Source organism: Protomyctophum parallelum, assembly GCF_964188405.1.
Source record: "Protomyctophum parallelum genome assembly, chromosome: 18".
Lineage (NCBI taxonomy): Eukaryota > Metazoa > Chordata > Actinopteri > Myctophiformes > Myctophidae > Protomyctophum > Protomyctophum parallelum.
The window spans coordinates 26081368-26225546 of NC_139716.1; the positions used below are offsets into that span (position 1 = coordinate 26081368).

At 43.3% G+C, this 144179-nt stretch overlaps 4 protein-coding genes across 4 annotated transcripts; 2 read left to right on the forward strand and 2 right to left on the reverse strand.

Annotated features, from left to right (window-relative positions):
• Positions 1-723: 723 nt before the first annotated feature.
• sf3b2 (splicing factor 3b, subunit 2) lies at positions 724-23515 on the reverse strand. Its single transcript, XM_083788634.1, has 22 exons — positions 23329-23515; positions 22750-22796; positions 21548-21598; positions 20234-20467; positions 15976-16038; positions 15195-15360; positions 14194-14303; positions 13898-14006; positions 13149-13255; positions 12180-12401; positions 11564-11680; positions 10560-10646; positions 9909-10136; positions 9364-9513; positions 8915-9004; positions 7613-7720; positions 6752-6859; positions 6217-6359; positions 4749-4850; positions 4141-4240; positions 2135-2326; positions 724-1149 (listed from the first exon to the last, which is right to left on the reverse strand). Exons 1-22 carry the CDS (start codon positions 23459-23461, stop codon positions 1078-1080), a joined length of 2739 nt encoding a protein of 912 aa, XP_083644760.1. The 5' UTR covers positions 23462-23515; the 3' UTR covers positions 724-1077.
• Positions 23516-24295: 780 nt separating this feature from the next.
• capn1 (calpain 1) lies at positions 24296-64491 on the forward strand. Its single transcript, XM_083788981.1, has 21 exons — positions 24296-24540; positions 31918-32725; positions 37986-38055; positions 41380-41498; positions 50099-50232; positions 52549-52717; positions 53255-53338; positions 53458-53543; positions 54780-54854; positions 55459-55619; positions 56745-56944; positions 57850-58061; positions 59192-59231; positions 59545-59610; positions 59950-60007; positions 60290-60354; positions 61808-61876; positions 62098-62176; positions 63433-63549; positions 63990-64048; positions 64399-64491. Exons 2-21 carry the CDS (start codon positions 32471-32473, stop codon positions 64423-64425), a joined length of 2145 nt encoding a protein of 714 aa, XP_083645107.1. The 5' UTR covers positions 24296-24540; positions 31918-32470; the 3' UTR covers positions 64426-64491.
• A 2951-nt stretch (positions 64492-67442) lies between these two features.
• Positions 67443-72219, reverse strand: pnp5a (purine nucleoside phosphorylase 5a). Its single transcript, XM_083788543.1, has 6 exons — positions 71981-72219; positions 70691-70860; positions 70227-70330; positions 69296-69471; positions 68891-69081; positions 67443-68728 (listed from the first exon to the last, which is right to left on the reverse strand). The coding sequence occupies exons 1-6, from the start codon at positions 72004-72006 to the stop codon at positions 68511-68513; spliced, it is 885 nt and encodes a 294-aa protein (XP_083644669.1). The 5' UTR covers positions 72007-72219; the 3' UTR covers positions 67443-68510.
• Positions 72220-109897: 37678 nt separating this feature from the next.
• kcnj10a (potassium inwardly rectifying channel subfamily J member 10a) lies at positions 109898-136679 on the forward strand. Its single transcript, XM_083788980.1, is given in 7 exon segments — positions 109898-110539; positions 123551-123934; positions 125514-125725; positions 126591-126722; positions 129057-129234; positions 133949-134085; positions 134087-136679. Coding segments are annotated over 6 exon segments (1311 nt in total). The 5' UTR covers positions 109898-110539; positions 123551-123552; the 3' UTR covers positions 134357-136679.
• The last annotated feature ends 7500 nt before the right edge of the window (positions 136680-144179 follow it).

The following is a 144179-nucleotide window of genomic DNA, read 5'->3' on the forward strand; positions in this document are numbered from 1 at the left end:
CAGTCAATAAGGTTTGAACCAAAATAAATTGCAATAGTAATCGCTCAAGGTTTTTTTCTTTTCTTAGGGTCATCAAAAGAACATAAAAATGTTTCAATTAAATAATTAGTGGTTCATGGTAAATTCAGGGGTTGAAAGTTGGGGTACCATTTATCCTCCTATATAAAAGGTAACATGTTCAAATAGTCATTGTGCTTAGCATGTGACATGTCAAACTAGGGTTTTTATGATTCTAAACCCATTCCAAGGATTAGTTTTGCACGAAAAAAAACACTCCTTGGGCTAAATTAGGCCATACCCACTTGCCCAAATGATATGACCTCATCACATTTGTGATGAGGTCTTACAATGGATGCAGAATCATGAAATCCCACATTCCTGCATGTCATGCTGTGTGAACCAGTGATCCAGTATGCATGTGGTTGTTTCAGCTATTTAGGTCAATATGTTTCTCAGCCAGTCAGGTGACAGTCATGAACCAGTGTCCTACAGTATGTGCCCCTCTGGTGGCCGTATCATGATCTACAGCAGTGGTGGGCAACTTAGTGGAGAGGGCCACTATATTTCCACACTCACTCCAGAGGGCCATATTGCATATTACTGTCGTAGCAAAAATAGAATGTAGAATTTAAATGAAAAGGGTTGAAAACCACAGAATTATGGTCATTACATTGTAATGTAATGACCAGGCAAACAGGCATAGGGAAGAGAACAATGCTCAACTGATGTCACATCATTTATTTACAAACAAACAAAAAGATTTATCAGAAAATCACGACTACAACGTGGAAACCAAATATTTTAGATGTAGAAAAAACAACATAATGGAGGAAACATATTCCACATAACGGGGTTCACCTATATTAGGCATATCACATATCGCATATTCTTAGGGTTTAAAATGACTAAGACAGAGCTTTATTGTCACTGGTCTAACCACCAGAATCCAGATGGCTGGTGGTGTCATATTCTGCTGTGTTCTGTGTTAAAATGTGGATACTGGCGTCCACCGGTTTGTTTTCGTGTGCAACTTCCTCTTTTGCAACACTTCCCTCGTGTGTCTCTCTGGGCGCCGATCTAGAACTTAAACTCCTTGTATTTCTTGGCACCTCCTCTCGTGTCCTGAGGCTGGGCCTTCCTCTTCTTTTGCTGTGTTGTGTGGAGGAGGAGGAGGAGGAGGAGTGAGGAGAGGCAAAGGAGGACGGCGAAGATGAGGAGGAAAGAAAAGAGAGAGAGTGACTGAGCAAATTACGCTATTTACAATCGAGTCCAACTTCATTTATAGAGCACAATTAACCACTTGAACCCCACTATACCGATCAGTGAAAAAAAGATAGTGGACCAACATTTTTCCTCATAGTTTTAGCAGCCGAAATTCCCTCCTGTTACGTTAAGACGGCGAACAGGGACCAGTCCCAACAGAACGCACGAAAACAGCAAAGAAGAACCGCCATCCAGCCACGTGACCCGGAAGTGGTAATCGGCTATTTTTTGGAGTCAGGGTCGTGTCGTGGCCGCAATCTAGCGATAGAACCTCTAATGTGTGGTACGGGAGGTCGAATTAATGTTGCATTAGGCTCCTAACATGGTCTTTTACCTCATTCAGAGCCCTAAAGCCCTAATGCGGCTGCTTCTACCATGGAAGAAAGCGGTGGCTAGAAGAAGCTAAAATCCGGTAAAGATATTATTATTAAATTAATTTTGGGTTAATACTGTTGTATGAAATCTCGTGGTTGGCACAGATTCGGTTAACACTGTGCAGTGCCAATGACCACAGCAGGGCAGCTCCTGTTATTGTGTTTTAACGGTGCAGCCAGAGGGCATATCTCCCCGCTCGACTGATAAGAGGCTGTGTTAGTGTGTTGCCACCCAGTCTGACCTTCCGGCTCAAGCGCTGCTGCTGCTGTTGTTCTTACTGTTATTGCACGACCATATTTTACGGTCTCACAGTCATTAGAGTTACCACTTTTCTACTACAGCAGTGGTTTTCAACCAGTGGTCTGGGGACCACCTGTCCTTGAGGGATTTCTAGGTGGTCCCCAGCTAAATGATGAACAGTCGGTAACCAAATGAACCCTTATAGATCTTTAACTCTTGAGAGCGTAAAATGAAGCCAAATGGATGGAAGTGTTACCTTCTGCTTGGCAGCGTGCTCGGCCACCATGTCACTGAAGTCCTCCTTCTCCACCTGGGCCTGCTGCTCTCGGACGTGTTCCTCGTACTTCTGCGTCATGGCCATGGGGTCCAGCTCCAGCTCCTCTGGGGCCAGGGCCACCTCCACGCCCTGGGACTCCTGACCTGCTCCCGCCTTGCGGCCTGCCATGGCCTGTGTGACGGACACATGGGGAAATGGGAACAAGGTTTAGGTACGGAGACAGCGAGAACCCCATCCCCAAATGAATACCAAAAACAAAACATCAAAACTAATACACGCTGAAATGTTACAAGTGAACACTATGACATTGTTGAATCACAGACTATATTGCTAAAAATAGGAGTTGAATGATGCCACTGGCTGTTGCTAATACAGTTTTCACTTGCAGAAGTGGCAAGATGAGGATTAAGGGAAAGAAAGAAAAAGCTACTAAATACTTGATGGTTCCTTATTGATTAAAACTAGTTACTTTCAAGATGTGAGGTGTAATGACCTACAAAAAGGTTTAGGTTGGGGAGGTTCTACTCATCACGTTTCCCTATAGAGAACAAACAACGTGTGAACCAATACACCATCTTTTATGCTCATTTAGCATCCAGAGAGCCAGCCGAGTCCTTTTCAGCAGCACAGCCTCTGCACTACAGCCACAATGGTCTAAAAATATACCCTACACAAGCACTGCTGGTGCTTTAAAGGTGTCGTGCAACGGAAATGGTGGACATTTTATTTAGAAGTTTCAAACGGTTTCAAGTTGAAACACCGGTCTGAAGTTTCTGAACCAATCAGTGTCACATCCCTTCAGGCGATGGGACGGTAGCTAGGGACAGTAGCTATGCTACACCAGTACTGTGTAATGAAGTACAAAATATGATAAATGCTCATCACAAGCCAACTAAACTCAAACGGCCATATAGAAATACATTAAAATATTTGTACACAGCTGCTATAACATGACATTTCAATTCATAATATACAACAAAGACGAGCATTCAGTTTGGTTCAATATGCCCAAACTGTAAACAATTTTATGTGAGAAAATACTACGTAGATTATTTGTCAACTAAAACCGTGGTTTGAATTCCACGTATGATTAACTACTAGCGACTCATGTATTGAATTGTTTGAGGAATGCCATCTATTACATAACTGTGCTTGAGTTGATAAATGATACGGTGTAGGTGTGTAGAATTGCACTGAACCATGCACACATTAGCTCTAGTATGTGAATAATGAACATAAATAAGCAGATCTACAAGCTTGCGATGTTGACGCCTTGTGGGCTTGTAGTTCTGCTATTTTATAAATCTGTGATCACACTCACTTCCCAACACACACCTATAAATAAATGGCAAAAAGTGTGTGTGTGTGTGTGTGGGGGGGGGGGGGGGGAGCACACTTGGGGAAAACATTTAAAAGCCTTTATTGAGTTGGTCAGTCACCCTGGTGAAGGCTGTGTGCCGCAATGCGTAGGTAGGTGCATTATTTTTATTCTTCCCATGCGGTAGACAATTCAATAAAAGCCTTTAGAGTTTTCCACATGAGTAACTTGGTTTTTCCCCCCCATTTAACTTTGTCACCCTTAAACCAAAGAGCACCTCGTTTTGGGATTTTTACTCTTTGTCAAAAAGAGGTGCTACTTTCCCTGTTTTCTCTACAAACAATCATAACACATTCTCCTCTCCATCATAGATATTAAAAAAAGTAAAGAGATGCCTCATTGGCAGCTGCAGTTTGTTGGAGCCATGTGTGTCGACGGGAGGGCGGAATTTACACAACAATTTACACCCTCCCGGAGCCGGAAGAGGCGTCTGCCTTAACCCATTTTGGGCCAGAACCACCTATAACATTATGTTATAATTTCTACAAGCTCATAGGTCTGCTATTTTTGAAAAATGGTAAAAATGTGGCGCAAATATATATTCTTTCAAAGTGAATGTTTTTAACTGGGGTCTAAATGGGTTAAATATGTCTATGGTCTCCCTTACCCCTGACATCTCGTAGATGTGTGTGGAGGCCATCATGGCTGAGCCTACGTTGCCAGTCCTTCTCTCAGGGAGCACAGTGAACAGCTGGGGTGTTTCATTCCTGTAGAACACAAACGCAACTGTCAAACAACTACCACATACTTCCTGCATATTTTAAAAAGGTCAAATGTAATCACTGGGAGTTGGTTTTCATTTAAACTAACTAATCTCCATAGCACATACACAAGCACTGGATACTCAAATATATAAAATGTACTTGTCCATACACAAGCACAAGCATAAAATGTACTTACTAGCTGGCTACTTTTGTCCTAATGTCTTCTTTGTTTTTGTATGCTTATAAGACACATTTGGTGAGCTGCCAACATTTCCAAGTCCAGTTCATGTTGGCTGTGGTGGGTTCAGTTTCTAATCTAATCTTGGCATGTACTCTACAAGCGTTTTAAGCTGCTATGCAACCATGATTTGAAGTTCTGTGTTTCTGACATCCGTTCCCCTACCTACATCCACCAATGTCCATGTCAAACATTGACATGGACATTGCTCTAACCGCTACGCCGGTGGGTTCCTTTTGTACCATGTGTCAATAATATGAACAGACCACTCACCCATCCATGGCTTCCTCAATCTTCTTTTTCCTCAGCTCAATCAGCTCTGGAGTCTCCATGCCGGCAGGGACGGACGAGAAGCCCCCTGGGGTGATCAGACCACTGGAACACGAACACGCGCACACACACACACACACACACGATAAGATGCCATGAAGTAAGACAGGTGGAGACAAGCACACATCCAAATAAAGAGAAGAGATTCATGTTTCCATGAAAGTATTTGTTGTAGTTGCTGAACACAAAATGTGGCACCTGGAGCCAACTACTGTGGCTTTAAACAGACAACATCAAACGGCTCTATAAACCTCTATTAAAGTCTCTCTTGTAGCAAAAGAATAAGAATAACTAAGTAATTAATTAGAGATTTTTTAAATATTAGCCTATGCCAAAAATACGGATGCCATGTTGAAAATGGTTAATCTCTTAATACTACAAAACTACCAAAAACAAAAGCCATTTGTCCTTAATAAGGAAATTACACATTTGCATGAACAATAAGGGAGTCTGATGGTTGCAGGGGATAGATAATCTTCTACACAAACATGTACAGTAGATATTGGATACACATGGGAAAAACATTATGTATGCACACGCAGACAAACAGACACCGAAAGACCAAATAAGACGCACCTAGAAACGCACATAGAAACTTAAGTTACACAACAATAACCCATCAAAGACCCACCTTTTCCAGTCTAAATGCTAATGAGGATAAATGTGCACCAATCTGAAGCGTTTGAACCTCCAATTACATGGTAAGTTATGTTAATGCGTGGCCACGGCACAGCTCGCGTCTCCGAACTCGTGATTTCAACCGAGCGCCAATTTGCCTTTTTAGCTCGTTAAATATTTGTCCACGTTTAAATAGACAAAATGAATGCTGAATATTTTACCCCGGCAGCTCACTTAACAGACTTGTGACACTTTCCAGCTGCCGTTTGGTATTGAACAGAGAATAGAGAGGTTTGGTGTATGGACCGATTTCCCCTGAAGCCATTTCTATCCACATGTAAGGTTTCCACATTGCACTGGGTAACCATCCGCTGAGGATGTTATTTAATCATCAAATGTGGACCGAGCGCTCCCTCCAGGAAGCTGACAGAATACAACCACAGCCTTTTGCTGTTGGCTGCCCAGCAGCTATATTGGACATCAAGTAGCTTTCTCAATCCCACCTCGTATTTCTCATTCACACACTTTCTCTGTTCCAATATACGGTCAATAGATTCAGGCTGGTCATGGCCCCTGCTTGGTGAGCCTTCACAAATGGGGGAGAGAGATGGGGGGGGGAAGACACGCGGCAAAGGCCATCGGGATTGGAAGTCGAACCCGCGGCACGCCGTCAGGCTGGTTCAGCACTGGCCAGCCTAGGTGCCCGGATGGTTGAGCTAACTGTCAGGGCCACAATTTATCCTCTAAACAACTACAATAACTGTAATGTACTTGTGCTCCCACATCAAAGTACCTGTCGGCCGGCGTGAAGAAACCAGTTTCGTCTGGCTTCTCTTCGTCGCTCTCCTCGTCCTCCTCTTCCTCCGAAGACTCCTCGTCCGAAGGCTCCAGTTCTCCCCAGGGCGTGTGGTCCACCTCCTCCTCCTCCGCTTTGGCCTTGAGGACAACGCATCACATAAATAAGGATTTCTCCAGACCATTCTGATGCATTTACCACTAATTCTTCTTTAACCTTTATTTATTCAGGGAAGTCAGTTGAGAGCAAGCTCTCTTTTCCAATAACGCCCCGATATGGATATTCAAAAAATAGCAGATGTACAAGCTCACAGTGCGGCACCGAAGTATTCGAAATAAAAAAATTAATTGTAATGATTTTTGGAAAAAACATTAAACACAAATCTTGTTTTCTGGGGGTCTCTAGCACAAAATATATTTTCAAATGAGGGTCTGCGACCAAAAACGTATCAATTTGGGGGTCCTTGGCACAAAATGGTTTGAGAAGCAGAGTGTCTAAAGACTAAATGTCTTGAATGGTTTAAAGTGGTTACCTGGAAGTCTCCAGCGTTGGTTCCGAACACGTCTCCGTACAGAGGCTTTCCCATCTCGTCTACAGGTGGCTTCCCCCAGCCTCCAGCATGGTAGCCAAACGTACAGCTCTGAACCCAGAGGACAGAGAGGCACAAGAGGGAGGGGAGAGAAAAGATGGGAACATTGTCATCATCACAGATACAAATATACTGAGTGGGATTTCCCAAAAGGCAGGATCCACTAAATGTCACTTATCGGCCTGTGCTATTCAACTAGGGCCTGAGTGAACTACGGTCGCATTCACACCAGAATGCTTTACTGCGATTAAAACAAATCCTGCTGCTGTGTATTGTCGGAAAGTTGGCAGGTGTGAAGGCTCAATCGAAGTCTGATGCGGATCATAGAACCGCATTCTACTTCGCCAAAAAACTGGGGTTTCGCTTTGCTTCCAAGCACACCTGACTTCGATTCACTGCAGGTGTGAATGCAATCGCACCAAATAAGGGAAATTAAACGTGAGGAACAAACACAGTTAGAGACGGAGAGACATTTTTTACGCAGCGCAAAGATGTCACGTTACCGTGGATAGACGTGGTCAAATGAGGATAAACGTTGGATAATTAATTTTGCACTGCTTTCTGCGCTCAGTGCGCTGTGCCTCCACGTGCCCAAAAAAACAGTGAGTGCGTACACACACACACACACACACACACATACCACTGTGTAGTTTATGAATTGAACACATTGATAAAGTTCCCTGCTGTGTTTACAATTGCTGCGGATGACAGCGCAGTGTGAAGGCAAACGCAGCAAATTAAATATTATGCAAAATAACTCTCCCCTCACTTGTGAAAATGTCCAATAGCAGTCATAGACCTTACCTCTGGGATTGGGGAGTTGAGTCCAGGGATCTTGAGGTTAGGGTAGGAGGGAGGGGGGCCATATCTCTGCATAGCAATGAGCCAGGGAGGGGGCACCTTGTGGGAGTTCTGGAGAAGGAAAAGTTGACAAAATATAATTTATTAACACAATCCCTCCCGTTAAGCATAAGGTCTTGACATCGAGAAATGTGTTCAGGGCATAAAATGGACCTCTTCTCAACTTGACAAAATTGTCAGTATATTTAGTCATCATAGCTTACTTTTTCTTTTGTTTTGATTTAGTTTTAATCAGTGAAAAAAGGTAGTCGAACACTGTAGTCGACAAAATCAACACCGCCAGTTTGGAATAAAACAAAATCAAGCTCTGAAGAAATGAGGGAGTACGAGAGACAAAATCCCAGCCATACTGCGTAATCGCTGAAATTGCCTTGAATATAATGCAGCTAATATTTTAGACCTTTGCCTGATCTGCAGGTCACAGCCAATATAATTATGCAGGCGTTAAGAGAAGTACCGTATAGAATCCCATCTTTATAGTTTCGCTGCTCTCTGGGGTAGTAGCCACCGCTTTACTGGAGCAGGTAATGTATGCAAATGATATGCTCAACAACTATGGTGTGTACCCGACTCATATTTGTTTTATAAGGTTCACAGTGACATTGTCTACATTGCTACGCATACACACACCGTCTTCGCCTCCTCCCACTCACAGCAGGACAGTGAGCCGCACAGTGTGTAGGGTAATGATTTGTTCATCTCTTTATGTGCACATAAATCATTCCTTCTGCAAAAGCAGCCTGCAGTATAACTGCAGCATGACTATGTCTATGTGACTGTCTACGTGGGTGGCAGTGACCTCTGAACCCCTAATTGCTCCCGATGTGCAGGTTGGACTTGCCTTGCATGGTTTCCTACTTTCCTCTGTCATCGGTGAATGTGTGTGTGTGTGTGTGTGTGTGTGTGTGTGTGAAAATGGGTGAATGTAATGCACAATCTCTGTAAAGCACTGTGGATACAAGCACTATATAAATGCACCATTTACCACTTATGTGTATGATGGCTATAAAAACACATTTCAACCTGCTGACAATGACAGACAAGCATGAATTGCATTACAATATAAAGGTAATTACATTCATACACAGGCTTCCAGACATTTCTGGATTTTAGACAGTTATTTGCTGAATCATAAGTAATGTTCCTGGGGTTATAATGGTGGGAGTCGTGGGACCAGGGATCTTGAAAACACATTTCTCGATAATGTCAAGCCGTGTGTGTGTGTGTGTGTGTGTGGTTACTTACAGGTCCAACGGGCATGCCCAGAGCGATACGCAGCTCGTCAGAAAGATCGCCTGGCTTCTTTTCTTTGAGACGGGTCTCAAATTCTTTACCCTACGAACAGAGAGAGAGAGAGGATATTTTAAAGTTAAATAAGACCTCAAGACTGAAAATGTAACGTTTTTTAGGCCGATCAGTTGAAGAAATCATGACATTTCTGAGACCATTCATGTTTCTGGAAGATGCTTCTAAACTTCTATTGCTAGTTTAATCACTTCAAATACCCTGTCATCTTAAAATAACTAATGACCGAAAATAGCCAATCTACAAGCTCAGATTGGCTATTTTCGGAAGACTTCTATGGAATCCACGACTGAAAACAGTCGTTGCAACTGAGAGAATTGTAATCCATGTACAATAGAACCATTGTGAGTGCCACACACCGAAAACAAAGACAAAGCCATGTCGCGTACCTCGTAGTACAGATCTCCATGGATGGAGAGTTTGGGTTTCATCTGCCATTTGAAGAAGGCGTCGTGGAGTTTCTGGTAGTCGATGTCGATCTTCCCCATCTTGGGACGAACCTTCTCCCTCATTTTGGTCTTCATGGTCTTGGCGTCCTCCTGTGGAAGGAAGGGGAACGAACATGCTGTGTAGAAGTCCAGAAACACACTCTTTTTTTTTTTTTTTTTTTAAGATATTTTTTTGCGGCTTACGCCTTTATTGATTTTTTTTTTAAGGGATAGAAAGTAGGCTGACAGGAAACGGGAGAGAGATGGGGGGATGACATGCGGTAAGGGCCGTATCGGGTCCGGGAGTCGAACCCGCGGCACACCGCGACTGGATCACCAGTCCGGTGCCCAGACCGTTACGCTACGGCCTGGGCCCAGAAACACACTCTTTATTGGCTTTATTAATAACTTCCAATGGGATTCAACCCTCCCCCAACGTGGACAGTGCCAGGTGGCTCCACACTCTCCCCATTCATCGATCTTGGTCAACCGACCAACCAACCCACCTTCTCCTGCAAGGCTTCCCTCATCTCCTGGATGCCGGTTCTCTTGATGAACTCGGGCAGCTCAAAGGGAGGCTTCTCTATGCCCCTCTTGCCCTGCAGGTACTTCCTCTTGAAGCACCAGTGGCGCGGCACGGGCACCGTGTTCCTGGTGGCCTTCAGGTGGACCAGCAGTTTGGGCTCCTGGGCTGTGACGTCGTGCATCTCCACCACGTCTGGGCGAGCCACCAACTGGAACATGGAATGGAGGGAGGGGCAGGTGACATCCAGATCAAATCAAAAGTTGGATTGATTGTATTGCTGCACAATTCATCAAAAAAAGATCCAGATCTAGATTCAGACACCTATGCAATCTCATTTTGTGAAGAATCGTGCAGCACTAGTTGCCTGTCCAATTCATTTTAGTTAGTCATTTGAGCAGGAATCGTGCAACACTAGCTTATTGTATAAAATCTTAACGTTATATTATACTAAGACGAGGCATCCCATCTGTGCTTTATGACACACTGCTGCAGTGTAATACTTTTTATTTTAGTGTATTACATTTGATAAAAAGGGCCAATATGTTACCCGGTCCACTGCATGAAAGACCTAAGCATGAAAATAAGCAAAAATAAGCATAAGAAATAAGCATTTAGCAAGCAAAATAAGCACCTGTTTGAGCTCAGCCACAGTCAGTCTGTTCATCCGCCTCATTTTCTTCTTGGACATTTTGGGCAGGTCTGGTCTGTGCATGTTATCCTGTCCACACACACACACACAACAGTGTTACTTGAGCAGAACAATTTCAACCGATTCACGGGCATTCATCTAAATATTAAATACGGTTCAAAGACATTGCAAAGTGTGGTTGTTGTTGTTACCACATTGTAAACTCTTCGTTTATGTTCACAATATGGAAGGTCATGTAATGTCATCTAAACATAACAAAATGCATCAATACTAGGGTTGGGACGCTTTAGGATTTTAACGATTCCACTTTCCAGTTCCTTAATATAAGGTCCGATTCCTAAACGGTCAACTTAAATTATTCCTAATGGACAGTTACAGGTCTGTAACTCGGAGTGTGCAAACATTCAAGAGTTATATCAGTCCTTGAAATTAAAATGTTTGAGAACGACCGGTATTGTAATTGTAAAGCAGATGTGACATTCACATACCAGCTTTGACAGTGTGATAAACCTGTTCCCCAAACGGTTCCTAACTGTAGTATTGCTGTACAAAATTACAGTACCTTTCATTTTTTTCTTACTCTTTACCTGTAACTGTGAAACCTTAACTGCTATGCCGCCTCTGGGCGACTGATTTAAGATAATAAAGATACCCGACCTATCCAAATGTAATATAACCGATTCAGGTTCCTTATTGTTGGATCCAGTTCCACAACCCTAATCAATAGATAGATCATTATTGTCATTGTAACATGTAACATGAAATTAAAAGTGCCAACCAATGCCAATACGTATATGCACACGCACACACACACACACACACACACACACACACACACACACACACACACACACACACACACACACACACACACACACACACACACACACACACACACACACACACACACACACACACACACACACACACACACACACACACACACACACACACACACACACACAGCCCTGCTCTCTCCAACATACGTCATCACTGTCATCATCGTCGCTGTCCTTCTTCTCTTCCAGGAAGCTTTTCTTCTTCAGGACTTCCGGAACCTTCTCTGGTTCCTTCTCTTTCTCCTTCTTCACATCGTCAGTTAGCTAGGGAGAGTTAAGAGAAGAAAGATCAGAAATTATGGTGGTGGTGGAGAGGTCAAATGAAACCAAATGGACCGCTCTGAAGTTAAATTATTGTAAAACATCTGCATTACTTTATTTACAAGTAGTCTACACATTTAGATAGAATGTAGTAGAATTATTGTTTGATGGTTTGCCTGTCTGTAGCCTACACTTCCTTATATTAACCTGACTCCACCAGATGGGGCAGTAGAGAGTACACTCTACTGCCCCATCTGGTGAACGTCATATTGCTGTTCATATATTCAGAATGGGTCCTAATGGTATCAACATCAATACAGCATGGAATTGTGGACAGCACAATATTGTTTCATTTTGGGTCTGGGAGGCTAAATGTCTCAAATGAATAAATAATGGACCTTGATGGTCCATTGAGGGTTGAAAACCACTGCCTCAATGGATCTAAAAGGACTCCAGGGTTAGGTTAACGCCCGTGCAGAGAAGAACTCCAACGGTGTCTTACCTTGAACGCCTCGAAGATCCTCTTGAAGAAGATGAAGTTGGGGTCGTAGATCTCGGGCTCCTCCGTCACGTACTCGATCTCCACCTCCTTGTCTTTGTCCTTCTCTGGCTCTTCATCCTTATCTTTGTCCTTTTCGCTCTCCTTCTGCTCCGCCTGCTCCCTCTTCTCCAGGGCGCGCTGCTTCTTGTTCTTTTTCTTTCGGTTCCTACGCTTGCGGTTTTTCTACAAAGGTGAGGACACAACAAAACAAAGCTCCTGTGAGGATTGTGAATTAATGGTCTGACAAAAAAAAGACCATTAATGGTAGGGGAAATTAGTCTTGGGCTTTCACCCCTGCTGCAGCCACACACAAAACATTAATGACAAACAAAATAACACAACATTACACAAGTGCACACAGTGTGAATAATCTAACCTCTTACACTGAGTCACTGCTGAATGATATTTTGGAGTCAAATGCCATACCATACCAGGGGGTTCTCAACCTTTTGGGCTGGGGGGGGGACCCTAAAAATTACTTTGGCCATGTCTCGCGACGAAAGGTTGTCGGGATTCGAACCCGTGACACGCCGTCAGGCTGCATATGCAGCCTAGATGCCCAGAACTGTACTGTGATTGTAATGAGATTTATTTTAAATAAAGTATAGTGCAATATAAATCTAATGTATTATTATAATTATTATTTAAACAAATAAAACAGTATGAGCACTGAAACATTGTCCTACTACAAGGACACCTCAAGTGTACAAGGATAGATTTTATTTTTGAGTGGTGCAACCACTCCAAGGAACAGCAATGTCCGTGTTCACCTATATGTCCGCCCGTTCACCTATGTGTTCACATGTGACGTTAATGAGTACCAGTAGGGGCGCTGTTTGCCAGAAACAGAGAGAGGGATAGAGCTGCACTGTTGCCTGCTAATGAGAGAGAGAGAGGTGGGGGGGGGTGTGATTTTTTCTTAAAACCTACATCTTTTTTGGACATCTGTCCATCGTCATCATCGGTTTCAAATGAGACTTGGAGAGCCGCTGATCCGCCCGCCTCCACAGACATGTCACCATCCTCCCCGTCCTCTTCTGATGGGAAAGCACAGCAAAGCAATATGACTTTATATGGAGCTACAGCTGCCATTGTGGCATTTTAGTAGATTTTTAGTTGACCATTAATTGTTAATAAATGTGAACACAAATCAAAATGACTATTTCTCTTTTTGTGCTATGGCCAAAGCAGGCCATGCATTGACAGAGTATTGTATAAAAGGAAGAGTGGTCAGTGGCAGCTCTATCTAGACAGTTTAACGTAACCCATTAAGGCCTGAGACTTTGTAGTCCCAAGGACCACCAGAAGAGAAGATTTGTGTTATTATCACATTTATTCACTTTAAACATTTAAAAAAAATAGCAGATGTACAAGCTTGTAGAGCGGCACTAAGTGACGCAATGTGAGCATGTAGATCTGCTATTTTTGAGAGCCACTGATTTATGAAAAACATATGTTGCTGTGTACGGGTTAAAAGGAGAATGGTTGACAGCAGTGTTAATTTCTTCAGCATATTTTGATTTAGTCTCAGTCTTTTGAATAACACACATTTAGTCTTTAGTCCCATTTAGTCTTCTGAAATTCTTTTTTGTTAGTCTAGTCTTAGTCGACGAAATATCAAAAACCTTAGTCGACTTAGTCTTTAGTTGACAAAATTAACACTGGTTGACAGAGCTCACCTGTAGGGTCGGTCAGCTGTTCCTGTCGGATCTCCTTCAGCTGCAGAATCTTTTCCAGAGCCTGAGGGATCTTTGGCCCAGAGACACTGGCCTCCTCTCCCTGCCACGACTGGGACCAACAGTACCACAAACCAAGCAAGCACAGGAAAGACAACACAACTAAATACAAAATTATACAGATTACAGAACTGTAAAAAGATGAAATGAAATAACTTCAGCTTGAAATCAATACAAGACAAATGCAGTGTGACGTCAACTCATGCCATTAGTGGTAAGTGTGGACGGACAAAGCATACCTCTCTCCCGTCCTCTCCTGGAGGCGGGGGCACCCTTGGTCTCTGATTGGGCATCATATTCACACCAGGGGGCATGGGACCCCGTGGATCCATCCCCCGCGGATCCATCCCTGCACACAGACGGTTCATACATATTATAATGGTTGGTGCATTCTGCACCACAACACAAAACACTCAGCTTTGATCTACAAAAGCATCTATCAACACATTTTTCAGCTTCAATTTGACAGTTACTTCCAATTTCACTTAATTGCTAATCGCATTTCTAACAGTGGATCCCTGCTTCACTAGAAGTTGATTAGATGCGATGTCACAGATTGTTTTTCTCTCTCTCTGCATTCTTCCACTGCGCTTAGTGTGTGTGTGCGCCTCTGCCTATTTTCACACCCTTCATAAAGTACTTTGTGCTCTTCAACGAGATGATCAACTTTGCAGCGGAAATCATGTTGGTCTGGAAGGACACAGCCCTGCTCAAAGGGTGAATGACCATGACTATGTGAAAGACAGCTGTGAAAAACTGATCAAATTTACCCCGGTCCAAAAGCTTTTTATACGGACGCAATATTTGGCGGCATTGTGCAAACGTGATTGACAAAACATGACTTCTACCCGAATAACCGAATTCTACAGAATACCCGAATTCTACAGGATAAATATAACAATTTAAGAGCGAGTGATTTTGCCTATGATTTCTTATGGATACCACCACAAACCCAAAATCGTTTCATCGGTTTAAAAACAAAGCGCTTACAATGGTCCATTCATTCATACATACATACATTGGGAGGTGAGGCGGCGAACAGTCAACGCCAGCGTCCTCACTTCCCACATTCACACACCAATGGTGGCGAGTCGGCGACCACTAGAGGTAAGGTGGGGTTCAGGCCAGGGTCTTGCCCAAGGACACTTCGACATGTGGACAGGAGGAGCCGGGATTCGAACCGCTGACCCACAGATCATTGGACGACCTGCTCTACCTCCTGTAGTAATAGACAGTGTACCTCTCATGGCGCCTGGAGGCATGTTGGGCATCATGAGGGGCCTGGAGCCCATGTCGCCCGGTCGGGGCCCAGGCCCGGGGCCCGGTCGGGGGCCAGGCCCGGGGCCCTGCTGCTGCTGCATCTTGGCCATCTCCTGCTGCCTCTCCTGTTCCAACAGCACCGCTGCCTGGTGGAGGGAGAGGGAAGCACAGGCATGAGAAAAGAGGACGGCAAATAGGAGATGGTCCCGACGATTGTTTTTAGCGACACAGTTGAAGAATGCTGTGTGCAGCGTTTATGCTGTGTTGTACATAGATGCTATAGCAGTGGTTTACAACCAGTGGTCCCCAGCAAAATGATGGAGAGTTGCTAACCAAATTGACCCTTATAGATAATTTTACGCTCTTCAAAGGGAAAATGTTGTTAAACATCTGCATTACTTAATTTACAAGAAGTCTGCACAATTAGAGAATTTAGAAGAATTGTTATTTTGATCAAAGTTTGCCTGTTATCTCTTCTATGGTACCAACATCAATACAGCATGGAATTGTGGACAAAATCTTATCCAATGACAACAAAATATTTTGGGTCCGAGAGGCTAAATGTCCTCAAATGGTGGTCCATGGCTCAAATGCCAAAGAAATAATGGACCTTGATAGGAAACTTTTTTTGAAAACCACTGTGCTATATTGATTTTAGGGGGGGGGAAGTGTAAAGACATTTATTGTAAATGAACCTCCATAATCTGCCATCTGTCAATTTTATTATCAAAACATTCATAAAAGAATCCTCATGTTCGCACCCTTTTCTGTTGCTCCAGAAGCTCCTGTTCTTTCCTGTGTTCATCAATGACACGGGAATCCCCCTGTAACATGTACAACCACACACACATTAATACTAATAACTCTCCATAAACAGAACATTACAAATGTACTACCTGGTTAGTATGACTTTAATCCCTGCTAGCTTTATTGTGATTTTCATTCTGTAGCTCCCTTCAATGGCTTCAGTTTGGCACCAAGTGAGTGATCGAGGTTCAATATGATAGTGCCGTGTGACCAAAATAGGCTATCTACAGACCCACAGTGTCGTACCGCCATGACGATGTATAAAATAAGCAATGTTTTCAGCTCTATGGGTCCGTTCGGAAATGCGCACCGGGAATGTGCTCCGTTTTTTTGTGCACTGGGCTGTGACCGTCATAGAGCGCACCGAGTGGGGCTTATTTACGAACGACCAGTTCGTATTCGTAAACGTAACATTGAAATGTAATTCATAACATTAGCCTGTCTGCTGTTGGTCTACTACACGTTGATGCGTGTGTAATAATAATGCTCAAAGGACCAATTTCACCGTTTGGGAGCGCTCGTCCGTGACGCATGCACACTGGACAACCCCAACTTCTGAGTAGGGCACTCAGCACACCCATGGCGCACCGAATAAACATACGACAAGAGGGCACACCAGTGTAGCCTGGGTTCCAGCCTGATTCGCTGCATTCCATGAATTTGTTTGGTCACTCATTACTAGGGATGGGTATCGTTAGGATTTTTTCGAGTCCGGTACCGATTCCGGTTCTGCTTATCGATTCCGGTTCTTAACGGTTCCCTATTTCGGTTCCAAAATGATATAAAAGAGGTCAAATGTTTAACAAAAAAGCTCAATGTCAATTTAAGACATGTAATGAATAAATAGTGTGACATCCTCTTCCTCCTCATTCAGTTGAGCCATTTGTGGATAATATAGTAAAAAAATTAATGGTATAAACTTAAGGTCAATTGTTTTTCACAAAGCTTTTATTACAAAGACTTTGCTTTAAGACAGATGAATAGAGTATAGACCAACATCCTTTCCTTTAACAGTTGAGCCATTTGTGGATACTACAGTTACCTCTTACTACTACTGACAATGACAACAAATATGTCTGAGAGACTACACAACATAAACATCACTGCAACACATCACTGCAACACAAAGTCAGAAATCTAGAAAGAAATATCATGTGGTGCACAGTCTGCATGGCATGTCAGAGCAGAGTGTATACTGTATACTAAAGACATGTATAATGAATAGTATAACATCTTCTCCTTTATTGAGCCATTTGTGGATAATATAGTGATTCTTTTAAATGTGTCTATATAATATCGATTCTGTATTTACCCAGGGCAATAGTGTTACTAACGGTTTTGGAACGGTTTTGGACACAGGCTGCTACTTCTCTTATTACCAATAACAAATAAAAGCATGTCTGAGATCTGAGAGCAACACACACGATTGACTGTGTAAATTAGCATTGCTAATGAAGGGGAAGGGGCAGCGTGTCAATGGGGGATCATTGAAAACAAAGGCGGCTTGGTTTGCTACTAACAGAAATGTGCATGCACACGGGCTGCCCAAAGTAGGCTATCTTTTGTTGTTTTTTCGCCACCTCTCGAAGTTAGACTGGGTATCTGACCCTACGCCGTGATCACACACACACACACACACACACACACACACACGGGTGCGCACTCGAAGTGAGTGCACCGACGCTTTCTCTCCTTGTCTCATGTTGATTCAATGCTGCGCAGCCAGCGTGCTGCGCACGTATGCAGTGAAGACTCAGACAAGGCGCAAGATTCCTGTCCCCTCTTAAAAGTTTCCTCCCATAAACTTTACTTGAAAATTACGTTTAAGAAACTTTAATAATGATGTCGCCAGGCACAGCGCGTCTCTCTGTCTCGTAACATTGAAATGTAATTCATAACATTAGCCTGTCTGCTGTTGGTCTACTACACGTTGATGCGTGTGTAATAATAATGCTCAAAGGACCAATTTCACCGTTTGGGAGCGCTCGTCCGTGACGCATGCACACTGGACAACCCCAACTTCTGAGTAGGGCACTCAGCACACCCATGGCGCACCGAATAAACATACGACAAGAGGGCACACCAGTGTAGCCTGGGTTCCAGCCTGATTCGCTGCATTCCATGAATTTGTTTGGTCACTCATTACTAGGGATGGGTATCGTTAGGATTTTTTCGAGTCCGGTACCGATTCCGGTTCTGCTTATCGATTCCGGTTCTTAACGGTTCCCTATTTCGGTTCCAAAATGATATAAAAGAGGTCAAATGTTTAACAAAAAAGCTCAATGTCAATTTAAGACATGTAATGAATAAATAGTGTGACATCCTCTTCCTCCTCATTCAGTTGAGCCATTTGTGGATAATATAGTAAAAAAATTAATGGTATAAACTTAAGGTCAATTGTTTTTCACAAAGCTTTTATTACAAAGACTTTGCTTTAAGACAGATGAATAGAGTATAGACCAACATCCTTTCCTTTAACAGTTGAGCCATTTGTGGATACTACAGTTACCTCTTACTACTACTGACAATGACAACAAATATGTCTGAGAGACTACACAACATAAACATCACTGCAACACATCACTGCAACACAAAGTCAGAAATCTAGAAAGAAATATCATGTGGTGCACAGTCTGCATGGCATGTCAGAGCAGAGTGTATACTGTATACTAAAGACATGTATAATGAATAGTATAACATCTTCTCCTTTATTGAGCCATTTGTGGATAATATAGTGATTCTTTTAAATGTGTCTATATAATATCGATTCTGTATTTACCCAGGGCAATAGTGTTACTAACGGTTTTGGAACGGTTTTGGACACAGGCTGCTACTTCTCTTATTACCAATAACAAATAAAAGCATGTCTGAGATCTGAGAGCAACACACACGATTGACTGTGTAAATTAGCATTGCTAATGAAGGGGAAGGGGCAGCGTGTCAATGGGGGATCATTGAAAACAAAGGCGGCTTGGTTTGCTACTAACAGAAATGTGCATGCACACGGGCTGCCCAAAGTAGGCTATCTTTTGTTGTTTTTTCGCCACCTCTCGAAGTTAGACTGGGTATCTGACCCTACGCCGTGATCACACACACACACACACACACACACACACACACACACACGGGTGCGCACTCGAAGTGAGTGCACCGACGCTTTCTCTCCTTGTCTCATGTTGATTCAATGCTGCGCAGCCAGCGTGCTGCGCACGTATGCAGTGAAGACTCAGACAAGGCGCAAGATTCCTGTCCCCTCTTAAAAGTTTCCTCCCATAAACTTTACTTGAAAATTACGTTTAAGAAACTTTAATAATGATGTCGCCAGGCACAGCGCGTCTCTCTGTCTCTAGACTCCTCGACAACTAACTCCATGCAGAGAGATGGCTCCGCCTCTGCAAGCCACAAGCCCACAACTCGTCGCTGATGCAACGCGGTGTAGGTTTGTAGATCAGCTCTGTTCCCTGCGCATCTATTAAGGGAAGAAAATAAATAAATAGCGTGTGACCGCGTGTCTGTGGGAACCGATAGAGAACCGAAATTGAATTATTGTAATGGGTACCCGGTACCCAGGCACGTTCGGTTCGGTACATACTTGGTACCGAGATTCGGGACCCACCCCTACTCATTACTCAGTCTGGAAAGGGTCCCATCTCCAAGGTTGGTGGGACATGTAAAAGGGTGAAATGGACCAGTGGCCTCCGATTGGTCTGTGGTGCGGGTTGGGGAAGGAAAAAAAAACACCCGTTTGACATCATATCAATGCGCACCGCGCAGCTACTGCTGTTGCCCTGCAACGTCCCTTATCATTCAATAAACTCCCCCACACAGCAGTCAGTTTTTCTGTACTACTGAATCAGACAGTGGACTACTGAATCAAATTAATGTTTACTTTTTACCGTAGGTTTAGACTCGAACTGGCGGTATTTTTTTCAACAGTGAGAAGCATGGATAGAGTAACGCTGGCTGATGATGTATAAGCAACAACATGGCTACATAACATAACAGGTGACATTATGAAATGCGAGTCTGCTCTCTGCTGGCCAGACCGAATAGCAGTCTGACAAAACAAATTCACTGAATGCAACGAATTAGGCTGGAACCCAGGCTAACACCAGTGCACTCAGTGCAGATTTCCGAACGCACCCAATGTCTTTTGCCCAACACATCTAACAACAATTCAATATCCAATGATGAAAACGTCAGTTGGGTCACCTGCTGCTTGGCTCGCTCCTCCTGCTGCATCATCATGGCCGCTCTCTGCTGAGCCATCTTCAGCTGGTCGTCCTGCGACATGCCGGGGGGCATGCCTGGGGGGCCGTCCATGCCCATGTGCATGCCCGGTGGAGGAGGGGGGCCCCCGGACATCATGCTCATGGCCTGGAGCATGCCCATACCAGGGGGCATGGGTGGCATTGGCATGGGAGGCATGGGGGGCCTGCCTCCCATCTGGTATAATAGAGGAAAGGAAAGTGTGAAGGTATAATAATACAGGGCATGTGACCGGTTGGTGTCAGTCATGTGGCATCAATGGAAAATGAATTATGCATATAACTATGGTTCTATATGAATACCGGATGATTGATTGAATTCTTTATTAGTCAGAAATGTAAACAGTACAGAGTACAGTCAAACACTTAGTCTAAAAGTAAGAATATCACCATTCAGGTCAGGAGGTATGAAGGAATAGATGAAGAAGAAGAAGAAATGCGTTCTGGTAAATCAAGTTTTATCAAGGGTAACTGGACTAAGCATCAGATACTTGTTTACAGCCAGGCCCACATGGAGCATTTCATGGTAGTGGTTCAATGCCTTGTCCAAGGGCACTTCAACGGTGGTAATTTTAACGTGTCGGACCGCTGATTCGAACTGGCGACCTTCCGATATCTAGCCCGCTCCGCAATTTACTCGGCCACCGCTGCCAATGATGCCAAGATGAAGTCTGTGGTATAATTTTGTGGTATATTTTTCAGGGGTTTAAGCCCAAACCACACCAATGGGTCGCCATGCAACTCCTTGCAACCAAACGGTTGCGATAGATGCATGGCGAACCATTGGTGTGGTTTGGGCCATTGAATTGAACCAGTTGAATCACTTGGGTGCAACAGGACATATCACATTGCTGGGACGAACACTAAAGCCAGGTGCAAGTTCCGACCAGTCATTGGTCCGACAACGCCAACCCACCTCAAACCCTAACCATAGCCGCAAGCACGGAGCAGCGCATGTTCACCAACCTTAACGCATGTTCGTCAACCTTAATCTGGTCGTTTTCCGCATGTCGGACCAATGACTGGTCGGAAAAGCGTACGGACCCCACTAAAACTGTCTCGTCCCGTCTTGACCCTTTGGTGTGGTTTGGGCTTTAGTCTCAGCGCTGACCAATTTCGCTGATCAAAGAATGTGCAGACAAAGAATTGGGTCTGGAGGAGATCGCTGAGCTGTTTGTAACTTTTTTGTTTCCATTTCATTTCTGACTAATAAAGTATAGCATTCAATCAATCACAGATGATATTTGCTGTGTCGTACCTGAGGGCCCATGGGTTTGTCATCTCTGGGTTTGTTGAGGAGGTTTCCAGTCTGCAGAGAGGAACCATACAGTATATACAGATTAGGGCTTTCAAACGATTAAACATTTTAATCAGATTAATCACAGCTTAAAAAAGAAAAGAAGTATTAATCATGAATAATCCTCATTCGAAAAAATATGCCATGTTTTTTCTGTATATGATAGAAAGCGGATATATACATTTAACGTATGTATGCAGCTTGTGTTTTTTCCCCCATCCAGATAGGGTTAGATAGGGCTTCTCTTTTCCATCTTTTGGATCTATCAGCCATCAGATACCAGAGCGATGACTAGCATTTTTTTTTTAAACAGACGCCTCATTGGACGCTGCAGTTCGTCGGAGCCATCTCTGTCGACGGGAGGGCGGAACAATTTACACTCTGGGGGCGGAAGTGCGCCAGGGCCGGCACGCTACATGACCCTACCACTCAAGTGACTACTGGCCAATCACAGTGCATCTTTCCAGGACTTGTCAGACGCGAACAGAGCCGCGGAAGCTTGGCTCATGCTTCGCAAGGAGTCCCGGGAAAATGTCGTCCCCTCTCGAGAACACACAACCCAGAACCGGAAGAGGCGTCTACCTTTATATGTATATAAGCATCTATGATGACTACTGCAGAGTGGATGGGATTATGGGATATATGGGGCGGGGTCACTAACATGCATTAATTGCATTTAAAATGTTAACCTAATTAATTCACAAATTAACTAACTGTTAACTTATTTTGACAGCCATAATACGACCCGATTTTTTACATCTCGCTGATATAAACCGCGTTGTGGCAACAGTGTTTGTTTACATAAGGTTTTTATTTGATTAACCACTTTAACAATTATTTTATACTTTGGCCAGTGGTTTTCAACCACTCTCATTTAGCTTGGGACCACCTGGAACGCTCCCAAGGACCCCGGACCACTGGTTGAAAACCTTGGCCATTCAAAGATCATCGTTTGCCCGTTATCTCTCCTAAATGAATGGTATCACACCACATCAATACAGCCAATTGTGGGGTCTCCGAGAGGCTAAATCTCATCAAACGCCAAATAAATAATGGGCCTTGACATGAAAAAGGCTGCAAACCACTACGTTAAAGGTTGCAGAATTAAGCATTTTGTCAGGCAACTGTGAAGTCATTTAACATTAAAAGTTGGGAACATTTACCTGGATCATATATCCTTTCAGTCTGTCAATGAGCTCTTCTCTGGGACCTGGAGAGGAGAAAAGCATCACTTGAGAACACACACGGACATAATATAGAAATATTTTGCAGCGTGCATCCATGGCTGCTGCAACAGGACATTTCTGTATTTCTGCATTTGTATACGTCTCTAAATGTTCTGATTGACAATGGTTGACCCTGTTGCTAAAGTAACAGTTTTTGTATTGAACTGTGCTTTAGTTTGAAATGTCCCCATGCTGCATACTGTGAAATAAAAATGTCAGACTACAATCAGACATGTAGTTAAGTAGTAATAGGCTAAGATACCCAGGCCAGTGGGGACTGGGGAGACAAACGTTTTATTTTTCTTTAAAGCATAAACCTTTCCCTGTTTTACAATACAGTACGAAAACAGTGTGGATAATAAACAATAGTAATGGTTGGTAAAGATAATAACTAATAACACGACTTTAATGTCAACAGAGCAGGCCCAAACCCCGACCTCCACGGGAAGTGTTGACTTAGCATTAGCTTGAATGCTAATCATCCAGTCCCTCAGAAGAAGGTGCAGAATAAGTTACCCATGTTGGGCGCTCCCAGCTCCGCCAGTTTGCCCTGCAGCTCCGGGTGGCTCCATGTGTTCAACGCGGCGATAGCTGTCCCCAAATCGGACGGGAGAGAGTCGGTGGTCCCCGGCGGTCCGTCTGTCGCCATGTTGTTGCTATTGCTTTCAATGAACAAGAAGAGACACTCACTCAATACGTTGGACACGCGCGATTCAACGGGAGATTTCGGCGACGCGACGAGAACACAGAACGCCCGCAAAGCACGATGGGGAAACCGCAAGGACAACAGGGACATGTAGTGCGAACGAATTATTTTTGTATGCGTTTTTGTTTTCGTTTTTTTAATCAGTTTTAAGGTCTCTAAGGTTTTAGTGTGTATTCAAGACAGGTCACTAAACAAACAAATTAGTAGATGGATCTCACATCACATCCACCCAAAATACTAGGCTTATGTATGAAATAAATTGACATTTTCTCTATAGTTTCTCTATAATTTGTTGTCGAATTTGTAGTTCGTTTTGTAAACTCAAATTGCATTCATAGTTAAAACTGTAAAGTTATTTCTGTATTAAATCGTAGTAGAAACATTCCAACATTCGGCCACATTGTGCCGCTGTTTACTCAAAGATTGCTCGATAATGCCCGTTAGTTTGATCCCCCAGCAGTTGAACAATACACCAATAAACAATAACATACTATTATGGTTAAAGAGAAACAAACCTATTTAATTATGTAAAAAAAAATATATATAGTAATAAATGAAGTAGCACAGAAAGTACTGGATTTCCTTTTACTAGAGAGAAGAAGGGAGAAGAGGGAAGAGCGCGGTTCTGATTGGACAGAAGCACATCATTTGCGCTACCGAAAATAGCCGATCTGCAAGCTCACAACCATAGAGTATTAAAAGGAGGCTTGTGAGATTGCAGATCGGCTATTTTCGGTAGCGCGGCACCGTCGCACGGCGGAGCATAAACGTATAGGCAAATAGTGGCGCAGCCCAGCAGAGCAGAGCAGCAGGGCGTTTCTAAAATGATATGTTTGCTGTCTGACTGTGTGAAAGAGTATGTGAACAGAAACAGAACAGGGAAGGGAGTGGATTGTAAAAAAAGAAAAAAGAAAGAAAAAAACTACTAACAGCATGGATCCAGGGCACCGGAAAAGTCCTGCAGCAAACTGAATGTACAATAATTACAACAACTTTATAAAGGCAGCAAACAACATATCAAGGTAGGCTCGATCATGTTATTTGACACTGTTGTTGGTAACTTTCTTTTTGTAAACATGCAGTGGAATTGGATTGGATTAATCAATGGAAAATTTAGTTTATTTATTTTTATAGCATATGTTTTGTTATAGTCTACTTTATAGTTTACTGTAACGCTCGCTACTCTACAGTATGTACAGTAGGCGTTACGGGGGTAGTATTGTTTCATAGCTTATAGAAGAACATGCTTGTAGCCTACAAGTAAATGGTTTCCTTTTGGTCGTTTTGGATCTCGATTGAAGTGTTTACACACTGCAGTACCAGGCTGTGTGCGGAAACAATAACTATCCATTCCGTGGTGAAATAAAGTGGAGAGTGACGACCAGCTGTTCTCGCTGATCAAACTTGCAGAGGAAACTGGACCACCAGACAGATGGATCGACGCACGTTGTTATTAACCTATGCATTTCATTTCACCTCAAATTATCATGCCCCGTTTGTTTCTGTCCGATTGCACCCGTCCGTCATGCATGTCATCCCCCGTAACCTATATCTCTAGAAAGCAGCGCTTTCTTGACATAGATGTTCAGCGTGATTAATGTGCAGTGCGTGCGATACTGTGTATTCATTCACCCATTGCATTTCTGCCCTAGAGCAGAGGCTGCTACTTTAAATATGTGACGACAGTTATTAGTATTCTTCAAGTCTTTTAAACTCCACCCTATAGTGCTCTTTTGAATGCTTTAACTATTATATAAGCCTTATTTATAATTCGCTCTGCACATATATTTAAAATACAGGAAGAAGACCTCCCTTCTTCCCTTCCCTCTGGTATGCCCCATAGGAATACAAGAAGACTCACCCCGTTTCTGTTTTCCTCCCAGAATTTTCCCCAGTGAGGGGTGGGAGAGGCTGGACAACAGACGGCTGGATTTTGAATTTCTCTAACTATAAACTTTCATGACAGCAGACAGCCTAAGTACAAATATAATTTATGAAAAGCTACTGCAGTGAAGTCTGTTCACAGAAATTGTAACTTGTTGTAGGATATGTGGGGATTATCTGACGAGGTACCATTTGAGGGGGCAAAACCTTACATATACTAAATAATACTAAATTGCTTATAGGGTCAATATAAGTAATATAATATAGCCTTTCCACAGGAGTAACCTTTTATATTTTTCCAAAAAGAATACAAACAGCCAATATCATATTACAAAGTTATCCCCCTCACTGGGGAAAATTCCGGGAGGAAAAGCGGGCACGCACCGGGGTGAGTCTTCTTGTTACCCCCCATGGAGTATTAAAAGGGGTATGCCCCGTCTCCTCCTCCTGCACCCATCATGCATGGCTATTAGTCCTTAGTCACTGTACATTCAAATTAGAACCAGATAGATTTCACCCTTGGAGCAAAATACCAGCCGTTTCCCGTTTCTGCCCGCGAAATATCGGTTTTGGGTGTTTTGTTGTTGTTGAAAAAAGATCAAAGATGAGTGATGACACCAGGGACTGTGCCTTCTCTCTGCTTCCTGACTGTTCTCGGTTCAGTAATGAGATGGAATATAATCACACTGTTGGCCGTTTTTAATTAATGGTGTTCATATTTGCAATCCTTATGCAACATTATAGACAGGACCAGATATATTTAATGTTTAATGACTGAAGTGTTTAAGATTCAAAGTAAGTGCTGTGACATTATACAGGAAACAGGTTTTTAGGCTATTCAATATTCGCACACAAAACTATACAGCTTCAACAAAACTCACTCACCCCTTGCTGGCTTGCTCCCAGCAATTAACTACTGTAATATCATCATTAAACACATGACATAATGTGTTTATTACATAAAACAAAATAACACCGTAAGCCCCCCTCCCCTTCTCCATAATAATTAACTAAATAGCACAATTAATGACAATAAAACGAGGGATGCTACACAGCCCCTACGTACATGAGGGATCTAACTATACGCAGAGACCCACACACCCAACACAAACTATTGGAGGTGCTGACTGCTGAGGCATATACCGCTAAGCATCCTTTAGTTTGAACATCCCCCCGAGCAAGTTGTCCCTAGAGACAGTTACGTACATGTACGTGCATGTAGACTCCTGTACTGCAGTTTGGTATGAGTCATGGCCACAGGACCAGGGGCAAGTGGAGAGCATGGTGAGCTCAGCCAAGGTGAGATTAATTCACTCTACCAGCCAGTTGCTCTTTGGGTGCAGACGGGTAGTCCTCACTTACAACCACCATCAAGAACACCAGGAACACCTGGGCCTCAAAGTTGCACCCCTGGCTCCTCAGGCACACCAAACCAGCTGAACAACTTGCAACCAGTTTCTCTACCGTGGTAACAGTACGCTGGTCTGGGTCTGCCTATGCCTCAGGGCTCAGGCTCTGGCCACTTGGTGAAATTGTCCATAGCTACATAGCGGTTTCATGGTCTGTGACAGGACCCATCATCATCATGTCAACACCACATGTTTACGGGTGGGGTGGGTAGGGCCGTTCTGGGAGTGCAAAGGTCACACTTGTGGAGGGCACATCGGCATCACATCTTGTCGACAGTTTGTAGAACCGAGCCGAAAGTCGTTGCAGGGTTTAGGAGAACCTGAATTGTGGCTCTCCCCACCAAGCCATGGGCCAGTTGGACAAAGGTCTTCTGGAACCTCAAAGGTCTATATCAGCAAGTGTTCATCTGGACATAAAAAAAGACTGTTTCTAATTCCTACACCACATTTTATCTTTAGAGTATCTTCACAGTGTTTATCTAAACATCGTCAAGCAGAGGCATGCCGGGAGGATTGTGTCTGGGCGTGTAGTCAACAGCCTGTCACTTCTCATTATTCTCACTACCTGCAGTAAGCAAGCTGGGGGAGATACGGAAGCATATTTCACATGTGAGGATTATGAAATATTAATATAGTCAGATTGTGCTCGCGCTGGCCCCAACGCGCCACACTAACAGCTGAGTCTTCAGTCTGCTCCAACATGCTTGGATGAGTCTAAAATCACAGGGAAGTCAGGTTAGGGGTTCACCCTGACACTGTAGATGTGTGGTGGTGTTGTTGGAGTATATACATTATACAGTACATGCATTGGGAACTGCCCATAGATCCGAAGTCCCGTTAGTCCGAACATGCACTTTCGGAACAATGAACCTTCTGACTAATGACACGGCACCCATGCATTTGAGGTATGTTTGTGCATGCGAGGAATTCTCTGTGACTTTGGTGACTTACACAGAATGTATATACATACATTGTATACAATTATTTACTCAATAAGCTATAAAGTACTAAATACACAAAATAGATGGTATAGCAAGGTATGTAGATGCATTCAAATATTTTGACAAAGGCCTATAGGCCTACGTCACCCTTTGGTTATTGTCTCCACCAGGCCGAAGGCATGGGGGGAGAGTATGTTTTGCACTCCGTCCGTCCGTCCGTGTGTCCGTCCGTCCGTCCGTGTGTGTGTGTGTGTGTGTCCGTGAGCAGCTAATCTCGGCCACCGTTAACCCGGTCGATGCCAAATTTTGCACACACACTCCCTGGATGCCAACGATGAACCTCTGCCCCAAACTTTCCAGAACGGCCTGTTATAGCGCCACCAGGAGGCCGCTTTGTGCAAAACAAGTTTTTGCACAGTACACCTACAGATTTTGTCCAAACATCACGCAAATTGGTACACAGTCTCTCTAGAGCCATTCAACGAAACGGGTCTTTCAGATTTCTAAGACTCCATCCTGATTGGTTAAGATTGGCTTCCAAAGTTCACAGGAGTGCTCAGTTTCAAACAAAATGCTGCAAATCTGCAAATCATGAACACATCGCGTGATTTCCGTGAAATTGTGCACCCACATTCCCACTAGGCCGAGGACGAAATGCCACATGAACAATTTCAACTCAGCCTCAAGGTGGCGCTATAACTGGCCGAAAAGTGTTTTTACCTCTAATTTACTTTTGTTGCCCTTTTATCCAACCACCAGATGAAGGCAAGCTGCAATGTCCTACATTCCTATCCTGGTGGAGACCTGTGCCCAGAAGGGCACTTTTTCTAGTTATCCATGGGAACGTGTCCAGACTATTCTGTCTATTTTCAGATAAATTAATAGGCTAGAGAGTTATCTATGCATTCTATGGGTTCAGTTGGGTTGACATAGTGGGGTTGGGTGTAACTAATACTGCCCCCAAACTGTGCTACAGGTCTGTTCTGCTAACATTTTAATGGCAATTTGTGTTGTAAGCTAGTAGTAGTAATAGTATAGTAGTGGTGGTGGTGGTGGTGACAGTAGCAGTAATACAGTAACATAGTTAATGGTAGCACCAGCAGCATACATGCCATAAAACTGCATACTGTCTACACTCAACTCAACTCAAATAGAGTACATTTTTAAATGATTGAAGCCAACACAACAGCACAGCACAACACAACACAGTCCACACAGGCAGGCAGCACACAGCAATGATTTGTGTCTTTGTTCAGGACCCCAGGGGATCCTTTAATAAACATAAACATAAATGCAATAAAACCATTGCAATATGTTGCAGAGAGAAATGGCAGTGGTCTGAATTGCCCTGTTGCAGGTCAGCGCCGTTTTGGGATTCTGCTGCAAATGCAAGTTGCAACTGTCTGGTTACACTGCAAATCATTGTTGTGGACTGGGATTTAGAGTTATTGTCTCCACCAGGCCGAAGGCATGGGGGGAGAGTATGTTTTGCACTCCGTCCGTCCGTGTGTGTGTGTGTGTGTCCGTGAGCAGCTAATCTCGGCCACCGTTAACCCGGTCGATGCCAAATTTTGCACACACACTCCCTGGATGCCAACGATGAACCTCTGCCCCAAACTTTCCAGAACGGCCTGTTATAGCGCCACCAGGAGGCCGCTTTGTGCAAAACAAGTTTTTGCACAGTAGGCCTACACCTACAGATTTTGTACAAACATCACGCAAATTGGTACACAGTCTCTCTACAGCCATTCAACGAAACCGGTCTTTCAGATTTCTCAGACTCCATCCTGATTGGTTAAGATTGGCTTCCAAAGTTCACAGGAGTGCTCAGTTTCAAACAGATGTCCTACATTCCTATCCTGGTGGAGACCTGTGCCCAGAAGGGCACTTTTTCTAGTATTGTACACTGCGATCTGTCTAGGTCTAGGAGCATTTTTCAGCCAGTGGGCCGGGCTCATTAAGAGTGTGGTCGGTGTGTGGGGAACCGGGCTCTTTATCTGGACCAATGAGAAATGGCCCCTTGTTTTTGATTGACAAAAGGAAGTTCAGTTTGGGACAGTGAGGTTGGGTTGGTTATAATTGAAGTTGAGCGGGGGAAGACAGCAAGAGACTTGAGAAGGTAAACGTCAGAAGAGATGATGACACAATAATAGAAAGGGAAATGGAAGGCGAGGTTAAAAATAAACCTGCTTGTTTGTGTCTTTCTTCTTTGTGAATATTAGAGAACGAGAGAGAGAGAGAGAGAAACTGAGCCATAAAACAAGATGACAGAGAGAGACAAGAGCGCAAAACTACTAAGACCTTTTTTCTTAACTTTGTGTTTCTGTGCATCAAGACACACACACACACACACACACAGCCCCGCCCGCCCCCTTCCTATACAAACCTACAAGGTGCCTGTGTTTTAACTTTTTTCATTTACTGTTTTCATCAGTTTCGATGAATCTGTCATGGTTAAAATGAAGTTTGAAGTTACAATAGGTTTGTATAGGAAGGGGGCGGGGCAGCTAAAATGAACTGGGGTGTTATTTTTGTTTGTTTAATGGACTTCACAGCTATGCACCGTGGTGGTGTGAAGTGGCTCTTCAAAGCCAGCCAAACTTTGCACATACAGGGCTCCATCTTGCGCCACCCTTATCCCTTATCCCTAAACATATTTGCCATTTTTTTTACTATTTTGAAAAACATTTTAAAACAGTTCAACTAGCTGATCTACATCATCGAGACATTGTGAGCTTGTAGATTGGCTATTTGAACTATTTTAAAAGGTTTTTTAAATAGTAAAAAAATGCAAATTACTTGCAATTATAGCCCACAGTATACAAATAATATGCAAAAACAGAAATACACACACCACACACTACACTCACACTCGTGCCAACTGTGCTATCAACACTTCCTCCTGTTCTCATAGCCATCCCTGTGAACAGTATCTTTCGCTGGTTTATATATTACACACAGTAAAATCCTCAGTGTTAATGTAACAACAACGGAACCAAATGAACCCATGCATGGCTCTAAACAGCCCGGAGTTTACAGTGGCAGTCCTCTACTCTGGCTCTGTAGTAACAATGTAACAAGGGTCTGTGTACCGTGAGTAATCTCTGTGCTATGCGTCGCTGGCACACGTCCATGGATGACTGGAAACAAATAGCGGAGCAAAGGGAGGGGATCATTCACTTTACCTTTTGCTACCACTAATGTGTGTGTACTCTATGGGTGGACAGTGGAGACAATGGAATGCAGTCTGTTTGGTCTGCATGCGTCGCACCATGAAGGTTCAGAGCTGTGTGCACTGTGCAGTACAACAACCTGACAGCGCCTCTTATCCCTAAACGTTTTTGCCATGTTTTACTCAGAGCCATCTAATAGAAGATTTACGATATAGAGGGGGCAGAAACCGAGCGCTCGAGCGCTGTTCATGCAGCCTGAACTGAGACAAGCTGGAGTTGGAAATACATTGTTTTCAACGAGGGCGGCGCAAACAAGAGCTATTTTAAGTATGTGTGCAACATGACAACTGTTTTAAAGCATTGTGCAGTAACAACTAAAGTCTCTTTAATGTTTATGTTGTACTAATACTATTACTACAAAACAATCTAAAATAAAGGGATTTAAGATCATTAAAGCTGGGCTGTTGCCTGAGTCCAATGCATTTCTGCCTACTTCGGTCCAGGACTTGGCCCAGTTGGTTGTCCCCTGCACGCTCAATGCGTAGTCTATATAGGAGAGCTGCCATTGGACTGGCCCCATGAAGTGAACGCAGTTTGCGTAACTCTGTCTATATCTAAGGCTCTGGTTTTGCTAAATTTTTTAATAGTTCAAATAGTCGATCTACAAGTTCACAACGTGTCGATGTAGATCGGCTAGTTAGTAGATCGGCTAGAAATGTTTTTCAAACTAGTAAAATATGGCTAATACGTTCAGGCATATCAGACTCTTATGAGTAATTGACCTGCATGTTGTTAGCTTTCATGTTCTCACTGGTGTCTGTCGAACATGCTTGGCTAGTATACAGTATAAGCGCTGCAGTGCACACTTATGTTTTTGCACCAACATCTGTTCTGTTTCTCTCTGAAGAATGGCCAGTGAAGATGTTTTTATCACCCAAGTTATTCTGTATAACTCAACGCTTTTTCTCGTTTGTTGTCTTCTTTTTGTACAGGGTGTGAACGAAAAGCGCCAGACCAAGAAGCATCATTAAGGACAAGAAACCAACACTAAACCGCGATTGATGCTTATCGCTACTGTGGCCGGAGGATCTGCCTCTGCTGTGAAGAAGACATCTCTCTCTCTGTCTGTACTTTGTACCATATCATCTTTCTGTCCCCTTCCTATCATTGTGACTGCTTCCACTGCACTCGGCTACATCAGCTAAGACAGACCCCCATCAGTATTTGACCACTTCTAATTGCCCTTCGGATGTCCCGTTCTGATTTATGATTGATTGGGCCTCACGGGGAAGCCATTGTCATCTACACCTCCCACCAGTACTTTACCTTAACACACTCACACCCCCTCGCTCATCTCCCGCACACATCGATTAACCCACACAAACAACACAAAAGGGAAAGGCTACCATTGCTGGATATTACAATCGCTGGCGTCTTCCCGTCCAGGGGTTGCAGGATCTATCTCCCCACTTTGATTGGCTCCCAGTGGAGCGACAGTGACCTTCTGTTACAGTAGTAACACCATCAACATCATCCAACCAAAAGATGGTGGAGCCAATCTACGCCACGGGAATGGCCGCCAAGCTGAGGAGCCAGTGGGACCGCGACCAGGGACTGGGCCAGAACCACAACGCCGTCAAGTTCCTGGGCCAGGACTACGAGTCCCTGAGGGCCCGGAGCCTCCAGAGCCGCGCCCTCTTCGAGGACCCCCTGTTCCCCACCTCGTCCACGTCTCTGGGCTTCAATGAGCTGGGCCCGCGCTCCTCCAAGACCCAGGGGGTCCGCTGGATGAGGCCCACGGTGAGTTCAGAACTTCAGAGTTGTGCTTTTTGTTTGGTCAATTTGCACAAAAAAAGTCATAGAAATGGAGTGAATTAAACCAAATGAACCAAATCATTGGTTCATTTGAGAACCAATGATTTTAAACCATAGTGGTTAAACCACTGATATTCTAGAATCGGCCTCAGGTCTTAATGCCAAGGTCACACTACTTTGTGACCTTCTTCAGGCATAAACTCTGCACAGTGTTTTGAGTGTGCTACCGTAATGGTTGCCGTTTTGTTCTGTTATAAAAGGATGCCACCAAAAAAAAGGCCCAGAGGGCTTGTTACCATTGTGGTCCTCAAATTGAATTGCTGAAAGGCAGCCATCCGTGCCGTCATTCTTAACAAACAACCACGGTTTTCTGGTTGACAAAGAAAGGTATCCCCAGGAAAGAGACCTGTGTGTGCCTGGCAATGTACTGTACAATACGAGCCTGAGAGCGAGACAGAGACACAGAGAGAGAGAGAGAGATGTCCCAGCCCACATACCCACTGTCTTGCTTAGCTTAGGCCTTTACATTCCCTGAGGAACATAGGCCATTGATTGAACATAGGCCACCCATCCTCGCTGGTCTTGTGCCCTCCGCTCCAGTTGTTACCATGACAGCGGTCAAAAGATATCAGAATTAGGTCCAGTTCAACATTTTAGCATGCTGCTAAACGGTAAACACATTTCTTGCTGTCTCAAGTTGTGGATAATGGCATAATGTGTAACCCCAGCAAATGGGGTAAATTATATGAGCTCAATTCAGCCATTACAGATCAAATTTTAAAACATGCCTTGACCACTGCTGGGTCTAAAATCAGTAGTTGGTTATCTACAGCTGTGGGTTTGGTTGTGCCGAGCACAGTTCTGCAACCGTATACCGGCTGGCCAAGGGTTAACCCATTCTGACCTGAGATCAGATTCATACGAGGTTTCCACTGGACACACACTGGTCTGATTAACCCATTCTGACCCGAGATCAGATTCTAAAAAATGTCAGTCGTTCTTCGATTTTTCAAAAAATAGCAGATCTACAAGCTCATAGCGCGCCACCGAGTGGCGCGCTACGAGCTTGTAGGTCTGCTATTTTTCAATAGCTAAAGCATAACTTGATGCTAACACCTAAATGGGTTCCCGTTCAGAATGGGTTAAATCGCTTTATGCGAAACCAAGCGCAAATGGAAATGCAATCGAAACATTTAATACCCGTTCTTAGAACCATTCCAGATTGCCCTGGGAAAAGCCCTTACAAGAGGTTAAAAGCTCCACTAGCAGCCCCCAGAGGCCGTGTTGCTCATTACACCCAGCCAGAAGTGACATTGGGTCACCAACATCAATAGGGGCCATTGTCTGGGGACGTAATGGCGTCTGCAAGCTTCACACATTGTTATGCATGCAGCCAATGTCATACAGCAAATCCCTTGGCAATCTAGCCAGCAGTTTTAGAAGATCTTGTATCGAAGTACAATATCTGACCGACATATTGCACCCCTGCATCCATTTTTAGCCCCACTAGTGGGGCTGAAATTGGTCAAGATGTACAGTACAGTAGAGGGATCTTAGGTTTTTGTTTTTATGATGGTTTGGCTGTCAAAATCGAGGCTTCAGCGATTTTGGTCCTAATATAAATGGCCATGGCTTAAAGGTCTGTTTTTACTAGTCCCGTCCAGCCCATTTACAGGTGTCCGAGAGGAATGCTACACACACAGACCTACTCCGCTTAAAACCTAAAATGTGTGTCATATTCCGCAGGCTGGAGCAGTTCTCCAGCGTCTACAGAGCGCACTGTCTGGGAGGTGTTAGTGTCAGATTTATGCTCTTGTGCTCTTCACAGCGGAAGACTATAGGATTTCATGCGAAAGTCAAGATGCCCTCTAGCACACAATGCTCCCTAGAGCATCTTCCTCTCCTCCTCTCCCGCCTTCTCTCTGCCCTCACTGCGTTATACCACACCGTGGCGTGATAATGTGAGACTTGAACCATTCTCATATTCGAACACAGCTGTCCTGAAAGATTCCATATTTCTTTATTTGTCATTTTGTTTCCCTCTGCAAGCAGCATCAGAAAAAATAAATAAAATCTATGTCTATCTAGAGAAGGAAAAGTGGCCGCACACGCTGATAGCCAAAGTGTCAATATTTTATTTAGGACACAGCAGATTAAGACAAGAAACCAACGTTTCGGCCGTTAAGCCTTCATCAGGGAATGGGCTACCATTTAGACCAATATCTAAATCAATAAACCTAAAAGTAAACAAATTCATGATATAAAAAACAAGCATAACCAGATAAAAAGAGCATAAAAGCTCGTATCTGAAGAAGCATGGTGCCGTTATCAGTTCCGTTTTCTTTGTTGGTGGTTTCTATTTAAGTTTTATTGTGGAGGAGCGTGGCTTCTGGCTCACTGTGTTTTATTGTGGAGGAGCGTGGCTTCTGGCTCACTGCTCCCTCTGCGGTAATAGAGCAGAAAAAGGCATGTCAGGATCTTGAAAGGTCCTTCTCGTCATGATCATTAGCGTGACAGCAGGCTGTTGGCTCCTACTGTTACACTCTGTGGCGAGCCACGAGAGAGAGAGAAAAATGCAAGAGTGTGTGTGTGTGTGTGTGTATGTCAGTGACCGACAAAGAAAGAGAGAGAGAACGTGAGAGTAACGGAGTGAGAGCTGAGCTATGCATGTTTGCGAGGCACACGACTCCCAGTCTGCACTCTTAGAATCTCCCCATTTCCCATAATGCATTTCTGCCCCCCCCCCCCCCAACATAGCAGCTGTAATATTTACCACCATAGAGACTGTGCACATTTCTGCCTTCCCAAAAATGTGCGTGTGTGTGCTCTTTTAAGAACATGCATGAATTTTGAGTCTGTTTGTGCACGCATGTCATAGTTTACGCATCTGCGACTGTTTATGTGTGCGAGACAGACTGAGGTGTGGAACCATTCTTTTTATAGCATCATGTATCTCACACTCTGCGCCGCGGCTCACTGACTGAAAGATGTTTTATAAAAGAGAGTGCTTGGAAACGAGATCCAAGGCAGCAGAGCAGCGTTCAACACTGTCTCTCCAGAAAAGTCTCATTAGATAGCACTAACACTGGTTACTTTACTGTTAGGCCCATTCATTCTACGAATGCCATCTGGTGGTTCTCAAACGGTGCCAAGCAAGGACCCCCAACATCATAATATATTTGGCTGTGCGGACCCACCCATCTGAAAATGTTTCGTGCTAGGGACCTCAAGAAGAGAAGATGTAGCTCAAATCTAAAATTACACTGGTTCCGTTCTATTTTTCCATTTTTTGTTTTGAACCAACTTTTAGGGTTCTGAACCAATTTTCAGTAGAAACACTCTGAACCGGTTCAATATTCGGCGGTAAAAAAATAACTGAACCAGTTCAACCCTGGTGGAAGGCGTTATAAGTGCACATCAAAATCATCCAGTCAGGGTGATAGTTGATGGTTAATTATGATTAATAGTTTTGGTTTTGGTTTCAGCTTTTATGAAGGTGTGTGTGACTGTGTGTTTGCGCAGACTTTGGTCAGAAATGCCATAAACCTACAGTACCTAACCTAACCCAACCCAGGTAGGCCGGGAGCCAGGTACACCCCACAGAATGTTTTTTGCTAAGAAAAATAAATCACTATGGATTCTTGTTATCTTATACCTTGGGCCATTACGAGTTCATACTGACCACCCTCAACTCGATCACATTTGGTCTCTTCTGGAAAAATTATGTAATTGTACATATTAAGGTACAAATGGTCAGAAAACCCTCATATTTTGCAGGATCCATTCTCACACATAGGGGAAACTACCTGAAAAAGAGTCAGGGGTGTCCCGCCTTTCATTTCTTAAATATCACCTTCAACATACCCCAAAAGACAAAAAGAATTCTGTCCACCTGAAAACTGAAAATCCTATACAATACACTGGTGGTTGAATACCGGTACTTTACAAAGCAACCGTACCATAGATTTAATCATTAAAAGACCTGAGGCCGATAAGGAATAAATAACATAATAAAAATCGAAATCCTAACAGCTGCTGTCGGGCAGAAACCTCTTATCTCCATATTTAAACCTTTGTGCTATTTCCCGTGAGTCATTTCTTTACTTGATCATATCGTCACACGAAAGCATCAACAGTAGCAGATCCACAAGCTCGGAACGTGGCGTGAAGCACCGCGGTTTGAGCTTGTAGATGTGCTACTTTAGCTGTTTTTTTTAGGGGTGCACGATTATGAAATTATGACCGATATCCGATCTCCGATTATTTGCAGGGTCATATCTGCCGATTCTGACCGATTACGATATTATACAGAGGACCACAATGGAAACAAGCCTAGGCCCTAGGGGGGCATGGCCCAAAGCCTGTTAATAAAGTATTCAATAAATCAATAAATTGTATAGGCTTTTCACGGTTTTTTGTTTTTTGTGAAAACCGATTAAATAATCTTTTTAGGCATTTTTAGGACTGATCTGGCCTATTCCGATTATGTTACTGATTAATCGCGCATCCCTAGTTTAAAAAAAAACTAGACGTATAGAGACAATATACGTATACAGCTAAAATCTGAAATGACAATGGGTTAACAACAGAGTTAACAGTCATACCGAAATGACGCTGTAAATAACTGTGATAATACACAAATAAAACAACATACTCATGATAGTCTTTCTTTACAATGCATTCATGACGGTCAGCCGATGCAATTCAAGAGACATGAATGTATTTTGCAGATGCTCTGGTGTTCATTGCAGCCGTTGGCCATTGGGATTTCAGCTTCTGTTTTGAATCAGCCTTTTGTGTTGTAACCCAGCAAACCAAAGAACTATTGTAGAATTGATAGTTCTTTGTGTGTTGCATCATGGTCAAGTTCCTGTGGTTAACATTCATTATGTCAACACAGGGTTCTCAGTCAGATCTAGAGTGTTCATTTAACTATATTGACACTGTGTAAAAACGAACCCATTAAGTTCTGTTTTCACGTTAAATAAAAACGTTTATGGAGCCGGGCTGCATACAAAGCTGAGGTCCAATGAAATGTGAATCATTTGTCACCACTAGACCACATTTTTAGAGGTCCATGTTGGATGCTGTCACAGACAGGAAACATCAGACATCAGCTATAAAGCATGCTATAACTGTGTGTGTGTGTGTGTGTGTGTGTGTGTGTGTGTGTGTGTGTGTGTGTGTGTGTGTGTGTGTGTGTGTGTGTGTGTGTGTGTGTGTGTGTGTGTTTTGTGCTCCACAGGAGATCTGCAGACAACCCCAGTTCATTGTGGATGGAGCGACTCGTACAGACATCTGCCAGGGAGCTCTGGGTGAGTCCTGTACTGGGAACCATACCAAATGTTACTAGTATCCAATGACTCAGCTAGTAGAGGAACAGCCAAGAGATGATGTGAAGAGAAGGAGAGGAGAAGAGGGTTGTGGAGAGAGAAATAGGAGCGCCTCAGAGGCTTGCCCGTCTTTCCTCCCAGAAGTATTTAATAGTTAAAGAATGTTTCCAACACCAAAGTTTCAACACCAAAGTAGTAGTAGTATTAGGTCTAGTAGTAGTTGTGAATTAGCAAATTGGACATTGAATGTTTTCTGAATCCTCGAGTTGCGCTTCTGTTTTTGCCAAGTTTTTATTTTTGTTAAGCGCACGTCCGTTGTGCTTCAACTAGTAAACAGCCATCTGCCTTGACTCCTGTGTGCGCTGACTGTGCCCGCCCGCTCTCTCCCAGCCCCTCCCACCCCTCACTGGGGAAAAACGTGGCAAGCGCCACAGAGAAACACAGTGAGCCCATGAGCAAGGCTGGAAACCTGTAATGCTGCGAATAACAATTAAAAATATATATTATACGTGTATAATATACAAAAGAACAGGGCGCTGGCTGACGGACATAATTTGTTTGATTGATTGATGTGTCGTTGTGCCATTGGAGGGCTGGCAAAAGGTTGACGTCAGCTAAACTTTGTTTTGCAGCGTCACACAGCGACAAATGTCAGGTGTCGTCATTTCTCTGGCTTCCATTGAAAATGATTTGTAGCTTAACTTTGCTAGTGTGAACTGTGAGCACAATATGAGAAAGAGCCGCTCAGTGAGCGTGTGCAGCAAACTGCACCTCCAAGCTGTGGCTGAGACCTGAGTCAAACAGGGTGCTGAACCATGATGAGACACACGATGAAGCAAGCTATATGGAGACGGACTGAGAGGGAAGGTGATTGTAGAGTTAAGTGAGAGAGAGTGAGACTGCCCTCGGCAGTAATGATTGATAGCACCTTTCTCTCCTGCTTTACATGCTTTCCCCCTAACCACATGTATAATTCATGTCCCCCATTTGCACTGCCTCACATCTGTAAACAACACAACTTGGAAACGCGAGCGGCACAATGGCAGAGCACGCACACACGGCACGCACAGCAAATGCACGTGTACGCGCAAAACTACACATTCACACACCCGTCACCTACACACACACAGACACACACACACACATGCACACACTGTTGGCAAAGGAAGTAATCTCAGAGTGAAACACTTCTCTCTTCCTCTCAGGAGAAGAGGGTGGGGCTGTGTTACATAACGATACCCCCAAACATCTTGAGCCAAGAAAGAAAAAACTTGGCAGGGCTTAGTTTGTAATGCTCTTTGTTGTGCTCTCAAAGCATATTTCAACTGAGATGTCCTGCCACTTTTAATGCCATGGTCTTCTTCTGTGTGAGGGCCAGTTTGAACCCTTTGTTCTTTCTGGACACCTTGTGTTCATCAGGGGCTATTTTAGACAGACAAGCTGAATTATGGACATGCAGGATTTGATTAGTATGTGTCAAAATTGCTTGCATAGAATGCATACATTGCACAAGTTAAACGTTTAGCGTGGAGTATGTTATATTCAGTTACAGTCATATCTATCTATAAATGCACCAAGTCTTTGTACGTGTGTACGTACGTGTGTGCGGTACAGCTGTATTCCACGTAACTCGAGAACCGTTCGCCCCCACCGACTTCAAATTCGACAAACGCGTTCCACACGCCCACATCTCAGTGCCCGGTGTCGAGTCCGTCGGACACACCGTTGTCCAGAACCAGCATGAAAGCCTCTGCCCGGGATCTCGCCCTGATCATCCTATATCTCCATATATGGAGCTGGCCTGTTCTGACATCACGTGTTCAGACATCTGCATAGACTCCTCCTGTTTTATCTGTTTACTGTCCTGGAATGGCAAAAGAAGATAATAAAACAAATTTGGAATTGCTTCCTCCAACCAAGAACAGAGTGTATACAGTATGTCTGTATATGTTTTTTTTCTCTTTTTATCTCTTTTTATGATGGTTTCCTGTTTTTGGTCATATAGAAGTGTATATTTGTACGTCTCTACATGTTCTGATGAATTGAAAAGGGTGGACCCTGTTGTAAACAAGTGTCATGCTTTATGGTGTCGTCCACAGTTAACCGTTTTTGTATTGAGTTGTGCTTGAAATGTACTGTAATTCTCCAATCTGTTAATAAATACTTCAATCAAACAATCAATCAATCAGTGTTGTCAGATTGCTAAAACTGCTTATACTAAGGTTGTCCTTACATTTTTATCCATGAATGCTTTAAAGGCGCTGTAATATGTTTTCATTCAAAAAAATATTATATTGGTTCTACTATAATATGTCGGCTTCGATACATTTTCGGTTAATTGCTTGGCCCTAATACAAAATTAAAATATGAATGTAATTACTTTACATTCTAGAGAAAACATAGCCACATTTCAGTTCTATGGCTACTGCCACATTTCTAGTTTGGAAGTCCAGTGCTCTAAATGGCTGCCCCTCCTGTTCCCTACAGAGTTATATTGGCTGTTTGTTGAAACAGTACTTGACCCTTCTCTTTACAGACTCTTTACTTTGTGGATTCCAGCTTTTACAAGTTTCTCTCCTGCTGGGAGTAAGTGCCCCCCCATGCATCGTATTGACTTGAAATCATTTAGAATAGACGTCACAATAATAATAATTTGACCCGCTGGTGCAGAGGAATTACTTAGAAACGGTGGGGAATGTTTACTGGAGCTGAAACACAGGCGGGGGTGTGGGATGGGGTGGGCTTTTGTTGAGGAATAATTGGGGACTCCACATAACATGTGAGGATGTGAGGATTATTATTATTATTTTTAGATTAGAACAGATTAGAGATTAGAACACAAACATGTCTGGTTGAGGTATGATACGGTATGCACGTGACATCATCATCATACCCGGAAGTTATGCGGGAACGCCGCCCTACTGAGTGGCAAAAACAATAATACTTTCTGGCCTTGACAGCCCATACATCCAAACAGAAAAGTCCTGTCTGATTGCATTAAAGAAACACCCCATCATGCAGAACTGAGAGATACAGAGATACAGAAAATCACCAATCCCATATACTGTATGTGCAGACTTTTAAATGATAGTGGATTTGACCAAAATGTGGTGGTCCAATGCGGAAATGCGCCCAAAAAGGCGGAAATAGACGGTCCTTCGGGCTGCTTCAAAACGCCACTGAGCAACTTCCACTGACATGAATAGCGGAGGGGGCGGAGCTTCGTGCCAGATCAGTCTCTATCCTTTTAATACTCTCTGGATTTTTACATGTGTGTGTCTTTGCTTGTGCGTCGTGGTGACACAGGGGACTGCTGGCTGCTGGCGGCCATCGCCTCGTTGACCTTAAACGACACCCTCCTCCATCGGGTCGTGCCTCATGGACAGACCTTCGCCCAGGGATATGCCGGCATCTTTCACTTCCAGGTGAGCACACGTGTGTCCAGCTTATTCGTCCTCACTTCATTCCTGTCAGAGCTACACTGCTAGCACAACAACTACTTTTACCCGAAAGGTTAAGCAAACCGGGTGTGTCCAGGTAAACACTTTATCCACTGCGTTATCATGAAGGGCAGGGCCAGCCCCTATAGGAGTTTGGTGGCAATATTTGTTTGTGGCCTCAAAACACTCCCAGCGCATAGCAGCAAGTCACACACGCATGCACTAATAATGCGTAGTGTCAAGCAGCTGAACAAATTGATGTCGATGAGTCAAAGTCGTACGAATTGTCACCGCAGTGAAATTTGTTCTCCGCATTTGACCCATCTCTTGGAGTGGTGAGCCGCAGCCGTGCCACGCTCATTTCATTAGTAGATTTGAGTTGACCCCCCCAATCCAACCCATTGATGCTGAGTGCCAAGCAGGGAGGCATTGGGTCCCATTTTTAAAGTCTTTGGTATGACCCGGCCGAGGATCGAACCCTGACCTCCCAGTTTCAGGGCGGACACTCTAACCACAAGGCCACTGTCTGGATGATGGACTGGATCAGCTAGCTAGAAGGATGCTCTGCACATCAGCATTCCCATGCTGCGTGCACACATTCACAAGTTGATGCTGACCCATTACAAACCACAGTCTCTCCGCACAATTGTGGATTAAAACCACAATTAAACCCTATACTCTTCATTGTCCGGATTCCGCCAGGGGTCTGGTCTATACTACTGTAGGCCCCATCCATTCATGTTCGTCCCCAGAATAGGGACACCAGTCTCGCGTAGCCAGACAACTATCCCACAACCTCCGAATCCTATATAGAGTCTGGAACTACACCTGGCATCTACAGTAATCTGTTCGTCATTAACGTTCACGTTTTCTCTTTTTTTCTTTCTGCTATATACGCTTAGATAATAGATTTATAGTAGGATACATTTGAGTGACTGTAAAGACGAAATGGAAGTGGGGGGAGGTGGGGCATCTGCTTTCCCCTTAACCCATTTAGACCGTTTGACGTACACATGTCCTAGCATTTTCATTGATATATATATTTTTTGGGGGGGGGTTGGTCTCTCCTTCTGCACCATACCCCTTGCCCTTCGCTCATGCGTGTTGGCGTTCACTTCCCTGTTTACGGCTCAGAAAGAATCCCTCGTATCTCCTAATCTAGGGAGCTCTCCGTGGTTTTGACCAGATGGATATACTAAGCTCTTCATTTCTGACTTCAACATGTGTCTGACATAATACTGTGCATTACTCACTGACACACTCATGACCATCTTCACCTGCCCAGATTCCTGAGTCCTGACTGGTCTGGGGATTTAAACCAACAACCTCCAGGCCTAGCTGTCCACTTTTATTTTATTTTTAAGTAATCTCTCCCACGGGCACTGTTCCACAGTAATCTGACCCACACCTAAACCTAACCTTAACCCATGTCTAACCTAGTCTAAATTAAGTATGCACCCCTCATCTCTGCCATAGCCTGTGGTATAGACTACTCCTGGACCTTATCAACTGAACTTTGCTTTGTACACAAGACCAACGCCCACACACACACACACACACCCCCCACATACACACACTCATCAAATCCACGCATTACGCATGCCAAAGCCTCTGATTACCAGTACACACATTAGTGCCCACACAGACTTTATGCCCTTAACCATAGACATACACTAAAGACACAAATCACAGACATTTTCCTGCAGACAATAATTACACAGCTATCCGCAAGCGCGCTCGCACACACACACACACACACACACACACACACACACACACACACACACACACACACACACACACACACACACAGTCAGACACAGCTGTGACCAGCCTGTGGCAGTGACACAGATTTTGGCCTGTTCCCATATTGTAGCCAACATGGTTGTGTCTTAATGTAAAGAAGCCATTTCAAACTCATATACTGTATCTAATAGGACCTGATTAATAGGCAAACCCCAATAGAGATGTCTAGAAAATAAAAAACCTATGTGGATGTAGTGTGTATTTGGGAACTTAAGTATTTCTTAAGAATGTTGCATAAAGATTTTGATTGCAAAATAGTGCAAGTTTTTTTTCTATGCATTATTTCAATTTGCTACAGGTCACATACAATAGTTTAAAAAAATTATGTAAGATGCAAAAAATGCCAAATACACAAAGGGTAAACCTTGCCCTCCCCCTAAAATCCCCAAATCCTCAAAATGAATGAAGTAGGTCTATTATCAATTTATCACTTGCTCACGCATTCACAAATGTTTGAATCGCAATTATTTGAGATAAAAGGCGGTTATGTAATAATTGTGACAGGCCTGTGTACAAGATGAGCTAACCGGCACATCACAACGGCGCATAAATTAGTCAATACTCTTGTTGGTGTGTGTGTGTGTGTGTGTGTGTGTGTGTGTGTGTGTGTGTGTGTGTGTGTGTGTGTGTGTGTGTGTGTGTGTGTGTGTGTGTGTGTGTGTGTGTGTGTGTGTGTGTGTGTGTGTGTGTGTGTGTGTGTGTGTGTGTGTGTGTGTGTGTGTGTGTGTGTGTGTGTGTGTGTGTGTGTCTCCTCCTTCCAATCTTCCTCTGATCTCAGGATGGCTTTGTTTTGTCCCAGAGCACTTGATTCCTGCCAGCTGCCCCATTTAATGAAGCGAGAGCATCAAGCCAAAAGGATGCCGATGGTAGAGAGGGGGTGGCAGTGGGGTGGAGTGGAGGGGTGGCATGGGGTAAAGACACAGGGGGAGGCGAGAGGGAGGATCAGAGGAAGGCAGGAGAGACGGGGGGAGAAGAGCGTACTCACAGCAGGCACTGAAAGAAACGCTATAGTATCACTTTTGTTTTTATGTTGCACAAAAAGCAACGAGAAGCAAACTACAGCAGATTTGCATCTGGCCTTTGCAGGTCTTACCAGGTCTTTCATTTTTAGGTGTTAAAAGGGCATGCTGCGTTCATGCCTACGGTCGGCAGCCATCTGGCTGACGCACGCACACACACACACACACACACACACACACACACACACACACACACACACACACACAGGTCATACAGGGTCAGTTGGCTCAGCCTGATTGCTCAGTCAGGGGGGCTCTTGCTCAGCCTGTGTGAGATGATCAGAAGGGTATGTAATGCGCGTGACAGCATCATCATCATCATACCCGGGAGTTATGCGGGAACATATAGCCTACTGACTGAGTGGCAAAAAACCTACTTTCTGATGGCCTTGACAGCCCCATACATCTGAACAGAACAGTCCTATCTGATTGCATTTAATGTCGTTGAACATCGTTTAATGATTAAACAATGTCAACCCATTCTGACCTGAGATCAGATTCATACGAGGTTTCCACTGGACACACACTGGTCTGATTAACCCATTCTGACCGGAGATCAGATTCTAAAAAGATGTCAGTCGTTCTTCGATTTTTCAAAAATAGCAGACCTACAAGCTCGTAGCGCGCCACTCGGTGGCGCGCTATGAGCTTGTAGATCTGCTGTTTTTCAATAGCTAAAGCATGACATGATGCTAACACCAAAATGCACCACTCACTTTATGCATGCGCATACCCTCTATACTGGACAACAGGATGTAAATACAGTATATGGCCATTAACCATTCTACTGACTTGTAATGTGTACACACTTACAGCATATTACACAGTGTTTATGTGTAACTGGCTCACAGCTGCTGCGTGGTTGGTCTGTGTGTCCTGGCTTCAACACACGCACGTACAGTAACTGTATACGCATGCACGTACTGTACACAACAGTTCCAGTATTTGCCCTATCTGCTGAAGCTGGTTATTCAGTTACAGAGACAGGAAATTGGCCAAGAGACAGCAGTATAGAGTGCTTGGCCAGAAACGCACCAATTGTTTCCAGTTTATACTGTACTGTCTGCTGTAAGCACTTTCAAAAACATCCACTTTCATTAGTGTATGACTAAAACGCACGCACGCACGCACGCACACACACACACACACACACACACACACACACACACACACACACACACACACAGAGAGAGAGAAATAAACATAGGCCTATACGCACTATGCCATTGCATGAGGAAGTAATGACCAACACATAATTGCAGGCATGGAAATTCAGCCATGCCTGGTGTTATGTACCCATAGTGCAGTGGTTTTCAACCAGTGGTCCGGGGACCACCAGTGGTCCTTGAGGGGGTTGCAGGTGGTCCCCAGCTAAATGATGCCAAATCTTTAACTCTTGAGAGTGTAAAATGGGATACCAGAGAACTCGCCAGTTTACCATGTCGCCACGGCGAAAATTCTTCATCAATGTCTTCATCGTTATGCTAACATGCTGTCTTAACTCACAGATGTTATAGTTCGTCTCCAAAGTGATTAAATTATTTTGTGCAATTAAATGGTCAGCTAGATGATGATAAAAAGGTAAGTATGTGAATACCAATGATAAGTAGGCCTACCATTTCAGGAATTGTTTACTAATGAATTACATTGTTTCGGTACTTTGGTGTTTAAACTTTTAGCATTTCTACTTCATCTAGTGTAAACTCTAAACGACTATCCTCTCTCTCTCAATTCAATGCAATTTAAAGGTGAAGTAAAACTAAAATGCACTAAATTGCGGCAAGTTGGTAAACTGGCGAGTTCTCCGGATACCGTAAAATGGACCAACCAAAGCAGGTTTCATTTTACACTCTCAAGAGTTACATTATCGTTAAACATCTGCTTACTTCATTTACAAAAGATAGAGTTAATTGACCGTTTGCCTGTTGTCTCTCCTAATGGTACCAACATCAATACTCAATAGAGCATGGAATTCTGAACAAAATCGTATCCAACAATAACAAAATATTCTTTAGTTTTGGGTCTGACAGGCTAAATCTCATCAAATGGCGGTCCGTGGCTCAAATGCAGCATAAACAGTGCTTGATATGAAAAGGGTTGAAAACCACTGCCATAGTGGAAATGGACAGTGACTGTTTCCCCTACTGCTATATACATACTAGTAGCCCACTTGGGACCCCCTGCACGTCTGTCCATGCTGGAAGGGAAGGGAGTGTGTTGTGTTTTCTTTGTTAATTGAGGGCCTGTAAAGCCCTTTGAGACTGACAGTGATTAAGGGCTGCAGGGCTGCAACTATTGAACTGTTCTTAATGCGCATTAAGTATTCGTAGTGCTTATTAACTATTCTCAATTATGCAAGTAACCGAGAAGTGTTTTTTGCGTGATATGGAGTCTATGCAGATGTCAGAACATATTTGTGATGTTAGAACAGGCCAGCTCTATATACGGAGCCTGGGCAGGGGCCCTGTCTAGAGCCCGGGCAGAGGCCTTTTGTGGCGGTTCTGGACAACCGTGGGTCTGACCGACTTGACACCGGGCACTGGACTCCCTGTGGGGGTGTGGAACGCGTGTGTCGAATTTGAAGTCGGTGGGGAGAACGAGCCTGTCACAATTATTACATAATCGACTAACCACCGCCATTTTAGCCACCCTTCACTGGTTACCTGTTAGTTATAGAATTGATTTTAAGATTTTTTATTTTACTTTTAAAGCTGTAATGGTCTCTAACATGCTGGCTCCCTATAATCCTACACGTACACTCAGGTCCTCAGACAAAGCCCTCCTTGAGACTCCCACAGCCCAGCTCATCATAAAGGGTGGCATTTGCAATTCGGGCTCCCAAACGCCCTATCTATTCATTTAAGACTTGAATAATCTGTGTCATGCTTTAAATCCCTTCTGAAAACCCACCTTTAAGTTAAGGCCTTCTCTTAATTTCCTTTCGCATACATTATATTTTTTTCTGATTAGTGCATGTTTTCATTTTGTGCTTGCTGTTATTCACTGATATCTTGTTGTAGCTGTGATTACGTTGTTGCTTTTTGTTGTTTTTTACCCTGTTATGTAAAGCACTTTGTGACTGTCTTGAAATGTGCTATATAAATTAATTAATTATCATTAATCACAATTGCAATAATTCTTTGCAGAATCGGCATGTTAAAAAAAATCATATTTAAAACATAAAAAAAGAAAATAGTGGAAATAGCCGATCTACAAGCTCAAAACCTGTAGCATTGTGACGCGTTGAGTATCAAGTTATTAAATATGTCAGTCATGTTATTTTCCTTATCTGCCCAGGCTGTGCGACATTCAAAGCCTAAAAGCCAAACAGAAATGTAAAAAACAAAAAAATTACAACTTTTTGTGTGGCAATTAATCGTCACTTAAAATAAAAGCCGTGACAGCCCTACCTCCCTATTTTGCATGCCTGAGTCATTAAACGTGCCCTTCATAAACTCTGCTGCTCTGTTCTTCGTTACTGTATGAACAATATAAAAGCCCCTGGTGGTGCTGAGACCTGGATGAGTCATCCTAAAATGTAATTATGAGCCCTGCTGGCATAGGGCTTAATCCAGTTACGAAGTGGGGAAAGAGAAGAAAAGACAGAAAGAAAGCAAGAGAGATAGTTTGTGTGTGTGCGCGTGTGTGTGAGTGATTGAGTGAGTGGATGTGTGCATGTGCACATGCACACATCCACCCCTTCCACCCCTTCTTCTGAGTTGCAGAGTAAACTTAGCAAGTCGTGACAAAGATTGTGGAAAACTCTCTCAAAGCGGTACAGTCTCCGGTGTGTGTGTGTGTTTGGTGTTAAAACATTTGTGTGTGTACATGCGTGTCAGAACTTGAGAGCATTGTGTCTTGCGTGTGCATGCACACAGCGATGCGTGTTCAGACGCATTAAGTGTGTGCGTGTGCGTGTGTGTCTGTGCAAAAAAATAGCATAAGTATGAGATCCACAAAATCAAAACGCGTTGCTTCGCGTCACGTTTTGAGCTTTTGTGTATGATCAAGTATAGGGCATTCATTCATTTACGACAAAGCACAAAAGTTAATATATGAAGATAAGTGTTTTATATGCCAACAATATAATACAGATGGGTACTGTTACTGTATACATTCATTGCCACGCCTTAGTGTGTATGGCCGTGGCATCATGGTCTCATCTGCAGTCATCTGTAGGTTGGCACAATGCAGATTTAGCTCTGCAGGGCATGTCAAATTCATCCATGCATCCGGCTCTCTCCATGCCACACACACATGTGCATGCACACTCACACTCTCACACACACACACACACACACACACACACACACACACACACACACACACGCGCACTCTTCTGACGCCCAGCTGTGGCTCATTCATTGCCAAGTGTCCATTCCATGCATCAGCCCCCGGCCAGGCAGAGATCTTGACAGAGAAATATCACCTTCATATCACAACGGCGTAACTAAATTCCCTTCCCATTGTTATTAACTTGGAACCCCCAAGCTTTTATATCTCTGCCATGCGGATTATTATGAGCGCGAGTGAATGTGACTGCACTGTGCATTATTGAACACTTTCTCTCCCATAAAAGCCCATTAACAAACAGACTAGTTCAGGTCTGGTATTTATATTGTGCTGCATTGTGGGAGGGAGTGCTCCTGCATGTACTGCATGTCATGTATGTGGTTTGAATGAATGGTTCTGCTTGTCCGTGCATGCATGCGTGCGTGTGTGTGTGTGCGCGCACAGTTTGCACACGTGTATGCATGCATTGCACAGTGTCTATATGTTATGTGCTGTTGTGGAGAGGATGTGTGTGTGTGTGTGTGTGTGTGTGTGTGTGTGTGTGTGTGTGTGTGTGTGTGTGTGCGCACTGTGCACGTGTATGCATGCATTGCACAGTATATGTGTCTATATGTTATGTGCTGTTGTGGAGAGGATGTGTGTGCATGTTGTGTGTACAACTGTGCATGTTGTGTGTACATGTGTATGCATGTTGTGTGTACATGTGTGTGCATGTGTGTTGGCAGAAATGATGTAATCAGTGACCAATAGATGACCTGTCATCTGGCTTGGCTTTTTCCAAAGTATTCCCCCTTTGATTTTCCTCAGCCTAATTAGTTTGTTGTTCTGTATGTCAATTCTGCCCCCTGGTGGTGATCTACATCATGACACTTCATGGGAGCTTGTTGAGGAAAGTGAAACATTGCTGCTTATTTCCATGTGCTGCAGTTGGAGTGTACTCTGTGTATATACTCACTACTACTCAGCATTCCTAACACTGTTGAAACTGTGTATTCTCACCACTGCTGCAACATAACTGGAGGTCACGCAGTAACCGTGATTATATCAAATATATAAGTGAAAGTGAGGCATTTTGCTGTGGGAGGCATCCAATCTTGGGCGCGGACAGAAGTACACTCACATTTGACTAACAAGAGAATGGGCCTTTCTTTTGAGGTTTGAGAACCGCTGCATTAACCCATTCTGGGCAGGAACCCCTTTTGGTGTTGGCATTATGTTATGCTTTAGCTATTGAAAAATAGCAGATCTACAAGCTCGTAGCGCGCCACTCAGTGGCGCGCTATGAGCTTGTAGATCTGCTATTTTTTTTAAATCGAAGAACGACTGACATAGAAACAGCTTTTTCAGAAAACTGTCAGGATGTAGAAGACCTTTTTAGAATCTGATCTCCGGTCAGAATGGGTTAAATATATCGTATTATCCTAATAATACTAACATGTGTACTGTGTACTATCGTGTGCCTTTCAGTTCTGGCAGTTCGGTGAGTGGGTGGAGGTGGTGATAGACGACAGACTTCCAGTGAAGGAGGGGAAGCTGCTGTTCGTCCACTCTGCAGAGGGAGGAGAGTTCTGGAGCGCTCTGCTGGAGAAGGCCTACGCCAAGTAAGAACCAGAGCCGTCTAATAGAAGAGTTACCATATAGAGGGGGCAGAAACCAAGCGCTCTCTCCTGGAGAAGGCCTACGCCAAGTAAGAACCAGAGCCATCTAATAGGAGAGTTACGACATAGAGCGTCGCAGTCCCTCCCCCTTTCAGAACAACGAGTGGCCTAGGAAATGAATCCCAATGCATTTTTCCCATAGGCATTTCTTAAATTATTTATTTAAAGACCTTTTAAGCGTCATACGAAGCCAACTCTTGTCGTGACAAATCATGACAACACACACAATATTTTGGACCAAACAAATAATTACAAAGAAGAAAAACAACAAAAAAAGTGTTGTAACCTGCCGATTTTTTCTACTTTCTAATTATTTGTTTGGCCCGAAAAATTGTGTTTGTTGTCATGATTTGTCACGACAAGAGTTGGCTTCGTACGACACTTAAAAGGTCTTTAAATAAAACATTTAAGAAATGCCTATGGGAAAAATGCATTGGGATTCATTTCCTGGGTCACTCGTTGTTCTGAAAGGGGGAGGGACTGCGACGCTCTATAGAGGGGGCAGAAACCAAGCGCTCGAGCGCTGTTCATGCAGCCCTGAACTGAGACAAGCTGGAGTTGGAAATACATCGTTTTCAACGAGGGCGGCGCAAATAAGAGCAATTCTAAGCATGAGTGCAACATGACAACTGTTTTAAAGCATTGTACAGTAACAACTAAAGTCTCTTTAATGTTTTTGTTGTACTATTACAACAAAACAATCTAAAATGAAGGGATTTAAGATCATTAAAGCTGGGCTGTTGCCTGAGTCCAAAAAGTATTTCTGCCCAGTGCCTACTTCCGGTCCAGGACTTATCCCAGTCGCGAATCCCCAATCTCAATAGAAGTCTATGTAGAAGAGGACTGGCCCCGCATGAAGTGAACGCAGTTTGCGTAACTCTGTCTATATCTAAGGCTCTGGTAAGAACCATGTCACTGTCGAGCGTTGCAAAGTAGCACTTCCAGTGACAACACAAAGATGTAAAAAGTATAGCACTTCCATACTAGTAAAAGCCACGCCTCCACCGCGGTCAAAACAGTAGTTGTGTAATATGTATGGATTTTGGGGTTTTCTAGGCAAATATGTACGGCATTGCAATTCCATGTTATTTCGCCATATTTCTGTGTGATGGGGTTGATATGCAACAGTAACCGAGATCAAGCAATAAAGACGACAAATCTCATCTCGACAAACCCTAGAATAATGTGTATTAAATACTGAATGCACTTAACAAGGCAGGGAACTCTGAACACATGTTGGAATGTATGCATGTTTGTGCTTGAGGTTTTTTTTATTTTTACTTGTTTTACTTGTTTTACTTGTTTTACTTACTCTCTGTCAGCATGTGTAGTCATGTTCATAATATACAGTAGAGAAACAACGTTTCTACCCCTTCGGGTCTTCGTCAGGAATGTGTGTTAAATAATACAACCGTCACAATGGACAGGCCGCTCTGCAAATGACTAATCAACAAGTGACACACCCACCACATCTACTACTAGAGAACTAGACCATCCTAACTAAATAAATGTCAGGAACTATATTGGATATTAATGTGGCGCTATGGCCAATTGTAGAGACAATGATTTCTTAAAATAAAGAAGTCAAGGGTAGGGTCATACTATGATACAGATAAATACATAATTAACTGCAAACCAAAAAGACATAAACATATTGCTAGAGACAGCTTAAAGCCTACAAATAGTTACCATAAAAACAAGATCTTCGATTTTTCAAAAATAGCAGACCTACAAGCTTGTAGCGCGCCACTCGGTGGCGTGCTATGAGCTTGTAGATCTGCTATTTTTCAATAGCTAAAGCAAAGGGGTTCCAAAGGGGTTCCCGCCCAAAATGGGTTAAAACAAATGCATGTGGACAGTCGATGTGATGTGATGGCCTTTCGTGTCCGGCTGCCTACAAAATAAATGTAGCCTAATGCCTATAATTCCAAGTGCTTGTCATGGTTGAATATGATTATTTTGATGGGTCGTGGCCTGAAAAGTTTGGTCTAGCTATCCTTAAAAGTTAAAACTGTCTGTCTCTCTCTCTCTCTCTCTCTCTCCATCTTGGTCTAGCTATCCTTAAAACTGTGTGTCTCTCTCTCTCTCTCTCTCTCTCTCTCTCTCTCTCTCTCTCTCTCTCTCTCTCTCTCTCTCTCTCTCTCTCTCTCTCTCTCTCTCTCTCTCTCTCTCGGTCTAGCTATCCTTAAAACTGTGTGTCTCTCTCTCTCTCTCGGTCTAGCTATCCTTAAAACTGTCTCTCTCTCCCTTCCTCCCCAGGTTGAATGGCTGCTATGAGGCTCTGTCTGGAGGCAGTACGTGTGAGGGTTTCGAGGACTTTACGGGCGGCGTGACGGAGATGTACGAGCTGAAGAAAGCTCCCTCTGACCTCTACGGCATCATCGACAGAGCCACCGAGAGGGGATCTCTGCTGGGCTGCTCCATAGATGTCAGTATAGACCACAGCAGTGTGTTGGAACTGCTTTGTTGGCCAAATAATAGATTCCACAGTATCCACACAGAGATACCCAGTTTGTTCATTTAAATCAGTGGCATTAGGGTTAACTGGTGGATGGAAATGGCGCTCGCGTGCGGCTGCAACTTGACGAGTTGCAGCCGTGCACTAGCGTAATAAAAACCCAGAAGAGATGCCTGGACTAGGCGCTTTCTTGGCGCGTATGGCTGGGTACTCTGACAGCAACACTGGTCTTACACTGAGCGTGTCAGCACGCCACTGACCCTCTGCGTCACTGGTCTTAACACAGAGCGTGTCAGCACGCCACTGACCCTCTGCGTCACTGGTCTTAACACAGAGCGTGTCAGCACGCCACTGACCCTCTGCGTCACTGGTCTTAACACAGAGCGTGTCAGCACGCCACTGACCCTCTGCGTCACTGGTCTTAACACAGAGCGTGTCAGCACGCCACTGACCCTCTGCGTCACTGGTCTTAACACAGAGCGTGCCATTCTCTCTGTCTCTGCTCAGATCACCAGCACCCGAGACATGGAAGCCGTCACCTTCAAGAAGCTGGTGAAAGGACACGCCTACTCAGTGACTGCAGTGCATGAGGTGAGGCCATGGCAATGTATATTGCTTTGGTCATGTCTGGATATTAAAAGCCTATTAAAAGCCTACATGTAATTGAGAGGGTCACTCGCTCATGTTTGTTGGCTTGACTTCTTCTTTAGGTGGTCTACAGAGGGACCAGGACCAAGCTGGTTCGCATCAGAAACCCTTGGGGAGAGGTGGAGTGGACCGGTGCCTGGAGTGACAAGTAAGTGCATGGGTTGTGGTAGCTTGTAAACCGCTGGCCGTTGGAACATATATATATCTCCCCCAGCTGTTACATTATGAGGCCTCGTCTTCGAGTATTGGTTCCCAAACGAGTACTGTAGACTACCTGTTAATTGTTTATGGGCAGCTGTTTTACCAGAGCGAGTGAGACTTACAATGAACTACTCTCACCTAATGCAGCAGAGGTTTCAATGTGTTTAACGTACTTCCAAAGTGTGTACATTGTTTAAATCACATATGCATGTTTTTCATATCGTAAATATATGAACTTTGGCTAAAAGCTTGTGTTTAATCCACATGGGTTCTTGTTTAGCGGTTTCCGGCATCATAACAACTTGTCATGGCAGCTTGGCTACAACCGAAACGGACTTCCTCTTCAAAAATAAGAGTCACTTGTAATGAAAAAAGTCTACTTACAGGATGTAGATAGACATTTGTAGCACCCTAATATAATGCTTTGAATGGGCCTCCTGCCTGCTTCTCGTATACCAAGACGCAGGGCTTGCAAAGTGCGACCAAGTAAAGGTCTGTGACTGTGTGATCGTGAACATCTGACAGATGGAAGGCCGGGCGGGCTCCCATGGAGTCCCGGGCCGGGATACGGTGGTACACCCCCCAAATGGATCCGTTAGGGTCCATTTGGTTCCATACACTCTCATAGTTGCAGACCTGTAAGGGCCCATTTGCAGTTTAAACACACTGTACAGTGTGGAGGAGACACTGCAGTGGCTTGTGTATTAATATAAAGCACTGGTTTTCAACCAGTGGTCCTTGAGGTACGTAAAATGAAACCATTCGTTTTACACTCTCAAGAGTTAAAGTCTCCACAATTAGAGAATGTAGAAGAATTGTTATTTTGATCATTGCCTGTTATCTCTCCTATGGTAACAACATCAATGCAGCATGGAATTGTTGTCAAAGTTTCATCCAACATAAATATTCAAAGTTTTGTGTCTGAGAGGCTAAATGTCATCAAATGGTCGTCCCGTGGCTCAAATGCTGAATAAATAATGGACACTGATATAAAGGTTCTAAGACAGGAATAACTTGACGTTTCGAATCGATATGTGAAACATCTTTCCTCAGTCATCAAAACATAGTATTTGTAGAATGTGACCCATGGCTGGCCATAATCTTAGCCCATCACTGTACTGACAATGCATGTTTTGTTGTTGTGTATCATACAATAGTTCTGTTTTCTCTGCGAATGCCACAGCTCCAGGGAATGGGATGGTGTGGATAGCTCTGTGCGAGGACAACTACACAATCGAAGTGAGGATGGAGAATTTTGGTGAGTGTATATTGTGTACTGTCTATAATGGAATGTGGAAAGCAATCAGATATTAATTCGTTTCTGAGCCATGCTGTAAAGTCGTGTTTCATGCTGTAAAATTGGTCGGTTTCACGATGGCAATGTTGACCAGTCAGTTCTGTTACAATTTTTATTTTACCACGCATGTCGTCCCCAAGGCTAAACTCCAAGTAGCAGTTAAACTATTGCTTCATAAAAGTGTATGTTCCATATTCCTTCCATATGCAACGAAAACAGATGCAAAAGTCGACGAGAGAGACTGAGAGTTGTTTTAGTTACGTCATAACATAGGCTTGACTATGTGTTATGGGAGTCCCATTATCCCATAGCCTCCTATTTCCTCTCAAAGTGGACACACATTTCAAAATAAGGGTGTTTTTTTGGACACATGTTGGCTTTTTAAAACTTTTCTAAATAGTACCTTGATTTTTATCCACCCTCTCCTCATTTTGAAACATTTTTGAGTGCTTTACTCGGATTTCGGGAGGTGTAGTTCCATTCGGAGATTGTGGAACAGTTGTCTGGCTACGCGAGACTACACTCTCTCTCTCTCTCTGTCGCTCTTCCCTTTACTGTATCTCAGGATGTCATTCAGTGACTTCCTGCGGGAGTTCAGTCGGCTGGAGATCTGCAACCTGACGGCGGACGCTCTGCAGAACAACCAGCTGAAGAAGTGGAGCTCGTCTCTCTACCAGGGAGAGTGGAGGAGAGGCAGCACGGCCGGGGGATGCAGGAACTTCCCAGGTAATACCATGCCATGCCATACCATACCACCTTAATTTACCTCCTCGCTCTACCAGGGAGAGTGGAGGAGAGGCAGCACGGCTCTCCTCCTTTGTGTGTGTGTGTGTGTGTGTGTGTCTGGCAGGCAGCCAGGGACACACATAGCTGTCTATAGACCGATTCCGTACCGGTTTCATGGTTGCAGCCTACGTATTTCCTGTAGGCGGACTCGACATAGCTGCGGGAGTAAAACCCTCACCAGGCGCACCTCTTCCACTACAGTGAACGGCAGAGTGACTGATGTTAGTTTGCCTCAAACTTTACTCCTTTACCTGCTTTTTTACTAACACTAACATTACAAAGATGCCCAGAACATCGAGATGAACCTGTGTAGTTTATGGCTGCTCCAACAGTAGTGGCAACATAAAAAAAAAAAAAAAAACGGAATGTCTAATATCCACCTCGGTGGCGGAGACCAGAGCCATTGAGTAATGGTTGAGACAAAGCAGTGAAGGGTCCTGAAAGATACGTAATTTCAGTCTTACCCAATACCCAATCTTTCTGTTTTATGAACACAAGGCTGCTGTATTTTATACCTCATACTATTAAAGCATTTAAAGTATGAGGTATAAAGTACAGCAGCCTTGTGTTAATAAACAGAAAGATTTGGTATTGGGTAAGACTTGCGTTATGTATCTTTCACTGCTTTGTCTCAACCATTACTCAATGGCTCTGGTCTCCGCCACAGCGGTGGATATTAGACATTCCGTTTTTTTTTTTTTTTTATGTTGCCACTACTGTTGGAGCAGCCATAAACTACACAGGTTCATCTCGATGTTCTGGGCATCTTTGTAATGTTAGTGTTAGTAAAAAAGCAGGTAAAGGAGTAAAGTTTGAGGCAAACTAACATCAGTCACTCTGCCGTTCACTGTAGTGGAAGAGGTGCGCCTGGTGAGGGTTTTACTCCCGCAGCTATGTCGAGTCCGCCTACAGGAAATACGTAGGCTGCGACCATGAAACCGGTACGGAATCGGTCTATAGGAGTGGCTAGGGTTAGGTTAGTGTTTGGGTAGGGTGTCGGACTAATGACTGTCGGACACTTGGTATGTCGGAAATAACGCCTGCACCCCTCCCCTCCCCATGCAGCAACCTTCTGGATCAACCCCCAGTTTAAGATTGCCTTGCAGCACCCGGACACAGCCGGCCAATCAGACTGCAGCTTCCTGGTGGCCCTGATGCAGAAGGACCGACGGAAGAAACGCAAGGAGGGCAAGGACATGGAGACCATCGGCTTCGCCATCTATGAGGTTAGAGATCTGCCTGTCCCCAGGCGCACTTTTATCTCTGTAGCACATGAGTTTAATGCAGTGGTTTTCAACCAGTGGTCCTTTCATTTACAAGAAGTCTACACAATTAGAGAATGTAGTATGTACTGTAGAATAATTGTTATTTTGATCAACGTTTGCCTGTTATCTCTCATCAATACAGCATGGAATTGTGGACAAATTCTTATCCAGACAACACAATATTCTGGGTCTGAGAGGCTACAGTAAATCTCATCAAATGGTGGTCTGATAATCAGGCTAGGTCTGTGGCTCAAATGACGAATAAATAATGGCCTTGATATGAAAAAGGTTGAAAACCACTGGTTTAAACTGTTTTCCAATGATTGAAAAGACCCTTCCAATATATAACTTTTAACACTCTCTCTCTCTCCCTCCCTCTCTTCTCTCTCTCAGGTTCCAAATGAGGTATGAGTCTCAGTACTTCTCTGCTATGTCTGCTTTCTCACTTCCTACCAGGCCCTGTGTGTTAAGCTAATCAGTAGGTCGGAGGGGCTTGTAGTCGTTATCAGCTGCAAACAACACAGGAGTCTATCCCTGTTAGTCTCATGCTATACATACTGCATGTATCACAAGATTTAACATAAGTGCAACAATGTATGCTTGAATAAGAATAGGAAAGGAGTCAAAGGACTCCAACCTCAGGGGGATTCACCAGATTGTGCTCAGGCCAAACACCATCCAATAACCTCTTGTCCATGTTGCAGTGTGATTCCTAGCACTATCACATCTTACACAATTTTAATACACTGCCCAGAACGGAGTTGTCCGTCTTTTGAAGCTTAATACCCTGCCCAGAACGGAGATGTCCATCTTTCGAAGCTTAATTACACCCGTCGTCCTCACTAGTTCACTCTCTGTGAACATGGCTGACATATTGCTTCAATGCCACCTGTCCTCGTCACCAGTATAAGGGCAGGTCGGGAGTCCACCTGAAGAGGGACTTCTTCCTCACCAACGCCTCCAGTGCCCGCTCCGAGCTCTTCATCAACCTGAGGGAGGTCAGCTCTCGCTTCCGCCTGCCGGCCGGGGAGTACATCGTCGTCCCCTCCACCTTTGAGCCCCAGAAGGAGGCCGACTTCGTCCTCAGGGTGTTCTCTGAGAAGCCCGCCAACTCTGAGTAAGTGCTGGTGGTTGTTGGTGGTAGTGGTGGTGGTGGTGGTGGGTTTTTATTGGAGGAATGGAGAGTCAAAATCCAGGTCTCTATGCTGCCTCCCCCTGGTCAGCGGTGAAGGGGAAAGGAACTGGTTGGAATAACGTGTTCCTTCCACGCGCTACGTCCAACCGGGTAAACTCCTCCCTGTCGGGTGAAAAGAAGAGGATTGGACGCACATGCATTGAAGGAAGCATGAGTCCAGTCCGTTGCTCGAGTCCCCAGATTGGTGGAGGGAGTGTAGAGGCCAGGATTACATTAGATAATTGACACTGGGTGACATGGGTTACAAAATCATGGGAGGGGAAAAAAAGGAATGGAGAGCCAACACAGTGGGAAAGAAAGGTATTGCCATTCCTCCGGCCTGAATTGTAAAATGAAAAATAGGAGTACAGTGGCTTTGTTTATGTTGTTAAGTGTAAAGTCAATGATAAAAAAATGAACCACTCCTTTTGTGCACATTGAGAATCTTGGTGACTGTTCTCTGCAAAAGCAAATGTCAGTAGGCCTACAGTACCTATGCAAGCCGATCTAATAGCTGCATGGTAATGGTTAATGAGTCCTACGCTAGAACTGTGGTTTTCAACCATTTTCACATGAAGTTCCAATATTTATTCGGCATTTGAGCCACGGTCCACCATTTGATGACATTTAGCCTCTCAGTTCCAAGACTTGAATATTTTGTTGTCGTTGGATAAGATTTTGTTCACATTATTATGATGTATTGATGTGGTAACATTAGGAGAGATAACAGGGAAATATTGATCAAAATTCTTTGACATTCTCTTATTGTAAATTAACTAATGCAGATGTTTAACAATAATTTAACTATTGAGAGCATAAAATTAAACCACGGGGGTCCATTTGGGGAACAACTGGAACCCCCTGAAGGACCACTGGTGGTCTCCGGACCACTGGTTGAGAACCACTGTCCTAGAGAACTGAACGGATGGCAAAGTCATACTGAAACAGAGACTGAAAGTGAACCTGGAAGCGTGAATATGACAGAGTATTGTGGACGCTTTCCAACACATGCTGGTCTGGGCGGTTGCCACTAGATGGGCTGAGTGATCTGACTTCAGCTTTGTGTTCTGTAGGGAACTGGATGACGACGTCACAGCTGAACTGCCACCTGAGGTAAGACATGCAGTCTCTCACGGCAGATCACGCCTGAGACTCGTGTTTGGGATTATAGTAGCAAATTACAAAACAAACATTGTGGCTTGATTTTGCCTTAACGTAGTGAAAGCAGCAGTGAAACTCATAAAACACACGGTTATGCCGTGTTATGAGTCTCACTGCTTCAGTGCTTGGGTTACTGGAACAGCAACTGGTTTAAATACAATATACTGTTAACTGTTCATATATGATATGTGTGTGTGTGTGTGTGTGTGTGTGTGTGTGTGTGTGTGTGTGTGTGTGTGTGTGTGTGTGTGTGTGTGCGTTTCAGACTCAGATGGACGAGAGTCAAATTGATGCAGCCTTCAAGGGTCTTTTCAGACAGCTGGCAGGTCCAGTAAGTATACTGTAGGCTCACCAGGAACTGACCATCACTGAGTCAAAAGTAATCGACAGAATTGTGAAAATAGCCGAGCTTGTGGGAACCGAATCAAACTGAATGCAACGGGTGCCTCAAGTCAACTCCTACAAGTGCTTGTCAGGGTGGGGGGTCCCCCAGTTCAAATATGATTTTTTGAGGGGGGTCACAGCCCCAAAATCTTATCCAACGAAAACAAAATATACAAAGTTTTGGGTCTGAGAGGCTAAATCTCATGAAATAAATGATGGGCCTTGATGTGAAAAGTGTTGAAAACCCACTGTCTTATATTCTTGCCGTCTTTGTTTCTGCCACCAGGACATGGAGATCAGCGTCACAGAACTGCAGACGATACTCAACAGAATCATCAGCAAACGTTTGTGACAAACAACTATCCTCATTCATGTTTCGTTTAGGTTGTAAACCTAATATATCTAATTTCGAGAAATGGCTTCATAACTAAAGTGAGTGAGGATCCAGTTTGTAAAAGTGGACCAAAATGTTTTACCTAAGTACCATACGTTTGTGTAATATCAGATGTTATTTTTGTAATAAACTTGATCACATTAAAAAAAATGCAATACTTCCTTTCATAGTTAAGTGCTTAGTTGCTACTAAAAGTAAGTTTACACATGCTCTTTCTCTCTGATTGAAACAGATAAAGACTTGAAGACGGATGGCTTCTCCAAAGAAGCCTGCCGCAGTATGATCAACCTCATGGATGTATCCTTGTCTTGAGAGCTACAACCTTCCATGTGTAGACGAATAGCATGTGTATGGCCGTCCTGGTTGTGGCAAGTATGCCTAAGGCCGGTGCTCCACTGAGTGCGTTGCGTTTGGATGGCGTCAAAAAATGAACCGGGCGAATGGGTGACACCGTCCGGACACCCAAACGCCACCGTCGGCAGAGGAGCACCCTTCATTTATTAAAAAGAGAACATTCCCTGCGGTGACAATGGTGCGACGCTGACGGACGCCCAATGGCTGCAGTGGAGCTTCGGCGTAATTAATATACCGGTATTCACACTGCTGTGTCAAGAACTGATTTTCAATCTCGAAGCTTACGCCGGGGCTCCACCGGGCACGTCAGCGCCACGTCTCCGTCACCGCCAGGGAATGTTCCCTTTTTAATCAATGAAGGGTGGCTCCACTGCCTACGATGCATTGTGTTGCGTGACTGCTTTAAAATTGGCCCGGTTCGTTTTTTGACACACGCACGCGTCCAGTGGAGAAGATTTGTTCTTTCCGGCAAGTTGTGCAATTATGTATGAACTGAGCTTTAGTGCACATGCTACAGACCTCATTGATTAGTAATTATTAATCCGTTTGAGTTTTACTAGCTCACTAACTGGTACAGTTTATTATGACACCTCTCACTCCTGCCTGTTGGTGTAACATGATACGGTATAACGCTCCCCAAGTGGACACTGGACAGGTTAATAAAATATGTGTATATTAGTATGTATTGAGAATAGCATAATGTTTGTCTCTCAGACGTCAGGCTGATGCTTCTAAACTAAAAGGTCACACCATATTGGCTCAGAAAAAAGGGGTAAACTGAACTCCACTGGATAAATGCCCCGTTGTCCAACAGAATTTGGGTAAATTATTTCACCCCAAATGCCACTACTGTCAAAGTAGAGTTTGGGCAAATTCCTTTGGCAAAATGCTCCTTTTGTGCAGCTGCATTTGGCCAAATGTTGTTGCGACTAAGATGGGAGAACTGTGTTTAGATGGGTCTACCCACAGTTAGACCCATCACAGTTTGCTGTAAAAATCAACACTGATGTTGTCAGTGTCGGGGAATAGTTTTCATTTTGTTTTAGTCACATTTTTAGTGGACTAAATATCAAAAGATTTTAGTCGACTAAATCTACAGTTGATTTAATCGCCTTGATGCCGTCATAATGACTGATTGTCAATCAGTCAAATCGGCTAATTTCACCATGCAACAAAGTGACTTCTTGTCCACTAGTTTGTTGACTAAATTGTCAATATATTTAGTCTTAGTTTTAGTCATCATAGCTTAGTTTCCATTTAGTTTTCATCAGTGAAAAAAGGTAGTCGACAAAATCAACACTGCTAAGTGCTAGACAACATGACCTGATTAGTTAGGTACTGTAAGGTCAGATCAGATCTAGATCGGCACATCCAGTTCCTTGACCATTGTACCCAGTCTGATGGCAGCGGGAAGCTGGGCCTGAGCGAGTTCCATGTTCTTTGGGAGAAGATCAAGCGATATCTGGTATGAAAAAACAAAATACGTCAAGCCCAGCCATATTATGGTTTGACCCTGTTTCTCTGCAGTCGCAGCAACGTCTGACATTGTTGATTTTGGACCCGCCGCATGCAGCGCCAGGTTCTCATTGGTTCTCGTTTGTTGTCTCCCCCCTGTTGGACTGTCTGTCCCCGTTCTTCTCTTTGCTTTGTTTATCTTCTTTCTCTATCTTCTGTCATCATGCCTAGACTGTTTTCCGGCAGTTTGACTATGACAAGTCGGGCACCATGAGTTCCTATGAGATGAGAATGGCCCTGGAAGCAGCAGGTACATTTATGTTCCTCTTTTGTTTCATTTACCCCCATAAAACAAAAGCAACTTCAGGTGTAGGCCTAATTAGCCCTTTGCTAAGTCCCTCCCCAACACGTCCTTGTCCAATAGGCACGTTAGCAGCGAGGAGACGGGGCAAGCTGTCCTTCTCACCCATGGAAATGCATGTTAAATTATGGGATTTCTCCATATAAATAATGGATCATTTCAGTAGCAAGATCATCAAAATGTCTTCTAAATCTTGTCAACCACGCCTGCAGTAGGCCATATGCATGACATTATTTAAATTAACTAGGAATACGAGGAAATGACAGAGGAAGAAACGGTATCCAACATCAACTTTAACGACCGCTCGACAGGAGTTTTCATGTTCCACGGTAAACGGTAATTAGTATTATTGCCATCACCTGGGTGGGTCAGTCGTGTAACTTTCCCGACATTAAGCTGTGTTCAACAACACAGCCATGCAAAATAACACTGACAGCTGTGAGGTGATGAAAGCTTGCCCTGCATAGCAGCGGTTGCTAAACTATTTGTATTGGCATTGGACAATCGCTTTTTCGGGTGGGGTTTAGTGAAGGGCTGATGTAGAAAATCGGAAAAAGTCGGAAACCCAGATGATGATAATATCCTTAATAATACAAACTAGTTAACAGGCTAAATAAGAAAAGTGAGGGGTGCCCGCTGTATTTATATTGGCCACATTGTGTCTCATGTCGACATGTAGTGCCCTAAACAAACATTAAAGTCCATAGACTTGGCTTGCAAACTAATTACATCACAAGTGCTCTAAACAAACATTACAAATCCCATAGACTCAAGGCCTATTCATAGTCTGGATTTTCGGTGATGAGGTGACCACCGCTCCGGTGGTGAGCTGACCACCGGAGCTGAAATAACATTGAGCGGTGGTGAGTAAAAACAGAGAGAAGGGCTGGAGCGGTGGCGGTGGTTTGCTCTTCACCGCGGCTCGTGACGTCATGTTGTAGTTCGGTGGTCACCTCACCACCGAAAATCCAGACTATGTATGAGCCTTTAATCGTGACAAAAGCCACATATTGGAGGGGCTAGAACCCATCAAAAACTAAAAGGCACAAAGGGAGAATTGAATTAGGCGGGGAAGCAAGACTGAAAAGGTGGGTTTTGAGGAAGCCTTTGGAGAGGGCAAGGGTTTCCTGTTAAAGGAAGGCTTGTTAAGCAATGTTTCCTTCCAGTTGTATTGGGTTTATCATTGTATTGTCTGTTCTCTCCAGGCTTTAAGTTGACCAACCACCTGTTCCAGCTCATCATCCTGCGCTACACAGAGGCTGACCTGTCCGTTGACTTTGACAACTTTGTCACCTGCTTGGTTCGGATGGAGACCATGTTCAGTGAGTTACCGTTACTCCACTTTAAAGCCCAAACCACACCAAAGGGTCGCCATGCAACTCCTTCAATTCAATTCAATTCAATTCAATTTAATTAAATTAAATTGTCAAATCACAACAAGTTGTCTCAAGACACTTTACATATAGAGCAGAAAACCGACAGAGATCCCACCCAGAGCAAGCAATGTTGCGACAGTGGTAACGAAAAACTCCCCCTTAGGAAGAAACGTCAAGCAAAACCCGACTCTAGGGTGGGCGCCGGGCGGCCATCAGCATCGACCGTGTTCTTCCATCAATGTCTGATGGTTATAGAATTGCATACTATGAGTAATGAGGCTTGTTGAGTGACTGACTGTGTTCGTCTCTCACCTCACAGAGACCTACAGTAGAGTAATGAGGCTTGTTGTGAAGTGACTTTGTGTCTTTGTCTCTCGACCTCACAGAGACCTTCAAGACGATGGACACTGACGCCGATGGGGTTATATCCCTCAACTTCACCCAGGTATGTCCTCACATGATTAACATGATTAACACTAGTTTATGTGCATTATTATTGTCTTTGTTGGGGGGCAAAACTGTCCAAATTCTAATAGAATGGATGTAATATAGTTATTATTCAGTCACAGACCATTTGCTTTTTCCCCCCTCTACACAAATCTGGGAGCACTCTTGTACGACAAATCTGGGCACTGTAGGCAGTAATGTACGAATATGGAGAGGTTTCTGCCTACAGTAAACACAACAATATATAATCTGTGATATGTTCTCGTATTTGCTGGCATTATTTCCAGGCAGGACTTCTTCATTACACTAATGACTAATGTGGCCTGCTTGTTGTGTCTCTCCCCACAGTGGATCTCTCTGACCATGTTTGCGTAAAGAAGTCCATGGAGTCCTGTTTACCGGATGTGGTGAATAATAACTCCTGCACTGCAATTATCTGCACCCCCCCCCCCCCAGCCCCAGTCCTGCGTCTTGCATCTCAGAAGTGCCTCCTTGTTCCACTCCTCCCTTTGGCTGCCAATTATCTCTGATGCGAACATGCTCTGAAAAGTGTTTACGGCGGGATACCTGTATCGACGGGAACATGTGCCAAATCCGTTTGCCTCGACTCGTTTTTACCTACTTTGCCAATATGCGGAAGGAAAGAAGCTACACCAGTCTTGGGACACCCACCCTCTGTGTGTCATCTGGTCAAGGTGCTGCTTAACAGGTGTGTGGTGGTCCTGAGGGGTTGCAGGTGGTGCTTGAGATTTTCATTTGTGTCAGAGAAAACTAAACAGACTGTGAAAAAACACACCCCTGCTGTTTCAGCTAGCAGATTGCTATTGATATTTCTTCGTCAATACAAACACCTGTTCAAAACGGCTTGCTTTTGGTCCATTGAAACATTTCACACCATTATGACTATGTACCTGTTCCAGAGCACACAAAATAATTTTTAGACCAAGGAAACTGGCCTTAAAACATTTTCTTGTGTGTGTTCTCATTGAACCAAAAGCATTCCATTTTGACCAAAATAGTCAATAGTTAAGAAATCAACAATTGCTTGAATATGATGATATAAGATTATAAGTGACATACAGTACAGTAGGTTTGTGTTGAAAGCGGTATGGCGTCTTGTGTCAGCACCCTGCAAGCTGTGGCATCAAACCAGCTCTACAGTCACTTATCACCTATACATAATGGTCACAGCAGCAAATAAGTACAGAAGCTAGTACCCAATTCCCTGCTAATTCCTTCCAAAAAAAGAAGACAATAACCATCTGAACCCTACTGTCCCGTTTTCTGGTGCGAGCAGTGTTGTGAGCTTGTAGATCAGCTGTTTTCGGCAATGGGATTTGGTCTAGAGCAGTGGTTTTCAACCAGTGGTCCTTGAGAGGGTTCCATCCAGGTGGTCCCCAGCTTAATGGAGAGTTGGTATAACCAAATAACTCTCAAGAGCGTTAAATGAAACCAAATGGACCCGTTTCATTTTACACTCTCAAAAGTTCAATTATTGTTAAACATAGATGCATTACTTAATTGACAAAAAGTCTACACAATTAGAGCATGTCTAAGAGAGGCTAAATGTCATCAATGGTGGTCAAATAAATAAATATCAAATAAATAATTACCTTTAAATGAAAATGGTTGAAAACCACTGGTCTAGCGGAGGGGAAACGGAATGGACACAGAATAGACCCTGGGGATCTCAGTGAAGTATATAGGGTTTACGTGGTTTTATAAATCACCGCTAACTTCTGCATGGTCGACAAACGGGGGAAATTGTGCCAATTTTGTTGAACATTCCTCTGGTCATAGTTAATGAATGCATTTACAGCCAACTTTATTTAGGAGCTGCCTGGCAGTTGGTGGGGATGCATGGTTAGTTTACACTCCACATACAATCATTAAGAACGTTGGTGTACACACATTGTAAGAAGAACCAAACTTGAAAGAAATAAGGTTGCTGGCTTAAATGCTTTTGTTTTTGTTTACATATTGTGCCAAGTGTTGCTATATTGCCTCAATGTAAAAAGGTCTAAGTGAAAAGATCTAAGTGAAAGATTATACTGGGCCTGTCCTCCGTGCAGAGTCAATGGCAGGCTGCTTACATCATGATGAATGTGCCATCATAACGCATACATACAACAGTGGTTTTCAACCAGTGGTTGTAAAATGAAACCAAAATGAACCTGTGAGAGTCCATTTGGTTTAATTTTACACTCAAGAGTTAAATTATTGTTAAACAATCTGCATTACTTAATTTAACTTATCCAACGCCAACAAAATGTTCTTTAGTTTTGGGTCCGAGAGGTTAAATGTGGTCAAATCAGATGGTGGTCCGTGGACTCAAATTCTGAATAAATAATGGGCCTGGACATGAACAGGGTTGAAAACCACTGGTTATACAGCAAAGCCTATTTCTCACTGGGACTCTGTATTCCTACTGCTAATTATCAACTCTACCACTCTCTACTGTATCCACTTGGCTAGGTAGGGACCTAAATCCCAAATTAATGAATGCTATAGAATGAATGAACCAGGACAATCCTAAACCATCGTCATGCATGGCACTTTGTGGCAAACATGTTTTGTAAAATATATATGACTTACAACGGAACAAGTTTTAAACTTGGATTTTATATTATTGTTCTAGATAGATGTCATGGATGTGGCCCTTTTTTCATCTTGCTGTCCAAAGGGAACAAAACATATTTTTTGGGTGAAAGTATACAGTACAATTATGCAATATATGGACTTTACTATTATATACTTTGTATGCATGCTGTGTGAGCTGTTTGATGTGTTGTCAGCCTGCCTACAATTTACTTCCTTTCAAGCAGGGGAGCAAGCAAACACTTAATTTTTTGAAGAGTTCTATTCCAACATGACATTAGTCAATCTGATGAGATATTAATTTAATTTTTTAAATAATGCTGGATGTGTCATTTTGGAACAAAACGCTTGCATTTTATTTAAACACACCCCCCCCCCCCATCTTTAATCTTGATCAATCTTTTGTATGATTCCCTAACTGAACAGAAAACCACATGAATATGAATGCCATTCATCTAGTTAATTGAATTTACTATATGAATTTGTCAATTATTTTGTATACAACATGGACATGTATTATTGAGTCTGGAGGCAAGTTTATACTTAGACAATGTATCACTTTTGAACTGAGTATAAATTATTCTTAATTTGTGTTACGTTGTGCTGTACTGATGAATGTAAGTCTCACCTTTTCCAAATCAAATTAAACAGTATGTGGGTCACAGTGCAATTGTTTTCAACAGCATTTCTTCCCATCCCCAAACAAACCACACCACACTCTTGTACAGTAATAAATATTAACTTTAGTATGAACATTGTACTAAAAAACAACATGTTTTACTAAATAACACCAAGAACATTACAATACCTTAATACAAGACAACTAATGTACATCTATTAACAAAATAAAAAGTATTACATGCGGTCTTAAAATTAATTAAGAGACTCATTAAGTTAAATCGCAGACATTTACACAATGCTGATCAAAAATATTAAGTTAGGCAATACAGAAATATTCACTTTAAAACAGTAAAAAATAAACCGTCTTTTGAGCCACTGCATGAGGGAATGTACAAATGTGCCGTTTTGTCCATTAGAACAGTGGTTCTCAAAGTGGGGTCCGGGGACCCCCAGGGGTCCCCAGCTAAATGATAGTTAGGAACCAAATGGACCCTTATGGGACTATACGTATGGGACGTTTTCACAATATAAATTGGGGTCCCAGAGATAGCAATGCCGTAAAATGGGCGTCCGTAGCTTAATGCATGTCAAACTGGGGGTCCTTGAAATGAAAACGGTTGAAAAACATTGCTAGATCCGTAGAAATGGGGGTCCGCAGGCTGATTTGGGGGTCCTTGACATGAAACAGTTTGAGAACCACTGCATTAGAACAACGGTGAAGAAGGGTTGAGTTATTTGAAAGTAGTAATGAGATATAAATAAAGTGTATGTTTTTCCTCATCCAGTCTTGACACCAGGCACTGCTGTAACATCATGCCTACATGACTTGGCTTGAGCTGTGAGAAGAACTGACTGATCCTGAGTTAGTTTAGTAGACTCAATGACGACCGTGCTCATCAACATCTTTTTGACCTAAGCCTAACATTTGACCTCCATCCACTCTTCTCAGCCCGACCTCACTCCTTTTCATTGTAACTCACGGGAGCTAAGCCTGGACAAGAACCACTGCCCAAAGTGTCTAACTAACCGCAAGACACTTCCGGTTAGACGCTTATTAGTTATTTTCAAGGCTTTTTCTCCTTGTGAAATGCAGACAAAACTGGAAACAAGGTTAGGGAAGATATCGAGAAAATTGTTATAGTTAAATGGAATAACCATCACCAAACTCCTAACCACTAAACCTCCCAGTTAAGCCTAATTTCCTCCATAGTGTTGCGTGCAAATGGAAGATTTTTTTAAATTTAAACATAGTTGTTGTTGTGTTCGAGTCTGGTAACCATGGTGGAGACCAGCCTCTCCAGTTGCTCCGCTCTCTGCTTGCCCGTCTCGATGACCTCTTCGTGGTTGGCCTTCTCCTCACTCTCGTAGTCCATCACGGCCTGGTTGGTGATTAGCGACAGGGCGAAGACGCGCATGCCGCAGTGGCGTGCCACGATCACCTCGTGCACCGTGCTCATACCTGTGGTGGTAAGGATGGATGGAAATCGTTAATCTTCTCAAACAGAGGACGGACAATATAAACTAGCCAAGAAGTGACTAATAAATACGGTATCGCTGGTCAACCGTACAGCATGAGATCAGTGCAAAGAGCCACAAAGTCTGTGTGCATGATGCTACTAACCGACTGCGTCGGCGCCCAGTTTGTGGAGCATTCGGCACTCTGCGATGGTCTCGAACGAGGGGCCGCCCAGCACACAGTACACTCCCTCCCTGAGGAAGTCTCCGTAGCCCAGCTCCTGGCCCACATCCAGAGCCAGCTGCTGGAGCTCCCTGTCATACGCATCAGACATGCAGGGGAACCGCACTCCGAACCTGCCAAGCGGAAAGATAGAGAGAGAGAGTTGAGAGACTTCAGATGATAGACCCAAATAACAGGTTTGGTGTCCGTCTCTGCAGACGGACTGTACTCTTGCATGACCATGGGGTATATCGGGGTGGGTGTTTGCAACAATGTCAAAATATTTAGAAAGTTGTTTTCGGGGGTCAGACAACAACGCACCCGACGCTGATGTTGAGTTGTACCTACCTCTCATCGTTGGGTCCAGCTAAGGGGTTATTTCCAGCAAAGCCAGGCATGTTGAGGTGGTCTTTCATGATCATGATGTCTCCAACTTTGTAGTCCTGGTTGAGACCTCCTGCTGCATTGGTCAGTATCACGGTCTCCACACCAAGGAGCTTGAAGATCCTCATGGGTAATGTGATCTAGGAACATCAATTAAACATAAACCTTGTCACGAATGCTTCCACCCTGATTGCCTTGGATGTTATGTTTTATACAGGTACAAAAGTGCTGTTGTATGCTGACATAACAGGATTTCTTTCTTGTACAATGTGTACTAAATTAGATTTACAGTCACATATGTCACTAGTTCTCTATTCTGCCCATGGGATAGAAAATAGTGCCAAATGATTTCATAACAGCCTCTGAGCCGTGCTGTATGTTATATAATGAAACCCTGAAACCCGGTCATATTATGCAACAATTGTCTAACTTCCACAAGAGGGGGAGCATACTAGCCAAATCACATGTGAACTGGGTAAAGCATCTGTGTCAGTTATAGATTTTTGCCTCGTTGACTATTCAAAAATGGCGGATATTCAAGCACGTCACTTTGTGCCACGCTCCACCTACAAGCGTGTGTATATCTGCTATTCTTGAGGGGCGCTAGCCCCTCCTATATACAGCTTTAATGTTTGTGTTGTGTTAAACATTAAAAATGCCTTTGACAATGAATGGAGAATTTTCGTCACATGTGTCTGAGCAATAAGGGACCACCATTCTTGATGATGATGTACGATGATTAGAGCACCCCTCACTTCACACGGGTGATTTTTGAAAATAAAATATATATCTTGAAAGTCATTGTTGATATATAAATCACAGTGATTTATATATCGACAATGACCACCCAGCCATGCATTATCCCTTACTTAGTAATGGAGACAAATAAACCTACCTTCTGGATGGGGTAGCCTTCGTACAGGTGGAAACGGCCCTGCATGCAGACACACGGCCTCCCCTTCAAGGTCCCAAACACCAAACGTCCTGCGTGGCCATGAACTGCATTGGGGGAAAGGTTGTTTTTTAATAAAAATGACAATACCACCAGTCAGTGTCAAACAATAACTGATAGACAAATTAACTAGCAATGGCTATAATATGTGAAGAAAGTGTTAATCAGTCATCAATATTATTCTGCAGTACTGTATGTACAATTCCCTGCCTCCCCCCCGAATGTACCCATGTTTTCATCCATCTCTCCACTGCCCCTAGGCCCTCTCAAAGAGTAAAGCCTAAACTATACTTAGAATTATATTAGATATATAATTATACAACGTTTCAGTCGTACTGTAGGTCAACATATAAATGATCCACAGCAGCAGCTCTCACCCTGCTGCGTGTGCCATAACAGTAACTCACCTGTGCTCTGAGGGAAGTTGGGGATGTCCTTGTAATTGAAGACCACCTGGTCCTTCAGCATGTCCGCCAAGCCTCCCATGCCCGAGCCACACACGATGCCCACCATTGGCCGCACATCGGTCTGGGCCATTAGCCAGTCAGCGGTGGCTTTGCAGTCCTCGTAGCTAAAGCTGTGTATACACAACAGAGCAAGATGACAGGTTAGGGTAGGGTGACCGGTGGTGACCTACGGTATATACGGAATCATCTATATAGTCACATCCAACCTTGAAAATGCACTATAGTCTAATAATCTCTCACTCATATCATGCCCTTCCTTTTTTTTCTCTGCATGGTCTATATAATGTTGCTGTCCCTGTGTCCCTTTCATGACAATGCTGATAGTGTATTCTTCTACTGATACTGAATATATCCAGATTATCTATCTATCCATCTATCCAACTATCTATATGTCTAAGAGATAGCTAGGGAAAGTAATATTGAAGAGGTGGGTTTAGAGGGCAGTTAAAGGTTTGGAGGGTGGAGGCATCTCTGAGCATTCTCTGACCAGCATCTCTGACCACAGTGATCAGCCTCGGTAAACCAGCACAGCTCACAAATCACATCAAATGAAATTATGGATTGCATGGCTAAATCGTTAAGAAAACAATGTATACTATACTGTATCAAGCTTAAAAAAGATAGTACAATGATTAGCATGTGATATGATCATTCTCATGTGATATATGATTAATCTCCAGTCAGTCAGTGGGTCTTTTTTAGAATTCTGGGAAAGCAGGTTGTGTAAACACATTCCTGCAGAAGTGGAGAATTCGGCGTGGTCTCTAGCCTGGTGTATCTCAAGCCTGGGTACGAATTTCGAATTTAGTTATCCTTTTTTTGGTAAATCAGTTAAGTTAAATTAGAGATTGAGACTATAGTACCATGTCTCCATCTCTAATTTAACTTAACTGATTTACAACAACAAAAAAGTTTAACTAAAATTCAAATTAAAGGCTACACGTACCAGCCACCGCATGACCATGCAGCAGCTATGGCCTCAGATTCACAGTCGTAAAAGCAACACGTGCTGCCTCCTGGGCTTGCCAGTCATTCCTGTGTTGCCGTATAGGGGCATAATATTTAATTACCACTGAATGTGCAACAGGCTGCAAGCGGCCGGGGGTCTTGCCGCAATCACCGCCAGTTGGGCAGTGCCGGTCCTATTCTGCCTCGTTTTGCGTGAAGCGATCTACTGCGACCCATTTGAAACAACTATGCATGCAGTATAATGATATTTAGATGACTCACCTGCTCTTGTTTGCTTCGGGAAACATCCTTGATTGTAGCGTGTCTGACTGTTCCTCTAAAATAAATATGAATCGCAAAAGAATGTGTGACTGCACACTATGAAATAAATAATAGTGTTCCAAGACGGCAAAACGTTTAACAAGAAGAAAATGTGCCGTTATGAAGAATTCAAATATTAAAAAGTTAAATAAATAAAACGCGCTGTCTTCTGGTGTGCTCTTCTGTGGAGAACCGTTAACACTTTCACTCTGTGTGAATTGAATGAAGCATGCAGTCACCGGCTCTACTTATAGAACCCGACACGCCCCCTGCCCCGCCCCCTTCCAGGCCGAGACAGCGTGTGAGTGAGTGTGACGCAATCCTCCTTCCACAGTAGGCTACACAGCACACTACACACGCCTTCAACATAACAAATACATACACCGTCCACCATGCAATAACAAAACACACATGAGACATAACACACCGTCACCGCATGTCCCTGAATCTCAGCATATGGAAATTAGTTGAACCTGTGTTAATGGTTAATGCACAGCACGTGCTGGCCTTGTTATGAACAAAAATAGATTGCAGCACAAGCATGCCTTTGTTTGGGGTACCGAACAGGTGTTGTTGTCATTCTGCATGGATAGTACCAAGGTCTTCTGACTGCCCCGTGTGATCTTGTTGTCTACCACCATGGTTCAACTTCAAACCTTAAGGAATCCTAAATTTCACTTAATTCAAATATCACTTATTTTTTTGTTTTGTTATGATAATCCTCCCTACTATAGAGTGTGCTGACCATATAAGGAGTTCCTCCCTGTCCCCAGTTAACCCCTGGGGGTCAAAAAACCTTAGGTTTCGTTTTTGACTCTCTATCCTGATTGGACGAAAGGCTGGGTCCCACAGCCAAAAACAAAACCTAAGGTTTTTTGAGTGAAATCACTGAATATACCTTTAAAAGGGCGACCATTTCTAAGCAGCATCTAGAAGTCTACATTATAATCCCTTAAGGGTGAAGATCCATTGCGAGTCCCAGGCTCGGTCGCGCGGAACACATGCCAACACATCAGTGATAGGTTACCATGCATTCTAAAGTTTATTACACACACAGAGTAATATATACAGTAGGACAGTAGATCTATGACGTCCGTAGATTATGGAAACTATGATAAGAACAGAATATGAGCAGGACCACGCTTGCATATCTCATATCATATCGTACGTGAGTCCCTCTACAGACTACTACAGTAGTAGACAATCATCATGTCATGGTTATCAATGTGCTTATGCAGCTAAATCACAACAGGCCCATTTGGCCAATGGCCACAATATTAAAGGAGCCCCAATAAAACAATTTGAAAGTAGACATTTTAAATTTGAAGTGAAACACATGTCTGTTAAAGCAAACATTTAAATCTGCTCATGTGTGGCTATCTGTAGGACTACTGTTGACTAATGCTATAGTGCAGTAATGCATAATCAATTTAAAAATCACACCCGTGTGAAGTGAGGGGCGCCCACTGTATCAGCCACATGGTGTTTTATGACATCATTTAGTGCCCTAAACAAGCATTAAAGTCCATAGCCTTGGCTGGCAAACGATTTAATCATAAGTGCTCTAAAGAAACATTGTAACATCCTCAAAATCCCATAGACTTGGCTGCCATAGCCTATATGATGTAATCTTCAAAAGCCATGCATTGGAGGGCATAAAAAAGGGAAAAGAATAACCAAACAGAAAGCTCAGCTAACCGGAAGCTGAAGCAGTCAAACCAGAAGTAGGCCTACATCTACACGACATCTTCAGGTCTGGAGCTTCCTGTGGCCCTGCACTTCATGTTAAACAAGACTGCTAAACCTGAGTTGTTCGGACCATCGCAGATGTCAGCTTTAACACGTGTGCAACTCTTTCCTGGCAGGCATGCAGAATTCGAGCAACACAGACCTTATCAGTTGTGACTAATAAATTACTTGATAATATCTACACCATGGCTACCATATGATGTGCTGTTCCGTTTCAATGGCACGTGCCTGTGTCGGGAACACTCCCCCCCATGTTTTGAACATCACGTGTACAGTATGTTGTTAGTTAATGTTTTTCTATTGGGAAGTGATAATTGAGACAATGCCACAGACAAGATAAAGAGGCTCAGGAGGTAGAGCAGGTCCAATGATCCGTGGGTCGGCGGTTTGAATCCCGGCTCCAGGGCTCCTCCCGTTCACATGTCGAAGTGTTCTATTGGGCAAGGACATTGCCTCCAATGAGTCGGTCGGTGCTAGCTTGCCACCATTGGTGTGTTAATGTGGGAAGTGAGGACGCTGGCGTCGACTGTTCACCTCCCAATGTATGAATGAATGGACCATTGTAAAGCGCTTTGAGCACTTGGAAAAGCGCTATGAAAATGCAATCCATTATAAATCCTTGTGTTTCTTTAAGGGGGTATTGTCAGAGGAAAATATCAAGGGCTGGAAAATGTTTGACTGTAAAACACAGGGAGAAATCTGTGGTTTCAAATTCATTTGCATTCTATTCATTGATGAATTGTAACACATTGCTCATCCAAAGTAGCTGCAGAGAGGCTAGTGTTGGATATAGAGATGCAATGTTGCCTCAACGTTGCTGGGTTAATCACATAAGAACTTCTTGTTACCAGCAAACTTTGTTGACTGTTGTAGGCATTGCATTCCTCCAGAATGTGATATTTTGAGCTCTGGTAGCCAGTTAGTGGCTATAGCGTCAAGACACGGGAATGTAGCCAACATTTTAGAGATACTGAGGTCATTAATCCCAGCCCCAGTGTTTAAAGACACATCTATTTAAAGCATTTTGAGGGCAACACTGGAACAGAAGTTTTTTTTTCGGGACACAGATCTTGAACGAGTATTTATTTTAGGTTATTGACCAAAGCAGCAGTGTTGATTTTGTCGACTAATACCCTTTTTTTACTGACAAAAACTAAATGGAAACTAAATGAAAAGCTATGATAACTAAAACTAAGTGTAAATAGTGACAATTTAGTCAACGAATAAAAAGTAAAATGTTAGGAAGTGACTAGTCACACTAGTGGACAAGAGATCCAGTTTACCAGTAAGTAAAAGACACGTCAAGTCATTTTACACTTGGTAAAAATAGCAGATCTACAAGCTCACAATGCGTCGCAGCGCATTTTCAGTAAGTGTCAAAGCATCAAGGCCCACCAAAATAAAAAATAAAAATCTTTACTAAAGTACTAGACTAACACTAAGACATTCCAGGTGAATAAAATGTGACCACAACTAAATGAAAACTATTCAAAAGACTATGACTAAAACTAAAATCTAAATTAGAAAACAACACTGCAAAGCAGAAAACACTTTATAGCACAGTGGTTCTCAACCTGTGGCTCGGGGTCCCCACATGAGTTCAGTGACACTTTTGAGGACTTGTAAGACCTTTTTTAATACCTCAAAATGCTTGTCATTAAGTTCTGCACATAGTCTGGTCGCTAAAAACTGCAAACCCCCATGATAAAATAAAGAGGACATGACCTTGGTGAGCTATACAGACATATATAGATCTCAAGGTTCATTCAGCATTAATAATAATAATAATAATACATTTTATTTATAAGGCGCCTTTCAGGGCACTCAAGGTCGCCGTACAACAAGATAAAAACAGTTAATAAAAAACTCTGTTAAAAGCACTAGCAAAAAATATATAGTACAGCTTGCAGCACAAAACACAGAGGCCAGCCATAAGCCTGCCTAAACAACTGGGTTTTGAGGTGGGTTTGAAATGATGATTGAGTCCATGTTTCTAATGTCAGGGGGGAGGGAGTTCGAGAAGTGAGTGGCAGAGCGGCTGAAGGCTCTTGACCCCATGGTGGACAGACGGGTTTGGGAGGACTTTCAGAGTGATGGAGGAGGCAGACCTAAGAGACCGGTTGGGAATATTGACGTGAATAAGGTCGGACAGGCGAGGTTATGGATGGCCTTGAATGTATGGAGGAGGATCTTATAGTATTTGATGGCGGAGCCAGTGGAGTTGTTGTGAAACAGGGGTGATGTGACTGATGACAGGGGTTCTGGTGATGATACGTGTTGCAGCGTTCTGGACTAGAAGTTGAAGTGAACCAGGATTTGATTTCCTGTAAACAGGTGAAGAGGGAAGAGGGTGGGAAGGTGGATGAGGGTTTGGAGGAGACATAGAGCGTGAGAGTGTCGTCCGCGTAACAGTGGAAATGGATATAATATTTACGAAAACTCTGTCCGAGAGGGAGGAGGTAGATAATGAATAAGATAGGGCCGAGAACAGAGCCCTGGGGAACACTGGAGGAGATGGGGGAGGGGTGAGATGTGAAAGATTTTAACTGAATGAACTGAGTACTACAGTACAGAATACTACAATTAATTATAATTGCGACCGCACGTCGCATTTACTATGACATTGTGCATTTCCCGTCAGTCTGTTGTTTGGTTGGCATGATGACCATGGTCATGCCTCGTGACATCACGGGACATCATCAGGGATGGAGATCCCTGATGTCAATCAATATTAAGCCCATCTTATTGTTATAAGCTTCCAGATCCTAAATTAGAGAGAGTATGTTTTGCACTCCGTCCGTCTGTCCGTCCGTCCGTCCGTAAACAGCTAATCTCCGGCACAGTTAGCCCGTTCAATGCCAAATTTTGCACACACACTCCCTGGATGCCAATGATGAACCTCTGCCCCAAGATTTCCAGAACGGCCTGTTATAGCACCACCAGGAGTCCGCTTTGACAGTACACCTACAAAGACACCGGTCTTTCAGATTTCTTGATTGGCTAAGATTGGCTTCCAAAGTTCGCAGGAGTGCTCAGTTTCAAACAAAATGCTGCAAATCATGAACACATTGTGTGATTTCCGTGAAATTGTGCACGCACATTCCCACTAGGCAGAGGAAGAAATGCCACATAAACTCAGCCTCATGGTGGTGCTATAACTGTCCGAAAAAAGTTTTTACCTCTAACTGCACAGATCTGTGGATAACTTTGTATGCCAACTCCCTAGAGGCCAAGGAAAAACCTTTGCCTGGTATTTTTCATCTGCTCTTTATAGCGCCACCAGGAGGCCGACATATGTAAAACCCTTTTTCTAATATTACTCCTTCAGATTTTATCCAAATTTCACGCAAATCGGTACACATGCATAGTCATGTGATCAAGACGGGTTTGTTTGATTTCTCATAATCCACCCTCATTGGCTATGATTGGCTTCTAAATTTTTCAGGAGTAGCCCTCTTTGTACAAATCGCCACAACTACTCAACGCAGCGTCCGATTGTGGTGAAACTGTGCATGCATATTCCCACTAGGCTTTGGAAGAAATGCCACTTGACAGTTTTCAAATCAGCGTCATGGGGGCGCTACAACAGGCCAAGCCACGACACACACACACACACACACACACACACACACACACACACACACACACACACACACACACACACACACACACACACACACACACACACACACACACACACACACACACACACACACACACACACACACACACACACACACACACACACACACACACACACACACACACACACACACACACACGTTTATATTGCTCCTAAACATTTTGCCAAACATAACACTCCTATCCTCCTGGTGGAGACCTAGTTATGTTCTGGCTTGGCCCACCATCACTGTCTTTGAAAGAGTTTGGCCCGAAGCCAAACGTTACTTGCTGACCCTTAACTTAGGAAATGGCTTAATGTGTTGTTGTTATTGCTAGTAGATAAGACATTGTAAAATGACGTAGCACATTGCCACAGTGGTACACCCAAGCTGTACTGAGTGTGGGTTGTTAGTCAGAAGTATATCATCAGCCAGTCATCAATAAATCCTCAGTTCCCTGTTTTGATTGGCGGTTCTTTATGGCTTACAGATAATCAGAATATGCACACTCTTAAATGCACGCATGCACGTGGCCACGCACATGCATGCACGCGTCTGGGCTCAGTGTTCGTATGCAAAATGCCTCAACAACAGTGTAACAATGTGTGGTACACATGTGAACGAGAATTATAAAATAGGCATGGCCAAAATGGGCATGGCCAAGGCACAAGAGATTCTACTTATCTGTACGGTGCTCTGCAATGTGAATGTTGCCTTCCAGAAACATGTCATTTGTGATTCTGAATATGTTCTATTTTACAGTCTTTGGTTGTATTTCTATAGCAACTTTCTCAAAAAACATTTGAGAAAAGCAATGTGCATTATATACACCTATTCAAACACATGTTCTCACACTGAGGGCGGAAGAAACAGCTGTGCAAGGCACCAACCTGCCCATCATTGGTAGCAGTTAGGGGTTCAGTGTCTTAATCAAGGACACTTCAACACAAAGTCAGGAGGATTCCCAGAAGGCCACCCTTTTAATGTTTGCTTAAAGAAGCAAACATTTCAATGGTGTGTGAAGTGAGGCGCCTCTCCCGCAAACACTGATCGTCAAGCTACGTGAGACTACATCTAAAGCTATACTGCTTTGTTTTGTTTCTCTGGCAAACTAAAAATATGTATTTGATAACATGTATCTCTCTCAACCCTAAATTTGATTTGAGGGACAGGATGTTCTGACAAGGTATCAAGGGCAGCTTAAACACAGACCCATGGTCCCAGTGGACATTCTAGAATCGTTTTTACACCCATTTTTACACTCTCAAAGTTAAATCAACACTCAGGAATTGACAGTGTATGCTATTTGTTTGTGATGTTGACATGATGTTTGGGTCGGTCCTGCTCAAATAAGAGGTGGTCTGAGTTCTTTGAAAAGTGCTTATCAGGTAAGATAACACTGTTCAGCAAAACAAGGAAAATACAGCGGCCTCTGCTGTTTGTTTTCATGTGAATTTGCCTCTGGGGGCGCTGCCCAAAAGAATACGGATAACAGGATGTTGGCCCGTTTGGTCTGCCTTCAGCCAACTCTGTAAACGACACAGAGGCAATATATATATATATCACTGAGACAGTTTGTTAATTCTTGGACCACAATTCTTATATAAGACGATTTGTGACGATGTGTGACGTCAGGACCTCGGCACTCAATAGAGCACCAAAGTCCTGACGTCATCCCCTCGATTCCCCTGGTTCACGGAAGTAATTTCTCTATGGAGAATAACATGGGGTCATCTTAAAATCGTTTCATATAAGCATTGCCGTCCAAAAAACAAGCTCTCTGCGTTATTGTCAGGGAGGTGTCTCTGTATCGTTTGCGACAGTCAGTCTGTTTCTAGCGAAAATGTAAATGTAATTCCGTAGCAGTAACAATAGCGTTTTCTCTCAGTCAGTTGATTCTTCATATCCATATGAGTGAAACGGCCGGGATGATATTTTTCCAACACAGTTCTTGAGGCAATTTAAAATCCCCCTATGGGGCTTACAATGCAAATAAAAAAAATGACATGAACCCGTGGATTTGCGCCCTCTACCGATATTGGCGTCAGACTTCGGTGCTCTATAGTGCATCCAAGGTGCTTTACATAAGATGCATTACATTCACCCATTCACACACACACACACATACACATTCATACACCGATTTCGGAGGAAACCATGCAAGGCCCCAACCTGCTCATCAGGAGCAATCAGGGGTTCAGAATCTTGCTCAAGGACAAGGACACTTCGACACGAACTCTGGGGGAGCCCGGAATCGTACAGGGAACCTTGCGGTCCCATTCGGCTGCTCAACAAGGCACCACAGCCTTCATGGGCCTTCAAGGCACTTCAGCCTAGCTCAGGGACACTTCAACACTTACACTGGGCAAGACAGGGGCAAACCTGCGACCTTCGGATTCCCACCTGACCTCTCCATCTACCCATTAAACTATGCTGCACCAACAAAATAATAAATCCTGAAAATCCTAAACATAATTATTCTGAGCTGGATGTGACCTAATTATTACATAAACCAAAAAAAGTCAACAATTGCAGCAAATAAAATCCATAGATTACATAATATTACACAATTGTACACACTGGCCTACTGTATTTACAGTATGGGGCCACCCTGACTGACCTGTCAAAGTCTAATGTCGGGATGTTGCAAGTCATGATGCATCAAAACATCCGTCCACAACAACACTGATGAGGTCTATTCTGACGCTGTTGCTGCTGGACCTTGGGTTGATGTATATACTACAAACAAAAACACACGCACACACACATACGTGCTCTTCTCTCACACACACACACACACACACACACACACACACACACACACACACACACACACACACACACACACACACACACACACACACACACACACACACACACACACACACACACACACACACACACACACACACACACACACACACACACACGTTCATTTCAAGATGGCAATTTCATAAATGCCATTATAAAATACAATTACATACATATAATTAATAATCATACAACTTTTTTCTACCACCCTAAAGCTTGAGTCATATGGTATTTAGTTGCACACTGGTTTTGAGCACCAAAACGAACTGATGTTCAATGTGTCAAATGCCTAACCTCACCCTAACCTTTTACCTGCAGGTGAAATATTGAACTACAGGTGCTATTGTTGTCTCCACCAGGCCGAAGGCATGGGGGGAGAGTATGTTTTGCACTCCGTCCGTCCGTGTGTGTGTCCGTGAGCAGCTAATCTCTGGCACCGTTAACCACGGTCGATGCCAAATTTTGCACACACACTCCCTGGATGCCAACGATGAACCTCTGCCCCAAAATTTCCAGAACGGCCTGTTATAGCGCCACCAGGAGGCCGCTTTGTGCAAAACAAGTTTTTGCACAGTACACCTACAGATTTTGTCCAAACATCGCGCAAATTTGTACACAGTCTCTCTAGAGCCATTCAACGAAACGGGTCTTTCAGATTTCTCAGACTCCATCCTGATTGGTTAAGATTGGCTTCCAAAGTTCACAGGAGTGCTCAGTTTCAAACAAAATGCTGCAAATCATGAACACATCGCGTGATTTCCGTGAAATTGTGCACGCACATTCCCACTAGGCAGAGGAAGAAATGCCACATGAACAATTTCAACTCAGCCTCAAGGTGGCGCTATAACTGGCCAAAAAGTGTTTTTACCTCTCACCTCTCACGGATCTGTGGATAACTTTGTATGCCAACTCCCTAGTTTACTTTTGTTGCCCTTTTATCCAACCACCAGATGAAGGCAAGCTGCAATGTCCTACATTCCTATCCTGGTGGAGACCTGTGCCCAGAAGGGCACTTTTTCTAGTTGTTGTTGCAGCACACATGCACACACTCATTCAAACCTTTATTTATTCTCGAGAGACATTGAGTGACATTTGCAGTGTCGTCGAGATACAGTACAACATTTTCACACTTTTACTGTACAGAAAGAGAGACAGACAGGGGATTATGTAACTGATCAACTCAGACTGTCACCTTACTGCTGCAACTGGAGAATACATGGGAAAAGAGCCACATGACTACGCACACCCACACCCACACACACACCCACACACACACACACACACACACACACACACACACACACACACACACACACACACACACACACACACACACACACACACACACACACACACACACACACACACACACACACACACACCTCTCAACAATATTTTTTTCTTTCAGGGGGCTGGTACAGTATCTTTCCTTGCTCATATCTCTGGTTGTTATTCAGAGTTGCAGAGGTCTGATTAACGTCAATCTACAAAATATTCCCACCCACCTATCTTCTCCTTCCCCTTTCACAATTTGACCAATGAGAACTCACAGCACACGCCTCTAGCTGGTCCAATGTCTGACCACTGCGTGATATGTTTCAAGGTAACATGTTTGTCAATAAGAAATCAATATACCTGACCTGCAAAAAAGAGTTGGTTACATCAGAGTCCGATAAGAAAGAATAGATCAAACAGATAGGAATCCAACTGGCGCAAATGCACTTCAATGCATCATCTGCCTGTTTGACTCAATTAAGGAAATTACATTTTATTGAGACTCATTACCCCAACGCTGTGTTTAAAGGTAGAGTAAGTCATATTTCTTTGTTAAAATAAGTGCTAAATAGCTCTATATTATGATAGTAATCATTGCTATAGACTAGCATGTTCAGTAACAGGGTCTCTCCAGCTTTTTAGAAAACATTTTTAGGTCGAGATACCAATTCCAATCAGGAGAGATAATTCACAAAGGATAAACAAGTGAAATTGGATGTGATGACACAAATCAAATGGGTACTTTCTCCTTAATTGGCTGAAAGTTGGCCACCCGTCTGAGAATGTGTTATTCGTGGATCAAAGAGCTGGAGAGACAGTTACTATCGCAATATTTAACAAAGAACGTGACCACTTACCCTACCTAAGAATAATTATATGATGCTTTTTTTGTCCTGTAACCAGCATTGTAGTCTTTTCTCCTACCTGGATCTAAAGCTGTGGAATCAGCTCAGTCAGGATTGCAGACTCAGGGTATATGTTAACACCATATGAAGAGAAAACGCTGTCTAGAGCACCTTTTCTGCTGAAAATGAGAAAAAAAATAAACAAAAAACGAAACGAAAGAAAGAAAAGGAGAAAAAAAAGAAGAAGAATAGCCCTTACAATGCCTGGAGGTGTGTTGGTTGGTTCACTGTCTTTGTTCAGAAAACAAATGGAGCACGGAAGTCCTGACGTCACTCGTTCATCCCCTGGGCCACGGAGGTGTTTCTCTGTAGACATATAGGGAATACATCGTATCAATCAAGTGATTTTGTACAATGTTGAAAAGGCAATGAAAACATATGTTTGCCAATTTCCATTTCATTTATACATGGTACCACAAAATGGGAACGTTTGACATGTACCGCCCCGGTCAGTTAAATTCACACTCAAGATTTTCTGTGGCAATTTAATTTACAATTTAGGCATTTAGCAGACGCTCTTAATCCAGAGCTATTTACAGTAAGCAAGAAAAAAAACATGGTAATACATCAAATACATAAAAATAGTCATCAAGAATCAAGCTAAGAACCTAACAGTGGAATATAGTGGTATATAATGAATCAATGCGTATACTATATACACTATAGAGCGTCGCAGTCCCGCCCCCTACCAGGGCCCAGGAAATGATTCTCCGTTAATTTTCCTCATAGACTTTTCAGAAAGTATTTATTTAAAGACGATTACACCGCAGACAAAGCCAACTCTTGTCGTGACAAATCATGACAATAAACACAATGTTTTGGGCCAAACAAAGAATTAGAAAGTAGAAAAAAACGGCAGGTTACAACACTTTTTTTTGTTGTTTTTCTTCTTTGTAATTATTTGTTTGGTGCTGCGTTGGCTGATCTGAGCGCAGATATGCGTAGGGTTTGTAGGGTCAGACTTGCAAGATGTGGGGGTGTCATACATTTGGTTGCTTTGAAGGCCAGCATCAGAGTTTTGTAATCTGTGCGAGAAAGCGACCGGGAGCCAATGGAAGGAGCGGAGAAGGGGGGAGACATGTGAGAATTTTGGCTGGTTGAAGACCAAGCGAGCTGTGGCATTCTGGATCAATTGGAGAGGCTTTGTGCTTATGGCCTACCGGCGCATGCCGCTAGGCCATTAAGGACAGAGTTACAATAGTCACGTTTTGTAATGTCTGGATAAGGAGCTGGGCTGACTCCTGGGTGAGGAAGGGTCTAATTTGTCAAATGTTATAGAGTGTAATCCTACAGGATCGAGTGATCACACAACCTACACAGGATCGCTGTAATGTGTGTTTTGAATGAGAGCCGACTGTCCAGGTCAACACCAAGGTTCTTGGCTGTCTGAACCGAAGTTACCAAGGCGTTGTCTATGGAAATGGTTAGCTCCTGCATGGGGCAGGACTTAGCTGGGAAGAAGAGAAGCTCAGTCTTGTCTGGGTTCAGCTTGAGGTCGTGAGAAGACATCCACTGTGAGATGTCAGCCAAGCACCTTGTCAAGTGACCATACTGTAGACCTATATTAGACACAGACATGAGAGCTTGATAGCATACTGTATGTACAGTATCTACCATAATAAATGCTGATCTAGGTTACAGCGATGTTCATTTAAGATAACAGTCACTTCCACAAGCCCAGCATATCATAATTGAACAGCTCTATGGCAAACATGTTCTTTGCTCAGCTTTCATTCCGTGTATCACAGCAAAATCCTGCAAGTGTTAGACAAAATTGACCCTCTCGAGTCTCGACTCACGGGTCGACTCACGGGTCCATTTTTACACTCTCCGACTTAAACCAATGCTGAGATTATTATTTGTTTGTATACAAACATTGGTTAAGCATGTACTTATGACACCATCAGACACAGCTGGGTGTGTGTTATGTACTGCCCTGTACTGTACATTCCCTGCATATACTTCATTGGAGCCTGTTACATAAAAGCACAACAGAGCCTCAGTTCCTGTTGAACCCGTTAACACCTGCATGGGGCCGATTCTATACAAATGCCTTCTAAATCAGTAGTTAAAAAACTTTTTTTCGTGTCAAGGACCCCCAAATAGATATATGTTTATATATATATATATATATATATATATATATATATATATATATCTGTTGACGGGGAGAAACCACCTACAACGTAACTCCAAAAATAAAGACATTTCTAGAAGATTTCATTTTTTTTAAACAATGCACCACCCCAGTCAAACCGTATACAAACTATTAACAGGATTATGAAGAATGTGCTTGTTTCCCCGCCATTTGAGCACAAAAAAGCAAAAATGGTTTCTTGTATCACTTGCTGTATTGGCATCACATGGATTTTGATCGCAATAAGTGTGTTCATTGTGAACCTATATATCTATAGGCCACAAAAACAGTGTTCTTGTGCGGTGCTTATGTACCATATTACACACATATTGACACAACATTTTTGTTGTATGAGGGGGAGGGGGGCAGTCGAAACACAGCCGAAAGCCATACAACAAAAATGTTGTGTCAAACCATGTGACTCCCATTGGAAATGCATTAGGGTGTAAACAAACCCTTTGTTTACATCTAGCATCCAACGATGTTGTATGCTAGATCGAAAGGTGTGAGTGAGGCCTAAGGCTTTCATGCATGTGGTGGTGAATTGTATGTATTGCTGTAGTGTGGTGTACTGCATCAGTGCTGCACAGAGGGCTGCCAAAAAGCGGTTCCTTTATAGCTCGTAAATCATCTGTGATTTCTGACAACGAGGGTATCATCTGATGTAAGTCACATGGTGGATCACATGACCAGGTACATTTAGATCGGGTGATTCAATCGGACGCGTAACGACATAATCTAATGGCAGGGCCCGATCGCTTGGACTGAATTCTTGCAGCCCCGTCAACTTTAAAGGCCAAATCACTCTGTGAGACAACCAGTTTGGTGGGATATGCGTTGTTTTGTGTGTGTGTGTGTGTGTGTGTGTGTGTGTGTGTGTGTGTGTGTGTGTGTGTGTGTGTGTGTGTGTGTGTGTGTGTGTGCATGCCTGCATGCGTGTTTGTCTGCCTTCTACACACAACCGTTCAATTTAACTCTCTTTATTTATTTTCTTCTTTTTACAAATCAAACCCTTCTCCTGTCTTGTCTTGTCTTGCCCTCCCCTTCCTCGGGTACAGTTGTACAGAGGTTATATTGTCAAGTTAAGTTAATGAGAGCAGAGGTTAATCAACTCAGTCCACAAGTTAATGAGAAAACTCTTTACCACTTCATGCAATAATCAGGTCTTTGGGTTTATCGCCATGAGGATAGATAATTTTTCAGTCTCAAGGTCAAACACAGAAAAAGTCAAAGCCCCCCCCCCCCCCCACACACTAAAAACAACTCTGAAATACTTCATTGCATTGTCTGATCTGATGATCTGTCTGATTTGATGATCTGTCTGATCTGATGTGTGCCGCAAAGCTGCACGCAGACTGAAGGGGACTAATTAACAAGGGACCATTGCCAAATAAAAAACACAAATTCGGCACATTTGTGATGCTGTCTTTAGCCCAATAAGTGATTTAGTGCAAAACTAATGCTTGGAATGGATTCAGAACCATGAAAAGCCCCTAGTTTGACACATCACATGCTACTTAAAGCATAATGAAATTTAGAACATTTTGCCTTATATACTGTAGGTTGTTAATCGTGGCCATATGGATTTGGCCGCTGTGACGACCCCGAAGGTCGCCGGCTCGGGCGTTCTCAGCTAAATCATTAGAGCATGACCTGGCCTACATCTGTGCAAAATGTGGCGCTTTTAGAAGAATTAGCGCGAAATATCCCTATGAGGGAGAGCTCTCCGTTTGGCTGTTCAGCCTGAGTAAATCAGAGCACAAAAAAATCACACCTGTGTGAAGTGAGGGGCGCTAATATATTAAAGTCTAACTCATGTTGATATGGTGATGTAATGGTGATATAAAACAAACGGTGCAAACACAAACATTAAACGCCATTAACAATAAAGAGACAATATGACATAAATGACACATTATGACGTAAATTTTCCCTTCATTGTCAATGCGTTTACAAAACAAACATTGTACTGAAGACAAACATTAAACCTGTGTATATAGGAGGGAAAAACTACAAGAAGTGAGCAGCAAGCTAAAATCAAAGCAGGCCTCTCCATCAGTGGTGGAACATTATAAAAGTATCAATACTACAATGCATACATTTACAAGTACAAGTCTAGTATTCCAAATTTACTTGACCATTAGTTGTTGTCTTTGCACGCGCACCTCTTCTCTGGAGGCAGTGAATGCTCATGGTCGTTTTATCTGCAATTTGAGATGGATTTTTCAAAGCACGGTTTGATGGTATCTTAGGTCACATGTGAAGGGAAACAATGACGAAACTGTGTTCTCTACACAGTACGTGGTGTGAACAGTTGTGACAGAAAGGAGAGGTGGCCTATTTGTGATCCACATGCTTTAGTTTAATGATGCCAAAGCATTTCTGGGGAAGTTTACTCATATCGAATGTCAAGAAAATGGAATGGAAGCATTTGCAGGGCCATAACTTCCTTTATTGTGATATTTATCATTGTAAAGAATAACATTTAAAATAATGTAATCTAAAAATGTTGGTTCTCAATCCCCTTGGCTGAGAAACTCGGTCAAGGGGTCGAGATTTCAAGATTTCAGGGTATACAGTAAATCAAATCAAATAACACAATGTATGTGACACACCTACACATACCAAAGATGATAATATGTTTACATATAAATGTCATATGACCACCATATACAAAATAGTGGTAGCATTAAAAAAAAAATTGTATAGTCCTACTGTACACTAACAGGGAAGTGACACTGACAGTTAAACACAGCACAGCATCAAGTTTTGAAACAAAACAAACAAGACAAACATACGACAAAACAACATGGTGTGGTCACCCCTCAAAAACATATAATGGACGTAGCAGTGCAACCACACATAGTTCCTCATAATAAATATACTGAACAACCCAGCTGCGTCGGAGATCACGTCTAGCATGCTCAGATTGCAGGTTTAGTCTCATTCAATCTGGAATAGCTTGGAACTGTAAGATAAATTTGCCAGTGCGACCCAATGTGTCCTCAAACTTGGATACCGAGGCTCTCAAGGTACGAGAACCGAACATTTGGCATGAGAATGGAAGCGAGAGCACATTCGGTACGTATACAGGCCTTCCTTCGCTGGCTCCCTGTAAGTTAACGATCGATTCAAAGCTTTGTTTGCCTACAAATCATTAAGTGGGGTTGCCTCCAGCCTATCTCTCTGAGCTTTTACAAGCACTTGATGATCATGGTCATCATCAAGGTCACCCAGGCGAGGTTCGATGACCAATTGCTTCCGGCAATGGACCCATAAGGTCAAGGTGAAGCCTGTGCTTTTGGAGTTCATAAACTCTTGGAACGAGTTGCCTCTGCAATGTAAGACTGGCACCTCCCAGTCCCTACACTACCTAAACCCCATCTTTAGTCCCAAAACCATCTTCTGACCAAACATCTTACGCAAAAAAAGAGTAAGTGTGGGCTTTAAAATAGAAACAAAACTTTCTCTTTCTTTCTTTCTTTCTTTACAAATCAAACCCTGCTGCAGTCCTGCCCTTGCCTTCCTTGTACTAAGTTAATCTAATGAGAACAGAGGTTATCATGAACTCAATACAACACAAGTTAATGAGAAAACCACTGTTTTCCACTTTCCACCTTGTTTGCATTGGGTTTATCGCCCAAGGATAGATAGACAAATTTCAAAACAATCTAAAAACAGTTACATATTGTGGGGGTCTGTATGCTCACCAAGGTTTTAAAACGACTCAAGGGTACCAATGTGGTCAGTTTCAATGTCGTTTGTATTAGGGCCACAGAAGCCAAAAGCAGATCTACCAAGTTCAGAGCTAAGTTTGGTACCTTGAATTTGGGGAGTGGTAGGGCTCAAAGACCCACTTCAGAAAAGATGAGATGTATTTAGGACAATCTCCAAGCATGGCTTTATACAAGAACAGGTGCCAATGCAGTTCTCGTCTCTCTCTGTCAGGGAGGACCATCCAACCTTGTTATATAAGATACAATGGTGAGTACCATAGCTATCACCTGTAATAAATCTGATCGATGAGTGATAAACAGAGTCTAGGGATTTAAGAGTGGATGCTGCTGCATGTCTATAGATTATGTCTCCATAATCCAAACATATCCAAACATACACATAGGACAGACAGACAGACAGACAGACAGACAGACAGACAGACAGACAGACAGACAGACAGACAGACAGACAGACAGACAGACAGACGCCATACAAAGGCATTAAACCTTTCTCATTGATAAAAGTTATTTCCCTCCCCCATTTATGACGATCATGCTGACTAAACTCACGCAACTGCTTATGAACCATCAACCATGGCGTTGACTCACTGTTGATGCAACATTGCAAGGAGCCTGCCCTGGCTGGCTTATTCAAGACACAAGATTCATCATCTCAAGCAAACGACAGTGATTAGGATATTATTGTAAATGAGATTCCCATGCTCCCATCAGTCAACTGAGGCCAATACGGAAGCAGTATATCTTCAGCTGAAAGGAGAGAACGTGGCAATAGTCCGGCAGCCGGGGGTGTGGAGTGGGATTTATTTATTTTTGCCCTAAAATATTGTCTTTAATATATATTCATGAATCCACTTGCTGACCGGATGTCGGTATTAAGCTTTTTTTTATAGGGGTTTATGTGGGACCATACCCGTATATAAGGCAATGAATCCATCATCCATCCATCCATCCATCTTCAACCGCTTATCCGTAGTCGGGTTGCGGGGGCAACAGCTCCAGAGTGCTCCAGACTTCCCTCTCCAGAGCAACATTAGTGACTTCCTCCTGGGGGATCCCGAGACGTTCCAAGGCCAGTGAGTCAATGTGTTTCCTCCAACTGCGCCTTGGTCTGCCCCGGAGTCTCCTCCCAGTGGGACGTGCCTCGAGGACCTCCCTAGAGAGACGCCCGAGAGGCATCCTAACCAAATGCCTGAACCACCTAAGCTGACTCCTTTCCAGGCGAAGAAGCAGCGACTCTACTCCGAGTCTCTCTCGTGTGACTGAACTTCTCACCCTATCTCTAATTTCGACCACTTGAAATTGTGTTTATTGTCATGATTTGTCAGGAGCCGAGTTGGCTTTGTCCGAGGCTTAAAGGGCTTTAAATAAATATGTTTTGAAACGTCTATGGGGAAAATTAATGGTAAATTATCTTCCGGTGCCCTCGCAGGGGGTGGGACTGCGACGCTTTATGTGGATCGCATGCTACCTTAGCAGTAAAACACAAGTTGCATAAAATGACATAATAATATTAACAGACCAGTATGTACGGCAATTAGTTCATGGCCAATATGTTTACTGTTGTGCTAAATACCGTGTCTGAGTGTGATGGCCATTGTTAGCCTGACAGTACATTACCGTGGACAACAGAACTCACTGACAAGTGTGACCGTGTTCAGATTTTTGGTCATGAACATGGCTTCATAACTAAAATATCTAAAAAAACATATTGCACACATAAAACCCCAAGAAAGTGTTTCTTGTGTCCTAAACATAATTAAAATAAGCTCTGGTTGCAAAAGAGGTGAAGTGGCCCTTTAAACACTCACTTATTGGTGTGCCTATTTTTGACGAACGAGCTTTCGGTTTTTGAGAAGTGCCTCCGCTCCATTACGGAGCTACAGTATGTGTGACCGTATGTCTGTCCCTGTGTCTGTATATGTATGTCCGAGCAGGGAAAGCTGCAACACCTAAAGTGGCCAGTACAGTACAGCACAGAGTAAAGTGGCACAGAGTACACTACAGTACGAGCCCTGGACCATTCCTGGGGCTCTGGATGTCCGGGGACCCCCACACGGACCCCCCCAGGGACCCCCACATGGTAACTCATTTCTCGACCGTTTTGGACACAGCTCGCCGGAACCGGGCCGGCACCCTGGGCACGTTCCTGGGGGTCTGGATGTTCCGGGGACCCCCGCACAGTACACTACAATACAGTACAGAGTACAGTAGAGTACAGTAACTATAATAAATGTATAGTTGCACCGCTCAGTTCACACAGGTGTGATTTTTTTGTGACATGTTGGTGCTTTTAATGTGCATGTTTGATGTCAATAAAATACTCTTTCTATTTTGGGGATGTCATTGTAGGCGAAAAAAATAAATAAATTAACTCCTTCAAGGAAATACATGCACAAAATCACTGAGTGTGAGAGTGTGCACATCTCCAACACATCTTGAGAACCGAACTTCAAACTCGCTGTGCAGTAGTATTGCATAACAGAAGTGGCATGCGTTCCCAAAATGTCTAGTAATCTTTCAACTAAGTGAGAATCTTCTAGTGCAAGCGCATTGTGGCATTACATAAGCTGCAGTAGTCTTAACTCGATACCATGAAAACCGAGCCAAAGATGCAGGATCTGTTAACGAACGCTCTTAAGATACAAAAGCCAAAGGTCACATTTTAATTGATGATAGATAACACTGAAATGTCACACGTGGAATTCAGATTAGGTTGAGAGAGGTTCAATGCTGTGAAGTTGCTGAAACAGCATGACGCTTGTTTGAAGTGAATGCACACTTTCACATACCGGATGGACACACACACACACACGAATGCACACACATGCATTGATTACATAAGTCTCGGGTCAAATATTTGCAAAGGATTCTGTTTTTGTTTTCACATGGTAGTGGCAATTACTAGCACAGGTGACAGGTACGCTAGTCCAGTTATTCACAGGAAAACTATACACGATAAAGTAAATGAACCACTTGAACCCCAGGCACCCTGTTTTGGTGAAGGAACATTCACCAATACATAGCCAATGTGAGCTTGTACATCTGCAATGTTTTGACGAAGAGATATAGTGCAGACAGAAAAAAGTGGTACATTTGCATGCAGTTGTAACTCAGGTCAGTTTGACTAAAGCGGTGGTCCTTGAGGGGGTTCCAGGTGGTCCCCAAATGATGGAGTTAGTAACCAAATGGATCCTTATAGATTTTTAACTCTTGAGAGTGTAAAATGAAACCAAATAGACCGTCACTGGGTACATTTGGTTTCATTTTACGCTCTCAAGAGTAAAATTATTGTTAAAAATGACAAGAAGTCTACACAATAGAGAATGTAGAAGAATGTTTTGATCAACGTTTGCCTGTTACCTCTCCTAATGGTACAAACATCAATAAAGCATGGAATTGTGGACAAAATCTCATCTCAACGACAACAAAATATTCTTTAGTTTTGTGTCTGCAAGGATAAATGTCATCAGATGGTGGTCCGTGGCACAAATGCAGAATAAATAATGGACCTTGATATTAAAAAGGTTGAAAACCACTGGAATAGAGGGTTTAAGTGGTTAACTGCAAACACTGCTGGAGCCGTGATGCATGTCTGGTTAACATGTCAACAATAGGCTACTGTACAGAAAGAGAAACAGACAGGGGATTATCAACTCAGACTGTCACCTTACTGCTGCAACTGGAGAATACATGGGAAAAGAGCCACATGACTACGCACGCACGCACACACGCACACCTATACACGCACGCACACGCGCACGCGCACGCACACACACACACACACACACACACACACACACACACACACACACACACACACACACACACACACACACACACACACACACACACACACACACACACAGTACTGCAAGGAGTCGATCTGTGCTTATTCATTGAATTACAGTGTGTGTGTGTGTGTGTGTGTGTGTGTGTGTGTGTGTGTGTGTGTGTGTGTGTGTGTGTGTGTGTGTGTGTGTGCGTTTGTGTGAGGATGCACCGATGTGTGTCAGTGTGTGCGTACGTGTGTGGGTGCATGCATGTATACGTATATACACGTATATGTATACACACACACACACACACACACACACACACGTGTGTATGTATGTGCATCTCTGCATCTGTGTACAAGGCTAACATGCACTATTTGTGCAGGTCAGGGTTAACTAAAGGTTGACTGGTGTTTGCATTGTGGTGTATTGCCAAGGCTGTGTACTTGGCAACATTTATGGGAATGACCTGAGCAGGATGTGAATGACCCAGGGATATAGAGCCCACTGAATAATTAGTACATTAGAAAAATTAGCACAAGTACCGGTAATTATTGATTGATTGATTGAAATATATATATATATATATATATATATATATATATATATATGTTTTGTTTTGTTGCGGCTTCCGGCTTTATTTTATATTTTTTATAGAGGGACAGACAGTAGGCTGACAGGAAATGGGGAGAGAGATGGGGGAGTGACATGCAGTAAAGGCCGCCGGGATTGGGAGTCGAACCCGCGGCACACTGCCAGACTGGATTACCAGCCAAAGTGCCTGGACCGCTGAGCCACGGCCCAGGTCGAAATATTTATTAACAGTTTGCAGAATTACATTACTTTACAGGATTCAGATTTTACGGGGGCCAGTTTCAAATTGCAGCCGTCCGTAGGTTACCTTTGAGAGTGGTTTTGAAGGAGTCAAGGGATTCACATCTCTTAATGACTGTTGGTAGGGCGTTCCACATTTTGGTGGCATAGGAGCGAAAATTATTTAGTCCCTTGTTTGTGCCGAATCTGGGTTGCACATGGTTTGTTGCACTTTCTCTGGTGTTCATGGGTATCTTGGTGGTGTATCGAATCTTGTGGACAAGACCCATTGCAAGATGCTGTACTCTGTCATCGACCCTAAGCCATTCAAGCCTGTCAAAGTGGGCAGGGGGAGGTGGGTTCGGGGGGTGAGGCAAACCAGTTTGTTTTAGGAAGTCTGGAGCCTTGTTTTAAGGGCCTTTGAGGTGCTGTGGCACCAAGAGGTGCATGCATAGTCAAAGAAACCTTGTACGAGGGTTCCTGTTAGGGTGTTCAAGGTGTTTTTGTTGACCAGTGAGGAGATCCTGTAAACAGGAATCTTGTTCTTTGGTTGACTTTTTTGATTACTTTGGTGGCCATTTTGTCACCGGAAAGATTAGCCTCCAGGATGGAACCTATAGGTATAGGTAATTTCATCTTTTCGTGTGATAATATTGCCATCTGCCTTGCTGAGATTACCATTTGATCCAAAGAGAATGGATTCAGTTTTTCCCAGGTGTAGAGATAGTTTGTTATCAGACAGCGAGCCAGGTGCAAATTCTATACCGAGTTCATGCCTGACAAGTTCTTTGTCAGGCATGTACAGCATGCCCAAATATGGATTCTATATGCAGATCATGTCAGAACAATTATTGTGACGTCAGAACAGGCCAGCTCCATATATGGAGATATAGGGGTGATCAGGTCCAGAGCCCGCGGAGAGGCTTTTGGTGCTGGTTCTGGACAACCGGCTATCCGACGGACTCGACACCAGGCACTGCACTCCCTGTGGGGGTGTGGAGAACGGTTGGGAAGAACGTGGAGTTACGTGGATTACAGACGCACATACACACGTATACGTACTACGTATACACACAGAGACTGCATTTATAGATATTATTTGCTGTTTGGCATGTATTGTGTACTGCTGCACATTAGGTAGGAGACAGTGGGACCAGTGTTGATTTTGTCGACTAATACTATGACAAAAATGGTTGTCGACTACCTTTATATTGACAATTTCGTCAACAAATGAATACTAGATTAAAATGTGACTAAGTGACTAAATGACTAAGTGGAGACACACTCTTGGTTGCATGCTGAAAACAGCAGATCTGCAAGCTCACCACGCGTCACGCTGCAACGCGTGGTGAGCTTGCAGATCTGCTATTTTCAGCAAGTGTAAAATCAGTCATTACAACGGCATCAAGGCCTGCCAAAATACGTCGATTTAGACGACTAGAATCTTATGATATTTAGTCGACTAAAACTAGACTATAATAACGGTAAAACATTCCAGGTGACTAAAATGTGACTAAAAGCAAATTAAAACTATTCAAGAGACTATGACTAAAACTAAAATTGCTGTCAAAATCAACACTGGTGGGACACTGTCCTGCACAGTGACCCGCTGGTAGACAGGTCCTTCTGTCACATTTGGCAGAACAACATGTTTGAACTTCAGTTATGACCTGATGTCCCAGTGAGTCTGGATGGATGCCATATGGGCCGTGGAATTATTTGTTCTTATGTAATATATATATATATATATATATATATATATATATATATACAGTATATATAGACATACATACACAATACAGACAGGGACACAGACTCGCACGCAAGGATGTGCGCACACACACACACACACACACACACACACACACACACACACACACACACACACACACACACACACACACACACACACACAGTTGCACTCATGCCAACCAATAATGTTCATTGAGAGCTGAAGAAAGTAACAACTACAGTAACTGATGCGATTTAGATGTGGTGAAATCTAATTGACAGGACAGGAGTTTTTCAAAGGCCAGCTGCAGGGCGCGTCGCCTCACTGTGGTTTCTTGGATCTCTCACGGTCGGGGTCAAAGCATGCACGCCCTCCAGCCCTTATTCACTTCAAGGCAAGGTAATGCAACGTCACACCACAGTAATCATACACTCTTCCCAGGCTCATGTGCAGGCCCGGATTAGGCCCGCAGCTTGCAGGGCCCTGTGCGAGACTATTTCAAATAGGTGCAGCTGTTGCTTCCGTCGAAAAATGTAACGCAACACAGGAACCCCAGCTAGTGTTTGTGGTCGTCCAACAGTTTATTTTAACCACTCGGTGGGAGGAGACTCAGAAATAGCAGATCCAGCGTCAGGGCCTTATAACTCTGAAGTAGAAGTCCTGTACTCAAAATGTACTTAAAGTGCTGAAAATAAAAGTACTGATTGTGCAGAATGATCACATTTCACAAACATTTAAAATAGCCAATCTACAAGCTCACAATGTGGCGCATCGTGAGATTCGCGACACATTGTGAGATTGTAGATCAGCTATTTTCAAATCGCGGACATGTATACATAGTGTTGAATGTTTTGTAATAATAATAATCCAAATAATGCAGGTGTTTAACAATAATTTTACTCTTGAGAGCTTAAAATAAAACCAAATGGACCTTTGCGGGTCCATTTGGTTTCATTTTACACTCTCAAGAGGATCCATTATGAGGGTCTATGTGGGTCCATTTGGTTATCAACTCTCCATAATTTAACTGGGGACCACCTGGAACCCCCTCAAGGACCACTGGTGGTCCCTGCCGCGGACCACTGGTTGAGAACCACTGAGCTAGAGAATGGAAACAGGGCTTTGAGGTATAGTAACTCAAGGGGCATCCTCGTGTAAAGATTCAAATAGCAGATCAGATAGTGTTTATTGTGTGAGGTAGGCCAGACCTCGTGAAGATGGAAATTAGATGAGCTATTTGAAGGAGTCTGCGCGTGACACATGCTATTAGGAGAAACTAAACTGCAGGAAGATGGACTGTGTGTGTGTCTTTGTGGTGTGTGTGTGTGCGTGTGCGTGTGCGTGTGCGTGTGCGTGTGCGTGTGCGTGTGTGTGTGTGTGTGTGTGTGTGTGTGTGGGCTGGGAGTACAAGTCCTGTACTCCCAGCTTGTTAAAGGGAAACGGGCCCCGGGAGGTCAAAAGAAGAGGTATAAGGACAACATTAAAACAAACCTAAAGAAGTTTGACCTCAAAGCTTAATTGGGAAGACAAGACAACAGACAGGACGACCTGGAGAAACCTTGTCCGTGAGGGTGCTGCAAAATATGATAATGACCTCCGCCATGCTGCACAGGACAAGCGCAGACTCAGAAAGGAGAGAGCATCCAATAAACCGGTCCAACCCAAACCCACCACTACATTCCCCTGTCCACACTGCACCAGAGTAATCGGGTCCAGAATCGGCCTCCATCACCACCTGACGACCCACAAGGACCAAGAAGGTCCGAGTGACTGCCAATGATGGTGTGTGTGTGTGTGTGTGTGTGTGTGTGTGTGTGTGTGTGTGTGTGTGTGTGTGTGTACGCACATGCGTAAAGATGTAGGAAAGCATCAGTGAGATTGGAGGAATGCTTTCAATTGACATTAAGATCACAACAAGAACAACCAGGCAGTGTTGATTTCATCGACTAAAAATGTTCGTCGCCTAAATACATTTTAGTCGACTATAAATGAAGATTTGGTCATCTTATGACATTTAGTCGACTAAAACTAAAACATTCCAGGTGACTAAAACTAGACTAAAACTAAAGTTTCATTCCAAAGACTATGACTGAACTAAAATAGCTCACGTCACGGATCAAACGGGATCAGGGCATTTGCTAAAAACAACCATCCGGCCACTCAGGATAAAATAAAATAAAAGGAATAGCCTTTATTTAATTAAAAGGAAACTGCCAACACGTTTTGACCTTGGGAGGTCTTTCGCCCTGATGAAGACCTCTCAAAACATTTTGGCAGTTGCCATTAATTAAAGGCTATTCCTCTGGGTGTTATTTTTACTCTTGGGTTCCTGCATCGTCTTTTCAAATGACATTTTAAGATGTAGACTTATGTGTAGGGAATTAGGCCAATTAAGCCAGATAACTGCTAATCAATTAAGCACTGAATTCTGTTTTAATTGCCCAGGGAAGCCGTACTGTATGTTAGAGCTGTGTCTTGTGTTGCTTTGCTAATTGTCATCGTCAGTGACCTTGGATTTTCTGGAGGAGAAAAAAATACCTTGGATCAAGGAGCTTTGCCTTCATCAAGCACCATCTACTGGCAGAAATTGGAATTACGTTAACTTATTGTGGCACTTAGATGGAGGCCTGTAAAGGTTCCATTTCTGGAGCATTTCTTTCCACATTCCACAATAAAACATACAGAACAAAGCAGAACCCAGATCTAGTGTCAGTGTGTGTGTGTGTGTGTGTGTGTGTGTGTGTGTGTGTGTGTAGCCTTTTTGTTTGTTCAGTAAACAACAGGAGTCTCCATTATATCTCCAACTCTTTAGTAAACAGAAATTACGGATAGAAGTATAGTCTCTGGAGACAGACTGCTGTTTTTTTTTTTTTTGCCAATGGGTACCCAGATTGGGCTGTGGAACAGACACTGTAATGATTAACATCAGAATATAGAGCTATATTTAACACCTATTTTAACAAAACAAAATATCACTCGCACCAAATGTCATATATTTGGCCCTGAGACGAGCTTGCCTGCAGGCCCGGATTTACCATTGGTCTAGTTTTTTTTTTTAAGTAGGCCTATTTTTTAAAAGTAGGCCTATTGCAATCCAATTCAAGTGAGATTTGTGTTTAGCTATTGTATATTATGGTTAAAACATTGAGAGCTTCTCCTCTGCTGTCTGCTGTGTTGTGGGGTAGCTGTGGAAAGCCTGATCCAGTCTAAAGCCTGCCATGCACAGTGACTAGTCTCTGTCTGTCTGTCTGTCTCTCCTTTGGGAGGCTGGGTACCTCAATTTTAACCAAAATTAAACCCCCACTTTCTTCATCCCACGAAAGTGGGCCAAGGGGGCCCCTATACTACTGTAAATTCGGCACTGCTTGCCTAACAAACTTGCCTGAGTCAACAACAACTTGACCGACTCAGTGTGTTGGTGTGACACTGGAACTGCTCGTATGTGTGAGTGACGACCAATAGATGGCAGTAGAGGTCAACATCAGTGTCCAATTCGTCATCAGTTTCATCAGTGTCCAGTTTGTTCTGTTAGCAAGAAGAAATGATCTGTGATATAGTATATTGTGATGGGTGCTGCACTACTGTAGAACTGAACTACATTTAAAACCATACAAGACACAAGTATACAGTCACAGTAATGTACAGCACGCCATAGCAGCATGTGCATTTACTGTACTGTATTTGGGAAGTTACATATTTGACACAAAAGGTTAACAAATAGTTTCAAGTGAAGATAAACAGGAAAGGGAGGGAGAGAGACACGCAGCAAAGGTCGTCATGAACGGGACTCGAACACGCAACACGCTGTCAGGCCAGAGCCTATATGTGGCATGAACATGGACCACTCGGCCAGCGGGCACCCCAACAAAGTGCTTATCTTATTGCTCCCCAAAAAACTGGTATAGGCTATGTTTACACAGTGGTTCCTTAACTTTTTATTATATTATGTTTAGGTGTCTGTGCTGCACTTTGGCAGCATATCCTGTGTTACTTGAATCCTGTATTATTTGAAAGCAATACTGTTAATAATAATAAGTTACTTTAGTTACAAATCTGTATCGCCCCTAAAAAAACAAAGGAAGAAAACGCTGCTACATTACATAGAAGGATGTGTATGTATGTTTTTAATGTTTTGTTTCCATGTTTGCTTACGGTTTGCTTGTTTTGGTTTTATGTGGGGACTGCGGAAGAGAATTAACATTTTTGCTAAATCTGGTGTATTTACATAGCATTTATGTAATGCCCATTAATATGCATCGTCCAGTCTAAATAAACAAATAAAAAGTAAAGTACAGAATATAGACAGTACAGGTATATGTACAGTAAACACATACCTGTAACTACCTGTCAGTGGGGAGTGTTGGCTGGGAGGAGGAGGGGGGGGGGTAACTACCTGTCAGTGGGGAGTGTTGGCTGATGAATGAATATCAACATCCTAATACATCCTAATACTGGGGGGTCAAATCGTGACAGGCAATTCCTGCTGTCAAACTATGACCCCCCAGTCAAAAAACACTTTGTTTGAAATAGACACTCATGCTTTCCAAGGTGTGATTTGGGGTCCTAAGGATGAATACAAAATGAATATCAACATCTTAAAACCAAAATGCTGAATTGTGGGTTTGAGCTCACATGCCCTGTTGATGTAAATCAAAAGGGGGAGTACATGTAGAATGTGTGTTTGTGTATGTACAATACATGAAATGAAATGCATCGTGTGTATTGAATTCGTCCATGTGTTTTAGAATCAGCGGATCCTCCAGACTAACTAATAGGCCTTGCCTTGTTCTCTTCTCTTTAGTACATGCTGGTCAGGTTTGTGTGTGTGTATGTGTGCATGTGTGCATGTGTGCATGTGTGCGTGTGTGTGTGTGTGTTTATGTGTGCGTTTATGTGTGTCTGCGACTGCGTGCATGCGTGCGTGCGTACTTGGGGGGCGTTTTTGTGCACACTTGCAAGAGACACAGAGGTCCCCTTCCGGCGGACCGCCCCCCTCCCCTTCCGGCGGACCCCCTCCCCCCCCCCCCGAAGAAAAGAAAGGAAAAGAAAAAGAGTACCCAGGGGGCAAACCACCCTTTTTTTAGGAAACCTGCATTTGCCATGACCTCAAAGGTTGTCCACCAGAAATAGTATCTATGACCCCGTAGGATCACAACCTATATGGACAACCCGGTCAATTTTTTGCTGGAAGTCCAATATGGCCGCCGCAATATTGGCCCCTATTAGTTATAATGGGGGGTGAATAGGGCAAAATTTTAAACCAAAACCAAAATCCACGAAACTTCTCAGGTTGATCAATGATATAAATATGAACATATTTTGTATTGAAGCTTTCCATGAAATTCAATATGGCCGCCACAATATGGCCGCCACAATATTAGCACCCAGAAAATAGGTTTGGCTCTAACTTCTGAACCAGATGAGCTAGAAACGCAAAATCAGTGTCTATTTCATGTTTTCTGACCATGAGAGACTCAATGGAATACCTATTTTTATTATTGGGTGTGTCTGGACCCTTATTGTGCATATTTACAAGATGGTGGCTACCCGAAATAGTGCTTTACCATGATTTCTACCATGATTGTTGACTGTTTTGAATATCGTCACCTTATTAAACTAATTGCCTAAGTCATTTTTTGCCAAATTGCTTTTTTGGCCTAAATCACCACCTGGTGATGCTGGCCACCTCTGGTAAAATCACCCGAGCCCTAATGTAAAAGGCCTTCCTGTTACACCCTATTAAAACAATGGCCTATGTCAAGAGGGAGACTTAGGCCATATTATTTTGCCTAAGTCATAATAAAATGTGACTTAGGCCATTTTAACACACCTTTCAAAATGGGACTGAATGGGACTGAATGGGAGGTATACTGTTACTATGGGACTGATAGAATGGGAGTGAATGGGACTGAATGGGAGTGAAAGGGAGGTACTGTTACTATGGGACTGATACTATGGGAGTGCATGGGGGGTACTGTTACTATGGGACTGATACTATGGGAGTGAATGGGAGTGAATGGGAGTGAAAGGGAGGTACTGTTACTATGGGTAACAGTACCCGGCCAGGAGACAACCCACAGAGCCTAGTCCCTCCATGTGCCAGAAGTGTACCTCCCAGCCTTGGCAGAGTAGTTCTGGAGTAGTTCCAACAGATTGTGTGCCCCTGGTTTTTCCCTAGTGGGACTGATTGAAGGTAGCTACTGGGACGTAAGTCGGGACTTGATCACTCCCGGCTGGGTTGCCTAAGTGATGGGTATGATGTTGAGAGATCCGAAACACCGTTGACCTCAGGATACATCACTGAGGATACGTCCCAGGTGCATCCATGCGATGTTTTTTAGTTATAGTTCTTCTATTTATATAGTGACTCATAGGAATAGACTATGTGACAACCAGGTATAGTCTGGTGACACCGGAGAGACGGGTGACAGCCGGAATGTAGACGGCACCCGGGTGAGCAGTATGGGTTAGTGCCCCAGCCTGTGTCCTCTGTGAGGATGAAGTCCAACAACCCTCGGTGAGGCCTTTGGGAGGGCCATGCAAGCAGCAAGCGGAACCGCAGCACCATGACCCTGCGGAACCATTGCCCAATGCCCACCACTCCTGAATAAACTGTCTGGTGCTGGGACTCTGATGCAACGCACAGGTCCTCGCTCTACTCCTGGTGAGAGCAGGAGTGGACCTGGTGAGACGTAGGAGGGGCCCGACCAGGAGACAACCCACAGAGCCTAGTCCCTCCATGTGCCAGAAGTGTACCTCCCAGCCCTGGCAGAGTAGTTCTGGAGTAGTTCCAACGGATTGTGTGCTGCTGGTTTTTCCCTAGTGGGACTGATTGAGGGTATAGCTACTGGGACGTAAGTCGGGACTTGATCAACCCCGGCTGGGTCGCCTGAGTGAGGGGTATGATGTTGAGAGACCCGGAACCCCGTTGACCTCAGGATACATCACTGAGGATACGTCCCAGGTGCATCCATGCAACGTTTTTTAGTTATGGGACTGATACTATGGGAGTGCATGGGACTGAATGGGAGTGAATGGGAGGTACTGTATGGGACTGATACTATGGGACTGAAAGGGAGGTACTGTTAATAAATGACTGATACTATGGGAGTGAATGGGAGTTACTGATACTATGGGACTGAATGGGAGTGAAAGGGAGGTACTGTTACTATGGGACTGATACTATGGGAGTGCATGGGAGTGAATGGGAGGTATTGTTACTATGAGACTGATACTATGGGAGTGAATGGGAGGGAATGTAACTGAATGGGAGGTACTGTTACTATGGGACTGACACGATGGGAGTGAATGGGACTGAATGGGAGTGAATGGGGTGTACTGTTATTATGTGACTGAATGGGAGTGAATGGGGGAGTGAATGTGACTGAATCGGAGTGAATGGGAGGTACTGTTACTATGGGACTGTCACTCCCATTCAGAGTGAAAGGGAGTGAATGGTAGGTACTGTTACTATGGGACTGTCACTCCCATTCACTCCCATTCAGAGTGAATGGGACTGAATGGGACTGAATGGGAGTGAGGGAGTGAATGGGAGGTACTGTTACTATGGGACTGTCACTCCCATTCAGTCCCATTCAATCCCATAGTATCAGTCCCATAGTAAAGTAATCTCTAAGATACATTGTTTTGGTCTCTGATTTTATCTGAAATAATTCCTACAACTCTACATAGGATCTGAGGGGAAATGACAATATGCAAGGTCAAATATATATGTCCCTTCTGTGTCATAAATCTTAGCCAATGGATTAATATTGCTTGTGTTTGCTAAAACAGTCAACAATCATGGTAGAAATCATGGTAAAGCACTATTCGGGTAGCCACCATCTTGTAAATATGCACAATAAGGGTCCAGACACACCCAATAATGAAAATGGGTATTCCATTGAGTCTCTCATGGTCAGAAAACATGAAATAGACACCGAGTTTGCGTTTCTAGCTCATCTGGTTCAGAAGTTAGAGCCAAACCTATTTTCTGGGTGCCAATATTGTGGCGGCCATATTGTGGCGGCCATATTGAAATTCATGGAAACTTTCAATACAAAAAATGTTCATATTTATATCATTGATCAACCTGAGAAGTTTCGTGGATTTTGGTTTTGGTTTAAAATTTTGCCCTATTCACCCCCCATTATAACTAATAGGGGCCAATATTGCGGCGGCCATATTGGACTTCCAGCAAAAAATTTACCGGGTTGTCCATATAGGTTGTGATCCTACGGGGTCATAGATACTATTTCTGTTGGACAACCTTTGAGGTCATGGCAAATGCAGGTCAACCCCCTTTGCCCCCTGGGTAGAGAGTAGAAACAAATCGCTTAAGGGTGTGACGGAGAGCGCAACCTGCAACGGCAGAGAAGAGAGAGAGACAAGACAGAGAGAGAGAGAGAGAAAAGAAGTACAGAAGTACAGGAAGAAAGAGAGACCAGGGAGGTGGGGGGTTGTTCGTTCACACCATGTGACGGGAAACCTGCCAGAGAGAGAGAGAGAGGGATCACAAAGAGGTAGCTAGATAGAAGAGGGGGCGGATCGAGGGTCGGAGATGAAGGAGAAAAAGAGAATCCTTCCGAACCACTTTCTGTGCCAAGAAGTGCACTGACCCATGCACGCGTTATTTTATTCTATTCCAGGCAGCCTGCTCTATCCGTCTACCATCCGCCCCGGCCTCCCGCCGCTGTACTGCTGCCACTCGCTCTTCGCCTAATACCAGATTTGTTGTATGCCAGTATTGCGCGCCTAAAATACAAGATCTGCAAGCTCACAGTGCCTTTCAGGTGTGCGGCACCTATTATAGCCTGGGCAGCATTCCTTTTCGGGTTTGTGATCCGGTCGGGAGCGTGCACCCGTCATGTTAGTCATTGTTTCATATAGTCATCAGGCCGGAACCCACAATCTGGAACTTCCTTTCCCTCAAACCGGAAGAATAATATCTTCCCAATAAAAGCATGACTCGCACTACACCGCATCATTTGGGAAGGTCTTTTATTGGGAAGGTATTATTCTTCCGGTTTGAGCGAAAGGATGTTCTGGTTTAGAGGGTTTCTGGCCTGATGACTACAAAGCAATGACTACAACATGACGTAACGATATCATCTGCTCCCGACCGGATCACATGGCAATTTAGTTAAAAAAGCTAAAAGGATTTTATAGGACTCACATCATCCAAAAAATGGCCTGGTGTGGTGTTATAGACAGGCAAACTCCTGAGTTGTCCCCCCTCCGCCATTGACACATTTCCAGTGGTGGAAAAAGTACTCAAATGTTTTACTTAAGTAAAAGTATAAATACTGCAAGAAGTACTACAAGAAGTCCTGTATTAAAATGCATAACTTGTAACTAAACTTTTCAAATAGTTTTAGTGGGGTATGTTTTCATCTGTTGGGCTCCTTTCATCTGTTGGGCATATACCACAGTAAGCCTCTGGAACTGCCTGCTTAAAATGCCACGACGTTCCCTGGTCACCATGGGAATGACGCAAGTCATGATGACGCTCGACGTATCCAAACGTAACCCCATAATGTGTGTAAATTATATCACTGCTTAACACGTCAGAAGAACATCATCTGGAACCATGCCTTTTCGACGCTTGTATAAGATCTCTTCTCATGGAATAAACCCAAATAATAAGAAGAATAAGTTTCCTCCTCGATTATTGACGTAACTAATTTATATAATGTCAGATAGATATAGGCCCGGGACTTTAATACAAGGTTAAATTAAGCTATCACAGGTTGCAGTACGTCATTTCAGATGTTACTGCATGGGACACGTTTCCCATGCCTCAGAGTCAGACATAACCAAAAAACCCAACTTTCTTGGAAGTGAGTTAAGTAGCCTCCTTCCCGCTTTCACTACTGTCATTCATGTGAGTATTTTTCAATTAATCTGGAAGCCCCATACGGTCAATATACAATATACATTTCCTCTAATGCTGCTCCTGTAACGAGGATCTGTTTTCTTTTTTACGGTACTGGGTTTTTAACCATGTGCCCAACCCCCATGAAACCTGCAAAACAAGTGGATCGCCCTCTAACCCTTTGACCGGTCCCAACTTGGGTGACCCTACTAGGAGGATCCCCCTGCTGGCATAGCTCTATAGGTGTCCCTGAACGCACGCAGGCAGGCCAGATAGTTATTAAAGCAAATATGGGCCTAAAAAAAATGTTTTTGTCTTAGGAGTTCTACGTAAAGTAGTAGGGGAGAAAGCTGGAAAAATCTGCTCTAGGATCAACATAATACTTTAAAAGTTGTGTATTATGACTCTGTACATGTAAATGTCAAGAAAAATAGAACCATAATAAAACGGTGTGATAGACTATTCTACTGTGCAATACTATCACTGACTGGCCCTGGCCAGCTTAGCGGTCCGGGCACCTTGGCTCGTGGTTCTGTATGACGGTACTGTGTCATGGGTTCGAGTCCTGATCCTGACGAACTTTGCTGTGTGTCTTCCCCCCCATCTCACTCCCATTTCCTGTCTACCTACTGTACATCTATCAATAAAGGCCAAAAAAGCCAAACATAAAATATATATAATACTATCACTGACTATCCCTCACACTGTCCATACTATTACTACACTACCACAGTGCCACACTATAGCCATTATGCTAGATTTCACTAGCATTGTTGTCTCAGCCGACCTCTGCGACACACTGTTTCGCTAAAACTCTGTCCAATCCAGAATCAGGAGAATGCTTGCACATCTACAGTATTTTTGATGTTTGTAATTATTCTTTCATCGTGTCCTATGATGAGTTTAAATATGGCACAATTTTGATACTTGGATATATCAAATCAGATATACATTCAAGCTCAATTCATTCCAGTTTGTTTATATGTCATGTCACTAGACAGTCACAGTTGAGACAAGACCAAATACTGTAGACATGATACGGTTCTGCTTATGTCTAACCTCATAGGCTTCCCACTACTTTTCATATAGCCTACATAAATGTGTGTAATATGTACATATCTTAGAGTTTTCTTTGGCCTGTTTCTCTCCGATGTTTTTCTCCTTTTTCCTCACTTTCTCTGCCCCCTTTTTCTTATCTGAAAAGAATGTAGGAGCTTAAACTAATTCCACCCACTTATTTACACCTGTAAACCTTGGCGGTGGCAATAAAATTCATTCCGATTGTGGTTTGTGAATGAATTTATCTTTTTATGCCTTTCTCTATCTCTCTTCACTGCTCTCTCTCTCTGTCTCTCTCTGTCTCTCTCTCTCTCTCTATGTCTCTCTCTCTCTCTCTCTCTCTCCCCATGTATCTCTCACCCTTTCCTTTCTACGCACCCACTTCTTGGAAAGAAAAAAAGCAGGGGGGGGGGGTGAAATGCCTGCCTCCTCCTCGGACGTCCGCCCAGGAAACCGTGGCTGACCCCCACCAAGGGCCATCCTCACGCTGTGAGTAAACACACATAAACGGGCTGACACCTCTGAGGGGGCCCCAAGCCTGGCCCCGGATATGGGACACCCCACACAGCAGGACCGCTAGTGATGCAAGTGCAGCCCCTTGTTATGCATGTCGCAATGCTGGTATAGTGTTGTTTATAATACCTCATTCAATATGAGGGAACAGCTATAGTAATATAGCATAGTCTCGCTGCATATTATATAGCCAGACAACTATTCCACAATCTTCAAATACTATATATATATATAGAGTCTGAAACTACAGTACGGAACTACAGGATCGGATCGGTGTCCGTATGTCCCTTGTCTGTTTGGAGTAGGAACCGCTGCAATACCGCTGGGTGGCCTATACCTTGAAGTGGCACTGTTGAGCTTCACACTGGCTGGGTTGAGGTAGGGGACGGGGAGGTGGTGCGTCGCGGTCGCGCATAATTGTATACCAAAGCACGTAAGACAGTTCACTGGCCTCAAGTATAGCCTATACTGTTGTTATATCACTATATCATTGCCATTGACCATATAATTGATCCTGGTGACGCACGTTATACCAGTGAGACATGTCCCGCCTGCCAGCACAGGTACACGTACCAGTGAGACATGTCCCGCCTGCCAGCACAGGTACACGTACCAGTGAGACATGTCCCGCCTGCCAGCACAGGTACACGTAACAGTGAGACATGTCCCGCCTGCCAGCACAGGTACACGTACCAGTGAGACATGTCCCGCCTGCCAGCACAGGTACACGTACCAGTGAGACATGTCCCGCCTGCCAGCACAGGTACACGTAACAGTGAGACATGTCCCGCCTGCCAGCACAGGTACACGTAACAGTGAGACATGTCCCGCCTGCCAGCACAGGTACACGTAACAGTGAGACATGTCCCGCCTGCCAGCACAGGTACACGTAACAGTGAGACATGTCCCGCCTGCCAGCACAGGTACACGTAACAGTGAGACATGTCCCGCCTGCCAGCACAGCTACACGTACCAGTGGTTGGGAACCTCTGGCCTAGAATGTATTTCCCGAGGTATAGGCCTACTGGTGTGCCTTATACTGCAAAAGGTTTATCGTATCAATTATTTTTAAATGTAATATCAGTATGCTACTTTGTGCGAATTAATGTTCTCATTAATGTTCTCATTAATGTGAAATTCGATGACCCCCCTCCCCAGGGCCCCACCCCCCACACACACACAGTTTATTTTTTTATTTTTTTTTAAGATTTATTTATTGATAATGCAGATATTTACAACAATGAATTACAGAATCATGATTTTTATTTTATTTTAAACAAGACAAGACAAACTCAAAAAAGAAAAGACAAAAAACTGTAAAAACAACCCCCCCAACCCCAGAAAGGAAAACTACACAGCTCTCATTACTCTGTATTGTACACAACACCTCTTGACAGCAACAACTCGGATAAATACATGAAAATAACAATATAAATAAAAACTAAAACTAAATCGATATTGAAGGTAGAACCTCAAAGAACCTGCCCCATATCTTTTCAAAAGTAGCAGGCCTTCTTCTTACATTGTACAGTATCTTTTCAGGGGTACAGTATGATGAAAGCTCATTCAGCCAGTGTCTCTGTGAAGGTGATTTTTCAGATTTCCAATTAACCAAGATGATTTTCTTCGCAGCTGTACTGGCGAGTAACACAAAGTATGCTTTGTTGAAATTTGTGTTGATCAATGTAACGTCACCCAGTAACCAAATTCTTGGATCATGTGGTATTTCAACCTCTATGTCTATGATATCAGAGACAGTAGACAAGATGAACTTCCAATAATCAATTAAAAGTGGGCAGTTCCATAACATATGTAATAGGCAGCCTTCTGTTATCTTACATCTTTGGCACATAGGGGAAATGCTTCTATCAATCTTGTGTAACCTGAGCAGAGTAAAGTAAGTTCTGTGAAAAATGTTAAATTGCATCTGTCTATGTTTGGTGGAAACCAGAACCCTCTGAGCTCTCTCTAAAATTATCTCCCAATCCACATCATCATAGGTGCATCCCAAGTCTGTCTCCCATTTATGTTTAATGTTCAATGTATTGTAAATTGGTAAATTATTGTTTAGAATACCATATATGGAGGAAGTTAATCCTTTAGTTGAGGTGATAAGAGTACAAAACATGTGATCCTGCAGGGGGGATTTTTCCGGAATATTCGGGAAATCTATAGATTTTGCTTGAATCCAATGTCTAATTTGAAGATATTTAAAGAGGTCATAAATTAAACTTGTCTGATAAATGTTGAAAGTTTGATATTACATTGTTGCTGTATAAATCACCCACAGTCCTGATTCCATTATTAACCCATCTCTGCAATACACCATCAGCTATGGGATAAGGAATATTAGGGTTTTCCATGGGGTCTTTCTCATTAGAGATGTATCTATCCCCAATAATTTATGAGATTCCTGCCATGCTTCAAAAGCGCTCAAGATAATAGGATTTTTAGTAAGCAAAGAGAGGTTCTTCTTCGTACCCAAAAAAGGTACGATTTTCAGGGGAGTTAGGCCCAGGTCTAGTTGTTACACACAGACAGTTTTGATGTTGGTATATAACACTTTCAATCTGGCATCTATATTTTGGTCATAATTAGGCTAGGTAAATATTTAAAATGTCCTTTATAATTTGAAAAGGTTTTCTAAATAAATAAATAAAATCTACACGCTCACAGTGCATCAATTTGTGCATGGGACATGTTTTTGCTATTTTTGAAAAACTATATATGAAACAGGGCTTCAGACAGTCATTAAAAGTTGTATTTGACATTACTAAAAGTCTGACATTTGCTTAGCCTATATATACTTAATACCATCATATAATTTAAGGTGAGAAAATGACAGACTTGATAAAATACATCCCACACATGCACGTGTGGACTCCGGGGGGTTGGTTGGGGGTGGCAGCCAGGTCTTGAGGGGAGGCGAGATTGATGCGCGTGTGAATCCATCCTGGCAGCTCAATATCGCGCAGCGCATGAGTTCATTGTGCGGCGCGCCTCAGACGCGTCTGCCCCCCAACACCGAGCCGCTTATCAAAGCATGCGGTAAATCTGACTCCCCAGTCCCGACAAAACAAACCCCACATGGGGAGGAGGGGGCATGTGTCAGGTTTCCCCTTTAACTTTTTGAAAAAAACAACTGGCATAGACCTAATGGACAGTCAGTTAGGCAGAACTATATTACATATATGGGCTTAAAAGTTGAAAAGTTGAGACATTCCACCACGCGTGGTAACGGACCGCCCGTTATAAATGGAATTGTTGTGTTGCGTTTGTTTTTATTGAATTATTATTCAGGGGACTGTCATGTGCAGTGCAGTCAGTCCAACAACCTCAGCATGAACATGTGTAAAAGCCCCACGTTTCTCTCGTCGCAGGCGGACATCATGGCACTACCTCACAGGGATGTTAATTGAATGAATAATGTCGGCACATTATTCATTCAGTCGCGGCAAAGGCCAACTTGTTTTAAGCCGACGCAAAAACTGCGAGCGGCCAAGTTAAAAAGGCGCACAATAAATAAAGGCCCTTATTGTTTGAGTGCGATTTGTAAATACCTCTGTGTGTTACAGTGAAATAACTTCCAGGCTTGTATCTTATAACCATCAAAAATTTACATGACAAAGTTGACAAAGGGCTGAACAGTTGAGGAGCCACACAACAAGGGTCCCATTTATAGTGTGTACAGTCAGAGAGAGAGAGAGAGAGAGAGAGAGAGATGTCGCACACACAGAAATAAATGGTGGGTGGGAGGAGGGAGGGAGGCTGGGAGGAGAGTTGAATTAATGAATTAAAATGTCCTCAAACAACAGTGACCGACTGAATACTTTTTGCCGGTTTATATAGAGGGGGAGAGAGAGACGGTATGGCCTTGCTTCATGCGCACATGAGGCGAGGAGGATGAACAACTTGAACAAGAATAACTTCTTCTCCCCCCGAAGGAAGAACTGAACACAGAGGGACTCAACAAGTGGAGAAGAGATGCTGTGAACCTGTCGTCTGCTTACATAACGGCCCACTAACGGTCATCCCGAACCGGTACCGTATACCGCCAGTGTCACTAAAACGTTTAGCACCGGACTTTCACTTCACTGAGACTCTGCGCGTCTTTTTTTTGGCCTAGATCGATTTTTATAGCCTATATATAAAAGCTTGTTTTCTTTTTCCTTTGTAATGATTTTTTGCAGTGTTAGATCTTTCTTTTAGAACAGTTATAGTAGGCTAAAATGACAACGAATGAGCGTAGGCCTGTTGATGATTACGCATGCAAAACGTCTCGCCAACAGCGCGCGCTTCATCATGGCAGAGTTGGCAACAAGTGCGCAAATCTCCGCACCGTGAGGTCTGTTTGTTCATTTTAAAAAAGAACGCAGAACTTTATATATAGGCAACAACTGCTAGGCAACAATTGTTTTGTGTTTATGTATTCATCTGGACCGTAAAACCAACAGACCTCGAAGTATCAGAACTGCATGCACTGCGTGAACGCCACACAACAACAAGGTCAACAAATAAGGTAAGAGAGACAACATCAGCGGCACGATTTATTATTCAAGGGCTCATAGTTTCAGGTCTGAACTCTGTTTAACTCTGTTTGTTTGGGATTAACATGCAGCCTGAACAAAGCACAGTCTTTGATTGAGTTGTTTTTTTACTATTCTCAAAATCCCAAACAGCACTGACTAATCTTTCAGTTGATTATTCTAAGCCCAATATGACAGATTGGATTGGAATTTGGTAGACTAAAAACAAGTGTGATGATGGACATGTTACAGTCTCTTTCAGTAGCCTATCACAGGCCCTTACACCTGCAGAAGTACATGTAGTAGGATATAGGCATGCACACGTTCTCTCAACCATGTCCACAATGCAAGAGAGATTGCAATGCAATAGGATCAGAGAATTCACAGTGGTTCCCAACATTTCTGCTCGAGACAGACAGACCCCCGGACCTAAACTATAGTGACAATAGCAGATCTACAAACTCAAGAAAGACATACCACGATGTGTTGTGAGCTTGTTGATCAGCTATTTTCACTATTTTAAATTTTGTTAATTTTTATGGAATTTCTTCGAATTCGTATTTATGTGCAATTCTTTTGAAAAAAAGGGACATTTTTTTAAATCTTTTAAAATAACAATAGCTAAAAGAAAAATGTATAGGAAACAAACAAAAAAGTGCATACTGTAACTTTGTAAGCTCCCAGTCAAGCCTTTATATATAGATTAACATTGACACAGAGTCTTCATCTGAATGAATATGAAAATTATTGACAAAAATTGGTCCGTGACCCAAAGATGTTTGTTTGGGAACCAGTGCAGTATAGTAGGTAGGGGTAATGAATATATTAGCCAACCTGCTACCTGACATCACACAATGTGCATCATTATGACCAGTGATGGTGCATCATTATGACCAGTGATGGTGCATCATTATGACCAGTGATGGTGCATCATTATGACCAGTGATGGTGCCTCATTATGACCAGTGATGGTGCATCATTATGACCAGTGATGGTGCATCATTATGACCAGTGATGGTGCATCATTATGACCAGTGATGGTGCATCATTATGACCAGTGATGGTGCATCATTATGACCAGTGATGGTGCATCATTATGACCAGTGATGGTGCATCATTATGACCAGTGATGGTGCATCATTATGACCAGTGATGGTGCATCATTATGACCAGTGATGGTGCATCATTATGACCAGTGATGGTGCATCATTATGACCAGTGATGGTGCATCATTATGACCAGTGATGGTGCATCATTATGACCAGTGATGGTGCATCATTATGACCAGTGATGGTGCATCATTATGACCAGTGATGGTGCATCATTATGACCAGTGATGGTGCATCATTATGACCAGTGATGGTGCATCATTATGACCAGTGATGGTGCATCATTATGACCAGTGATGGTGCATCATTATGACCAGTGATGGTGCATCATTATGACCAGTGATGGTGCATCATTATGACCAGTGATGGTGCATCATTATGACCAGTGATGGTGCATCATTATGACCAGTGATGGTGCCTCATGGTGCTGCTGCTGAAGCAACAAGACCATCACATCCCAGATAAAAAGTTAAAGCAACGACATGCACTATCTTCACTACAGCTTAGCAATGAAGTGCTCTCTTTAACATTGATTCTCAAACTTTTTAATGTCAAGAAGGATCCCTAAATTATTATGCATTTGGACCCCTGTGGATTCTCAGAACCAACGTTGAGAACCACTGCTCTATAACAATAATAGATAAGTACCCACAAAAAATGGCCTGATGCCAAAAAGCTCTCTCTCACACGTAATGTAAAATGAAATTATTTGAATCGGACATGATTTGACATTATGTCAAATCATGTCAAATCATGTCCGATTAAAATAATTTGGTATGCACACAGCAACAATAACGGTCAGACTCCTTATAGACCTTTGAACCACTTGAACTCTACCATGATGACCGTCGTGAGCTTTAGGGACTATATATCTTGGGCCAGGCCTCATCCCTACATTTATTTGCCTTTTTTTTTTACTATTTTGAAAAATCTTTTTTAAATAGTTAAAATAGCCGATCTACAAGCTCACAACGTGCTGATGCAGATTGGTTAGTTGAACTATTTTAAAAGGTTTTTCAAAATAGTAAAAATGGCAAATACGTTTAAGGAAAAGGGGTAAGATAGGGCCCAATGTCTGTTATTTATCTGTTAGTGTAAAGAGAGATTTGGTGTAGAGGGAAAAAAAGAGCAGACTAAGTAAGTAGGGAGGGTTTAATAAGCCGAAATATTGTACCTGCAATAAACCATGTTTTGCTGTTGAGTGAAGGGCAGAGTGCAGGATTCTCCTTTGCTTCTATAACCACATGATATGAAGTTATGAACGGTAGCATCCCTATTCTGGCATGTCCTAATCTCAAAACAGGTGAATTTTCGATGAAAATAGGAGAACATTCTGAACATTCTAAGAGATTTGGCTTGGAGGGTAAAAAATAAGGAGGGGACATAGCCCTAGGGGGACCCCATCAACGAAGTATAGGGCTTAAGTGGTTAAGACATACTGTAACTTATTTGATTTGATTTTTCAAAAATAGCAGACCTACAAGCTCGTAGCGCGCCACTCGTATCTCGATCTGCTATTTTTCATTAGCTAAAGCATGCTAACACCAAAAGGGGTTCCCGCCCAAAATGGGTTAAAACAATCAGGAGAACTCCCGCTGACATTCAATTCATTGACTATAGTTCCGCTGATCTAATTGAGAGGCATTTGGAGACGGATGACGCAATCAGGCCAGAGATTCAAATCATTTATTTCAAACACGTATATGAAAAGAGTTTCAGGAGAGCCTATTAGATCCATTTCATCTTCCATTACCATAAATTACCCATGAGTTAGCAGCGCTTCTCAACATGAGGTCCAGGGGCACACATGGGTCCTTGAAAGGGTTCAATGGGTTCCTTTGACCGCCAGGATTAATTCATACATTCTATGTAATTTACGCCAGGATTTCCCACATTCAACCCTTATTTTGAAGAGCCAAAACCCGCAACCCGATGTTACAAATGTTACTACTGTGTGTGTTATCACATCCACTCCCGGTCCTGCGATCGGCGGCGAGAAAGCCTCATCGAGACCATCACAGTGTCGGCTATGGGCCGTGGAATAAAGCTTGTTTTGACCAGACACGCAATCTGGGACAAGGAATTGGAGATAAAGTCGATTGAAAGAAACAGATAGTCGGCGTGGATGCGTGGGCAATACAAGATGGTGCACTCCCGCGTTGTTGACAACATCAGCCAGCAACCCAATGCCTACGTAACATCCGTAACATTGAACGGCACCGTCGCCGGTTCTGACCACCGGGCTACCGTGCGTGCCGCCTCGTCCCGTTTACCGTCCTGTTCCCGTCCACTAAAATGAGTTTTCCGTCTACCGCTTGCCTGAGCCTGTGTGAATGCATCATGGTAGTTATAGCATTGGTTCTCAAACTGGGGTCCTTGAGGGGGTTCCAGGGCGTCCCCAAACAAATTATCTATAGTTAGGAACCAAATGGATCCTGTGGCTGTAACTCTGAGAGTGTCCACAGTCCAATTCAGGTGTTCTCAAAGTGATGACCCCAAGGCTCTATATACACATCAGCTAATCAGTTATTTTCAAAAACAATTGACATTCTTTGAAAATCATTATTCACATGGGGGTCCACTCCATGGCGAAATACACATTAATTTAGGGGTCCACGACATGAAAAAGTTTGAGAACCACAGAGTTATAGGGACCAAATGAACACATAAGGGTCTGTAACTCAAGAGAGACACATCCCGTGACTTCATTAAATGACACATAATTTATACTGACAGCCACAGCCATAAAATACGTGATTACCATAGATGAAGTGTGATGGGTTCATTTGGGTCCATTTTTTACGCTCTCAGTAGTATTGCAGTAGACTGGAAGGAAGGGGTGATGGAGTTCAGTGGAGTACAGCACAGCAGTAAGCACAGCACAGCAGTAACAGTTGTAATAGCAGGGACAGACTCATGCTATCTTTATCAGTAGTGGTACAATGTGTTTGTCGTTTCGTTTTGCCTGGGACGTAGGTGCTCCTCTTATTATTATTATCATTATTAATAATAATAATTTATATATTCGTGTAGGCCTGTGATTGTTGTGTCGTGTGATTGGTGTCGGGGGGCGAACAATCTACGTGTAAAGTCTTACGGCTTTAGAAATGTGAAAACAACAGTTGTAATAGCAATCGTTTTATTGATAGTTTTATGGATGTCAAATGATGCATTTACACACCATTGTAGCACTATTTCGGCAGAACTCCCAGACAGTATTTCGGCGGCGTTACTTAGTCCAGTCTTTCTTTCTGTTTTTGGCCAGGTGTTTGCATTTGGTGCCTGCATCATGCCCGAGTTAGGTGCTCTGGTCTGCAGCCCCTACATCCTGTGCATTAAGACGGGCCTTATTATCTATTATCATAAAAATAAAAAACAGCAAGGAAAACAAAGGACACTGACTTGTGGTTTTGACTGCATGGCGCTTAATTCTCTGTAGAAGTTGGAACATACTGTAGTCACAGTTGGTCACCTAAAATGCACTCTGTTTCTAACAAAGACTACACACTTTCTCATTGAGAAAAGTTTCCTTCTCACTCACTCACTCTCTCTCTCTCTCTCATTCACAACAGTAGTGGAGTAGTGGCTTGATTTACAGTATGGTATAAAAGAAGGGACAGTTCATTTAGTCGCTGCCAAGTTGGGAGAACATGCTAAACGTCACAGACAGTTATAAATCACCTTCCATGGTGCTAACAGCTGGTGCTGATTGTCTCATGTAGGTCATCACAGTAACTCTTCTGACTGCTATACTGGCTGAGATACGAGGATGACGGCCAGACACGTGGTTACCACGGCTCCTTACACACCAACTTCCAAATGATTGTGAATGTTGTAAAAGCCCAGGGTGGTGTTGAACACAACATGAAACGTTTTATGAGATTTGTTTTGGTCCAGATTCTGTGGTGGGGCTTTGTTTTGTTCTACCCAGTCTCACCGAAATACGGTGAAATAGCATGGAATTGCAATTCCGTACATACACGGCTAGAAAAACCCCAAAGTCCTCCCCATGGACAATGACTGAGGGATGCCGTCTCTACCGAACTTGAGTAACGGGAGACACCAACGAGCTGCCGAGTCGAGCGTTGTGAAGTTCGGTAGAGCCGACTCGGACAGGATAGTAAATAATGTCGAACCCGAACTCACCCAGCCCGACCCAGCCACGGTGAAATAGCACTTCCGTACTAGTGATAGCCACGCCTCCGTTGCTAGTAGTCCGTAGTCGTGTAATATGCATGGATTTTTGGATTTTCTAGGCACATACTGTATGTACGGAATTGCAATTCTGTGCTATTTCACCATATTTTTGTGAGATCTGTCTGTATTTCAGACAGATTGTTAGCTTGTATACTGTAGATGTGCCATTTTCATCACATGACACCGGTGTACAACAGACTATAAGCATTTAGGCCTTTGAATAATTTACACGTAATATAGTGATATGCCCAAAATGGACGTGTGTATGCACGTGCGTGCGCGCAAGAGAGACCATACACAACCAGAGACACATGTGAAAGATATACATATCTATACATGAACTAAAGACTTCCCACCGGGTCTATCTAATCCCTGATAAGACATTGCGAATAACAAGAACAGCAGGTAAATGACATTAATGTCATGGCTGAATGGAAAGCCAGGAAAGCTAAGGAACCGTTGTTTGGTTTCAAACTGGTTTAGAGTGTAATACACTACACTGGTTTTAATTTGAACCTTATATAGCTCACTTAAACCGTTTCAGCGGTTTGCAGCTTTAGCAGATCCAGTGTGTGTTTGTTGTGTGGAGGTTCTGTCCTTTCAGTGAAGCGCTGTGGGCACTGAGTGGGTTTGTTTTGGGTCTGTGGTGGGGTCCCTTTCAACAACACAGTGCTGTGTGAGTCTTTTGGTGTCGTTGTGGTGGCTGCTGTGGTGGGCACTGTAGTGCATTTTGTGGACAGAGGGCACATGCATTGAGGTTTGTGTTGGTTGGGTCTGTGTGGGGTCCTTTCAGCGCACTGTGCAGGGAGCTGGAGGGTTCTTTGTAGAGGCGGACAGTGGATTTGAGGCGACGGTGTACAGGCTAACCCTCCTCTGGAATACTAATGACCACGCTTTTGTCAGCAATCTGTTTCCTTTCCTCTACCTTTATTCCACACAGCCTGCTTTTACTCCTCTCCTCTTTTCTCAACCTTTCTCCTCTCTTAAAGGGCCATTTCACCCCTTTTGCAACCAGATCTTATTTTAATGATGTTTGGGAGACAAGAAACACATTCCCAGGGATTTCTTTGTGTGTGTAATACGTGTTTTTAGATATTTTAGTATTTCAAAGTGCCAGTGATGTCATGGACACTGGCCTCACTTCCTTCATGGACTACATGTTGTCTCAGTAAGACAGCCCCTCTACCTCTCCACACGGTGGGGTGAGTGCAGCAAAGCATTATGGTGATTGTAGTAATCTAGCAGTGAGACCAGTGTCCATGACATCACAGACACTTTGAAATACTAAAATATAAAAAAAAAAAACACAAATTTCCCACATAAAAATCCCAGGATGTGTGTTTCTTGTCTCCCAAACATAATTAAAATAAGATCTCGTTGCAAGAGGGGTGAAGAGGCCCTTTAACTCATTTTCACTTTTCTCTTTGTTACTCTCCTCTCCCCTCTTTCGTTCTTTCACTCTCGCTTTCTCTCTCCCTCCTTTTTTCCTATTTTGTTAATTTTTACCCCTTCTCTGTCTTTTGCTCATTAATCTTCCAAGTTCTCTGCCTCATTGCGGTCTCCCCCCAGCCGCCTCTGACTGTCTTGTGCGGTGCCCCCCCCCCCCTCTCTCTTTATCCCTTCCACGCTCAATTCTATACGACCAATTATTATTCCCCTCCTCTAACCCCCCCCCCCCCCCCCCCACACACACACACACAAGGTCAAGCATTACATACTCACACATGATCAAACAGGCTTGCACGCACACGCACACACACACACACACACACACACACACACACACACACACAGTGTGACACTGACGTGCACTCCTCTCCCTCTTTAACTCTCTCTGTGTCCTGCTCTCTCTCTCCTTCACTCTAACCCCGTCGTATTTTTCAATGGTGGCTTTTGTCTCTTCCGTCTCCTCCTACACAAAGGATTCTTGTACACACGGGACAGAGGGCTGGAGAGGGACGACGTGACGGATACACAGAAAGAAAGAAAGAAAGAAAGACAGAGAGAGAGAGAGGAAAAGACACCAACCTTGACGTGCGCTGCAAAAGTCCAGAGTGATCGTTTGAACGCCAAGAGTGCGTGTTAGAGTGACGGCACGCTTCCCCATCCCCAGTGTCTTTTTGTGATGCATTAATGAACAAACAAGCCAAGTAGTGACATAGTCAGTGCTTGCTCATGGGCACACCTACACCTAACGCGCACGCACGCACACATATGCACACATATGCACGAGCGCACACACAGTTAAAGTATTATTATTATTATTATTATAAACCATAACCACTGATACTGTAGTGTATGTGCAGACTTGCCATAAATAAATACTATAACAAACAGCTTAAATGTCTCAAAGTTAACACCAATTGTTCCCTTCATCTTAATGCAATTAACAGTTCAAATAAATCCCCTACTAATTGTGGTACAGTTTCTGCTGTCTGCCAAGACCATAATATAGTCACCATGTAACTATATACAGTAAATGTCCTCCTCGCCAACATGCTTTGATCTGTGCCAAAACATGACATAATTGCCATTCACTTTTCTTCCTGATTCCTGAGACCCCGGAGCCTGTCCGCTGATTGTTTGTGACGTCTCCCTGACAACCAATAAAACCCAGTAGGGTTTTATACAGGCACATGCAGACAGAGGGGGGTTGGGGAGTGGCACATCAATATTATATATTTACATGTGTTACATGTTTACATTGTAATGAGAAGATATTGCTAAATTTACTGTCCAATTACATGGACCAAGTTATCATGGAACATCTTGCTCCATTAGCATAAGAAATCCAATGTAGATCCACTACAATTCTGGCACTAGTAGTCACGGACCCCACAGAAAGACCGGGGTGCGCACGCTTATCCGACAAACCATAGGACCGACATGCGACGATCGGATTAAGGTTGGCGAACATGCGTTAAGGCGAACATGCGCTGCTCCGTGCTTGCGGAGCAGCGCATGGTTAGGTTAGGGTTTGAGCTATAGGTTGTCGAGTCGGACCAATAGTATGTCGGAACTAAAGCCTGTACCCAAAAGCTTTTCCTCACAGAGTACCAGGATCAGCCTTTAGACTCTAAAATATAGCGTCACACTCTAAGCTCTACCAGGTGTTTCACTACAGCAGTGTTTTTCAACCAATGGTCCTTGAGGGGGTTCCAGGTATGGTCCCCAGCTAATTAAATTATGGAGAGTCGGTAACCAAATGGACCATTATAAATCTTTAACTCTTAAAATGAAACCAAATGGACCTGTATGGGTCCATTTGGTATCAATTTATGCTCTCAAGAGTTACATTATTGTTAAACACCTGCATTACTGTATTTACAACACGTCTACACAATTAGAGAATGTAGAATAATTGTTATTTTGATCAACGTTTGCCAACAGCATGGAATTGTGGACAAAAAACAAAATATTCTTTCGTTTTTGGGTCCGAGAGGCTAAATCCCATCAAATGGTGGTCCGTGGATCAAATGCAGAATAAATAATGGACCTGGCTTTGATATTAAAAAGGTTGAAAACCACTGCACTGCAGTATGGAACACCTGGTCTTTTTCAGACTTTGGTTCCGCTTCTCAGAGGAAGTAACCATGCTTCGGTCTGTTGATATGCTAAACGTTACTTTTAAGATAAGAAATAACTTTAGAAAAAACATCAACAACAACAACAACACAACCAGGTGCTCACAGGAGAAACAATAGTTAAAAGCGGTTAAAAGCATCAGAAGTACTTCTGGATCAAACTGGATAAAACATGAAAGTATTGAGTGGCCCGGATCTTTTACCTAACTTTAACTTTAGGAGCGCAGCCCAAACTATTTCTGCTCGTGTACAGCTACTTCCTCTGGAAACTGGAAACCCTTAATTGATCAAAGCAAACTGGTCCCAGCCTATAGCATCAACGTACTGTACACATTTCACCCAGTTACTTTAGTCAGGGCTGGACTGGGACAAAAATTCGGCCCGGTCATTTTCGTGTGAATTTGGCCCAGACCGGCCCACCACAACCCGCGCGCAGATAGCAGAAACTCTACCGCCCGCTCCGTCGAGGCACACACAAACAAGCCCTAATACCACCACTTTTACTGAACAACATAAATGATACAAACCAACAGACAACTACACAACCCTTTGTAGAGGGTTTATTTGTCACTCACTGATACAGGTACAGTGAAATTATCATGATGGCACTGGCAGAATGGCCAGTGACCTTTCCTGGTGGACTGCCGCCTATTGGCCTGCCTGCCTGTCTTATCATGGTGGCCCCCTACGGTCGCGGCCCACCGGGAATATGCCCGGTACGTCCTGTGGCCAGTCCAGCCCTGACTTTAGTTACTTTCCACCCAGTGGAGGAAAGTAACTAAGTACTCAAGTAGAGTATTTTCATTTTCCGCTAGTATATATAATCCATTACATTCACATGTACTTTATACTCCTCTACATTTGATACCTTCAGTTAATTGCTGAATGAGATTAGCAATATAAAATGTTCACATTATCCAACATTAGGATGTATTATTGTACACAATATTCTTTCATGTTGAACATGATTTTGGTGCCCATGTTTATACTGTAGTTCCAGCAAGACCTTCTCCTCCCGTTGATGTCAATCACCTGCCAACCGTTGTCTGCTTCTGACGGAATTCTCCGTCATTTTAATGTACTTTGAAACTGTCTCGCTGAAAATTTACTTTTAACGCTGACCCGGTTGCTAGGCAACACCTTCGTCACCCCCAGCACCAGGATTTTTGCGCACAGCCCCATAGAGCTACATTCAAAGTAGGATCTTCTTTGGCTCTTGATGATGTCATCAAGATGTGATTCACCATGTTAATATTTATTTTCAGACCTCCAGTTCTAGGAAACACAGAATGGGGGGACTTTCTTTTCTACAGCTCAGTCTAATGTATATTAATGACATAGGAAAATGTTGAAAATGAGTGGAACAATGTGACATTCTGTACGATGATCATCGGGTTAAAAATATAAAAAAATCTGACAAAACAGAGAACACACTCATTATGTTTGTTATGTCTTCAACTTCATTACTGCACACAATAACTGGTATGTATTGACTGAGAGGCCCCGGACTCTATACATCCAATACATGAGCATATTGTCTTTACTGTATGTGTAGGCAGGGACCGCATGGGGTTCAGAGTTCAGCTGTGTATGTGCACGGCCAATCACACGTGCTTCCCCCTTGACCCCGCCTCCTCTGCCCCCCCCCCCCCCCCCCCGCCCTCCTTTCACCTCTTAGTATTCCGAGCACAGTCATCCACACAGATCTCTATTCATTCACATAGTGTGAGCTCTAGCACAGAGTGAGAGAGAGAGAGGAGGGAGGAGAGGAGAGGAGAGAGTGTGTGTGGAGGCACAGAGAGACAGAGTTGGATGAGAGAAAATATTTAGGAAAGGGAGTGAGAGAGGGAAAGAGTAAGGATGTGGGTAGACAGAGAGTGTAATTCGGTAAGTGAGTGAGTGAGAGGGGGAGAGAGAGAGATAGAGAGAGAGAGAGAGAGAGAGAGAGAGAGAAGCAGAGGCTCTGTGAATGAGAGAGAGAGCGAGAGGTCAGAGCGTAGCAGAACGCCTTAGCTTTCTGGCTTTTGTTTTAGTCAGCTATATTTCTTCCTATATTGGCTCCGGAAAGCAGAGGCAGGTTCAGACAAAAGGGCCATTTAACCAACGCATGAGTAGGGGGGGGGGGGGGTATATACATAATACACTTATGTATATACCGACATGTTTGGTATCATCTGTTGCTAAATAATGTCTCATCTGCACAAGATAATTATTCTAATCTGCCAGCTCTTTTACCTGCTACAATATTCCTCCCCTTATATTACTGTACACTGGAAGAATTTCTGTCTCATGTGATTGCTATTCATGCACAAGAGACACGATTCTATACCTCCTGCTATTTTAACTGCCTGGTGTTGCTACTGTATGTTTAAACATGCACTTTATAATGTATCACCATTGCTCGCATTATATTCATATTTCCTTGTTTCTTTCTTTCTCTATTCTAACCCCGTCTTGAAACTGCAAATGTTGTCAGCTTATATGACAATGGATTTCACTCACTCAAAACAACTAAAGTTGAATCTCAAGTTGGGGATGCACAGAGGATAGCCCTGCAGTGACAATAGGTGTACATGGCATTCAGGGGATATTTTGTAAAGACACTCTTGACTTTGTACATCGCAAACCACTTGATCCCCTGCCCTGACATACTGTGGTAAAGTGACCTTGTACTGTGTTTGCGTGCAGTCAGAAATTATTCTTCAAATTGTTTCTATATAGACACACTGTTGAGCTGTTCAGGGTACAACGTCTCTTACTAGCAGATCAGGATGAACGAAAAATAATATGATTTGCTATATATATCTGCTATAATGGTCAAATAAGTGGTTACACAGATGCTTTCCCGGTTTTAAAGGGTTCAGACAGTGGTACATCATGGTACATTGGTCAAGGAAAGGAGACAGCAGAGGCTGCTCCCAGAAGCTTCCATTCAAAACTGAAAGCCCTCCTTTGATTTTTTTTGGATCATGAAAAAGGCACTCTAGTGAGTGAACCCCACATCTCAAATTCAGCTGCCGTGCTCTGTGTGTGTGTGTGTGTGTGTGTGTGTGTGTGTGTGTGTGTGTGTAATGCATAAGACACGTGAGTGAGCCGACAGTGCTGCACTCTTAATGTGAAAGAGCAGCTGTGACGCCCCGGCTGAAAGGGTGTCCTTTATTTTGAAAGGGCCAGCTGCTATACCGATGCGAGGAGAGTGAAAGGACAACAGGTCTTAAATTGACCACCTCGGACAGGCACAGCACTGCTTCTGTCTGCTTGAAAAATGTTTGTCATTTATATAAGCCCTCTTTTTTTCTCTCTCTTTTCCTTGCTTTTTTACCCTCCAACCCCTATACTGCTCTTATCTTCTTGTCTCCTTTTTCCCCCTCTCACTTTTTAATTCCCTTCCATCCACCCTTACACCCCACATATTTTCCTTGCACCACCTTCTCTTCCTTCCTTCCTCTTTCACTTTTACTCCTTCTCACCTCACCTATAATGTCCCTCTTGGATCCTTCGCCTCTCTTCCTTGAGTCTCGCACCCCCCCCCACCTTTCACCTTCTGTACTTGTTCCTACCTCCTCTCCTCTCTTCCAATTTCCCTCTTTATTGGCCATTATTTGTCCCTCAATGTTTTCCTCCTTCGCCTACTGTCCCATTTCCTCTCACCTCTCTTCCACCCTTTCCCCATTTTGTTTTCGCCTACTGTCCCTATACCTCACTTCCTACCACCTTCTCTTCCTTCCTCAATTTGTTGTGATTTGGGTTGCGCGGAGAACATATGCACACACACACACACACACACACACACACACACACACACACACACACACACACACACACACACACACACACACACACACACACACACACACACACACACACACACACACACACACACACACACACACACACACACACACAAATATATACGGTAAGAAAGAACAGTGGATCTATGACATCCCTGGCAGATTATGGAAGCATGCATCTCATCATATTCCCTCCAATACAGTAGTGGACAATCATCATGCCATGGTTATCAATAGGCTTATGCAGATAGATGTATTGTCACCGAGGTCATAAATCATAACACTATCCACCTCTCCCACCCCTCCCCCCCTCACTGCTCCAGTCATGACCACGACCACCACCCCACCCTCGTCAGAGGGCTCGTCCCCGCAGAAGGTGTGCCACTCCCAGACACAGACTGACATCACCAAGCCCCTGCTGGGGACGACGGCGGCGGCCGGAGGAGGAGGCGGAGCTGCCGGCGGGACGTTAACGCCCTCTGCGCTGCGGAGGCGGCGGCGCGTCCTCTCCAAAGATGGCCGGAGCAACGTGCGCATCGAGCACGTCAGCGGCCGCTCGGCGCTGTACATCCGCGACCTCTGGACCACCTTCCTGGACATGCAGTGGCGCTACAAGCTCTTCCTCTTCTCCCTCACCTTTGCGGGGACCTGGTTCCTGTTCGGGGTGCTGTGGTACCTGATAGCCCTGGTGCACGGAGATTTACTGGGTGAGGGTCACACACACTTTAACTTGTCTTCATTCACCCAACAAAGGGCTTGGTCAGAAGGATTTTTGATGAGCGCCCGGTTGGAAGCTGTTAGGGGTGAAGTGTTCTCTAGCACAGGCACACTTTTGTTCTTTCTTTTCTTTTCAAAATATATATATATTGAAAATACTATGTTGTTGAACCCAGACAAGAATTTTTTTTAACATTTTCTCCCTTTCATGTCCCAATTTGATAAATAAGGCAATTCCAAATTCCCCAGCCTCTCTACGAGTACTCCATCTCTGCTAACCCCCACAATAAGTCATTGGGAGGGTGAAGATAGCCTCGGGTCGCATTCGATATCCGGGCCATCAAGCCACCATCTTCTTTTCACCTCACTACAGGCACAGTTTTATTAAGCAATGTGTTTATTTTCTAATACATTTTCTACTTTAGTGACATCAAAACACTCTCATACATACTGTACCTCTCCCCACCCGCCCTCCAAGTGTCTTGCACTGGGACACTTTGACACACGTGGCTGGGCGAGCCAAGGGTCAATTCAAACCAGTGACCTTCAGATTACTAGACGGCTGTTCTACCCACTCAGTTACGGCCGTCTGTGATAGAAAGACAGCGTCTTTTGTGTTTATCCTAATGAAGTAGATTTACTTTTTGTCGTCCATCCTTTTTATTGTACTAGCCCTTACCCGTTGTGAGATATTTGCCTTATTAATAATGAATGTGTCAAATCGAACCTAAGACCTCCATATTCATATGGTCAATGCCTGTGTGAAAAGTGGGAGTGATTGGTGCAGGCAATGAGGAGATAAGGCGGTGTTTCTGACAGACAGACAGACAGACAGACATTGTTAGAATTATAGTATGATGACAATGACAACGTATATAATCCCAGAGAGAGGAGAAAAGCCAAAACGTGTAGTTCATGTGCACGACAAAGAGGACGGTGACAGACAGACGCACAGAGAGATGTGTAGCGTGTGAGTGGTACATCATGGTAGATCAGAGTTTAAAGTCCAGTGCCAGAGGGAGAGATGCCAATAGAACGTCCAGGCCAAGACGCAACAGAGTCTCAATGTTCTGCGGTAGCTAATTGAATTAGACTTCCCCAAAACCTGACCCTTTATCCTTTCACATGGCCTCGTCCTGTACACTTCCCCTGACGAGTCAAACATCTTGTGTTCTGCACAGAGAATCTACTTTCATTATTGTCCTGAAATGTGGAGCTATACAGTGGTTTATTCAGAGAACCCTTTCAAATGTGTGTGGCCAGTGGCCACAGGGCTATAACTATCGATTATTTTCAATCAGCTGAATAACTGAGAACTGCGTTTAATGTTTTAATATACGTTTTTTTCTTTCTTTCGTACACATTGGGATGAGACCTTGAGAGCTTTGATCTGTCAATTTGTGTATTTTAGTTTATTTGTTTACTATTAAAAAAACCACATTCTCCCCAAATAATCAAAACCGATTAAATCAATTAGTTCGAAGGAACTGTTGCACCGATTCTTTTGTATTGTATTGTATTGTATTATAGCCTTATTGGAAATCATGACATTTTATTTGGTCTGTCCAGAGTTTGACCCTCCGGCCAACCACACGCCGTGCGTGATGGAGGTGAAGACCCTGACGGGAGCGTTCCTCTTCTCCCTGGAGTCCCAGACCACCATCGGCTACGGCTTCCGCTGCATCACGGAGGAGTGCCCCTTTGCCATCATCCTCCTCATCCTCCAGCTGGTCATCACCATGGTGTTGGAGATCTTCATCACTGGGACCTTCCTCGCCAAGGTATATAGCGCCATGGGGGGGAGGGGGGGGGGACTCGAGGCCGAGAAAGCCCACTGCACGATCTCTGACTTCCTTCACGTTAGCCTACAGCCTGGGACCACGGCTACACTCTAGGAGAGCTTTTGGGAGGTAGGCGGGGCACATGTGTGCCTATGCATATGGTATGGACTGGTGTGTGGCTGTGTGTGCAGCAGCCACCACCAGGCCCTGCCAAACTTTGTTCAACTCAACTGTCATTGCATCTCTGTGTGTTTATAATTTCATTTTACAGACGGCACGAGTGGGCGGCCGTGTGCCCCCCTTGCTAGTGCACAGGTTGTGCGTATAAGCTCCGCGCGTGAATACTTAAAAAAATGCAAGCGCTATATTTTTCCGCATGTACGCGGGGGTTACACAGCCCTTCACCTCTCCTTCAGAGGGAAAAATAAACAGTAAGTACGGAACTCCTGGCGGGACGGACGAATTGTCGATGGAGCCACCTAGCTGCTTCCGCTCCGCTCCGCCCACGGTACAGTTCCGTTCCGTCCCCAGTGGAGCCCCCCCCGTTAGAGCGTAATGAATGAATGAGAATGATAATGAGTCAGTCTGTCAGTCAGTCAGTCAGTCACTCACTCACTCAGATATCTATCTATCAGGAATATATATGAATATCGTGTTCCTTCCATGTCCAACCGGGGAAACTTCCCCCCTGTCAGGTGAAAAGAAGCGGCTTGGACTCTTCATGCAGGAAGGAAGCATGAGGTCAGTCCGTTGCTCTCCCCAGGTTGGCAGAGGGAGTGTAGAGCCCAGGATTACATTAGATAATTGACACTGGGTGAAAATTTTTGATTTTGAGTGAATGTTTCTGTCTGTTTGTGTCTTAAAGGTGGCAAGGCCCAAGAAAAGAGGAGAGACAGTGAAGTTCAGTCAGCATGCGGTGGTGTCCAGTCATGAGGGACAGACCTGCCTCATGATCAGAGTGGCCAACATGCGCAAAAGCCTGCTGCTGGGATGTCAGGTATACACACTGTGTGCGTGGGCATGTGGGCAAGAAAAGAATCCCATGCATGTCTGTCTGTGTGTGTGTCTGTCTGTCTGTATGTACTGTATGTGAAAGTTATTTTAGATACATTTGATGTTTTTAATCATTGTTTTGATGATTTTAATAATTTGTATTATATCATGTTTTAACTTTTAATATAACCCTTAACCGAATCTATGACAAGAACGTGGGATTCCGTTTTAGTAATTACAAATAATATTTTTAAAAGACGTTTTTTCTTCGGGCAATGGCGCCATGTTGGCCTGGGGTGGTAGCACACAGTGTACCGACCTGGAACTCAGGACACAAAACAATAATCCAACAGAGAACACAACCAAACACAGGGCTTAAATAGGCACATAGGCCTAAAATAGGCTGTAAGGCATCAATTATACTATAATGCTACCCGTAGTTCACCCTGCAGCAACAGAACACATTGCAGATACCAAGTTACAGCAAGGGGCTGGCATACTGGGACACAGGGGAGAAAGGCTGCAAAACTGGGGAAGTAAGGTGGCCAGGGAAAGGACTAGAAATGGGACTATAAGCAGGGCTAGATATGGGACTATGAGCAGGGCTGGGTCTAGGGCACAGAGGCTGAAGAGGGCTAGGACATAATGGCTCTGCAAAGCATGGGGACAAAGGCTCAGGAGGACATGGAGACAGGGGTAGCGGACACTGAGACAGGGGCATAGGAAGAGGAGAATATTGGTCAGGTGGCAGCACAGGCTGCACAGGCTCGGAGGTCGCTGGGCAGCACGGGCTCGGAGGCGCTGGGCAGCACGGGCTCGGAGGCGCTGGGCAGCACGGGCTCGGAGGCGCTGGGCAGCACGGGCTCGGAGGCGCTGGGCAGCACGGGCTCGGAGGCGCTGGGCAGCACGGGCTCGGAGGCGCTGGGCAGCACGGGCTCGGAGGCGCTGGGCAGCACGGGCTCGGAGGCGCTGGGCAGCACGGGCTCGGGTACACTAGTCACTGGAGAACCAAAAACTATTCTCATATCAGCTCTGTTGTGAAAGAGGAGTAGCTGGAGCAAAACATTTGTTCCTCCTCGCACACATCAATAGCCCAGGATAGCACCTCTCCTGTGTGCATGTATCTCACATAAGCCAGGCGGGAATGTTCAGTGGATAAGGCAGGTGCCTGGTCCTCAAAAACTGCCCAACACTGGGCAAGGAAAGAGTCACATGTCTCAGGATTACCTCCATAATGCTCAGGGTGAGGAACGTGAGGCCCCTGGGTGAGCAAGGCATGGGCAGGAGTCAGAGATGGCAGAGTACAGGCATGTGTCACAGGTGTGAGCACTGACAGACCTGGGCTTACTAGTAGCCTGCTCCAAACTGCTGGCATCTTAGAAAAATAAAAAACAAAACTCTTCCCGCTGGGTCCAAACTCATGGTTGGATTATTATGTCAGGAGGTGGTTTTCAAGTAGGACCCAAATGCAGGGAAGTAGGGATCTTAGAGGAACTCTTTATTCAAAAAAAGAAAAGCAGGAGCTTAACACTAGGAAACAAAAACCGACCTGGAACTCAGGACACAAAACAATAATCCAACAGAGAACACAACCAAACACAGGGTTTAAATAGGCACAAGATTAACAGGATGAACAAGATGAACTGGCTGGGGAAAACAAGATACACGTGAAATAAAGAACCAAAAATCAGGGAAGGTGAGACAAGGCAGGAAACTACTACAAAGGAGGACAGGAAACACAAAAGCATCACATCAAAATAAGATTCAGGAACACCAAACACAACACACGGAAGGCAGATCCTGACAGCTTTACACATACGGTCGGTCAGCTTATACATGTTGTCCATAGCATGCTTTAGAATGTCTAGGAACTTGCATTAACATTAATAATTTATCAGGATTTCTCAATAAATTAAAAAGCAATTAGGCAAGTTACTATAGGTATGCAGAGTAGACTGTGAACGAAGCGGCAGAAATCACAATGTGGTGTTTAATGGAGCCAAACTATAGGAAACACCAACTGTACATGGCATCTTCTTCACATACATTTACAGTGTATGTTGACAAACTGGAATGCTTGTGGGCTTGGGCAATGGCCAAATGAAAATAGCCTACTTCACAACTTATGTGAAAATGTTTTTCACAAAAATAATGTAATGTACATGTAGTTTAACTTTTTGTAATTTTCCACTTTTGCGTCTCCCTAAAGGCCCTAACTCACTCACTGATATGTGGCATGTTTAATTCAGAATCTTATAATAAGTATCTTTTCCATTTGAGATTGGGATGAAATGCTCTATTCTGCGTTATGTGACTGACTCCCACCTCTGCTCACCAGGTTACAGGGAAGTTGCTCCAGACCTCCTTGACCAAGGAAGGGGAGACTGTGCGACTGGACCAGAGGAACGTGCCCTTCCAGGTGGACACATCCAGCGACAGCCCCTTCCTCATCATCCCCCTCACCTTCTACCACATCCTAGATGACAGGAGCCCCCTCAGAGCCTGGGCTGCCAAAGGTCATACATCAACTCCTGTGTTGCCCTCTTGTCTCCCCTTTCCTCAGCCGTCTTTGTTCCTCCTCTCCATTCCTTCCCTATATTTCCTTCCTTCCTCACTTGCTTCCTTCGTTCTATCCTTCCTTCCTTCCTTCCTTGCAACCCGGTCCACTTTAAACAAAAACATCCAAATATGCTCCATGTTACGCCGTCACAAATTCCTCCAGTCACAGTTGTAGAAGCAAAAGAACGATATTAGCCCTTCGCTAAGTCCCTCCCAAACCTGTCCTTGTCCAATAGGCATGTAAGCAGCAAAGAGACAGGTCAAGCTGTCCTTCTCACCCATTGAGATGCATGTTAAGACAGGATTTCTCCATGTAAATAATGGATCATTTCAGAAGCAAAACCTTCAAATTGTATTAAAAATCTAGTCAACCAGGCCTGCAGTTATAGGCTATGTACTGGGCAAATGTGCATGACATTGTTTAAATAAATTAGAAATACGAGGGAAAGATCTACTTTTAACGACGGGCCGACAGGAGTGAAAGCCCTAATCTCAGACGGTTACAGTGATTGGGACGTGTGCACCTCCTCAAATACACACAGTGTACCGTAACTACAAATTCATATATATTCATACATTTGGGAAAAGTGAAAAATCTGCTTTGTCAGATCCCTGCATGATATGCCCAATGGTCAATGCCTATGTGGAAATTCAAATTCATTTGATTCAATTAACCAACCCATATAGGAGAAAGTTCACAAATTTGTGAATTCCTGTCCATGTGCAATTCCAGATTGATTGGTCAACCCACTGAGGAGAAAATGTAGAAAAATGGACAGACAGAGTTTTCTCTATTTTATAGTAGGATTATAGTGTGATAGTAGGCTTCGAGCGTGTCTGTGTGCTCACTCACACGCTTGCACCGTAGCTCCAATCACGTGCTGTACATTTGCCCGCCCATGGCTATCTATGGGCCGGGTTGGCACAAGAGTAGAAGAGGTCTCTCGGCATGGAATGTGTGTGTAAGAGATTGCCAGAGACGCCCCCTCATTAGAACACAATGGCATACAGTCCAGGGTGCAGTTCTGCACAGATCCCGTTACAGCACTACAGACATCTCAGTAACAGCTGATGAGTGCTGATCGCTCAATTTCCAACCCATTTGCTGACCAGGCCCATTTTGTTAATATTGCCATTTATAGTCTCCGGGTGGAGTTGACTTGACTTGACTTTGTGGTCTGTGCTACACTCTTCATCCTCTTGCGGACCCTTTTCCCAGCAGCCATTTTGACAGGTAAACGCAGCTGAAGGTAATACTGGGTTTTATGTAAGGTGCAAAGGGACGGATTAACCCCCACAAGGGCCCCTGAGCCAGTATTGTTTTGGGGGGGCCCGTAGCACGCATGCGCACGAAATGTTCGTGTTTTTTCTGGGGGTTTTTTGCATCTTTTTTTATCAAAATTTACAGCCAACATCGACAGCCAATGAAGGTCCCCAGGAGGCCTTTTCAGGGCCTAAAACCAAGTAGTGAGCAGTCCAGTTTCCCTGAAGGGTCCCTGAGCTGCGGCCCCAATTGGCCCTATTGGTGAAGGTTTCTGTGTGCCAGTGTGGCGTTACTGTAACTGTACAGGAGCTGTCCATGCTGGTACACGGTCACAAATAAATGAAACACACGCACAGTTAATGTCATAACCTTCAGCTGTTTCCCTGTCAAGACATCTGCTGTGAAAAGGATCAGTAGGCTACTCTTTCCTTTTCCTTTGTGAATGCATTTTATATAGTATTTTAATGCATTTGTGTATTTTTATGTAATTAATGTTTATTTTTTTATTGTTGAATTGCTGAATGCCGGTGTGCCGAAGTCAAATTTATGTAAATTTTATGGACAATAAAGTTGTTATTAATCTTTATCTTTCTACATCCTCTCTTCTCTGCACTTCCTCTCATCACCGTGTCTGCTCCTCTCTGTAACCTAAACATCTCTTATTTCCGCCCCTCCATTTCTTGTTTCCATTCATCTCACTCCATCTCGCTGTGTCTCTCTCTCTCTTTCCTTTCCCCGTATATCTCTCTCCACCCTCTCTGCATTCCTATACGGCACACTCGTTTTGAACCCTCTCTGGTTTACAATGCATCCCTCTATACTTAATCCACGTTGCATTAGCTCTAGTTATAATATCGCGAGGGACTGTGTTCTGTTCTCCTGATAGTATCAATGATATATTATATAGGCTAATAGCGTCTGTCTGTTGCATACAGTAAATCCCTTCTCTAAAAGTGTAAAGTTTGATGGTATACCAAATCTAAATCCCTCATTTGGTCTGGTTGTCTGTTATAAATCTACAATAGGATATTATGCCGAAAAGACACCTTTTGAGAGAACAAAAACAAAACTTCTGCAGTAGATTTGCTATTTTTCTCCGCAAAACACTCTCGTCTGTCTGCCCTGCAGTAAAGACAGCGGTGCACCTACTGCAGATGTGCTAATAATTAATATACTTTATTAACACCCTTTACCATATACTATATCTATATATATATGGCATATAGATTAGTTAAAATAAAGTTATAACTCTCTCTCTCTCTCTCTCTCTCGAAAGTAGCGAAAATAGCTGATCTACAAGCTCTCGTGAGCCCACAAGAGTTCTATTTGTGAAGTTTATTTTTGCTTCTTTTACAGACATTGTCCCACAGATGAATACAATATAAAGAAATACATGAAAAGATACTATAAATGATATAGACTATGAAGAATGATACATGCATTCTTCCTGACAGTGACAACAGACAATATATATATAATCCTATCTTAGTCACACAGATGCAGCAGAGATTCAACTTGCATGGTGCCCGTCTGTTACGGGTTGACCACCATCCCAAAACGTTTGATTCTCGGGGCGCACTTTGATGCCAATGTCCCTGAATGAACAGAACTCCCCAGTGGTAATCCGCTCAGGGGCTTATAGTTAGCCCTGCTCCTCCCTGTGAAGTTACTCTTATGCCGGGACACCCCATACGGTTGTGTTCTTGTATGGAAGACTTTGTATCGCTGTTAGGAACGCTGAACGCTAGCTTACCCTGCCAGCCGAGTGTAAATGTTTCTATGACATGTTGTGGTGAAGTCGTGGCGTGACCAAGGGACAGGAGAGGAGTCTATAGAAGAGCACTAGTGTCCGGGCTGTCCAACCATGCAGTGGAGTAGAACGATAGAACATCACTCTGTCGCCAATCTCGCCATGCACTGTAACCTTTATCCTTATATCCTTTGTGTGTGTGTGTGTGTGTGTGTGTGTGTGTGTGTGTGTGTGTGTGTGTGTGGGAGGGGGGAGGGGGGTTGTGATAAACCGGTATCTGTCTTGCCATCTATCCGTCTCTGTCACTGCTCTTGTGTGTCCGTCTAGTAGTACATATTACCTGTCTGTCTCTCAGTGTACAATTTAGGCATTTGGCAGACGCTCTTAATCCAGAGCGATTTACAGTAAGCAAGAACAAAAACATGGTAATACATCAAAATAGTCATCATGAATCATACGTAAGCTAAGAACAGTGGAATATCTTTATAATGAAACTATGCGTACACACTATAGAATCTACATACAATGCTATCTAAGTTACATAAGTTTAGCCTTTGCATATACGCCTGTAAGTTCGCTGAGGCTATAGGGCAGGGCAAGTGCTGTATACGGCAAGTGCTATAGGGCGAAGATGGAGTCTGAAGAGGTGGGTTTTCAGACGATGGCGGAAGATTGGGAGTGAGTCTGCCGTTCTAATTGCAATGGGAAGTGCAACAACCCTGTGTTGTTGCCTGAATGAGAGCGGTTACTAGGTCTGGGTTAGATTGAGGGCTGTTTGGACAGATGACCGAGTCTGAATTCTGAGTGAGGCCTGTTGATGCAGGTGTGTGTTTGTTTGAGGTCGTATGCCTTCTAGCATGTCCTCTGTGTAATGTGGGTTGTGTGATGATGAATGGAAATTGCTTGTGCAGCAGAATATCATGTAGTTTGTGTGTTGCCTTTTCCGCGAAGGATGAGGGTGGTACGTGGGTTTATTTGTGTTTTGGAGATTTCGGGATCCTCAAATAAGGCAAAAACACCCTGGCAGGGTATCCCGCCTGCCTATCCTCAGATCCCCCCCCCCCCCCCCCCCACACACACACACACACACACACACACACACACACACAGACATGCACACACATACTGAATATCCCTGTAAACCACATTATTCATTTACCCCAGTTCTTCTAAATGTTAAAGTCTTCAAAGAAATGTTGAGTCTAGACCAGAGGTCTTCAGTGACAGGCGGGCATCCCAGTTTCAGGGGAAGCTCAGTGATGGAAGATAAATCAAATATTGCTGTTAAATTAGTTATGATATGACTCATATGAGTTACTTACATAATTTATAATACATAAATAATAGTGATCACATAGAATAGCCTTGCGTGCGATTTGGTTGCGTAATTGTTCTGTTTTATCCACTTTCTCATAGTCAGCAACTAATATTTGCCTGAAGAGAAGACAGACTTGTTTTTTTGTTTGTGTATTTGGTGGACTGGAGCTATGTCAGACAGAAGGATTGTGTCTATACTATAGGATCAATAACGATCATTGCGCAACACAAACATTGAGGACGAAGGTGAGGACGCAAATTCTGATTGCCGGAATGAGATGATGTATGATGATGTACGATGATAAGAGCGCCCCTCACTTATAAATTGTATTATCTATAGGTGGCGGCTGGACCGACCCGGAGGTGGCCGACTTTGAGCTGCTGGTGATCCTGAGTGCCACAGTGGAGCCCACCTCCGCCACCTGCCAGGTGCGCACCTCCTACCTGCCCGACGAGATCCTGTGGGGCTACGAGTTCCCCGCCCGTCGTCTCCCTCTCGCCGTCGGGGAAGTACGTGGCCGACTTCGCCTTCTTCGACAAGGTGGCCAAGATCAGGCAGGTGCTGCCGAGCTCACCCCGCGCGCAGGTGTCCCGGCGTCAACCGCCGGACGCCAAGGAGGAGGGGGGAGGCCCCACTGACCCGGAGAAGATGCGGCTGGAGGAGAGCTACAGGGGGGAGGAGAAGGGGAGTAGCAGAGGCCGGGTCAGAGATAGCAGCCCGCATAACGTGCGCATTAGCAACGTGTAAGGGAAAGACCATGAAGAGACTGTGAGAGAGAGAGAGAGAGAGAGAGAGAGAGAGAGAGAGAGAGAGAGAGAGAGTGAGAGAGATTGTATACTGTATGGTGTGAGTAAAACAAAGATGTGTGTGACAGAAAGAGGGAGAGAAATGGTGATTATGTGTGTGCGCGACAGAGCGCAATAAATATAAAAGGCATCAGAGATGGCATCAAAGTAAGTTTAGCATATTAAGGAAAAGAAGAGGAGTCGTGTTTAATAAGAAAGAGGGAAAACCAAGTGACTGACTGACATCACAACACAAAGGTGCTGCTCAAACTCAAAAGTAACTCAGCCATGCAAACTGTCCTCTCTCACACATGACGACGATGACACACATGGACGTGACTAACCCCGCCAGCACAAACACGCACACGCACACACACGCACACAAACGCACGTACACGCGCACACCTGACCTTGCTCGCTCTCAATGTGTGGAGAGCCAGGTTACCGTGAGTGATATATTTCCAGATGAACAAAAACTACAAAGTGAAACTGTACATAGTATGATTGTATGTCTTTGGCTGGCATACATACAGCTGACTATGAAGGCAGTGCCGCTATAACTGTACGTCACATACAGTATCCACAAGCTCAACCAAGGACTTGTTGTACTGTAAACCGGGACAAAAACAAAGCGAGAGAGAGTTGGCACTTGGCAGTCAGAACTGGAAATCATTGGATCATGGTACTGTCTTATTTGTTTCCCAGTTTGGGATTCTACCTGTAATGGCGGTGAAGTTTACTGGAAAATCGCCTACATTTCTTTTGTTTGTTTTTTCCCCACAAAGGATTTTTAATCGAATGTATCATGTTTATATTATGTATAAAATAACAGTTTCTAACGATCATTACTTACTGGTTCCAACACATTGTTGGTATCTTTTGATGTGTATGTTTTCACTGGAAACTATGTTTTTTATGAACTGAGTGAGGGTAGATATTTTAGCAATCTTACTAAAAAGCACTTTAACTTTACTGGGAAAATGGTACTTTATCCAAGGAGAATAATTAAACTAACGTTGTTACTTGCATGTATGCACTGTATCAAATGTTGTAATGATGAAGCCTTTACAGTGAAATCCAGAGTGTTAACTAACTTAATTCTGGGTTTTGCTCTGTTCTGGCTTTGTTTGTGAGGGTTTGTAATGTACGTTAGTCTGTACGTATGAGTGACCAATTGTTGAGAGCGTTTACACTGTAATGTATGTGTTTTAACATATGCATGTGTCTTTGTTTCATATACATTCCGCCCTTCATTTGCCACTCATCTGTGCCTTTTCATTTTGTGAAACGACACTACCTTTCAATATCTGCAAACACACTGATTTTCTTTTAACGCACAATGTGATAAATGAAGGCTACTGTAAAATACAACCATTGAGGTTTTGTTTGCACCACTTAAAAACTAGTGAAGTGCCATTCTGGGCCTGGCTGTTCGAAAGCACGTCCATTCGGAGAGAGAGAGCATAGACATTCGGACCGAGGTGCTGCTTGCGACGCTGTCGACAACTGCGGAATGGCTGCTTACAGCCAGGCGAACTGGTCATCCAATCGACGGTATAGGCTACTCAGCAATACACATGCCAAGTGTGAAGTTGACTGGATGACCAGTTCTCAAGATATGTAAAGGATAGGACCGACAGACAGATATCCTGGAATATATAGACAAATGATGGCTATCACACAACAACAAGACATGCTACTTTTTATGTAGTGTAGAAGGTGGTTCTCGGTTGTCAAAATGACAAAATGCTGACAGACTTTATTCTCTATTTTAGAAATCTAAAATGGTGATCTTCAGTTAATTATCTTTTTTGTTATTATTATTATATATCAAATGGATGCAGCTTTAAAAGTGAATTATTTGGGTACTCTTTGCATCACAGTGCTTTCATCTACTTAGCTTTATCTTGACTGGACATATATACAGATTGTATAAATAAAAGCAGGGACTCACAGCAGGTGCGTCCCATTAAAAAAAAGTAGGATGAACTTTGTGACATCAATAATTCCTAAACCATGTCACTATTTTAAAATCAATATCTTCATAAGATCTTCAGCTCTGGTCTCAGCCAGAGATAATCCTGTTTCAGAAATTCAGATCATTTATTTCTACTTGATCCGTTTGTTGAGGAGTTGTGGTTGTTCATACTGTATGTATGTATGTATGTATGTATGTATGTATGTATGTAGTCAAGAGTGAATCAGTCGTGATTCTGGAAGCCCATTGATCTAACAGCTAATGTACTTGTAAAGTGAACCTTTTAATAAAATGTATATGATTTACATATTGTATATGTGTCTGGTTTTGTGTAAAAACTAAAAGCTGAACATAAAACATAGGAACAAACTAAAAGCTGAACTTAGGACTCAGGACCACAATGGAAACAATTAAGTCCCCAGGACCTTTTTGTGTTATCCTTTTAGCTCTAATGTCAGACTGTACCTCGCGCAGTTTACATTTCTGTCTAATATTCAATCAAAAACTTCTGCCACACAACACCAGATATCAGAAATGAGCACTCACTACAAAAGGTAAATCATAGTAAATTATTGTAGATTTCATGACAAAACTCACTTAAAAATAACACACACACACACACACACACACACACACACACACACACACACTTTCCTATTTTTCCCTCTACGCCAAAACTCTATACAGAAAATAGCTGATCTACAAGCTATTGTAGTGTACTGCTCTGTACAGTTAGCGGTCACCAACATCCTACCGGCAATGAGAGGACAGGCAACATGCAACAGCCACGTCTGATGGAGAGGATGCACACTACAGCAGCACATGTTCAGTCTGTCTATTCCAGGGGTGGGCCACTTTGATGGAGAGGGCCACTATAGTTCCACACCCACTCCAGAGGGCCACATTGCATTGCATAATACTGCTGTATAAAAAATAGCAGATCTACAACGTCAAAACGTGTCGCATTACGTCGCGTTTTGAGCCCGTATCTGCTAATTTTGCTATATTTGAATAGATTTTTTTTATTTCAAATGCATTTAGTTATACTTATGTTAACTTTATGTACATGAAGTACATTTGAAAATCAGACCTGTCTGAAGTAAGTGGTGCAACAGTGCCACCTGTTGGTACCCTAAACAGACAGACAGACAGAGCTGATCCTTGAAAAGACAATAAAATTGTTATACTACTAATATAGACAGAAGTAATTAAAGCGGGTCATGCTTGGACGTTGGGAATTGCAACAGCTGAAATCAATAATCTATCAGTATTCCAAGAATAACCTGTGGTCTGCATTAAGTGATGGTGGGGGGCCATGTATGGTCTATTCTACCATTCAGCCGGTACTACGGAGTCACCCAGAGGAAGCAGACAGCACTACCGGGGCTGTCAATAGCAGGAAATCATCATATAAGTATTGTATTTACATTTTAGGCTTTGTAAACAATGCGTCACCTTGTGAGCTTGTAGATCTCTCTCTCTCTCTCTCTCTCTCTCTCTCTCTCTCTCTCTCTCTCTCTCTCTCTCTCTCTCTCTCTCTCTCTCTCTCTCTCTCTCTCTCTCATCTCTCTCTCTCTCTCTCTCTCTCTCTCTCTCTCTCTCTCTCTCTCTCTCTCTCTCTCTCTCTCTCTCTCTCTCTCTCTCTCTCTCTCTCTCTCTCTCTCTCTCTCTCTCTCTCTCTCTCTCTCTCTCTCTCTCTCTCTCTCTCTCTCTCTCTCTCTCCTTTTTAAATTTTACAACATTTGTAAATTCAAAATACCAAAAATAGGGACACCTGATGAGGACATTGACAACAATGTGTATTAATGATGGAAATATCACATTTCTGTTAATCTCATCAAGCTGTTATTATACACATTAATTGTACACATGAATCTATTATACAAAATAATTGTGATTAGCTCAAATCTAGGTGTGTTCAGGCAGGTGTTATACATTCATTGTGACAGGCCTAGACAGCTCCTCATTTGGAAAAAAACAAACAAAAAACAAAAAAGTCACAGACCTCCCACATCTGATCTGTGGTTGGAGATGTGTCAGTCAACTGGGATGTAATGGCCACAAAACATCATCAAGATGAACAGAGAAGCAACTCCCTCTGCCACACTATAGAGGAGGTACAAGAGGTGTGAAATGTATGGCATTGGTTCTCAAACTTTCAAGGACCACAACTCTGAGAGTGTACAAATGGAACCACATATATGGACCTTGTTGTAAGGGTATATTTGGAACCCCCTCAAGGAACCATGATGGTCCCATCTTGAGAACCACTGCTGTATGGCTCAGCACGGAAGCCATAAAGCTCTGGCAGAACAAGAGCACCATCAGAGGGGCAAAGAGGGGATTGCAGCTGGTGTAAGGTAGGTAAATGAGAGCAGGCAAAAGACAACATCGCCAGATAAGTCTCTTCAGTTGACAACGTTTTAAATGAGTAAATGTGATATCTGAATACTTTAACCCATTAAAACAGGGTGAGCATCTGTGTCATTTTAGATTTTTAGCTATATTGATTTGATTGATTCATTAGTTTATTTAAAATGAATTAAAAGGATACAAACACAAGAAAGCCTGCAGGCTTGTTTACATTGTGGCAATATACTCTATACTAGAGTCTATACTAGTCTACATATTGTTTGGCTATTCATTGTTTGGCTATTGTTTGGCACATTGTTTGGCTATTCACAAATAACAGATATACAAGCTCATAGTGCAGCACTTTGTGCCAAGCTATGAGCTTATAGAGCTGCTATTTTAGAAAAATCTTGCTAACATTTTAACTCAAATCTTCTCCGGGGGTCCCTGGAACAAAATATTTTGAGATGTGGTTTGGCGGTCAAATTAATGAAAAGGGTTGCGCAACACTAAACAGTAAACTCTTTGCAACAAAACCATATCAGACAAGGACAAGGTCCACACCAATGCAAATCCTTGCAACTGCCATTGGGTACAATGGTTGCATGTACTGTAGTTGCATGGTTTTGCAATGGTTTTGTTGCAAGGAGTTGCAACAGGTTGCATTGGTGTGTACTGGAGAGAACTTATCCTCAGAGATGGACAGTGTCAAATGTCATCATAACAAATATTACAATCAAATAACTTGTCAGATACAAAGCTTGGTAATGTATTTTGGATGTCTCTTTTGTCTTATACACAACAGTGTTACAAGTTACAACACAGAACTAGACTGAGAAGAGATGAGTAAACAGGATGCACATCCAACCACACTTGTCCTAACAAGGCCCAGACAACTGCACAACTTATATATTTTTATTGGGCCTTTTCTATTTTTATGCCTTTGTTTTTAAGCACAAATAAAATGTATTATTATAACATAACTTTTACCAGCACATCACATCAGAGACCTACTGTAATATAATCACCTGCCAAGTCACAGCTACTGACTGTACATACCCTGCTGCTGCTTGTCACTACACTGAAAGCCACAGCAGACTACTGTCACCGAAAAGCATGGCTCCCATATTATTACTATAGCTGTACCTTTACCTTTTATTTTCCTACATCATACAGCTGATCAGCACATACCACAATTCATACAGTTCCATTGTTCTTTTCCATTTTATCTTATCAACAACAAAGACAATTATGGCCTAACCGCCCATACTTCAAAGAGCATGTGGTTAGTGATCACACTTACTGCACAACCCAACGCCCCCACATGCTATCTGGAACTTCTTCAATTCACACCTTTTTTCATTAGTGTGGTTGCCAGACTATTGTTATTGTAAATGAGGATACTTTGCCGCACTACTCCTCCCACAGTTTTTGCCGCTCGAGCCATGTGTCAAATTGACCGGCTTCATCGGGAATCGTGTGCTTGTATTTTGCTAAGAGATCCGTTATATTTACAAGACTTGGGGGGAGGTTCATAATAATTATGAAAATGTATTGAAAAGGAATTACATCAGTCGGCCTCATGGTGGCGCAGCCCACTTTAAGTTTTTCCCTATAACTCTTGAACCCTAAGTCGTAAAATAAAAATGTGATATGATTTACATATTGTATATGTGTCTGGTTTTGTGTAAAAACTAAAAGCTGAACATAAAACATAGGAACAAACTAAAAGCTTAACTTAGGACTCAGGACAACAATGGAAACAATTAAGTCCCCAGGACCTTTTTGTGTTATCCTTTTAGCTCTAATGTCAGACTGTACCTCGCGCAGTTTACATTTCTGTCTAATATTCAATCAAAAACTTCTGCCACACAACACCAGATATCAGAAATGAGCACTCACTACAAAAGGTAAATCATAGTAAATTATTGTAGATTTCATGACAAAACTCACTTAAAAATAACACACACACACACACACACACACACCCACACAAACACACTTTCCTATTTTTCCCTCTACGCCAAAACTCTATACAGAAAATAGCTGATCTACAAGCTATTGTAGTGTACTGCTCTATACAGTTAGCGGCCACCAACATCCTACCGGGCAATGAGAGGACAGGCAACATGCAACAGCCACGTCTGATGGAGAGGATGCACAGCAGCACATGTTCAGTCTGTCTATTCCAGGGGTGGGCCACTTTGATGGAGAGGGCCACTATAGTTCCACACCCACTCCAGAGGGCCACATTGCATTGCATAATACTGCTGTATTAAAAATAGCAGATCTACAACGTCAAAACGTGTCGCATTACGTCGCGTTTTGAGCCCGTATCTGCTAATTTTGCTATATTTGAATAGATTTTTTTTATTTCAAATGCATTTAGTTATACTTATGTTAACTTTATGTACATGAAGTACATTTGAAAATCAGACCTGTCTGAAGTGGTGCAACAGTGCCCCCTGTTGGTACCCTAAACAGACAGACAGACAGAGCTGATCCTTGAAAAGACAATAAAATTGTTATACTACTAATATAGACAGAAGTAATTAAAGCAGGTCATGCTTGGACGTTGGGAATTGCAACAGCTGAAATCAATAATTTATCAGTATTCCAAGAATAACCTGTGGTCTGCATTAAGTGATGGTGGGGGGCCATGTATGGTCTATTCTACCATTCAGCCGGTACTACGGAGTCACCCAGAGGAAGCAGACAGCACTACCGGGGCTGTCAATAGCAGGAAATCATCATATAAGTATTGTATTTGCATTTTAGGCTTTGTAAACAATGCGTCACCTTGTGAGCTTGTAGATCTCTCTCTCTCTCTCTTATCCTCAGAGATGGACAGCGTCAAATGTCATCATAACAAATATTACAATCAAATAACTTGTCAGATACAAAGCTTGGTAATGTATTTTGGATGTCTCTTTTGTCTTATACACAACAGTGTTACAAGTTACAACACAGAACTAGACTGAGAAGAGATGAGTAAACAGGATGCACATCCAACCACACTTGTCCTAACAAGGCCCAGACAACTGCACAACTTATATATTTTTATTGGGCCTTTTCTATTTTTATGCCTTTGTTTTTAAGCACAAATAAAATGTATTATTATTATAACATAACTTTTACCAGCACATCACATCAGAGACCTACTGTAATATAATCACCTGCCAAGTCACAGCTACTGACTGTACATACCCTGCTGCTGCTTGTCACTACACTGAAAGCCACAGCAGACTACTGTCACCGAAAAGCATGGCTCCCATATTACTATAGCTGTACCTGTACCTTTTCTTTTCCTACATCATACAGCTGATCGTATAGCACATATCACAATTCATATAGTTCCATTGTTCTTTTCCCTTTTATCTTATCAACAACGAAGACAATTATGGCCTAACCGCCCATACTTCAAAGAGCATGAAAAATTTGTTTTCCATGGATTCCTTGGGATTCCTGCGAATTTGAATTTTCTCCAAAACACACTTTTGGCTCCTCCTCCTACAGATTTTGTCCAAATCTCACAAAATTCGGCACACATGATCTCCGGACCTATCCGATTAAAACACCAACTGCAGAATTTTGGTAGTGTGTATCGTTCGGCTGTAATCGTCGTCCGAAGATAGTAGTAGGGGCCTATTTAAAAAAAAATGCCATAAATCACGAACGGAATGTCTGATCCACCCCAAATTTGAATCACATGTCGCGGGTGTTTCAATCAACCAAGTTCCAAAAGCAATTCCATTTTCATCCATAGGGGGCACCGATTTTCTGGGCATAAATCCCCTCCGAATTACTTACGCATGATCACAAGGTTGACACGACATTGTAATTGGCTAACATTAGTGGGCGGGGCCTATGTAAGCGACTGTGGCAACCACACTTTGCATTTCTTCAAAATTGTGACCTTTCTAGTTTATATTCATATTTGAATAGAAAAGAGGTCGCACACAATGCATCGCATTGCGACGCATTGTGAGCTTGTAGATCAGCTATTTTCAAATGGTCGAAATGTATATACTGTAGGGTTGAAGTGGTTACAGTAATGTATGTTTTTCTAATCAAAATGTAAATCTCCAAAGTAACTAGTAACTAAAGTTTTCAAATAATTGTAGTGGAGTAAAAGTACAAATGTTGTTTCTGAGATGTAGTGGAGTAGATGTAAATGTATTGGAATACAGTCAAGTAAAGTACAAATACCTCAAAATTGTACTTAAGTACAGTATTTGAGTAAATGTACTTAGTTACTTTCCACCAGTAAATGTACTTAGTTACTTTCCACCACTGGGTTTCCACCACTGGGTTAACGGCAGGAGGATGAGTTAACAAAACGTCAACAAAGAGAGAAGTATATGACCAAGCTGTCCGTCTGATGACAAAAAAGCTTACGAAAGGAGAGAAGTATGACTAAGACACAGAACTGGTCAACGTTATCCTCAACTTCATATTGACATCTGTTGTCCAGATCATATCTCACAGCAGGGCTGCAGGGCTGAATCATTCAGGCCGCGGTAGTCAAGTCATACACCCAGCCAGGCCACCCTATCCCTATACCCACACGTGTGTACGTTTGGATTACAACAGAGCCATGGAGTATAGACAGAGTTGCGACATTGAGGGGGCAGAAAACAACACGGTCACATGGTTCATGTACTCGCGCGAGCCCTATCGACTCCAATACATTCCGTAAACTTCCGGTGTCCCTATTCGCCAATACAAGTCTATGTAGAAGAGGACTGGCCCCATGAAGTGAACGGAGTTGTCGTAACTCTGTCTATACTCTACAGGCTCTGGATTAGAAGTAGGGCTGCATGACCCCCGTTCTTCACCAACTCCACTGGCTACCCATCAAATACCGCATAGACTACAAGATCCTCCTCAACACATTCAATGCCATCCATAACCTCTCCCCCCCTTACCTGTCTGATCTCATCCATATCAACACTCCCACCCGGTCACTCAGGTCTGCCTCCTCCACCAACCTCACTGTTCCCCCAGCTCGTTTGTCCACCATGGGGGGTAGAGCTTTCAGCCGCTCTGCCCCTCGCCTCTGGAACAGCCTTCCCCCCGACATCCGAAACATGGACTCACTCCCCACCTTCAAATCCCACCTCAAAACTCACCTTTTCAGACAAGCCTACTCCCACCTTGAGTAGAAGTCTGCTGCAGGCCTTTTGTGTGTTTTTTTTAAACTTGCTGTATTTTTAAACTTGCTTTATTGTTTTGTATTTTTCTGTTTTGTTAGGCGACCTTGAGTGACCTGAAAGGCGCCATATAAATAAAATGTATTATTATTATTATTATTATTATATGGACAAAAATTCATATCTATGTATTTATGCCAAATATTGCGATATCGATACGATATACGATATTACCGTTAAAAATATTCTACATTTTAAGTTTTGCAACACTTGCAGCATGCACGCACGCACACGTGTGGGGA

Excerpts from the sequence above, each read along its gene's own strand:
- sf3b2 (XM_083788634.1), bottom strand. The coding sequence starts at position 23,461 with ATGGCGACAGACGGACCGCCGGGGACCACCGACTCTCTCCCGTCCGAT. Across the intron at positions 20,468-21,547 it reads ACAAACCCATGGGCCCTCAG|ATGGGAGGCAGGCCCCCCAT; the intron begins GTACGACACAGC and ends CTATTATACCAG. Across the intron at positions 4,241-4,748 it reads ATTGAGGAAGCCATGGATGG|GAATGAAACACCCCAGCTGT; the intron begins GTGAGTGGTCTG and ends TGTGTTCTACAG.
- capn1 (XM_083788981.1), top strand. The coding sequence starts at position 32,471 with ATGGTGGAGCCAATCTACGCCACGGGAATGGCCGCCAAGCTGAGGAGC. Across the intron at positions 50,233-52,548 it reads CTGGAGAAGGCCTACGCCAA|GTTGAATGGCTGCTATGAGG; the intron begins GTAAGAACCAGA and ends CTTCCTCCCCAG. Across the intron at positions 56,945-57,849 it reads CCAGGCGCACTTTTATCTCT|TATAAGGGCAGGTCGGGAGT; the intron begins GTAGCACATGAG and ends CCTCGTCACCAG.
- pnp5a (XM_083788543.1), bottom strand. The coding sequence starts at position 72,006 with ATGTTTCCCGAAGCAAACAAGAGCAG. Across the intron at positions 70,861-71,980 it reads CCCGAAGCAAACAAGAGCAG|CTTTAGCTACGAGGACTGCA; the intron begins GTGAGTCATCTA and ends GTGTATACACAG. Across the intron at positions 68,729-68,890 it reads ACTGGGCGCCGACGCAGTCG|GTATGAGCACGGTGCACGAG; the intron begins GTTAGTAGCATC and ends TTACCACCACAG.